Raw genomic sequence first — 121,896 nt, 5'->3', positions numbered from 1 at the left:
TGTGATAACATGGATGGACTTTGAGGGCATAATGCTAAGTGAAATGAGTCAGAGAAAGACAAATACCATATGATCTCACTTATATGTGGACTCTAAAAAAAAATAGCTCATTCATATGACGAATAGGTTGGTGTTGTAGAGGCTGGGGTGAGGACTGTTAAATTGAAGGAGGTCAAAAGGTACAAACTTCCACTTGTAAAATAAGTCAGTCCTGGGGATGTAATATATAGTATGATGGCTACAATTAATAATACTGTATTGTATATTTGAAAGTTGCTAAGAGAGTAAATCTTAAAAGTTCTCATCACAAGAAAAATAATTTTGTAACTATTTATGGCAATGTATGTTAACTAGACTTATTGTGGTGACCATTTTGCAATATATACACATATTGAATTATTTTGTACATCTGAAACTAAAATGATGTTACATGTCAATTACACCTCAATTTAAAATTTTAAAAATAAACAGGTCTGGGGAAAGAAAATGCATTTACTAAAAGGTAAACAACAGTATAGGAGTTTAGTAATAGTGCAAGCCAGCAGAATACAACAGCCACAAGTGAGTGTAAAATGAATTGGTAATTAACAGTAAAAAAAAAAAAAAAAAAAAAAAACCATAAGGCAAACAATAATAAGTCATTCAATCTAGTTTTTTTTAAATGGGCAAAAGATTTGAATAGACATTTCAACAAGGAAGATACACTAATGCCTAATAAGCATACAAAAAGATGTTCAATATCACTAGTCATTAGGGAAATGTAAATCCAAACTGCAGCGAGAAATCATTATGCATCCGCTAGGATGACTACAATAAAAATAGAAAGACAATATAAAGTGCTGACAAGAATGTGGAGAACCTGGAACCTCCATATATTGCTAATGGAAAAAAAAAAAATGATATAGCCACTTTGGATAACAGACTGGCATTTTCCTAAAACGTTAAACATAAACTTACCATGAAAAACAATTCACTCCTATGCACTACTCAAGAGAAATGAAAACATATGTCCAAAGATATATATATGAATGTTCATAGTGGAATTTTTCATAATAGCCCAGAACTCGAAACAACCCAAATGTCTGTCAGCTGATGAATGGATAAACAGAACATGGTTTACGCATACAATGGAATCCTACTCAGCAATAACAAGGACCCAAGTACTGATACATGCTACAACATGGAAGAGTCTCAAAAACGCATGCTAAGTGAAAGAAGCCAGATGGAAAAGACAACAGCTGTACGACTCTCTTTATATAAATATCCAGGAAAGGCAAATTTACAGAGACAGTAAGCACACCAGCGATTTCTTGGGGTTGGGAGTAAGAAAAGGGATTAACTGCTAATGGGCAGGAGGCGACTTTCTGGAGTCGTGGAAATGTTCTAAAATTGGGTTCTAGTGATGGCTTCACAACTGCATCCATTTACTAAAAGTCAGTAAGTTGTTTACTACTTACAATGAGTGGATTCTACAGTATGTAAATTATACATCAATAAAACTGTTGAAGGACAGCCCAGTAAGTTGCATATGCTTTTCTTGGAGTGGGTCGAAGTGGTTGTCTGAACTTTTTCTCTTGACTTCAGTGCTGAAATATAATTCAGACAAGTATCTACATCAACAGATGTGAATAATTCTTTACACTTTGCAACATCCCTTATAATTTTCAAATTTACTTGCTTTTCACACCAATCCTGTGAAATAGGGTGCACAGCTGAACCACAGACAATAAGCATTTTTCTTTCTCTTTTAAGCTTTACTCTGAGGAAACGTTATATGCTGAATACAGCATATAATTTAAAAATCAAGGCCAACCTGGATAATGTAATCTGAATAAATTGGATAACAAACATTATCATCACCTTAAGTACCCAAGATGCTTTTGAGAAGACAAGTATCTTTCATTTACCAAACCATTCTGAACAACAGGTAAGCCCCCAATTGGAGACTCATTGTGGCTCACTGTCTGTAGACTTGGCTGAACAACCTCACCTACAGACCCGCCCTCTTGTTCAGCTGCCTCATTGAAGCCTATGGTAGTTGTTCGCGCTGAAGCATTTGCATTTATAAATATTGAAATGCATGTAATATAATTGTATATACAATTAGGCATACAACAGCTAGTGTTACAGGAGCTAATAGTCCCCGGCAGAAACAAAGCTGCCAAAAACCAAGAATGGAATCCAAAGTATTAATTTGGTTCATAGCAAATCCTTTTCTATTATTTCTCTTGAAAGCTCAAAAGGAACCTAAACAAACAATTCTGACTTAGCCTGGAGCAGAGAATGGAATGTTTAAAGAAATGTGACTTATAAATAAAGTATCCAATTAATGTAATTTTGAAAACGTATGTGGCATATGCACAAATACCCCGGACTAGTTAAAAACCACGCAAACCTCCCTCATTTTGATAGTACATACACAAGACATACATCAACAATCACAGACCTTTATACACAAGACACACATCAACAATCACAGATCTTTGCATCCAGCCCCAAATTTCATGCTCTGGGTTTATGAGAAGGTCAGGCTCTGGATCAGTCTTTCCCCACTTTCTGCTCAAGGCGTTAGGTGTGGAAGGAGCTCTCAGTGGAGGGTAAAGGACCAGACTCTTCCAAACCAAAGTTCCAGCCTTCTGATCTCAGCCTCAGATTTGCTAATTTGTCTCTGTAACATGTTTATGCAACCTCTGCTTTCCAAGGAAGGCATGAAAGTTTCATGTATTTTAGTAATTTCTGTCTCCCTGGACGACCTCCTGAAATCCTTTTGCAGGAGACATGTGTTGCTTAAGGATGTTTCCATGATCTTCGATCTAACACAAGCTGTGTTTCTTGCCTGTGACTGAACGTGAACCAGACTAGATTAGGCGAAACAAACATAGAAATATTAAACTGATTTCAGTCAGTAGTTAATTCTGATATTTTCAAGTTGTAAAAGTCTCATATTGATATTTACACAATGCAATACACAGAAGAGTGGGAAAAGCATGTGACTCGGGGCAAGATAATTGTGTTCCTGTCTGGAATTTACTCCTGTAACCGTGTTTAGGTCCCTTAACTTCCAGTATTTTCAGCTGAAAAAAAGATCAGAATCTTGAGGTGAAACAGTCTCTAAAGTCCTTATCATAATTTGACAATCATTTCTTGAGATGTTACTGTTAGTCTACAAAGTAGAAATATTTATCTATATAATTTCATGGAGGTCACATGTAGTTTGCCCTAACATGCCCTCTGACCTCTTGTTAGGATTTTTTTTTTAAAGTAAGAATTTGAAACTCATAACACAGAATCTATTTGCACTATCATAAAATGCCACAAAATTTGCAGCCTGAGAGCAAGAAGGATAAAGACAGCAGTCAGATATCATCTGAGTCAGATTTCACACACACAGACAGTAAGGAAGAGGTATGTCATCTCCAACACACACTTTTTTTTCTTTGTAATAAGTTTTACAGCACTACACTGGCTTTCACACTTCCCAGAACTCCAATGTTCCTCAAAGGTGCTTCTGTGGCCCTTGAAAGGTTAAAAATATCAATACGAAAACCTGTATCCCCACTGCCCACTCCCCTCCAACACTGTTTTTTATCTGTTTTATTTATTTGGCTTCTATTTAATTTTTTTGGAAAGAGTCCTTGGATAAGTGCAGTCTGAAAAACGACTGCACATATAATGTAAAAGATTTGCTTAAATGCTGTGCTTTTTACAAGTGTTTCATTGTCATATATGCTGCTGAAAATGTAAATCATCCTGGAAGTTGCTCCAGCAAAGACCGAAGGTTAGAAAATAATTTGCCATTTATGGTCTTTGAAAAGACTATAAATGACATGCTATATTTAATTTGAGAGTCCCTGTACAAATCATCAAATACTTTAATAACTATACAAATATTAATATTTGATACAAGGATCTCCCAGGTTACAGCATATTCATAACTCTGGATTGAGAGGGGCCTAAATGGGAAAATCCTGTTTAGACAGCTTTAAGAGATGGGAGAGTGTTTAATGAAACAAGCTTGATAGTCTTATCATCAAAAAAATGGATTGACATTTGGTGCAACTTAATCTTTACCAAAAGAGAATTTTGAGGAAAGGAACGAACAATCAATAATTTAGATTAACACCCATTCTTCCTCTTCAGTCTAATTCATCTACCGCTTACTCTGTGAATGACCCTTTGGTCTGCTGGTTATAACAAATGCTTTTTTTTTTTTTTTTTTGCACCCTGGTTTAAATGATTAGGAGTAGGTTTTAATTTTATTTAAGGACATGTGTCAATGTTGATTTGTAAAGGTGTAAGTGAAAGACTACCCCACTTTGAATATTATTCACTTTCTAAATTGACTCAAAGAACTTAATGGAACAGTAAAAACAAAATGTAATCTTTGGGTCATTTTCTCTATGACTTTAAATCTATTTGCCACTTAGATAGGTTCCATGTTACTGAGAGCCTTGTGAAATAAAGGATAAGTTATTCCAGCCAAAGGGTTTTCTCATTTCAGTTCCCTAAAAATCTGTCTTTTCCCCTTAATAATAGATAGATTTAGATTCCTCTGTAAAATGCTTTGGGGACCACTGAGATAAAGGGCCATAAAAAATGACCACTATATTGGAATAAAGGAGAAAGGGGTCCTTTCTCTCTATGCAGAACACCCTCTAGTAAATAACCAGAGGTACAGAAACAGCTGGTACCACCATGAAGATCATTGGAGAATGTCCCGGAGGGTCGTGAGGAACGAAGTCATTTCTCAACTTTTTTAAACCCCATGGAGATCACAGCATGATATTCTTGACAATTTGGGTTTGCAGCTCTTTTGGCTCTGACTTCCAGTAGGTTTAGATCACAGTACAAAGCAGAGTGAAAAAGATTTCCTTTATCTTTGATAAGCACTTTGCTTTCTCTTTTGTTTTCTTCATGCGAGAGAGCCTCTGTTTTTCTGAGTTCCACTCTGTTCAAAAGGAAGGCATTGGTAAGCTTGGCAAGCCCGTTTCATGGGGGGCTGATCCTTCCACAGTTCCCACTCCCATCTACTTTTGTTAGTTGTTTTGTTGGGAACCGGATTTGAGTGGGTGGATCTTCCAGAACAGGATTTTGGTCTAATTGAGCGGGGCATTGCAGAGATTTGGAATGAAGCCACCTCGTGCCATCTTCTTTCTGCTGCTCTGAGTTCCCGTCCCTTCTTAACACACATACCTGTCCCAGGGTCTCTGAGCTCTCTCTGGGGAAGCAGCACAACCTGGAAAATTACAGCAAATAGCATCTCCACAGCTTGGTTTCAAAAAGCACGTTAGTTGCTATAGCAGGAGAAGGTTTACAGATACACATGCTCAGAGGAGGGGAAAAAAAGGAACTGCTAACTATCCCTGACACTATAATTTTTAAGGGTCTTAGAAAGAAACAACTATTTGGCTGGCAATGTAAAAACATTAGAGAGAGAGAACAAAAAAAAAAAAAAGATTCCATATAAAGATAAGGGAAACAGAACAGTGAGAATTAATTGCTTTCTTTAGGATCAACTTAGCTTTGTGCGCAAAGTTCATTTCGACTATATTACATCCTTTTAATCCTAACAACTCGATTCAAGTTGGTGGCAGAGCTCTGAGGCATTACTTTTTGAACATAAGCAAATGGGGCTTCTAAAGGTGATGAGGCTGAAGGTAAGCGGGCCGAGGGTGTGCAGAGGTGTCCTGAGCCTGCAGCCCTGGATTCAGTGAGCCCCTCACTCGCGTGTCCGCCAGGACTACACCGCAGAGCCTTGGCGGCCAGCCCGCAGGACTGCTCCAGAAAGACTCCAGCATAGGCCACAGAGAGAGAGAGAGAGAGTTCCATAAACAACCCCCAGATATCTCCGCCCAGGTCTCGTTACACCTGGTTTCTCAAGAGCAGATTGCTTAGCCAACCTTAATAATCCCAGAGGAAAGGCCAGGCAGGAGGCTGGATTCCAATCTACCTTTGGCCTAATTTATTGAGGGCTTTAAAAGGGGAAAATAAAACTTTGAACTCGACTCATCTGAAGCTTTACGATTCAGGTGTGCAACTTGCCTTCAGGGGCACCGAAGATCACTGAAGTTAAAGTGACAAAAAAAAAAAAAAAAAAACACACCACACCTCTCTGAGCTGCAGAACAGAAACGCGTGTCCAGACCCGACCTGGCTGGTTCTCGTACCAGATTAATTTGGCAGCAGGAGCAGAAGTCCCCGGCATCCTTCCGTGATGGGATAGGATTTCTCCCGCGTGCCGTCCTTTCATCCTCCGCTCTCTGGCCACCCCGCATCTAGAGAAAAAAAGTGACTGCCCGGAGGAAGGGAGAAGAAGGAAAAAGGACGAAAAAACGCGGAGAAGGAGGACAGGAAGACAGCTCGAGAGAAATGGTTGGAGGGAAATACTCTAGGTCAAGGCTGAAGTCACTTATAGGTTCCGTAGTATTTAAACTCGGGAGTTTTAAAAAGCTAGGCCGGCAAGTCTGAGCTAGTCAGCACGACTTGACACAAATGGCACGACCTATGAAACCCTTTCCCCTTACCTTTCTAGACAGACGCGAGTTACAATCCCATAACCTTACGTGAGGACAAGGTGAGCTGATTTTCGTGCAGGTGCCTAGCATGGTGCCCGTGTCCCGATAGGGGATGCACTTGATTCTGAACCTAAGAGCCCACCTTACTCCGGAAAGAAGCTGAGTGGTGGTTCACGTGGGACGTAACCCTTTTAGTTACAGGAAAAGCCAGGCCCCAAAACGAAGGAGCGATTTGGGGCAAACCGAAGGCGAGGTGGACTTCCCTCCCTCGGCCTGGGAAGTCGAAGCTTCCAGGGCTTTCTAGATGCCAAAATCTGACCCCCTCTTCAGGGAGGGCCTGGAGCACCAATCAGTTCGGCTACTAAGCACCTCCAGAGAAAGAGGGGGCACCTACTGGCGACGCCTACCTGCGCAGTGTGTGTGTGTGTGTGTGTGTGTGTGTGTGTATGTGTGTGTGTGAGGCCCTCATCAGCAATGCAGACAGAGGAGTTGGGGCGCTGGGAGGGAGGCCCTGGGATGTGCCAGGCAGATGCCTGGTGTTTTCACAGACTCCTGCGAGCCCCGCCTGGCCTTCCTCTGCCAGATCCCCGGTAGGCTGGCGCGAGAACCGGTTTCCCTCCTCCTCCTCCTCAGCGAGTGGGGGCCGGGTAGGGAGGCCCAGGCGCCCCGCCTCGCCCCGCGCAGGCCGCTCCTTCCCAGAGGAAGCGTCTAGAACAGAACGCAGGCACCGGCTTGTGAACGCTGGACCGCGGTTCCCGGAGCGCGGGTGGTGTGTAAACAGAATTGCTGTCAATCACGTGGCGTCGGCGAGTTACAGGCACCGCGCGGTGGATTCTTTGGTGAAAGAAAAGCCTCTTTGCTGGGAGAATACCCCCGAATCCCACCCCCATTTATATCATTGTTAACTTCAGGTGGTCGGCACCTTTTCCAGCTTGGCTCTGAGTTTCTCTCTTTGTCCTCTTTTTGGATGCTCTTTTCTGCCCTTGTAACCCTCCACTTCCCACCTACTGGAATGGCTGAGAAGCGTGTTATCAGGAGGCAGAATTTACCATCTTTAAAAACATGGGCTTCTAGCCCAAAGACTGTGGTGGATGGGGCATAGAAGCCATGAGAACATCCCCCAAGCTCTCCATTGAGCCTCCAAGGCCGGAATGCGTGTCCCTTCATCTCACCTGCCTTTGATTCTCTTTGAGCTGGGCTTCTCACCCCCCCGGGTGTAGCCACTTGGGACAGGGCGCCCCTTACTTCTCCTGGAGGAGGCAGCTATATTTCACAAGGGATAGAATGATTTATGTGCACAATTTAAATAGTTTTGGGGGGCTCTGAGGAATGCAAAATGCAGCATGACTTGAAGGTACAGTATACTTTAGGGAAAACGTGGAATGCATCGAATGTTTTCTTTTCCTTCTTTGAAAGCTAGTTTAAATCTATTTCACTGACGAAACTGTTTAACCATGTGCAAATGTGTAATTCTGCCTCCTGACAAGTCAGCCAGGATTGGGATCACCGGCCATGCCAAGGCTGGAAGCACAGCTTCGACACCCATGGGGTGCTCCCAGCATAGATTCCCCCTACATTTAGAATATGTGCAAAGAATAGAAGAACTACTACTTTTTCCAGATTCAATGCCTTTCTTTAAACTCCCTCTTTTAAATATGCATTTTTTTTAGAAAGGGTGTCATATGTTAACTTTGTTCCCCCATGAAGATAGTTTGAGCTTTGAACAAAATTGGGTAGTAATTGTAATCAAATATACTTATTTAAAGTCATTTCTATTTTTGCAGAAAATAATTATTCTGATTTGGAATTGTTGTTTATGCCAAAAATGAAGATGTAAAAATATTTTAAGTAGTCCAGAAGTCCATGATTGCACCTTCTAGAAATGAAAATGAATTTCATTTCTAGAGATACACTTGACTTTGAATTTTTATTTCATTATATAAGTTTTATTGTGAAACATTTCAGGCATACCAAAAGCCCCACAGAGAATTATTAATATATAACAAAAATCTACTACTCAGCCCAAGAGATAAAGCTTTTCAGGTGTCACTGAAGCCCCCACCACACCACGTGTCCCCTTCCTAATCTCGTTACCTTTCCTCACATCCCTCTTATGAATTGATGTTTATCATGGTCACACATTAAAAATATTTTTGCTACGTATCTATTGATTGTTGTTGTTTTTAGTTGCTCAGTTGTGTCTGACTCTTCACCATACCATGGACTGTAACCCTCCAGGATCCTCTGACCGTGGAATTTCCCAGGCAAGAATACTGGAGTGTGTTGCCATTTCCTTCTGCAGGGGGTCTTCCCCATCCAGGGATTGAACCCACATCTCTTGCACTGGCGAGCAGGTTCTTTACCGCTGAGCCACCTGGGAAGCCCTGTTGTGATAACCTTGATTACAGTAGCTCTGCTTCCCTCCTCTTAACTGCCGCCTAGATATCCACTGTCGGGACGGATGTGCTTCTGTTGAGAGATGGTGGTGGTTCCTACTTTTCCCTGTTGTAAACAGTGCTGCTGTGGACCCTCTTATAGATATTTCTTATAGATACATGTGAAGAATTTCACCCAGGACAGGAAATGTGTCAGGATTCTAGGTACACAATCCATGACTTAATTAGACCCTGCCTACTTACTCTTGAGAGTCGCCAGTTTTACATTTTCACTGTAGAAATAAAAGAAAATCCAAATTACTGATGAGAATAAAAAGGAAAAGTCATTCCCATCTCTCCATCCAAAAAAACTCACTTTTAACTTAAAAAAAATTGTTTTTGTGTATAATCTTCCAGGCTTCCCTCATAACTCAGTTGGTAAAGAATTTGCCTGCAATGCAGGAGACCAGGGTTCAATTCCTGGGTCGGGAAGATTCCCTGGAGAAGGAAACGGCAATACACTCCAGTATTCTTGTCTGGAGAATCCCGTGGTCAGAGAAGCCTGGCAGGCTACAGTCCATGGGGTCGCAAGAGTCAGACACAACTTAATGACTACACCACCACCACCACCATAATCTTCCAAGTTCTTTCTTCTGTGAGATATATGTATTTTTATGTATCCTATGTGAATATGGGTACATTATATGCTATAGGTATATACATGTTATTATATGGGTATACATGTACACATACAAATATATATGTGTATGCAGTCGACCCTTGTAAAACACGAGTTTGAACTGCATATGTCCACTTACATGCGATTTTTTTTTTTAATAAATACTACAGTGCTACTCGATCAACGGTTGGTTTAATCCATGGATGTGGAACTGAGAATACAGATGGCCGACTATGAAATTATATGTATTTTCGACTGCAGGAGGGCAGGGTGCGGTCACGTCCCTTCACCCCTGCGTTGTTCAAGGGTCAATTGTATATTTATATTTAATGTTTGGGGATTCTATATTTTTTAATTCAACATTATATAGTGGGCATTCTACCATATCACTAAATATTCATTTAAAGATAAACTTTAATGGCTGCAAATTAGTTCACTGTAGGAATAAATTCTTTGTTTTATATAACTACTCATCTGTTAAACATTTAGATAGTAATTTCTCACTCTTACGGAAAATGCTCTGATGAAGTACAAAGTGTTTATAAACCAAAACATTTTTTTCACTTATCTTCTTCATGGTAGTTTTAGTGGCTTAATCAGTCCTTTTGTTGCTCGAGCAGCTAGAATCTTTAAGGATAAAATAACTGCTTTTAACTTATTTCAATTTTTTGATACTCTTTCCTTGTGGCTCAGCTGGAAAGAATCTGCCTGTAATGTGGGACACTGGGGTTCAATCCCTGGGTTGGGAAGATCCCCTGGCGAAGGGAAAGGCTACACACTCCAGTATTCTGGCCTGGAGAATCCCATGGACTGTATAGTCCGTGGGGTGGCAAAGAATTGGACACAACTGAGCAACATTTCACTCCCAAATACTTCAGAATTAACACTTAAGAAAATTAACAGTAATTTAATATCACCTAACATAGTCACATGATATATAGCCACTTAATACCCATATAATATAAATTATAATGTGCTTGGGCTCACCAGTTTGTATGAGAGTTTCTATAGTTTTTCATCATCATCAACACTTGGTATTGTCAGACTACAGATTTTTGCTAACCTGATGGGATATTGAAGTGGTGTCTCATTGTGGTTTTAATTTGCATTTTTCCTATTATTTTCAAGGTTGAACTTATGAGACCATTCTTTTCCCACTCTTATGTGAAATGCTTGTTCTTTTATCCATTTAACAAAAATTGGTTTGTCTTAAAAGCCTTCCTTTTTAAGATGGAAACTGGCATGTCAAATTCTTACTGTAACTTCAAGTTACTCAATGGCTCAGCATCACAAATAAATGGTCCATGGAGAATGAAGCTGAAAATAGAGGAGTGTTTTCCTAAAAGTGATTACTTGGAAATTTGGATTTCAAAGGTAGAAATGAGGCATACAACTTCATGCTGAATAGAAAAATATACCAATACTTAACAAAATTCCCCAAGATAAGTAACAGAAATAGCAGCAGCACTATATTTAGGTAAGTGAGATGAGTTGAATTCTGTGTCCTATTTCCCACCTGTCCTATTTCCAGGAGTCGAAATCTAAGTTATAAGGATCCTTGTAGGAATGAATTCCAGGCTTTGTGACTGTCCTTCAGACGATGAGTGAACTTTAGTCATTAGTGGTCCAAGTCACTCCATTTTCACCAGGACTGAGGCACGGAAAATCAATAGTAGGGTTGTTTAATAATGCTTCGAAGACTTGAAAAAAAGCCTGTGAAGAGAGGTTTAAACCCAAATACAGAAACTTCAGAGTAAGGTGTTCCCATACTTGTTGTTATTTTCTTTGACTTAAAGAGAACCATTTGTAGCTCTGTACCCCCATTACTAGCATGGAATTCAGTCTAGACTGTTAATCCAGATATTTTTCAGATAGGAAAGAAGATAAGGTATATCAGCTTATTCATGTGGCATTATAAGAAAATATGAAAAGAAAATAAAGTATGATTAATCACTTTTCAGCACACAAATGTTAAGATTTGTATTTTAAAGTACAAGTCACTTTACAGTGATTTATAGCAGTTCTGTTTCTTATCTAAATGACTATGGAAAATAGAACTATTCTTACAGATGGGGCAAAATGTACTATTTACTATACTGTAGCTCATTATCTTCAAGTCTTGGATACTGTTTCTAAGATTGCAAGTATAAGATTTAGAAATAGAAGCCATTGTGTTTCATTGCTATTGGGTCCATCCAGAAAATAATTTTCCTTTAAAAGTGATTTTATGCTGTACCCTGATGGGGATGGGAGTATAATTTTATCAAAGTTAATAGAATTAATTTAAAATGTGTATTTTGTAATATATAAATTATATCTCAATGAAAAAAAGAGAATTGTTGGGGAAATGACATTTCAGAATGGGTGGCAGAATGGTCCTCAAAGTAGTCATGGGGCCGCCCAGGAAGCAGGGAGGGACTGCAGGACCGGCGCAAGTTGTCCTGTCTGGTGATCTTTGTGTCTGGGTGAAAATCTGTGCCATCACTGTGACAAAAGACAAAGGGCAGGGCTGTCTTTTTAGCTGCCATAAGGCTTAACAATAAAACCCATGAGCAAATGTTCCCACTGATACTGTCCCCACGGCCAGCTTGAGAAGGAATGTAATTAGACCCCACTTTTTCTGCACTCTGGCAGAGGTTCAGGAGGCCAGCTGTCTGGAAAATTGTAGGAAGAGGAAATGTACAATAGAAAGCAATTGCATTAGAAAGTAGTTCCAGGATCTTCCCTGGTGGCTCAGTGGTCAAGAATCTTGCCTGCTAAATGGAGACACGGGTTCGATCCCTGATCTAGGAAGATGCCACATGTTGCAGAGTGACTAAGCCTGTGCACCCTAGGGCCCGGCTCCGCGACACGCACCACAACTAGAGACTAGCCCTCACTTGCCACAACTAGAGAAAGCCCGCGCACAGCAACGAAGACCCAGCGCAAGCAAAAATAAATACAATAAAAAAATTCTTTTAAAAGTTCGTTCCAGTTCTCTTTTTGCATCCAACTCTTTGCCTGAGTGAGAAAGAGGGAACAAGTCGGTAAAAGTAGGTAAGTGGTTTTATGCAGTTTTACCTGGGCTCTCCCCTCCTCCTCCCCATCCCCTTCCCTCTGTTCTTGTCAAAATTGTGGCAAACAGCAGTGGGTGCCGGAACTTCCTTAGTTTGTGACTTTCCAAATTGGAGGCATCCAATAGAGGGCTTTTACCACTTGTGGTTCTTTTACCCAGATGTCTGCACACCAACACATTGGAGAACAGTCATCTAGTGTACCATTTTGCCTTCAGAAAGAGATTTTTATTAGTCAAATCATTCTTATATGTAAATATTCTACGGAAACAAGACTCTTCTAAAATATCTATACTAACCTCTATTAAAGGTTGAAACATCCTTGCTGCTACTGCTGCTAAGTCGCCTCAGTCGTGTCCAACTCTGTGCCACCCCATAGACGGCAGCCCACCCAGCTCCGCCGTCCCTGGGATTCTCCAGGCAAGAATACTGGAGTGGGTTGCCATTTCCTTCTCCAGTGCATGAAAGGGAAAAGTGAAAGTGAAGTCGCTCAGTCATGTCCGACTCTTAGCGACCCCATGGACTGTAGCCTACCAGGCTCCTCTGTCCATGGGATTTTCCAGGCAAGAGTACCGGAGTGGGGTGCCATTGAAACATCCTTAGAGTCACATAAACCTGATTCATTCACCCTAATATCAATCTTTTCTTTTGCAAATGAAATCCATTTTCTCTCTCAGAAACTTCTGCACATAGAACGCTAATGCCAATACCAGTAACTGAAGATAAGCTGTTATCAAATCAACCTCCATAAGTTTTATTTCCTGTTTATTCATGCTATATTCTCTGTATGTTTTGATTTGTTAAGGGGGCAGTTTCCGTGTGTTGCCTATTTGTGTAGAATTACCCTTGGGGTGAATGACTCACCATTTTCCCTCCTTCCCTCCTTTTATTCTCCCTTTCTCTCCATCTTTCCCTCCCTCCCCTCCTTTCTGTTTCACAGTACAGGGAAGGAATGTGAACATACATTGAAGCCTTTGTACTTGTATTCAGTCCAGTTTCATTCCTTTCCCTTCACAGGTAGCCAGGATTCTGAAACTGGTGTTCTTTCCTATCCTTGTTTTCATATATTTTTTTTTTTTCACCATGTTGGCTCATACGGTAAAGAATCTGCCTGCAGTGCAGGAGACCCAGGTTCGATCCCTGGGTCGGGAAGATCGCCTGCAGAAGGGAATGGCTACCCCCTCCAGTATTCTGGCCTGGAAAACTCCATGGACAAGAGAATTACAGTCCATGGGGTTAGAAAGAGTTGGACACAACTGAGTGACTAACACTTTCACTTTTCACTTTCATCTGTCCGTTAGCAATTTTATATTGATTCAAGTTTTAACATATACATTTATATTCACATAATGTTATGTTATGTCTCACTCAACATTATCTTTTTGGATTTTCTATTTTAGAATTTATTTAGATTTTGTATTTTTGCTTTTTTCCATCTGCTTCATTTTTCACCTTTTATTCAATTGCCAATATCTCAAGTTCCCTTTTTAAAATTTTTTTCTTCTTTTCATTTAAAAGTTATTATTTCTATTCTCTTAATGTTTATTCTTAGAAATTGTTAATAGAATGTAAAGTTAATCAATATGTCTTCTCCTCTAAACTAATACTGGGTTTTATGACTGTTTAAACTCAGATCTTCCTTTACAGTGCTTTGTGTAATTGTTGACTGGTGTATTCAGTTCAGTTCAGTCGCTCAGTCATATCTGACTCTTTGCAACCCTGTGGAACACAGCAGGCCAGGCTTCCCTGTCCATCACCAACCCCCGAGCTTGCTCAAACTCATGTCCATCGAGTCAGTGATGCCATCCAACCATCTCATCCTCTATTGTCCCCTTCTCCTCCCACCTTCAATCTTTCCCAGCATTAGGGTCTTTTCAAATGAGTCAGTTCTTTGCATCAGGTGGTCAAAGTATTGGAGCTTCAGCTTCAGCATTAGTCCTTCCAGTGAATATTAAGGACTGATTTCCTTTAGTATTGACTGGTTTGATCTCCTTGCAGTCCAAGGGACTCTCAAGAGTCTTCTCCAACACCACAGTTCAAAAGCATCAATTCTTCGGCATTCAGCTTTCCTTATAGTCCAACTCTCACATCCATACCTGACTCCTAGAAAAACCATAGCTTTGACTAGAAGGACCTTTGTTGGCAAAGTAATGTCTCTGCTTTTTAATATGCTACCTAGGTTGGTCATAGCTTTTCTTCCAAGGAGCAAGCATCTTTTAATTTCATGGCTGCAGTCACCATCTGCAGTGATTTTGGAGCCCAAGAAAATAAAGTCTCTCACTGTTTCCATTGTTTCCCCATTTGTCTGCCGTGAAGTGATGGGACCAGATGCCATGATCTTAGTTTTCTGAATGTTGAGCTTTAAGCCAACTTTTTCACTCTCCTCTTTCACTTTCATCAAGAGGCTCTTTAGTTCTTCTTCACTTTCTGCCATAAGGGTGGTGTCATCTGCGTATCTGAGGTTATTGATAATTCTCCTGGTAATCTTGATTCCAGTTTGTGCTTCATCCAGCCTGGCACTTCGCGTGATATGCTCTGCATATAAGTTAAATAAGCAGGGTGACAATATACAGCCTCAACGTACTCCTTTCTCGATTTGGAACCAGTCTGTTGTTTCATGTCCAGTTCTAACTGTTGCTTCTTGACGTGCATACAGATTTCTCAGGAGGCAGGTGAGGTGGTCTAGTATTCCCATCTCTTGAAGAATTTTCCACAGTTTGTTGTGATCCACATAAAGGGTTTGGTGTAGTCAATAAAGCAGAAGTAGATGTTTTTCTGGAACTCCCTTTCTTTATCAATGATCCAACAGATGTTGGCAATTTGATCTCTGGTTCCTCTGGCTTTTCACAATCCAGGTTGAACATCTGGAAGCTCACAGTTCATGTACTAGTGTACTAGACTAATTGGTATTTAGACTAATTAGTATCAGACTGGTGTATTAGTATTACCTTATTTTTAAAGTCCTCTCAAATTAGTATCAGTTTTATTATTTACAGTAAATCATTATTTAATTTTGACAATGTGTTTACCAATTTCTTTATTCATCCTTATGGTCTCCACTACTTTCTTCTGAATTCAATTGCTTTTCTTACTGAAGCAAACCTTATGGTAGATCTTTTAGGAAGAGTTGATGAATGGGAAACTCCCAGACTTTGTTGGTTTGAAATTTCTGCTTCACTCTCAGTCTGAAATAAAAATTTAGTTGGTATAGAATTCTAGGATGAGGATTATTCCTCTTAGCAACATAAAGATGCCATTTGTTTCCCATAGACATCTATGGTGACTGATGACAAGTTTGATGATGGTCTAATTGGACACTTTTTTGCTTTTTGTTTTCAGAGTATCTGCTTTGGTTGCTTTTAAGATTTTTCTTCCTACCATTGCCATTCCAAAGTTGCATCAGAGTATATCAAATTGTGAATTTTAAAAATACTTCTGTGATGTGTTCATGCTTCTGAAATCTGAAGACTCGTTTATGTTTTGCTTTATATCTAGAAAATTCTCAGGTATAATTTTTCTTAAATATTACCTCTTTCTCACTTTCTCTATTTTTTTTGTTTGAAATTTCTACTTGATATATATTGAAACTTCTTAATCTGTGTTTGATGGCTCTTAGCCACAATTTCATAGTTTTTCTGTCCCACATTCTGAGAAATTTCTTCCAGTCTATCTTCTGGTTTGTGGATTCTTTCTTCATTTTTGTCTTAACTATTCATTACCCTTTCCATTGAATTTTTAATTTCAGTGACTATGATTTTCATTTATAGAGACTCAATTTGGTTCTTTTTCAGAGTTGTTTATTCTGTTTTTATGTTGTCTTCTTTTTTTTCACTCTCTTCTATGCCTCGGTTTATATCTTTAGTCATGTTGTAGGCATTTCATAGTCTCTCAGAATGTTCTTTTATATGCACTTCTCTGAGTGCTGATTCTCCCCCCTACTATATCTGTTGACTCACCCACAGTAGTTTATTCTTTTATAGACCTTGTAATTTTTGACTATGAACTTATCTTTAATTATGTTTCCTTCCCAGGAGATGTGAAAACATTCCCATGGAATGAGTGTACATTTTTACTACTTAGAGAGGTTTCAAATATCCTGGCTTGATTTTTAAATTTTATTTCTCAACTTAGGATTCCTGAGTCAAGCATGTAGTATAAATTCAGCCCCCATGTGCTCAGGCCTGGAGTTGCCATTTCTCAAAGGTGTTTTTCTCCCATCCAAGATCCCAGACATACAAGACACTATTTAGCAATGCAACCAAACTTTACTATAGTGGCCTCATTTGGAAGAGTTTCATTTTTCTAACATAATAAGAAGGTTGGAAGTAGCAAGAGCAGGGAAGAAATACTGTCATCCATGTCCTTTTCCTCAAGCTCCTTGTATCTTCCTGCCTCTTCATCCTTAAGGAATGGCTTTTACCACTCTGCTCGTTTCATGGTGACAAACTGGCCTATTCTGCTTCCAGCCTCATGGCCGCAGCCCAGGTGGGAAAAGGGAGAAGAAAGCAACAAGAAAGAAGGAATGGCCTCCAGATCAGGAAAACCAAACTCTCCCTGAAATCCCTAGCCCACTCTGCTTACATCTCATTGGCTGAAACTGTATCACATGGTCACCCCCAGCTGCAAGGATGTAGCCACTCAGCTTCCACGTAAGGTCTTGCCTTTGATGTTTCTCTTCATTTGTGCCACTTAAGATTTCTTTTGCCTTCCTCTACAACTTGGCTGCTAAAACACATTTTAATTCATTCTATCCATTTTCTTCCCCTCTGAGTCCTTTCAGAGGTCTGAGATCTCACAGGTTTTCTCTTATTTCTTCAGCCTCAGATATCCACACTGTGGGGTTAGGGTGGGCAGTCCTTCCCAGAAAACGTTGTACTTGTTTTCTTTTTTTTTTTTTTTTTTTTTAATAATTTTTATTTATTTCTTGGCTGTGCTGGCTCTTCATTGCTGTGCAGGTTTTTCTCTAGTTGCGATGGGCAGGGACTACTCGTGGTTGTGGTGCGTGAGCTTCTCATCGTGGTGGCTTCTCTTGTTGTGGAGCACCGACTCCAGAGTGCACAGGCAACAGTAGTTGCGGCACGTGGCGTCAGGAGCTGTGGTTCCTGGGCCCTAGAGTACAGGCTCACTGGCTGCGGCATGGCATGTGGGATCTTCCCGGCTCAGGGATGGAACCTGCATCTCCTGCATTGGCAGGCAGATTCTTCACCGCTGAGTCACCGGGGAAGCCCTATACTTGGTTTTAAAAGCAATTCTGATACCTGTAACTGGGGACACAACGCTCAAAATTCGTACAAGAGGCAGTGGGCAGACTGGTTCAGATATTCCTTAACCTTTAATTAATTATCCTGATCATTTGCTCCACTGGCCACTTAAGCACTCCGTAACTGCTGAGCTTAGCACCCTCCTGAGAAGAATGGTTCCCATCTCCATAGCAGCCTCACTGGTGCTAGTTTCAATGTGCGGTTTCCTCTGGCTTATCCGTCAATAGGCATCCGTCCGCTTTCTTGTCTTTCATAAATTTGTCAGATTTTCTAATTGACTGTTGGTGCTTTTTCTTGCTTAAGCACTATTATGGAAATACTAGTTTTTGTGTGTCATCGTTTCAACTGGATTTTGGGAAGTAGGCTGAGGAAATGTTTATATACAGTTTGCAACCTTGAATCTCCAAATATATGCTCATGCATCCTATTTGCTCAGCACTAAGCCTGGCACTAAGTGAAACAAGAGAATACCCAGTGTAATATCTAATCCTTAGCACCAGTGGTGTGCTGTAGCCAGCTTTCACCAAGTCGCAAGAACCAATGGATAAAATTTCAAGAATTTTATGACTTGGTTGACTTTGCTTTGACATCTTGAAATTGACCATGGTAGCAGTATTTATACCACTGAAATCAGCAAATACTATGAATCAGCCCCTTCGCCTCTGAGAGCTGGTTGGTAGACATTTGTCTGTACACCACTAATCTTTAGTAACATAACACATATACTGAAGAAAAAGAGAAGTCCAAGCAAGATAGCCATCAAGTACAAACCAGACACTCCAAATGCTAAGGAATTCAGACAGCAGGAATCATTGTTGACTGTAACAGCTGAGGAAGGTTGGCAAGGTAGCAGCAGTGCAGACAGAGCATTGCTGAACTTGTCAAAGTGAAAGAGTGGGCTCTGAAGCCAGAGTTTGAGTTCTAGCTCTTTCACTTACAGCTGTGTGACCTGGAAGAATTACTAAATCTCTCTAGTAAGCGTAACGACAGTCAGCATTTACCAACTCCTTATCATGGGTAGACACTGTGCTAGGTGCTTTTCCACAGATGAACTTAATCCTTACTTTCATCATATGCAAAATGCTGTCTACTGAAAGGGTATTCCATGACATGATTCATGTAAAGAGCAAAGTCTCCATAAAATATGGTAAAACCGCCAAATTTCTTATAGAAGGTAAGCAATTTCTACATGCAGATTTTTCCTACAAGGCCTTGAAAGATGGGTTTGTCTGGTTATGTGAAGGGACTAGCAGAGGGCATTTCAGCCAAAGGGGAGGTGGATCCCAAAGCACAGAGAAAAGGCAAATAGGAGTGTGGGCCCTGGTTCTGATGCTAGCCTGAATGGAGCAGAAACTGTACTGTGGGTGGGGGATGGGGTAGTCGGATGAGGATAGATTGTACTGAGTCCAGTGTTCTAAGCAGAGAACTTTGCATTTCACCTGATGGGAACTAAGGGAGCCACTCTAAGTTCTTGAAGGGGTGGAGAAATTATTAAAATGGAATTTTTAAGAATAGGATTCTGGCAGGCAGGCACTTATGCAGAATGCATTGGGGAGGGGGCAAAGGCAGAAGCAAGAGGTGGCAGAAATAGGGGAGAAAAAGCCAGATCTGAGAGGCAGTTCAAAAGACAAAAAGAGTAAGATTGTTTTATAAGTCATTGAGCCAGAAATATGTAGTCATGATACTTGGAGGAGTAATCTGGACCAGGAATTAAGAAAAATAAGAAATGGTTACCAAAGGAGAAGGGGGACAGGGGAAGGATAAATTAAGAGTTTGAGATTAACAGGTACTACTGTATAACACGAGAAACTATGTTTAATGTCCTGTAATAACCTATAATGGAAAAAAAATCTGACAATGAATAGATACATACATATAACTGGATCACTTTGCTGTATACCTGAAACTAACATAACATTGTAAATTAGCTATACTTAAATTTAAAAAAATAAGGGAGAATCTGTCTTTATCCCTACCTCCTAGATCCTCCCCCAGCAAACAAAACTAAACTATTCTAATTTAAAAGGACATATGTATATTTTAATCAGCAGAAAGTTTTTTTTAAACATTCCATGTGGGTTTTGGTATTTACTTTTAATTAGATTAAATTAATAGGAATAAAGTTTTTGAGAGTTTGTTTAGTTTTGTAACTGAATATCATGGCATGTGTAGTTAATCTTGTTTTCCTAAATACCCACAAAATGATGTTAAATAATGGTTTTATCATGGTTTGGAGCTAGAATTTTTTTCTTAACCTTTGCAGAGGGTGGAGAAAGGGGGCAGGACACGCAACTGGGTAGCACAAGGAGTGTGTTAGTGAATGTTCATGTGCACCTGTCAGCAGGACTGACGCTAGAGGTTGACCCTACTGTGGGGAGGCTGGACGTGGAGTGCCCAGACCTGGCCTCGCTCGTGTCCTGAGCAACAGCCAGCAGGGACACCGTGGGCTGTGTGTGGCACCTCACCATTCTGGCAACAGCTGACCGTGGCGAAGGCCTCCGGGGACCTTTACGCTGCTCAACCCAGTGGAGAGTTCTTGGTCCCCTGCTCAACCCAGTGGAGAGCCCTTGGTCCCCATCTTTCTTGAGTTCTGAGCAGCCTTGACATTGACTCACTCTCTCCTTTGTGAAAAACACTTTTTCCTTTTATCTCGTGAGGCGCTATATCCTTCTGATTCTTTTCCCTCCTCTCTGGCTAATCCTTTTTGATAAGTTTATCACCCAGATGTTAAATTTTGAAGCTTTCGACACTTATTCCTAAAGTCCTTTTCCCTTTTTGCTCTCTCACTCTTTTGTTTTTACTGTTGACTCTCTACCTCAAATTCACTGCTTCCCGTGGTTACCACCTATATGCCGGTGATTCCTAAAGTTCTCTCTCCAACCTGACCTTTCCTTTGAATCCTAAACCTAGAGCCAACTGCTCACTCAACAACCTTTGCTGTCTCAAAGGTGCCACAGATTCAGCAGGTTCTAAAGTGCATGGTCTTTTCCCTCAAGTGTTGTCCTCTTTCAGTTTTGCCCGTTTTCATCGTAAGTCACCTGTGTTCATCGGAAACCTAGCCAGAAACTTCGGCATCCTCCCCAATGCCCTCATCTCTCCACCCTGCTTTTCTACCAAGGGTCCAAATCTATCCCCAAACCCTGAAAAGTTTACCTCCTAAATAGCTTTCGGCTATATCTACATTTTTGTATCTCTGTGTTAACCATTGTGCAATTACCTGGCTTAATGTAATAAATGCCTGATTTGTTTTCCAGAACCTACTTTTGTTTCTTTTCAATAATCTATTGGGCTTTCTGAATAGTAGTTGCTCATCTTTTCCAAACACAAATTTGGTCATGTTCCCTTGGGCCTCACAAAATCCTTTCTATCTGTCAGGATAACTTAGGTAATACTGTAGTAACAACTGCAGAAATCTCGTTAGCTTTCAACAGCAGCAGCTTACTGCTCATTCACAACATATCTGTGGCTTTGCTCTGTGGAAATCCCACTTTGGGATTCAAGCTGATGAAGCAGGCTCTGTGTGGAACATTGCTGGTCACTGTGGCTATGACAGTGACCAAAGAGAAGGTGAGAGCTGCATGGTGGCTCTTAAAACTTCTGTCTGAAAGGGACACACGTCACTGCTGCCCACATTTCATTGGCAGGCAGGTCTCAAAGTCTCTTCTTTTTATTTTTTTAAAAATAATTTTATTTATTTATTTTTTATTTTTGGCTGTACTGGGTCTTTGTCACTGTGCTTGGGATTTCTCCAGTGGGGTCTCCTCTTCTTTGTGGTCCGCGGGCTTCTCATTGCCGTGGCTTCTCTCGGGGAGCACAGGTTCTAGGCATGTGGGCTCAGTAGCTGGGGCTTGTGGGCTTAGTTGCTCCACGGCATGTGGGATCTTCCCAGACGGGGAATCGAGCCCATGTTCCCTGCGCTGGAAGGCAGATTTTTATCCACTGGACCACCAGGGAAGTCCCACAAAGTCTCTTCTGAGTTCAGTACGGAGGGATGCATAATCTTTTCACAGGGAGAAATGCTGGAGGAAGTGAAGCCAGAATATTTGGTGACCAAGAATGCAATTTACCATACTCTTCAGTGACTTCCTGTTGTTCTGAGGATAAAAAACTTAGCAGGCCTACAAGACTCTTGGTGATGTCTGAACTCTTCCTTCCCTACCCCTTGCTGCCTGTACTCTTAACTACATTATTCTTTCATTCTTTGAAAGGCCACACACTCTGCTTTTCAGGGTCCTTGAACATGCGGATCCTTCTATCTGTTCTCGTGTCTGTCCTCCTTTCCCCATTTTATTCCACGATTTCTTCATGTCTCAGCTAGGTTGTCACTTCTACCCAGAAACTTTTCCTGGTCCCTCCCCTCCAGCCTAGGTCAGCTTCCTTTGTCCTATGCTTGCAGAGAACTGTATTCTTTTCCTTCAGAGCACTAATGTGAACTTTTAATTATCAACCCACTGGTGTGATTAGGTGATGAATGTCTGTCTTCCCTGTCCTGACTCTGAGATCCATGTCTGCTCCAAAAGAACTATGTCTGTTTTGCTCATCATTGTAGACAGCACCCAACATGATGCTTTAAAAACATGGTGGATCTTCAGTGACACTTGATTGAATGAATGAAGGAGAAGGAAGTTGAAATGCTTAGAAGAACCACAGGAAGAACTGAGTATGTTTAGCCTGGAGAAGAGAATGCTCCTGTGGAACCGGCTAAAAGCTACACATGTATGAAGGTGAAGGGCTTCCATGGGAAAGTGGGAGTACATTTATTTTTATTCCTTCAGAGAGCATAACTAGGCCCAAAGTTTAGAAGTTAGGGAAAATGCAAATCATGGAAGCAACCTAAATGTCCACTGACATGCGAATGGATAAAGAAGACTATGTGTGTGTTTGTGTGTGTATATAAATATATATATTGGGCTTCCCTTGTGGCTCAGCTGGTAAAGAATCTGCAATGTGGGAGACCTGGGTTTGATCTCTGGGTTGGGAAGATCCCCTGGAGAAGGGAAAGGCTACCCACTCCAGTATTCTGGCCTGGAGAATTCCATGGACTGTATAGTCCACGGGGTCACAAAGAGTCGGACACGACTGAGCGACTTTCATTTTCACTTCACTTTCATATATATATATATATTACTCAGCCATAAAATGAATGAAATAATGCCATATGTAGCAACATGGATGGATCTAGAGGTTATCATAGTATATGAAGTAAGTCTGATAGAGAAAGACAAGTATCATATGATATTACTTATATGTGGAATCTTCAAAAAGATACAACTGAACTTGTTTACAAAACAGAAACAGACTTGTAGACATAGAAAACAAACTCATGGTTCCCAAAGGGGAAAGGGGGGAGAAGGATGAACTAGGAGTATAGAATTAACATATACACACTACTATATATAAAATAGATAAGGACCTACTGTATATAGCACAGGGAACTATAATCAATATCTTGTCATAACCTATAATGGAAAAGAATCTGAAGATAATGTACACACATAACTGAATCAGTATGCTATACACCTGAAACTAACACAACATTGTAAATCAACTATACTCCAATTAAAAAAAGAAAGAAGTTAGAGGCAATGAATCAGATTTCAGTTCACAGTAAAAATAAACTTTTTGATAAAGTGAGTATCGATATTAGAAATTGTATGTTCTTTGTATTTGTTCAAGTAGAAAATGTCAAAAGACATTTTAGATCGCAGTGGTAATGAAAGGTAATATTTGATCCCCAAACTCCAAACTGGCATAATGCTATAAGAAAATAGAGATTGCAAGCAAGGAGGCAAGAAAAATATAGGGCACCAATTATCAGGTAATATAACTGTGCCTCTAGCGTGGCACAGGAAATAGGTGCCATATAAATGTTCTCATCTTGGTTTGAAATTTCTAACTGACACAGAAGATCTTCAGGTAGATCCTTTCCGATCTATGCCTTCATCTATAATTGCTTAAATAAATTGATTACAGATGTGTCTTTTTTGGAGTGCCAAGGGAGTAGGCAAAATAATTTATAAACAGAAACTGCCTTAGATAACGAAAAACTACAAAACTATATATCATGACATGCTGAATAGTGCTTAAATAATAGCAAACAGTTATATATACCATGAAAGCTATGTGTTAATTTCATTTTCAAAAGCTATTATATACATACATATAACATACATGTAGCATACTTTTAAAAACTTCCCTCTTTTACGTTTTTGTCAGAATAACAGGTGCATGGCTTACATTACATGGTTTAAAAAAAGTATGGATGAGGTTATAACATTATAATACATTCAGTAGATTTAAATCACCATTGTAATAAATATAAGGCAACATTTTACAGACTATTAGCTCAGAAGGAGTCATGTGACATTGGAATAGTTAAAACGAGTTTTCTTGAAGGAGGAGCACTTAAGTGAGTCCCTAGAAATGGGGTAGGTTTTTATGGACGGATGAACAGGAAGAAATACAGTGTATATGACCATCAGGTTCTAGATCTTCTGAGTCAGTTTTGATTTCAAATATGACCATGATCCTCCAAGTACGGTCGTAATTGCTCAAGCTGGTGGGTTTGAAATACGGTCAATGTAGACATGAATGAGTGCATGGAAGTGAAATAGGGGATGGCTAAGCAATGAGTCAAGTGGGTCAGTGCTTAATCAGAGCAGGCATTGGGGCTGGGCAGAGCAGCAAGTAAGAGTCATCTCCCATCGTCCAATCGACAGCTATCTGTCCACGTTGTCGGATCCTTCCCTACTCCCGAGCCCCATGGTAAACTCATGTGACATCCTGACGTCCCAGGGGAAGAAACGTTTGCAATGGTTGGAAATGTGATAGAACAAGAAACATGCAATCAGTACGTGCAATCGGCTGCATAGATTGTGAAACAATAGTCATGGTACTATTTGTTCTGCGACAGGATAAAAATTGTAAATCTTGCATGAGATAGAAACTCTAGCTTGAGAGAGGGCTGCCAGGTCACGTTGTGCCGCTCTCCCCTCCCTCTTCCACCTCCTCAGTCCCGTCTTTCCAGCTGGTGTCTGCCCCTGGGGCACAGGACACAGGTTTTGGAGGGCAGAGCAGTTTGGTGAGATTTTGCTCAAACGCTGTAGACTTCTTGTTTTTCTCCACTATGATGGTGAAAAGGCACTAGAAATAAGGTAGAAAAAGGGAGGTGGGGATTGAGAGAGTGTGTGTCTGTGTTCAGTTGCTCAGTCATGTCCTGTTCTTTGCAACCCTGTGGACTGTAGCCCACCAGGCTCCCCTGTCCATGGGATTTTCCCAGCAAGAACTAAAAGCAAACTAGATTTTCAGGGGTTTTTTGTTTTTTTGTCTTTCTAGGCTATGAATATAATGTTTATGAACAAGAAAAAGGTGCCTATGAAATACATAGAATGTAAAACCATGAATCCATTCAGAGGAAGCATCTCCATAGAATGAAAACATCTGATCATTTTTAACTTTTCTTGGGTCTTGGGTCCAAAATTCATCATAACAGTTTTAAACTGCTGTACTACATAGGAGTGTTTAGGAGGGGCTACATAAAAATATGAATAGTAAGGCAAGATGCATTGTTTTAGTGTCATTTTTCTTTTGTTGATTCTTACTTGAATCTCTTCATTTTATTGTTTTCATTCAATAAGAGTCTCTCTTTAATTAAGAAAATCCAGTGTCTGGCAACGACATGGTAAAATCACAAGGCCAAAGAGATGTGACTGTGGGCATGGCAGAAGGATTCTTGTTCTTGTTATCCTCATTATGCAAAAAAATACCATACACTGAACTTTATTCATGAATATGAAGTCTTCCTCTTGATAGTGTGCGTAATCTCACACTTCACTGTTAGAATTGTCTAGGTTCCTTCCTTAGGGCTTCCCTGATGGCTCAGTTGGTAAAGAATCCACCTTCAGTGCAAGAGACACTGGTTTGATTCCTGGGTCGGGAAGATCCGCTGGAGAAGGGATAGGCTACCCACTCCAGTAGTCTTGGGCTTCCCTTGTGGTTCAGTTGGTAAAGAATCCACCTGCAATGTGGGAGACCTGGGTTGGGAAGATCCCCTGGAGAAGGGAAAGCCCACCCACTCCAGTATTCTGGCCTGGAGAATTCCATGGACTGTATAGTCCGTGGGGTCGCAAAGAGTCGGACGCGACTGAGCGACTTTCACTTTCAGTTCCTTCAGTCCTCCTAAGTCTACAATATTATCACTATGTTCATACCAAATAGAGATCTGTTAAAAGCTAAAAGTGGCTTCTTTTCTCATCTCCTGTTGCTGCTGTTCCTTTCAGTGGACTCAGCTTTCGACTGTGGGTCACAGCAGCTCTGAACACACGGTCACGTAATTCACTAGTGTTTAGACAGGACCTGTGTCTCAGCCAATTAACACATTCATTCAAACCCATTTCTGAAAAATGGTTAAAAACCACCTTGTAGGGTTTGTGCTCATAGGAAGAGCAACCTGTGGGCACTAATAAACATGGTTGTATCTTACGAGATAAATACACTTATTAAATATATTTAGTTTTGTTTTTGATTTGGTACCACCCTCCCCTCCCCTAAATTGTCTTTAAGCTGGTGAGAAAGTCGGCTTCACTGAGGCAGAAGAGAAATGAGATGCATTTAGGTTTAGGGGAATGGTTCTACATTCTGGTTTGGATGAATTACAGAAGTCAGTGATTCTCCCAGTGATCTCCCCAAAATGCCAGTGAAGTGAAAGTCACTCAGTTGTGTCCAACTCTTTGCAACCCCATGGACTGTATAGTCCATGGAATTCTCCAGGCCAGAATACTGGAGTGGGTAGCCTTTCCCTTCTCCAGGGGATCTTCCCAACCCAGGGATCGAACCCAGGTCTCCTGCTTTGCAGACGGATTCTTTATCAGCTGAGCCACAAAATGCCAAATGACAGGAAAAAAAGGTTGCGGCAAGTGTGCCAGCTAAAATGATAGACAAAGTAAATATAACTGTTGAAGACAATAATTTAATGTAAATTCACGTACCTAGGGCTTCCTTGTTGGCTCAGATGGTAAAGAATCTGCCTGCAATGCAGAAAACCTGGGTTTGATCCCTGGGTCGGGAAGGTCCCCTGGAGGAGGGCATGGCAACCCACTCTAGTATTTTCGCCTGGGAAATCCCATGGATAGAGGAGCCTGGTGGGTTACAGTTCACAGAGTTGTAAAGAGTCAGACATAACTGAGCGACTAACACTTCCACTTTTCACATAGCGAAGTTTGGCCTAGACAAAAATATTTCTTGCTCCTGTTTAAGTGCATTAAAGACAGCAATCTAGGCAATATATTTTGATTCATTACTAACTTTCCTCACAACTTTTAAAAAATCTTGGTGTAATCAGGTCACTGATTCAAAAACATTTGTTGAGTGCCGACATTGTGACAGACCATATATACTGTGCTACTGCATATTGCTTTACGACTTATTCTTTCCTCATTCTCCTCCTCCTTTTCCTTCTATCTCTGAGACCTCTTAAACTTTCCTACTTAGATTTGTCTTAATTTTTTTCCTCAAGCTTTGTTTGCAACATATGAATGTGAAGTTTTCCCACAAAATCTATTTTTTCCCGTTTCAACCCTCTTGGAAAGGAATGTCCTTCAACTGAAAAAGTGGAAAATATCCACTAGTTTTAAACATAAATATAATCATGCAAATATATAATGATGCTGTTTCTTTAGCTGTGATGAAATGATGAACTTGGTCATTGCTATGTTTATTTGGTATGTGACCTTGCTTTTCAGGGAGCTTCTGTCCACTTTGAGAACCACCTTACATTCCTTACTCAGTGGACCAACAAGGACAAAGCAGCCCAAATAAGAGTGAAATAATTTCAACAACCTTGAAAACGTGTAAGAAAGTGGAGCCAACAGAAAGCCTTCATTCTCTGTGTTTATACTGGTACCAATCTTAACAGCACGCCATTAACTCAACCTAAAGCTATGCTTTTTAAAACATTCAAGTTCAAGGGCATCCCATTTATAACTAACCATGTTCCAGACCTATAAAATATTTGCAGTAACAATCCAAACTGGCATATGAGTTAAAGCTCACTCTGGGCTGCTCAAGTTTACACGATCAGCCTGGGACTGGCTCGTCTCATCGCATCGGAGCGCAATAGCTCATGATCAAGTGCGATTCACATCTCACGATCCTAGGAACCGGTGTACATGGATGCACAGTTATATTATTATTAAATCCAATTGCTTTGCAATTAACCTGATATGACACCTATACAAATGATTCAAATAAAGAGCCTCATGTTTCACAGGAGACAATCAATAAAGTGAAATCACAGCTACTGACAACGCCAGCAATTTGGCTCGTTACTATAGTGCTACGTTTTTCTCAGGTCGAGGCTGCTGCTCCCCTGTTGAAGCACAGCTACCATAACTTTCAACTACTGGCAATGCTCATACCTCACAGAAGCATAACATTCCAATATACTTGGGTATTCCTAACCCATCTTTGCTGAGTCATGAAAAGTTACAATCAATCTGGTGTGTACTAAATCATACATCTTTCTTCTTTGTTCCCCAAAGGAACGAGAGCTCCTTTCTCCAGGAAAGGCTCCATAATAGTGAAAAGGAAAATAGTTGCCCTGTTGATTGTGTATGTTCTTAGGAAAAAAAAAAACAAAACAAAACAATTCTGACGCTTCGTCTTGCACAAATGTTTTACAACTGTCCAAAAACAAAACCAAATCATAACAGCATCTGTCCCAGTTATTATTATTGTTATTATTATTCTGTAGCTTAATCATCTCAATTTCAACTAAGTAAAAGCACTTCACAGCTACAACCCTGATCTAAATCAACATTTTGTAAAAATGTTACAACCTTCTTTTTCTCTCACCCTCTTTTGGCAGATTTTTGCCAGTGTGTGTGTTTGTCAGACAACTGGTTGTAGAGAATCGACTTCTTGAGAGCAGAGACTGTATATGTCTTTTCAAGATCTAACAGACTTATGCACAGACATTCCATAGGTATTTGATGACACCCTATTTAAGTAGTGCCTCGTTGAGACCTCATAACTCCTTAGGTAGACCGAACTTGACCTTTGGAATATTTAGGACAGGCACTGATCAAAAAATGTGTTTTTCCCCATGTCTCTTTTTATATACTTGTTTTTAAACAGAGACCAGTCAACTCAGGGTATGTTTCCATGAGGCCATTTTCATCTCCTGAAATGGGGAGAATAGAGCATTAAGTATGAGAAATGTGTCTCTCTTTAAACAACCAGCGTGGCTGATTGAAAACAATGATTTATTTAATACTCTAAGCAGAGTCTGTTCTCCATGAATCATACTGTATACATAATGGTGATGAAAATGTTCAGTTTGACATTTCTCCCTGGCCAGGAAGGAAACCATGCGGGTGAATCATGGTTTGGTGATGACTGTCCTGAGGAAGCTAAACTGGGAAGCCACAGGTTAAAAAAGGAATGGACAGAGAATCCTTAACAGGAATGAATGCAATGGTCATCAACTCCCAGAAGGCAACCGATGCCCCCTTCCGCTGCTTAAACCCAGACGAGAGTCTGCAGAAGAGGAGTTCCTAGAGAGAAACTCTGAAAGCAGAGGGAATCAAACACACCGTGTGTGTAGAGTGACTGGGAACGAGAAACAGGACTTGTCCTTGAGGGAAGGGAGATAAATGGCTGCCTGTTTGAGGAACACGATTGCACGCACTCACTCCTGTGAAAGAAATTCATTTAAAAGCAATTGGATTAGAAATGGAGATTTACATGGATGGGTTTAACGAAGAGGAGCGTGTGAGAGACCGTCAAGATGTGCATCAGTCATTTGCTCAAAACTGTAAACAGCATTGACGACTTAGGATAACAGTGTTAAGTGGGAAAATGGGCCACTAACTTGTAATTAAACTATGACTGCAATTATGTTAAATATGTGTGTTATGGATAACAACTGATCAGGAATCCAGAGAAATTAACATAGTTGTTATGTTAATGGAGTGATGTTATTTGTTTTCCATGGTTTAAACTGTGTGGGTGTGAAAGTGAGGGAGAGATTATACATTGACTTTGATAGTAAGACAGTGACATAAGGAATAATAGACAAGGAATCAGTAAACTGGTGTTGAAGTTTCACCCTGCACGCCAGCTGTGAACCTAACCTCTCCAAGCCTCAGTGTCTTTATATTGAAAATGGAAATAACAGCACCCACCCTGCACCAATAGGGTAGTGAAACACTTTGTAAATTGAAAGTATTTTGTGAGATCACGTGACAGATTAAGATCAGAGTGCTGTATAGATCAGATACTTAGAGAGTCCAGAACTCAAACAGTGATCCCCAAACTCTTGTCTCCACAGTCACACAGGAGCTGGACAACGTGTGTTAGATCATAACTGTTCGATGTACAGATTACAATCACTTATTAGGCGCCAACTAATTGTTTTGCTAACCAGGTTTCCCAACACCATTTATAGAATAATCCATTTTTCTTCCATTTGACATGATTTGAAGTGCTCCCTTTATCATATACCTGAGTTTATTTCTAAACTCTACTGTTCCTTTGCTTACCATTCCCTTTTAACTTTATGACTATTGTAGCTTTGTAATATTTGTAATTTTGTTGGGCAACTTTTTATGGCTTTAAAAATAAAATAGTATCCAGGGTAGAGTGGGAGCTATTAAGGTGGCTAACCAAGCTTGGGCCCCCCAAAATTAAGTAACCAGCCTGAGGGTGCACAGCGGTATAGCATAGTCTTAGAAGTGTCTTCGGAAACAGACAAAGTTTAGTTTAAATTCTGATTTGTTACTTATCAGCTGGGTGGCCCAACATACATCATTTAATCTCTAATCTTCTTTCTTCATCTGTAAATGGACAATAACACCACCTACCTCAGAGTGTTGTGCTGGGGATTAAATTACAAAATGAACTGAATTTCCCTAACACCGTGCTGGCAGGTGGTCCTCCTTTGTATGCACTCCTAGCGGTGAGGACATAGTTTCCCTTTCTTAGATTTTCTTGCATCTGCAAAATGGAGAAGAGCCAAAAATTATCACCAGCTTCTACACAGCATCCTGAGGGCTGGCTTTGAGAGATACATGATAACTACAGTAAGGAAACAAGGCATTTAAAGTGTACGTACATATTCGGTGCTCCCTGGCTGTGGCAAAGCACACACTGTGTCCCAGATAATCTGTAAAACGCACTGTCATCATGCAGCCAAGAACACGGATGTCAACCATGTAGGAATGCCAGGCAGTATGTTCCCGTTAGACTTGAGGGGAGAGGGGGCATTGTCAAGGGCGGTGGAGACCTGGTGGGGAACAGGGGAGAAATAAGGGGGCCTCTCTTCTGCTCTGACAAGTTTGGATTTTAAGTGATTTGGGGGCAGAGATCCTATCTATTACCTCCTTTCTTGTAGTTTCTAGAAGATGATCTAATATTTACGGTATTCGATGATTAGAGTGAAGAGATGTCACATAGGGCCTCATAGTGACCCTCTGCCTCAAACAGTGGCCAGGATGACTTTTGTGGGAAGCTGCTTTCTTCTCTCCCTTGGAAGTGATGGGTGGAGTCTGCCTACAGTTAATTTTAATGAAGACCTGACGTGATGTGCTAGAATCTTGGCTATTCACACAACATGGAGCCAGCCAGCCAGGTTGGACAAGAATAATCTCAGTTCCCCCTCACTGTAGGCTTTAGAACAAGTCAAGTCCAGCTAAAAAGTATTTATTTATTGAGTGATTTTGTGCTAGTACTATAAAAAGGTATACAAAAAGGACGTTATCTGACATTCACGAAGTTGGACAGATAAGAAATATAGTAAAATAATAATAGACACCATCTGTTAAGCCCCTGACTTGTGCTGTGCACTACTGTTGTTGTTTAGTTACCCAGTTATGTCTGACTCTGGACTGCAGCACACCAGACTTCCCTGTCCTTCATCCCCTGGAGTTTGCTCAAACTCATGTCCATCGAGTTGGTGATGCCATCCAACCATCTCATCCTCTGTCGTCCCCTTCTCCTGCTGTCAACCTTTCCCAGAATCGGGGTCTTTTCCAATGTTCACATCAGGTGGTCAAAGTATTGGAGTTTCAGCTTCAGCATCAGTCCTTCCAATGAATACTCAGGGTTGATTTCCTTTAGGACTGATATGTTTATAGTACCTCATCTAATTCACGAATGCTTTTCACAAAGTGTCGATTCTGTGCCAGGCATCCTGGTTGCTGGGAACACCTCAGGCTGAAGGAGGAAGAGGACCCTGCCTTTGGAGAACCTACGTTCTGGTGCTTATGAGCATGTGAGTATATAAAATCACTTCACATTATGCTACGTGTGGTAAAGACCAGGAAAGCAGGGTAAAGGGACAGACAGGGATTTGAGAGTGTGTAGGGGATGTTTTAGGGGAAGCAGCTCTGAAGACGTGAGCTAGAGGAGCGGAATGAGCTGTGCACGGCCGTGAGGATGGGTGTCCCAGGCAGAGAGAATAGCAAGCGTACAGGGGCTGGACTGAGCTGAGCATGTACACTTCAGGCCCAGGGTGGCTGCGATGGGCTGAGGGAGAAGGAGGGGCAGAAGCAGCAGGACAGACACACAACGATGAGCATTTCAGGCTTCACTCTGAGGACAAGGGGAAGCTCTCAGGAAATTCTGGGCCGAGGAGGGTCACCTGGAAACAGACCCCGAGGTGGAGATCTACAGGCTAAGACTTATTGTCCCGTGACTGTGAGCAGCTGAGAGAAGCAGGCCTGGGTAGAGGCAGACGTGGGTTCACTCAGCGGGTCCTGCTGGAAGCTGTGGGGTTGGGATGGCCCTTCAGCGTGTTCCCAAACTGAGGCAAAGGGCTGGACCCTGTAAGCCGGCATCAGTTGCTGTCTCCCAAGAGGGGCTACGAACTCTGGGCGAGGCAGCTCCCTTGCGGGCGATGCTTGAAGAGGCTTGCGCCTGTGGGCCACCCGCAGTCACCACCGTAGCATCGGGGCAGTGACACCTCAGTGACACTGGCACAGTCACCCCTGAAGATGCGATCTCTGCGGCACACCTTAGGGTCACTACAGATCTGTTCATCTTTTAATTCTCGTAACAATTCCTCAGCTTGGGCATTTTTTGTGTCCTTTCTGAGACTCAGGGAATTTAAGAAACTTGTTCAAGGTCACACACCTAGCGGATGTTGGATTTGAATTTAGGTCCCTCTGAGTTCAGAGAACATGTACTTTTAAAAAATGTGGTAAAATCTACATGACATAAAACTGATCGTTTTAGCCATTTTTAAATGTACAGTTCAGTGGCATTCAGTAATCAATATATAACCATTACCACCATCCATCTCTAGAAGTCTTTCCATCATGCAAAACTGAAGCTCTGTACCCATTAAGCAGTAAGATACTATAACAATAATATTGATATTAAGCCATTACTTCCCATTTTTCTCTCTCCAGCCCCTGGAAACCATTCTACTTCCTGCTCTGTGAATTTGACTATTCAAAGTACCTCATATATGTAGAATCAAACACCGTGTTTTTCATTTTGTGACTAGCTTACTTATCGTAAAGATTTCAAAGTTCATCCACGTTGTAACATGTCAGAATTTCCTTCTTTTTTCAGCCTGAAAACACTCCTATGTCTGTATCCACTACCTCTTGTCTATCTATTCTTCTGTTGATAGGCATACGTATCCACTACCTCTTGTCTATCTATTCTTCTGTTGATAGGCATACGCATCCACTACCTCTTGTCTATCTATTCTTCTGTTGATAGGCATACGCATCCACTACCTCTTGTCTATCTATTCTTCTGTGATAGGCATATGTGTTGCTTCCACTTACTGGCTGTTGTGAATAATGCTAGGAATACTGGTATACAAATACCTATTTGAACTCCTGCTTTCCATTCTTTTGAGTATATACCTAGAAATGGAATTGCTAGATCATATGGTAATTCTATCTCTAACTTTTTGAGGGACTGCCATACTGTTTCTCACAGTGGTTGCACCATTTTATGTTCCCAACAGCATTGCCCAGGAGTTCTAACTTCTCCACATCCTCACCAGCAATTTTCTTTCCTTCTCTTTGCTTTCCCTCCCTCACTCCCTTCTTCCTCCTTCCCTTCCTTCCTTCCCTTCCTTCCTTCTCTCTCTTTCTTTTCATTCTCTATGATATAGCCATCCTAATAGGTGTACAGCGGTATCTCATTGTGGTTCGAAGACCATGGCACCTTTTCAAGCTGCCACGCTGTCTCTCAGTCAGATAGGACCTCAAGATGGCCAGCATGCATCCAATTCCACCATTCCATTTGTGGGTGGAAATGGTGACAACACCAGGTTAAGACCCAAACTCAGTAAACTTCCCTGGATTAACAGTGAGCTGCAGCAGAACACATTCTGAATCACCCAGACACCTAAAGAACGATACAAAATTTGGCACTTTATAAGAGTTAATCTTTAAAGTCTTTGCTCAAAGACCTTAAAATACAGCATAGACTCTATGCTCTTCTTTACATATTTAAAAACTGATATTTATAATTTTATCACAATTTAAACAGGTACAAAGAATATAATTTGTAGCATATTGTAAACAGTGACATTTTAAAATTAAATGGTTACATCAGTTTTAAATGTATCCAAATGGAATTTAAATCTTGTAATAATTTGCTATCCACTATCATCCATTTAAGAAATATAACAAGCTTCTCTTTAGCAAGCAAAAACTATATATAACTTCCTGCCTTCCTTCTACTGCCATGCCTTCTATGTTTGAAATTTTATTCCCATTCTACTTCCCCTTCAACATTTTATGCTAGTATAATGTTTATGATTGAACATCTTTTACTGAATATCCTATCATACTTTTAATCTATCAAACATTTGTATAAAAATTAAAATTTATACACTTTAAAAATTCCTGTAACCATAGGGTGTAAATGATTTCTGGATTAAGTTATCATTACAATGACTAGTATTGCAAAATTGCTCAAAACAACCTAAATGAATAGAACATTTTGATAAACACTAACATGAAAATTAATGTATTATTGGAAGCTTGCACTTCTTAAAACAACAGATGATGCTGTCCTTTTTTAAACATTGTATGTAGTATGGATAAATATTACTTATCACTAGAAAGACAAAGTGTTTAGCATCCATTCTATTTTTCATTTTTTAGAGATGAAAAGTCCTTGTTCTTAAAGAGATGGGAATGGAGCTTTGTTATATAAATGTCCTTCAATTCTTGAAACTCCTGATTTATTTGCCCCAAATCACATGATACTCCATTATCAAATGATAGTTTTAATGACCTGACGTCTTCACAATTTTTTCCTTCAGCTTTTTTTTGAAAGTAAGGTATTGAAAACCACCTGACTTGCAGAGGATTTGTTATCCACTCTCTATGGGTTGAGCTCTATACCCACCAAAGCTCACATGTTGAAATCCCAACCACTGGTACCTCCAAAGGTGACTATGTTTGGAAACAATGTTGTTGCAGATACAAGTAGTTAAGGTGAGGTCCGGAATGGACTCTAATCCACTAGGACTGGTGACTTATAAACAGAGGAAACCAGGACACAGAGACAGACACACACAGAGGGAGGAGGATGTAAAGACACTGGGGAGAAGCCGGCAGGCCCCCAACCAAGTAGAAAGGCCTGGAAGATAACCTTCCCACACTGCCCTTGGAAGGAAGGAGCCCTGCCCACACCTAGATTTTGGATGCACATTTCTGTTGTTCACATGACTGGTTTGTGGGACTTTGTCACAGTGAGGTTAACCAACTGATACATAGTTCCTAGACCCATTCACCTCCCCTACACTTACAGCAACACCAACATTTTCACTTTTTCCTTTCCTGGGGTGAGAGGTTAAACTCAAGAGCAAAGCACCCTAGAAAGACTGGTAATAGTGAGAGGGGCCCCTTTCTCTTGTAAACTGAGGGACGGATCATTGCAAGAAGTGAGGCAGGGCAATTTAATAAAAAGCATATACTGAATTTCAGATCTGTAGGTTGTTTCCTTCAAAATACTCTTGGTCCACAAGCTTCTTTGGAAAGCCTTGCTCAGTCAGCCCCAGAGGAGTAAGTGTACCTACTTTGAAGATGACTGTGCTGAACTGTAGAAAACCTACTGAAATTCAGGGATGTGGAAAAACTTTTGTCAGCCGGAGGTGCTGATGACATTTTCATGAAGGATATGATATTTGCTGGCCTTGTGCGTAGAATTTTGATTTGTGGAAAGGAGAAAGAAGAGCACTCTAGCCAGAGGGGACTGGGAAATGGACTTCTAACTAAACTAACGACTCAGTCAGGTGGGCCTAGCCTATACCAAGACCTGTACTTATGGGTCTAGGAGCTTGTTCTTAGGCAACGGAGACTTTTACGTAAGCAAGTGATATGATGAAAGTGAAGCTTAGGAAGATTAGTTGGGCGTCAACACAGAGGATGGGAGGCTGCAGAATTTAGGAAGCAGGCAGCCATCCAAGGGTGTGGTCACCAATGAGTGGATCAGTGTAACGGCTTTGGAAATGGAGAGGCAGCTGCTTGTTGGTTGTGATGGACACAGAAATCACAGGCCTGTATTATAGTTAAATTGTGTGGCAACTGCTCAATGGTCTTCTTTTCAGGTGGGCCGCTAAGTCCCAGAAGTAACTGTGCCTTGCCTCTGTTTCTGCCATACCTCCTGTGTTGGTGGAATACTTAATGTCCAGAAAGACACTATGCTTTTCTGTTGGTCAAGTAGAGGTACAATAGGGGTGACACTTCTCTATTGTTCGGCTGATCCCTTCATTGTAAGCACGGAATGAACAAATGGATGGGGAACCACTTGGTTAAATATAAAGCAGATGGGGAGACAAGACTCTTATTCCTCATTACTCTATTGTGGCTGACTACTCTTCCTTAGAGAGAGTGGAGAGGCTTCTGAGTGCCTCATTCACAGTAGCCTTGAGGAACTGAAATCCAGGTAATAGAGGTTCCGTTGTGTGCTGCCTGAGAACTTTACTGGACTCACATCCCTTTCCAAAGTGGGGAGGTGCTCCCAGACCCCCTGCTGAGCCCCTGGGGGAGAAGAGCCACTCTTCACATTCCACCTGGCCCTCTTGAGGTGTCTGGCCTCCTGCCCAAACACGCCTCAAAGGACTGTTCATTTTCGGTCAGAACCATAAGCTTTCCTGATTGTGTAGCAATGGAAACAAAGATTTTCTATGCTCTGAAAAGCAAATATTTTTTACGGCCACAGGCTCTTCTCACTCCTCAGTTGAAGTTGGGAAGAACGCAGAGCATTAAAACAATTGAGACACATAGCTTTCTTTTTTTCTCTCTTGCATTAGAGACTACTGTGTTTTTAAGACTCTGAGAGGATAAGACACTGGGGAGGGGGGGTCACTATCCTTATAGCCATTCCTCTAAGTCACATTCACATGAGTGACTCTCAATCTGTGACCCTGAGGGTCACTGGACCCTTTCAGTGTTCCTAAGCCCCAAAGGACTCTCTTGGCTGTCATGGGAGGGTGACTTAGTGGCGATGTGACTGCTGACTCTACTAAGACTTACCATTTGGCATGTCTTCCCAGGATGGAAAGGAGATTATCAATAACATCTGAGTGAGTTTGCTTACCTGCACTGGCTCTCTCTCTTATTTATGCGTATCTTTATTTGTATGGCTGCAGTAAGAGCATATCCAATGCTAGAAAGACCATGTGCCAAGTGTTAACTGATTCCCTTGGCACAGAGGTCTGCTCCCATTTCATAGATGGGGATGATAAGCCCTCCTGGTGAGGTGACAACAATCCCTATCATTGCATGTGTACGTCCCAGGTGCCAGGCACAGGGGCAAAGTGTTTTACACATTAACTCATTTTCTCAAACACTTTATGGAGTGGAAGTATTAACATTCACATTTTACGGAGATAAAAATGGAAACCTAGAGAGGTTAACCAACTTTCCTAAGGTCACAAAACAAGTCAATCAGTGGCTGTGTCAGTCAGCATGAGTTAAACCAGGCTTTGTGACAAACAGCCCCCAAGATGTAGTGTCTGACAACAAGAAAGGTTTATCCTCACTCAGGCTCCATGTCTGTGGAGGGGCCTGGAGGCTCTGCTTCTCTCTCTGGGATTTGGGCAGACAGAGCAGCCCCTCCATGGGAACTGCTGGTTATCGTGGCAGGTGGGAGAAGAGAACATGGCAAAGTGCTCTCTGGTGACACACGTTCCTTCTGTTCATTTTGTTGGCCAGAGTCTGTCACGTGGCCACTCCTAACGTCAAACGGAGGAGGAAGTTCAGTCTTACCCTCTGGGAGGGAGAGGAGGAATTTCTGTAGGCAGAGGGAGCATCTGAGAAGAAAAATATTTTCTTAAGCCCGTGCTCTTTACCCTTTCAAGAACATTGCCCCTCACTTAACACCTCCTGGAGGCCAGGCATGGTGTTAAACATTTTACAGATATGATTTTCACTCCTCACCACAACCCTGTTAGGGAGAGACTATTATTACTGTCACCTCCCACTCCAGTACTCTTGCCTAGAAAATCCCATGAAGGGAAGAGCCTGGTAGGCTGGAGTCCATGGGGTCGCTAACAGTCGGACACGACTGAGTGACTTCACTTTCACTTTTCACTTTCATGCATTGGAGAAGGACATGGCAACCCATTCCAGTGTTCTTGCCTGGAGAATCCCAGGGCCGAGGGAGCCTGGTGGGCTGCGGTCTATGGGGTTGCACAGAGTTGGACATGACTGAAGAGACTTAGCAGCAGCAGCAGCAGCACAGTTCAAGGCCCAGAAAATTCTTGAAGTAGCCTGAGTCAGATGGCACAGGGTAAAAAACTGCCTTGTGCAGCATTCAGGTCAGCCTGACTCCAGACTGCCACAAGGATGTCCAATGCCATGGAGGTCACTTTAGTTTGACAAGAAAAAAGCCATGTACATTTTTAAAAGATTAAAACTTTAGTTAATCACATTTATTTTCTAATTAAACAGGTAATAATTGCACATTGTTAAGATTCAAACAATGCTTATAGGTTTGAAGAAAGTGAAAAATGACTAATAATCAAAACATCAAGAGGGAACACTGCTAACATTTTATTTTTAATTAAAAATATTTTTTTTACCTAACATATTAGATATGCCTTTCCAGAGGTGCTGACTTATAACTTGCTTCTTCACATAAAAATGTATTGGGAACATCTTTCCAATAAACTTCATTTTTAATGGTTGCATAATATTCTCTTGACTGTGCCACAATTTAATTAGAATTCCTTAATGATTTACAGAATAAATAAGATTTACCTTTTTTTCAATGTGTCGCTGTTCTGTTGCTTTGAGTTCCATTTCTTTCCCAATAGTGATGTCTAATAGCTTTTCTTATTTTTCTTAACCAATTCATGCTTTCACCTATGAGAAACACTGTGTAATGGTCAAAGCTTTTTGATCACAGACTTTTCCTCCCTCTTCCATAGGGACCCTCCCTCAAATGCTAATAATTTTTTGTTTTACCTAGTGTCTCAAGGCAGGGGTTTTCCTTGGCATTTTTGTTTTCACAGAATTTTTCTGAAATGCACATATAAACTGCTTTCCTTATTTTTCTTTTCTCTCTCTTCCTGTATATCCATACTCCTTCTTTTATTTTACACTTGCATGTCCCAATTCTAGATCTCTTAAAATGCCTGTGACTGCTGTTCCCTCTACAGTGAGGCATTCACTGCCTTCCAGCTCTAGCCATGGTGCTCCCAAGTTCCCCCGTTCAGACCCACCACATCCCTACCCTCTTCAGGACCCTCCGGTACCGGGGGTGTTCTCTGGTCATGGAACAGTCTTTCCTGTCATCTGGGGTTGGTCTGTTTATTGAAGAAGCCTTCTCTGGCCCCTTAGTCAAAATTAGTTGTCCTTTCTTCTGTGCTTCTCAGCGCTTTACTATTACTATTATCACCACTACGCACTTATTCAGGAAAACATCTATTCAGCGCCTGTGGTAAGTAAGCTCTGGAGTGCTGGGGTAGATATTACAATACTATACTAAACTATACCATACTATACAATAACCAGCCTTGGCATCCACCCTCTAGGAATCTTCCGCCCCCGGGGAGGTGGATGGGTGAACTCACGTCTCAGCCCTGCGGGGTGAAGGCTGAGATGGAAGAAGGTGCGAGGCACCAGGGGAACAACAGGCCCCGCGGACACGGGTTGACTTTATTTGCAGCAAGTTTTCCCTTAATAAAAGTCAAGATCCTGAGGTAAGGGATCCATTTTCAAATTCGCCTTTGATCTGGCCAATTTGTTGACAGTAAGAGCCCGAGGTGGCGAGTTTAATAAAGGAATGGCACAGGTGCGATCAGGGGAAGGGACCAGCGGGTGGTCCCCGGGCGCCGGTCCAAGCCCAATACCCATCTCCCCCGACTCTGTACTTTTCACATCTTTCTTTCTCCGTGAAATGGACGCACGTTCCCCTACGGATTTAGAGGTAACGACTCTTCAGCGAAAGCCTGGAAAATACGACTTTTCCACAAATGGTCTGGGTTGGGTATAGATCTTCAGCTGTAGGACTGGCTGCGCCCTCGCGGGGGGCGGCGTTGGCTCCGAGACCCGACCGGGAGTTTCTCCCGGGCCCGACTCGCCGGGCACCTCGGCCCGCCGACCACGTGCGCGATCCGGGAGCGGAGCCTCCGCGCGCCGTGCGCCTCGGAGGCGGCGCCGCTTCTCCGGCTCTTCCCGCCGCGCCACTCCCCCCGACCTCCGCGGCGGCCTCGCCCCCCGGCCCGCTTCACGCCGGCTCCGGCCCGGGTTTTCCCGGCCGCCCGCCGCCGCCGCCGCGCTCGCCGAGCGGGGAGCTGGCGCCGCCGAGGCCGCCGCGGCCCGGGCGTGGGGGCAGCGCCGAGCAAGCGCGCCCGCGGGGGTGGCGGGTGCCTGCGCCCGGCTCCGCGCGCCCGGGGGCCCTTGGGCCGCCGCCCCACCTGCCCCCGCCCCCGGGGGCCGCCCGGTAACCGGAGCCCGCACGGGCGCGCCGGCGGGGACGCAGCTCCCCGCCCGAGTCCTCCTCCCGCGGCTGGGAGGAGACATTCCTGCTCTCCCCTCCCGGCCAGCGCCCGTTCCTCCCCCGCCGCATGTTTTCCGCCCCCAGGAGAGACCGTGCCACAGAAATAAGCCTCGAATGCCCTTTGCCGAGCGGGCGGGAGGGCATCGGGCGCCGCGTCCGAGCGGGCCATTTTCAGGGCGCGTCTCCGGAGCCGCCAAAAGTCTTGTTTTCTCCTCAAAAGTGGAAGGTGTCGGAGGCGGGGGCGGGCAAGGGGCCGCTTCCAACTGCTACACACGCTCGAATAGTTGTCAGTAAAATCAAACTGACGTCAGCCCCGGGGAAAAAGATAGGTCTCTTTTGTTCTTATGTTCTCCCCCACCCCCTCCCCTGCGATCAAAGGCAAAAAACATTTTTTTGGAGGTGGGGGAAAGACAAAAAGGAGGAAAAAAATTGCAAGGCAAAGAGATAGCTTCCATTAGAGCTCCAGCCCAGGCGAAGGGAATGTTTAATGAATGCATCAAGCCTTTTGATCACCCTCGCTCGGTTGGGTTCAGTAGTGCCGGAAGGTTAGTTGCATATCCTGTGGCTGATCTGAAATTCGATCAGCAGAGGGGGCAAAGAAAAGAAAAGCATTTTAATGGTAATCAATAGAGGATCATAGGTCCTGGAAGGAAATACGTGTTGATTAAAAATGCCACAAGATTAAAAAATGTTCACGACCGGTTTAAAAAAAAAAAAGGGAAAAGAGAGAGGAGAGGGGGAGGAGGGGAAAAAAAACCCTTAGCAATCTATTTTCTGTGTGTGCTGCTGCCAGAGAGGCAGTCAGCAGACCAACAGTTTGTGTAATGCTTCAAGCTACAGCAGGCAAATTTAAAGCTGTATGCGCAGAACAACATAATAAATACTTATCGAAAATGCATTTCTATTTCTAAGCGGAGTTCACTCATGCATTATACAAAACACCTAGGGCTGCAGTAGCGAGACACAAGGGGACAAATAAGGTGTGCTGTGACTCAAGTTCTTAAACTAAACTCTTGGGCTTTCAACAGTTGAGAGAGAGAGCATATATACTTGCTTTTTTTTTTTTTCCTTCTTTAATTGAAACTAAACCAACAGCTTTGGAAGATACCATAGATTTAAATAGTCTGAAACTTAAAAAAAATGTTGTGATATAAAAAAAAAATGTGATATTTGTGAATGTGAAGAGAGTAGGGTGGAGAGTTAACTGTGGTAGATAGCATATTGATTGGGTTGTGGAGTGGAAAATTATTGCCCTGTAGGTAGAGAGAGTGATCAACAATGTGATAAAAATGGTTGAAGGTTATACAGCTATTTACTTATTACTACAGTGGGAAAGGGAAAAAGGCCTTTTAAACCCACTCTTTAACACAGAAACACAAGTATACACCCTATCTGCATGGCCTCTTGGAGAGGAATCAATAGCGTTTAAATGTTTACACTTTTAACGAAGTTCCTTCATTATTGGGAGGGAATTCAGCTGGCAGAGGTGGTGGCCCCTTCTTTTCTAGATGGTCTCTAGAGGCTCAACCAGCTGGGCATTCCAGTCTTCACTCCTTTCTCCTGTCTTGTTCTCACCCTGTCTTTCAGCCTCTCTAAAGAATATGAAAAAGAGCAAGGAGGGTTTTCAGGACAATTTCCCTCGTATATTTCCAATATTTACTGCAGTAGTTTGGATAGAGCAGGATCTGTCAAAATTGAGATTTCTTTGTTCAGGCAGTACTTCCTCTTACCTTAATGTGTTCTGGCTTCACTAGATGATAAAATGCTTGGAGGAAGGGCATTTTTCTCCTTTCTCATTCATAACAGTGCTCCTGAGAACCAAACCTCATACCTAGGAACCAGTAGAGAGAGCTGAGTCAGAGCTGACAGTAGCAGATCACACACTGACCACACTCTGAAATCCATTCAAAAAGGAAGATGATTTCTGGCTAAGTTCAAACAAGTGACTTAGCTTCTCTGAGTTTTGGGTTCCTCATCTGTAAGATGAAGAATGCTTATCCCTACCCACCAGGGCTTTTGCGAATGACATAATATATGTAAGACCCTGTGAGATATTTATATATATTTTTTTATATAAACGTCTTCCTTCTCCTAAGACGCCCCACCCAGGAGCGATGCCTCCTTTATCCATGCTCTCGTGTAGTCTCTGCTGTGAATTTGAGCTGCAGCTGAAGTGACACTTGAGGACTTCCAAGGCTGGATCCTGAAAGTCTTGCATGCTCCTATACCTGGGTCTCTGGGAATGCTCCTTCTTGGGACACTCTCTTTTAGAACCCAGCTGCATTCTTCGAGAAGCATGTGGAGGCCAGGTCACCTGTAGTGCTCAGCTTGACAACCAACATGTAATTGCTCCCAGCAATGAGTTCCCAGACAGCACATAACATCAACTGCCCACCAAGTGAGTTGGCCATCTTGGTAGTCCAGTTCTGTTGAACTTTCTGATGACTTCAGCCCCAGCTGCTTTCCTACTGTAACTGCATGAACGACCTGAAGCAGAGAGTACCCAGCTGAGCCCAGTCAACCCACAGAATGCTGAGACATAATAAAAAATAAGTGTATAAATGAGCAAATGATAGCTTTTATTAATATCTTAATTTTATAGTAGGTACTAAACCTACCCATTGTTGTAATAAATGTAAATGAAATAAGCTAGCAGATTGACAGTCTCTTCCTTGCTCTTTCTCCTGCCCCTGGGTTATTGTTCACCACCCACAATATCATGTTAGCCCTTATTCTGGAAGGTTAAACCAGGTACTGGCAACATAAAGACAGAATTTTGTAAGCTCTTTTCTCTGGGGACTTGGAGTCCAACTGGGAAGAGAGGATGCTTTTTCCAAGAAGGAGAAGCCATTTATGCACTGCTAGGTCCTGGCATAGCAATGAGTGTTGAACCATCTGTTGTAAAATGAAAATATTGTTTATTTTCTATAACATGTGCTTAGGAGGGGGGAAAGCTCTCTAGGGTTTGAGCTGAGCTGGCCTTTGCTCATAGAAAAAAATTTTTTTTTTCTTCAGCTTCTTTCTGGTGTAGCTCTACCTTTCTTGGGATTTTCAGAATGCTAAGTTCAGGAGGCCAAATATTTTCCAATTTAGGCACCAAAATGAGCAGATCTGGGGTCTTAGTGTTTAGAATACCCTCCTATATGTGGTACAGTCAGTGCCCTTGGTTGTTGGTTGAGAGTAAGCAATGGGTTTCATGTAGAACGAACAGAGCTTGGGCACAGCACCCTTTTCTCTGAAACTTGCACACCTGCCTTGGCTTCATTTCCCTGGACTGCAGCGGTCATCCCAGGTTTCTCATCTGTTATGGTTAATTCCACCCAAGAAGGGCATGAGGGAATGAGAGGTGTGGGCCAGAAGTCAATTCAAGCTCACAAATCAGTAGAGTACGGCTTAATTTGTAAAAGTACTTAAAACATTTTTGTGCTTTCTTAATTTACTATAAAATGTTTAAATAGATTAAAAATTTTTTGATATGGTTGATGTATGTATGTAGACATACATATAATGAGGCTCGTGAAAAACATTTTTTCAGGAGCAAATAGGTCAGCTACTACTCTTCACAGATCATCTGGATGTTTTATTCTGAATGCAATAGTTAGAACCACCTGCTGGAACAGAAGATTGGAATTGAGGCATCGCACCTGTCCAGTCTGCTGGAGCAATTTGAGAAATCAGAAGGTGAGGAAACCCTTTCTGTTGATGTTTCTTTTGGGCCCAGCCCTGTAGTTGCTTAAACTGGGAGGAGGGAGAAGGGGAGTCTCTGCCACTAGAGTGGCCCCCTAATTGGAATGGGAAGACAATCCCATTGATGCAATCCAAGCCAGGGAAAGGGTACAGCATGACAAGAACTATAAAGAGTGGATGGATGGGGAGATCCGAGTGAATTGGGGACATTTTTCTAGAGGGAAGTAGTTCTCCAGCTGAGCCTTGGAAGACAGGAATTCAGAGAGCCTGCGTGTGGTGAATAAAGGCAAAGTTGCAGGAAAGGTCATATATGGTGTATTTGAAAGGCAATGGCTAGTTCAGCTTCTCAGTACAAGGCGTGGATCTAGGTGCTGTGGAGTATGCTATGTCGTGTTCTCAAGGAGCTTATGATCTAACTGGGGAGAGGAATTTACAGAAATGACTCCTGAATTGGCAATAGGTATCTGTAGTACATGGAGAAGGCAATGGCACCCCACTCCAGTACTCTTGCCTGGAAATCCCATGGACGGAGGAGCCTGGTAGGCTACAGTACATGGGGTCACTAAGAGTCAGACACGACTGAGCGACTTCACTTTCACTTTTCCCTTTCATGCACTGGAGAAAGACATGGCAACCCACTCCAGTATTCTTGCCTGGAGAATCCCAGGGACGGCGGAGCCTGGTGGGCTGCCGTCTATGGGGTCGCAGAGTCGGACACGACTGAAGCGACTTGGCAGCTGGAACAGAAACTGCTTTCTAAAATGCAAAGTTGGGAAGTGTAATATCATCTCATAAGGTGCCAGCCAAGGTTGCATGCCATCCTGTGCTGCTACCTCTGGCTTGGTTTGCATCATCTCCATGGTTGCTCTTATGCTACATTCTCATTAGATAGCTGGGGCCAAGATCAGTGTTCTTGGGGTTAAGCCTAGTTCATGAAACGGGGCCCTTTTCATAAGCTTACCATCTATTTAATTCTTCCTTCCTTCAATCCTTCCTTTTCTTCTTCAACTGTTTTCCTTCCTTCTTCATTTATTCATTCAATAAACAATTATTATCTGTATACTGTGAGCCAGATGCTGTTTAGGACCTGGGGGTATAGAGATGAATCTTTCGACAGCTTCTAGGTTTGTTGAAAAGACCTGGAGGTAATCAGACAAAGGTTGATGGGGAGACTGGAGTGATTATGAAAACTCCAAGGACAGTAGTCAGGGAATGGAGACGGAAGGGGGAAGCCTCAGAGTCTGACCAAAAAAAAAAAAAAGTCTGGGAATTAGCCAGATGAAGGCCAGGGCATGTGAGAATATAGTAAGAACAGAGATTGGATACTTTGCTGTATAGCAGAAATTAACCTAACACTGTAAATCAACTATATTTCAATAAAGTAAATTTTAAAAAAGAAAGGAGATTGGAACTGTAAGTCTTTGAAATGTTGGGTGGAGGTTACTAATTTTGCACTGCGCTCTATAAAGACACCTAGACACAGAGATATTTAAGCTAGTCCGGACATTAAAAATAATTTAAACAGTGATAAATGTAAGAAGTCATCACTTAGTCACCTTTCAAGCTACAAGCTGTTTTTCAGATTAAGTGAGCTCACTTCCACTTCTGTCTTTCAGCAAAGGCTTCTCTTCAATATGACTGACTCTTTTAAAGAGTTTTAAAGAGTGGCTGCTGCTGCTGCTGCTAAGTCGCTTCAGTCATGTCCGACTCTGTGCGACCCCATAGGTGGCAGCCCACCAGGCTCCTCTGTCCCTGGGATTCTCCAGGCAAGAACACTGGAGTGGGTTGCCATGTCCTTCTCCAATGCATGAAAATGAAAAGTGAAAGTGAAGTTGCTCAGTTGTGTCTGACTCTTAGCGACCCCATGGACTGCAGCCTACCAGGCTCCTCCGTCCGTGGGATTTTCCAGGCAAGAGTACTGGAGTGGGTTGCCATTGCCTTCTCCTTAAAGAGTGGCAGTAGCTGCTATTTTTGAAAAGTGATTTTTTCTTTTACTTGTATGGTTATTGTACCTTAATATCTTATTGATGTTGATAATATTCTGTTCTACAAGCTGCTTACTTTTGTATGTACAAACATTCTGAGGTATTTGTATTTATCTTGTAGTTACAGTATTTTGACTTCATTTTACATTTTTTATTTATGGTGAAATATCTATGTGCCATAAAATTTACCATTTTAATCATTTTAAGTGTACAGTTCAGTGGCATTAAGTACATTTCACATGGCTGTACCATGATCACCACCATCCATCTCCAGCAACTCCTTTTTCTCCCCCTCTTCCCTCCTCTGGAAATTACTTTGTCTCTGTGAATTTGACTACTCTAGGTATCCCCTATAATCATTTTACATTTTAAGCTTTTTGGCAGAATGGTGTTCAGACTTGAAATGATGCTGGAGAAAGAGTTCACAAGATGAATTACTGAAATTTTTAATACCTTTAAGTGTTCTGCACACAGATTTTTAATTTTCTGTGAATGTGTAATTTATTCTGAAACTGACTATATCATTATGTCTCAAGTCATCATCCATGGGTCAAAACTTTTAGCCTGATAAAGACTATTGAACAATTGGGATAGTACTATAAATTAAGTCATGAGATTCTGTCTCATCTAATTTGACTGGATCTTGCTTCTATATGTAAAGTTAAGTGTCTTCTAGGTAGAACAATCTTATTCACTATTCCTCACAACAACTCTGTTACTAACTCCCTTAATATATGAAAGATGATTGATATTACGATGTATTTTTATAATCACTCATTTTACACATTTCTGAAGACAGTAAAAATAACATTTTATTTCACACACAAGTATCCTAAGAAATAACACTTTATACTCTAATGTATAAAACTGTCTTAATTTAACTAGTAAAACTGACTGAGAAATAAAGATAGGAGACTATAGTTTACATTGACTCAAACCTTTGTAAAAAATATATTACACAGTAAGATTAGAGACATACACTTAGATTATAAATAATTTTATTGCCCAGTTATATGTATGAAAATTTAATTAATAAAAATTATACACTGCAATAAAAATAATCTCTATAATAGCAAAATTTAAGCATTTACAGCTTTTGCTTTCAATATGATGTCATTTTGGCCAGAATGATTTGAAAAAGGCCTTCACTCTTAGAACTAATTTCTTTATAAGAATTCTAGTTCTTAGGTTGCAGTAAAGACAGAGGAACCTCATTAATCCTCACTTTGCTACATAAACCCTATAATTTCCACAAAAATTCCTCAGCAATATCATTTTACTTTACAGGAAACATTTTATGTCGAGGAGCTCTAGGCAAATCTCAAATCACTAAGAATTCATTACTTTTGCCAAATATACTACAGGCCATTCACTAGCTGACTATCATAAAGTATTATGACTCAACTACATTTATATAAATAAACTTGTAAAGCAAAAATCATGATTTCAAATTCAGATATAAAAAAAATCATTTTGTGCATATACTCACACATTTCCATACATAAAATATGTATTATGTGGTAGACTGTTATAATAACAGCCCCTACTGAAGTACACTTCCCTGTATTTGTGTCCCATTGCTACTCCTTCAAATAAGACATGGAGTACATTTCTTTATCCTTTGACTATGGGCTTGCCTTGTGAGTCGATCTGACCAATAGAAAAAGGCAGATACTGAGTGCCTCCTGAGCCTAGACTTCTAGAGGCTTTGGAGCATCCACTTTTGCTCTCTTGTAACCTGAGACTACCATGCTTTGAACAAGCCTGGCATAAAGGACTGTGAGAAAGGCTCAGATATCTCAGCCATCTTGGCTGGAGCACAGCTGGTCCTTCAATGAGTACGGTTGTATCAGTTGGCATAGTTGGGGGGCAGCAGAAGATCTGCCTGACCAACCTGCAGAACCATGTGGAATAATAAATTATTTTGAACCACTAGGTTTTGGGGGTGGTTTGTTGGATAGCAGCATACAGTTGATAAATTAGAATTCAGTACTGACTGGTGTGACTAAAGGATTTCCTTAAAGATTTTTCCTTGTAGTGGTAGTACATACAGTTATAGTAGTATAGCTCTTCGCTGTGTGTCTTGGGTGACAGACAATAAAATCCCTATGGCTGTTTTAAAGTTAAAACTGGGAACACTTAAAAAAGGGCCAAAGAAATACAGTGTTACAGGGCCCAATTCAGTTGCTTGGGAGAACTCTACTTTAATCTCAGAGACCTGTTACATTGCCAAATTAAGCAAAGATTTTTACAGTTAAATTTACTTGATATCAAATTCTAGCTCCAGCACATATTAATTTTTTTTAATTAATAAACTTTATCTTTTCTGAGCAGTTTTAGGTTCCTAGCAAAATTAAGTAGAAAGTACAGAGATTTCCCATATATCCTTGTCCCCACTGTTCAGAGCCTCCCCAACTATCCACACCTCACACCACAGTGTTACATTTGACACAATTAATGAACCTGCACTGACACATCATTATCACTCAAAGTCCATAGTTTATGTTAGGGTTCACTCTTCATGTTTTACAGTCAATGAGTTTTGACATGTATAATGATATATATCCACCATTATAGTATAATACACAGTAGTTTTGCTGCCCTAAAAATCTTCTGTCCTCCAGACCACCTATTTACCCTTCCCCTCCCCATTGCCACTGCTCTGGCAACCACTAATCTTTTCACTGTCTTCATAGTTTTGCTTTTTCCAGAATGTTATATAGTTGGACTCATATAGTATATTACTTATTCAGCTTGCTCTTTTATTAGTGTGCATTTCTTTTCATAGTTAGATGGCTCAGTTTTTTTTTTTTAATAGTTTTCTTTATTAATGCATTTATTTTTGGCTACACTGGGTCACTGTGGCTGTGTGGGCTCTTCTCTAGTTGCAGAGAGCAGGGGCTACTCTCTAGTTGTAGGTGGGCTTCTCCTTGCTCTAGGGCCGGTAGGCTTCAGTAGTTGCGGCACACAGGCTTAGTAGTTGCAGCTGCCAGGCTCCAGAGCATAGGCTCAATAGTTGTGACACACAGGCTTAGCTGCTCTGCAGCATGTGGGATCTCCCCCAACTGGGGATCGAACCCATGTCTCCTGCATTGGCAGGCAGATTTTTTTTTTAATTTATTTAACTGGAGGCTAATTGCTTTACAATATTGTGGTGGTTTTTGCCATGCATCGACATGAATCAGCCACGGGTGCACATGTGTCCTCCATCCCGAACACCCCTCCCTCCTCCCTCCCCATCCCATCTCTCAGGGCTGTCCCAGTGCATCGGCTTTGAGTGTCCTGTCTCATGCATCGAACTTGGACTGTGATCTATTTCATATGGTAATATGAAATTACCATATGTATATTTCATATATTATCATATGTATATTTCACATATGGTAATATACATGTTTCAATGCTATTCTCTCAAATCATCCCACCCTCGCCTTCTCCCACAAGTCCAAAAGTCTTTTCTTTATATCTGTATCTCTTTTGCTGTCTTGCATATAGGGTCATCGTTACCATCTTTCTAAATTCCATTTATATGTGTTAATATACTGTACTGGTGTTTTTCTTTCTCACTTACTTCACTCTGTATAATAGGCTCCAGTTTCATCCACCTCATTAGAACTGATTCAAGTGCGTTCTTTTTAATAGCTGAGTAATATTCCATTGTGTATATGTACCAAAGCTTTCTTATGCATTGGCAAGTGGATTGTTTTTTTAACCACTGAGCCACCAGGGAAGCCCCCTCATAATATTCCATTGTTTGGATGTACCACAGCTTATTTATCCATTCACTTACTAAAGAACATCTTGGTTACTTCCAAGCTTTGGCAATTATGAATAAAACTGCTATAAATATCCAAGTGTAGGTTTTTGAGAGAATATAAGTGTTCACTTCATTTGGGTAAAGAGCAAGGAGCATGATTAATAGATAATCGGGTAAAGGTATGTTTTGTTAGAAACTGACAAACTATCTTCCAAAGTGTCTATACCACTTTTCATTCCCACCAATATGGGCTCTATAATCTTGCCAAAATTTGGTGTTCTAGTGTTTTGGATTTTGGCCATTCTATGTAGTGGTATGTCATTTTTGTTTTAATTTGTATTTCCCTAAAGACATATGTGTGGCTCAGTGGTAAAGAATCTGTCTGCCAGTGCAGGAGACGTGGGTTTGATGCCTATCAGGAAGATCCCCTGGAGAAGGAAATGGCAACCCACTCCAGGATTCTTGCCTTGGAAATTTCATGGACAGAGGAGCGTGGAGGGCTCCAGTCCATGGGGTCACAAAAGAGTCGGATACAACTGAGCAACTAAAACAACAATGATATATACTTCAGAGCATCTTTTATATACTTCCTTGGCATCTGTATATCTTCTTTGGTGAGGTATCTGTTCAAGTCTTTAGCCCATTTTTAAATTGAGTTTTTCATTTTCTTCTTGAATTTTAAGAGTTTTTTGTTTATATGAATCAGTCCTTTATCAGATGTGTCTCTTTGCAAATATTTTCTCCCAGACTCTGGCCTTGGAGAAGGAAATGGCAACCCACTCCAGTAATCTTGCCTGGAGAATCCCATGGACAGAGGAGCCTGGTGGACTGCAGTCCGTGGGGTCACACAGAGTCGGACACGACCGAAGCGACTGAGCAGACTCTGGCCTGGCTTTTCATTCTCTTGACGCTGTCTTTTACAGAGTGGAAGTTTTTAATTTAATGAAGTTCAGCTTATGAATTATTTCTTTCCTGGATTCTGTCTTTGGTTTTATATCCAAAAAGTTATCACAATACTCAAGGTGATCTATGTTAGCTTAATAGTTTTATAGTTTTTCATTTAGATCTGTGGTCCACTTTAATTTTTGTGAGGTGTGTCAAGTTTGTGTGTAGATTCTTTTTTTTTTGCCTGTGGATATCCAGTTTTTCCAGCACTATTTGTTGAAATGACTACCTTTGCTCCACTGCAGTTTTTGATTTTTTGTCAAAGATTAGTTAACTAAATTTATGTAGGTTAATTTCTGCACTCTCCTTGTGATTCCATCTATCTATTTGTCTCTTCTTTTGCCAATATCACACTGTCTTGATTACTGTAAGTCTTGAAGTCAGATAGTGTCAATCCTATAACTTTCTTTTTCTCTTTCAATATTGTGTGGGCTATTTTGGATCTTTTGCCTCTCTATATAAGTTTTAGAATCAATTTGTCAATATCCATAAGATAAATTGCTAGATTCTAGATTGCACTGAATATAGATCAAGTTGACATCTTGATAATATTGTCTTCCTCATAAACATGGAATGTCTCTCCATTTATTTAATTCCTCTTTGATTTAATTCATGTCTTTTTTTTTTTTTTTTTTGCAGTTTTCCTCATATAGATCTCACACATATTTTGTTAGATTTATACCTAAGTATTTCATTTTGGGGGGTGCTAATGTAAATGGTATTACGTTTTTAATTTTAAATTTCACTTGTTCATTATTGGTATATAGGAAAGTGGTTGATTTTTGTGTACTGACCTTATATTTTGCAACATTCCTATAATCAATTATTAGTCTGAGGATTCTTTTTTTAATTGACTCTTTAGGATTTTCCATATAGATGACTGTGTCATCTGTAACAAGGCCAGGCTTAATTCTTCATGCTCGTTTGTGTAACTTGTCTTTCTTTTATTGCCTCATTCCATTAGCTACTATTTCAGTGTGATGCTGATAAGCAGTGGTGAGAGGGGACATCCTAACCTTATCTTGATACTTGTTGGAAGCTTTGAATTTCTCACCATTAAATATGATGCTAGTGACATATTTATTTTTGGGTAGGTATTCTTTATCAAAGTGAGGAAGTTCCCCTTTATTTTTGACTTACTGAGAGTTTTTGTCATAAATAGGTGTCGGATTTTGTCCAGTTCTTTTTCTGCATTTATTAATATGATCACGTGGTTTTCCTTTTTTCCAGCTGATATGATGAATTACATTTTTTTCAATTGATTTTCAATTGATTGCATACTTAGGATTAATTCCACCTGGTTGTGCTTTTTAATACATTGTTGGATTAGATTTGCTAATACTTTGTTGATGTTTTTTGCATCTATGTTTATGAAAGGTATTGGTCTGTATTTTTCTTGTACTTTTCTGCTTTTGGTATATAAGGGTAATGTTGGATTCATAGAATGAGTTAGGGAGTGTTATCTATGCTTTTGAGACTTTGAGAACTGGTATATTCAGTTCACTGATGAATCTGTTCCAGCCTGGTGCTTTTGATTTGGAAGGTTCTTAATTATTGATTTACTTTAATAAAGGCCTGTTCAGATTACTTATTTCTCCTTGTGTGAATTTTGGCAGATTGTGTCTTTGAAGGAGTTGTCATTTCATCTAGGTTATCAAATTTGTGAGCACAGAGTTGTTCATAATAATCCTCCATTATCCTTTTAATGTTCATGGAATCTGTAGTGATGTTTCCTGTCATTTAGTAATTTGTGTCTTCTCTTTCTCTTTTTTCTTAATTGGCTTGGCTAGAAGATTATCTATCAGAGGCTAAGATGGTTGGATGGCATCACCGATTCAATGGACATGAACTTGGGCAAACTCCGGGGGATGTTGAGGGACTGAGAAGCCTGGCATGCTGCAGTCCACGGGGTCGTGAAGAGACAGACGCAACTTGATGACTGAATGACAGCAGAAGATTTTTAGTTTTTAGATCTTTTCAAAGAACCATCTTTGGTTTGTTGATTTTTAAAAAAAATTGATTTCCTCTTTTCAGTTTCATTGATTTCTAGTCTAATTCTTACCTTTTTCCTCCTGCTTTCTTTGGATTTAGTTCATTCTTTTTCTTTCTAGTGTACTTAGGGTGAAGCTTAGATTATCGATTTTAGACCTTAGTTTCTAATGTGTTCAACCAATGCTATAAATTTCCCTCTAAGTACTGCTTTCACTGTATGCCACATTTTGATGTTATATTTTCATTTTCCCTTACTTCAAAATATTTTTAAAAATTTAACATTTCTTTTTTGACACGTGTTATTTAGTCATGTATTGTTCAATCTTCCTGTATTTTGGATTTTTCCATCTATCTTTCACAAAATTGACTTCTAGTTTAATTGCATGTGGTCTGAGAGCATACATTATATGGTTTTTATTCTTTTAAATTTGCTAGGTGTGTTAAATGTTCTGTGTAAGCATGAGTAGAAATATCATCTGCCAATGAATGATAAGGTAGTCTACAGTGTCAATTATATCCAGTTAATTGAAGGTGCTGTGGAGTTCAGCTATGTTACTGATTTTCTGCCTGTTGGATCTGTGTATTTCTCATAAAGAGGTGGTTCAGTTCAGTTCAGTTCAGCTGCTCAGTCATGTCCGACTCTTTGCGACCCCATGAATCGCAGCATGCCAGGCCTCCCTGTCCATCACCAACTCCCGGAGTTTACCCAAACTCATGTCCATTGAGTCGGAGATGCCATCCAGCCATCTCATTCTCTGTCATCCCCTTCTCCTCCCACCCCCAATTCTTCCCAGCATCAGGGTCTTTTCCAATGAGTCAACTCTTCGCATGAGGTGGCCAAAGTATTGGAGTTTCAGCTTCAACATCAGCCCTTCCAATGACCACCCAGGACTGATCTCCTTTAGGATGGACTGGTTGGATCTCCTTGCACTCCAAGGGACTCTCAAGAGTCTTCTCCAACACCACAGTTCAAAAGCATCAATTCTTCGGTGCTCAGCTTTCTTCACAGTCCAACTCTCACATCCATACATGACTACTGGAAAAACCATAGCCTTGACTAGATGGACCTTTGTTGGCAAAGTAATGTCTCTGCTTTTAAATATGCTATCTAGGTTGGTCATAACATTCCTTTCAAGGAGTAAGCGTCTTTTAATTTCATGGCTGCAGTCACCATCTGCAGTGATTTTGGAGCCCCCCAAAATAAAGTCTGACGTTGTTTCCACTGTTTCCCCATCCATTTCCCATGAAGTGATGGGACTAGATGCCATGATCTTCGTTTTCTGAACGTTGAGCTTTAAGCCAACTTTTTCACTCTCCTCTCTCTCTTTCATCAAGAGGCTTTTTAGTTCCTCTTCACTTTCTGCCATAAGGGTGGTGTCATCTGCATATCTGAGGTTATTGATATTTCTCCCTGCAATCTTGAGTCCAGATTGTGCTTCTTCCAGCCCAGCATTTCACATGATGTACTCTGCATATACGTTAAATAAGCAGGGTGACAAAAAGATGTGGTAATGTCTCCAAATATAATGGTGATCTCAGGAGAATCTATTTTACCAGCACCTAAACCACTTGGGGGAAGGGAAATAGCCAACTCCAGGTTCCTGTAGACATCCTGTCCCATTTAAGGGGGAAAGAAAAAAAATCTGAGATGTATTAGCGAAGTTCATGGGCCAGGGACACAGATTCACCCAAAAACTGAGACCTAATCATAGGGCTGTGGAATGCTTTCATCCCCCGCACCTTACCACCACATTGGTGGTTTAGTTGCTCAGTCATGTCTGCCTCTCTGTGACCCCATGGACTGTAGCCCACCAGGCTCCTCTCTCCATGGGATTCTCCAGACAAGAATACTGGAGTGGGGTGCCATTTTCTCCTCCATGGAATCTCCCCACCCCAGGGATTGAACCTGTGTCCCTTGCATCCCCTGCATTGCAGGCAGATTCTTTATCGACTGAGCCACCAGGGAAACCACATTTCTAAATGCCTCTTGACTACAGTCCCTTTTCCCAGTACATCAGAAACTACAAGCCATACTGAAAAGCAAAAGCACAGACTGAAGAGACTAAACAAGAATCAGAACCAGAGTCCGATATTATAGGAATGTTGGAATTATCAGATCAGGAATTTTTAAAAATGGTGATTAATATGCTAAGGGATGTAACATAAAATGTAGACAAAAAGCAACCTAAGTATCCATCCTGAGAGCAGGCCTTCTTAAAAATAGAATGCTTTGGTGTATGTCAAAATGATTCTTTTTCTCTTCGTCCTGCTGGAAGCACAAGGGGATTTGTCTTTGATGTTACTATGAGGATCTAATTCAGCTCCTAGAATTAAAACTCAGAAATGTTCCCCTTTATGATTGGTCCTCCTGGAGTTTTTAGCTTTGAGATTTATCCACATTGAGCTTCCAGCACTTCCTTAATTACAGTTCAGATTTTCCTATACTGGCTCTGGTTTCCATGGAGTTTTCTGCTTATGGGGGTTTGCTGCTGTAAGTTGTGAGTCTTGGTATTTGCTTGTCTGTCTTTCCATTTTGGTCAGGGGGCGGGGGGCAACAGTTTGCCATGTAACCTCATTTCTTTGATGGATCTTGAGAGTTGTTGATTTTTTTTCAGTTCAGCATTTTACTTGTCAGAACAGAGTGGTGACTTTAGGTGTTCCTTTCGTGCTGGACTGGACAGAAGAAGTCGTCCTTATTAAGTTTTGATCTTTGACAAATACCTTAATTGTTCTGGATCTCAGTCTTCTTTGTAAATGATGACTATAATCCTCATATGGCATGGTTGTTATGAGAATTTAATAAGATAATGTATGTACATTTGGTTAATGTGCTTGACAATGGCAGCTGTACTGAGGGTGAATCTTTTCTCTGAAGCACAGTGTTTCATTTGGGCTGGCAGGGCTCTGGGACTGGATGCTTGGCCCATGATCCCTACTCAGTGCCCTTTTTCCATCATTATCATAATCCACTGTTTCCTTGGTTACGAGAGTGGGGTGCAGGCAGCGGGGTGGCTGGGAGTTACCTCCCTCCTACAGCAAGAGTTCCTCCCCAGGCTATTCTTTGTACCATCAACTTCTATTAAACCATAGCCATGAGCCCATCATCCTACTGTGGGCAGGAAGGCAAGAGCTCCCTCCCCTTGGACCAAAGGCTTCAGGTTAACCATGAATCTAAGTGGCAAAGCAACAAACAGTGACAAAACAGCAGCAAACCATGGAACAATTTATGGAGCATGGAAAAGACTTTTGAGTTTCCCATTGGTATTTAAGCTACATTCTAAGACTCAGAGAACAATTACTGTCAGGCACATTATCTTTGAATACAAAGGACAACAAAATGTAATACAGTCTGCCGTTCAGTCCAACATTCTTGTTGGTAACATTTTCAATTTTTATTTTTCTCACTACTTGACAATATTATGATTTCCTCCTCCAGGGTATGAAACTGCAGGCCCTTGCCTATTTCCCAGCTTGGCTATTATCTGAGGTTCTATTATAAGCCTCTGGCAGAGTGCAAATGCAGAAACCTTTTCTTTTTAAAGACTACACACATGGCCCTTGGTTTCCATTCATCTTTTCTTCCACTCAGGTCATGGATGATACTGAGGACAGGCCCTAAGATCTCACAAATCTTGGGAATCAGGTTGAGGTTTCAGAACTTGTGATTGTAGAGTCAAATCAAGTAGATTTGGCAAAGCTGTTCCTGCCAAGCACCCCTATTATCTGAATTAAAAATCATGGTGCCTGATTCCAAGCTGTGTGCTCATTCCAGAAACTGCTGTTTTCTGGCATCATTTAACTCTTAGGTCATCATAGTTTAAAATACAGCTTTGCCTTCTCCTGTTAACACCTAATAATAAGACTCTATGTTGTTTTGGAAAAGCACTGTCAATATTGTGGTATTTTATATTTGGAAAATGAAAAAAATTCTGACTTCTTTCTTTTCAACAAGCTAGAGAGAAAGTAGGTAAGCAGAATTAGTATCATATTAATATTTACATGATTTTTCAGTTAAAGCATCTTTCAAGATAAAAAAATGCATTTAAAAATGACTGTTTTATGTTTAGCCATGGTTTGTTTATTGCAGCTTTAATACTACCGAAGATGTATGTGACTTTGTGCTTATCAGAGAGAGTGCAGGTTAACGAAGGCTGGAAACACTACGACAGGTTTCAGTTTTATTATAAATTCATTGCTCACAGAAGTCAAGGGGCAGGTAGGTTCATTACAGAAAACCAGTTATAGAAAAAAGTCTTCTCTATATATTGATTTGGCCAAATTTCTGGAACTGAAGGGAATGGGAGGGGACTGTGGTGCCATGGGGAACACAGGGGTGAATAGGAGACCATTTGTGTTGCTCCTGTATCTGTATGGCCCTGGAGGCAGGTGTTTAAGGACCCACTGTAGGGGTGTGGGTGGCTTGGCTGGGTGTTCCTAAGTGGCAGCAACAGCTCATTCAGCTGCAGTGTGACCTTTGGGGAAATGTATGCCACTTGCCTACTTGCGAGAACCCCTGACTTTCAGGCTACAGACTCCTTATCTATAAAATAAGAGATTTGCATTGGATTATTTCTAAGGACTCTTTCTATTCTAAAATGCTATGATTTTATACAGTTAAGCCCATTTGACCTAAAAGCGGAACTGAGAACCTTCAAGGTGTGTGCGTGAGAGAGAAGTGGATAATATTACAGATAATCAGAGAAGACACTCCTTTTACCTTATTTCTGCCTTTCCCCATAGTGTCTACTACATGTGCTGTCCTGAGAAGGAAGCTTCAGAAAATTTAGTGGAGGACGTGACTAATATGTGGAATAACCACATTATAAGGCTGTATTCTGTGTGGAACAGAGCTGTAGAGGAAAAGGTGACTCTTTTTTTTAGTGTTTATTTATAACAGTTTAAAAAATGTTGAAGTATAATTAATTCACAATGCTGTCTTAGTTTCAGGTGTACAGAAAAGTAATTCAGATGCATTTTTCAGACTCTTTTCAAGTTATTATAAGATACTGAATAGAGTTCCCTGTGCTATACACTAGGTCCTTGTTGTTTATCGATTTTATATATAGTAGTGGATATATGTTAATCCCAAACTCCTAATTTATCTCTCCTCTGCCCCACTATCCCCTTTGGTGACCATAAATTTGTCTTCTATGTCTGTGACTCTATTTGTTTCATAAAAGTTTATTTGTATCATTATAAAAATTCCACATGTAAATGATTTCATACTATATTTGTCTTTGTCTGACTTCACTTAATAATGATAATTTCTAGGTTCATCCGTGTTGTTGCAAATGCATGATTTCATTTCTTTTTATGGCTGCATATTATTCCATTGTATATATATGTGTGTGTGTGTGTGTATGTGTATCATCTTTATCCATTTATCTTTTGACTGATGACATTTAGCTTGCTTCCATGTCCTGGCTATTGTAAATAGGGTTCCTATGACCAATGGGATACATTTTTCTTTTCAAATTAGTTTTCTCTGGATATATCCCCAGGAATGAGATTGCTGAATCATATGGTAGCTCTATTTTTAGTGGGCTTAGTAGCTGTAGTTCCTGGGCTGTAGAGCATGGGTTTAGGTGCTCTGTTGCACAAGGGATCTTTCCAGACCAGAGATCGAACCTGTGTCCCCTACATTGGCAGGTGGATTTTTTACCACTGAGCCACCAGGGAAGCCCCATTTGTAGACTTTTGGATGATGGCCTTTCTGACTGTGTGAGGTGATACCTCATTGTAGTTTTGATTTTCATTTTTCTAATAATTAGTGACACTGAGCATCTTTTCATGTGCCTGTTGGCCATCTGTAGGTCTTATTTGGAAAAATATCTATTTAGGCCTTCTGCCCGTTTTTTGATTGGGCTGTTTGTTTACATCTTTCACATTTTTGTGCAGATTTCACCTTGTCAATGAGGCCTAGCCTGACCACCTTTTCTTAGTTCACCAGTTCACCTTAATGCTCCCTTCTGCTTTCCCTGGATTGTCTCCTCACCCTCATACAGCTCTCTTTTCTTTCTTGTCTACTTCTCCTCACAAATATATCCCTAGGGCCCAGCACAGTACCTGATGAGAGAGTCGGCACAGAATGGTTATTTGTTGGATGAGTGAATGAGACAGACCAGGAAGGGAACAGATTAGGAGAGGCGGGACTTAGGGCAGCTTTGCTGTGAGGGTGTGAGGTGACCTACGAGAGGCAGGGCTGCCTTACATGGTGGGTCCAGACTATCTGTTCTGGCCCTTGCTTGGCAAGATCAAGGTCCAGAGAGAATCCTGAAGACCTTGGGTTCTTCCTCCCCACAGACACGATAAGCCTCTGAGGAGTCCATTTTGATGGTAACAGCCTTTTCTTTGGACTATAGGACATCACTGGGTGGGTAAACAATCTTGTGGCTTCCTTTCACTCCACAGTGAGCCACTATTAGACATGGTTCTCACATCCAGTCACCCAAGCCACTGCTCATGGCGCATCATGGGGCCCTGCAGAGTAAAGTGAGGTTGGTGCCGAAGCGTTTTGAGGGATCATCCAATCTGGTGGTTGCTCCCCAGTGTTGGCTGCACGTTCGGATCCTCTGGGGAGCTTTTAAAAAATACTAGGGCATAGGCTTCCATTCCTTCCCCTCAGATTCTAACTTAATTGGTCTGAGAAGGAGAGGTCCAGGCCGCATGGTTGGTTTACAAGTTCCCCACATGATTCTAATATGCAGCCAGCGTCAGAGTCACCTGCCTCATTTTATTCGAGAGGGAGCACAGGCCCAGAGAAATCAGGTGACTTGTCTAAAAGTGACAGGCTGTTATTCCCTTTAGAAATACATCAGAGGAGCTGCAAAAAATTTCTTTGGGTTGACAGTTTTCAATTGGGTTGATTCTGTGGTAAATTAAATGAATTGAGGCTAGATAATTAAGTCACTCATACAGACCAAATCTTAGCGAAGCCAGGGACCTAACCAGCTGATGAAGACTGGTGATCAAGGCTACGGATGTGTGTACCGTGTACCATGGCAACACACACCCTATGGAGACCACAAATACATAACAAAGGACTTTCTGATGAAGCACGAATAAAGGGGTTGGAAATGACTGATGTTGCAGAGTCACATAAAGGGACTGTCCTGGCTTTGCTGCTTCATGAAAGCCTGAGTGACAGAACCCACTGTCTTGACATGCTCTGCTCTGGGTGTCCCAGTAGTGTTAGGCAGGGGGTGCTTCTTTCCCTGCATCAGGGGCCTTTCTGAGTTTGGTCTTTCAGTAGGGCCAACCACTGCTTTAGAGAAACCAAGGCTGGGGACTTCCCTGGGGCTCCAGTGACTGGGACTGCAGGCTTCTAAGGCAGGGGGCCTGGGTTCAATCCCTGGTCAGGGAACTGGATCCTGCAAGATGCAACTAAGAGTTTGAGTGCCAGGCACAGTCAAATAAATACATAAATATTAAAAAAAAAAAGAAGAAGCAAAGTCTGCCTTTTTCTGCTGGGTGCTCATTATCATACCATGGAAAAGGAATGGGCAAAACACCTTTGCTACCCAATCCACTGTTCTCAGACAGATGCATCGTGGGAACAAGCTATCATTGCTACTTAGGATGACTGAAGCTCCAACAGAGCCCCATTGTCCAGTCAGTGATGGTTAAAAAATACTCCAAGTGACACACAAAATTAAAGGATAAAGGCTCTGGAGAACTCAGGGAGAAGACAGAGGCCCTTTTCTAATGTTTGTTCCTCCTAGAGCCAATGAGACACCAAGGGGTGGCTCTGACTTGAAGTCAGGCAGTTGTGGGGCTGAGCATCTTTGTTTCTGCTTTTAAGTAGGGTTCTCTGTTTTTTTCAGTTCCTGGGTCCCCTGGCTGTGCTGTGGGAAGGGACTTTAGGAGTCCCTGTGGAAGGCAGCTGCTCTAAAATAGAACTGTGGCCAGTGGTTAGCCCCATCAATATTTTAGACCATCTGGAGGATACTGATTAGTGGAAAATATATACAAGAGGTTGTTTCTTGGGGAGGGGGATTTATTCAAGAGATATCTAGTTCTTACTTGATACAGTGTTAGGCTTAGGGAGAGGGCGGTAGTTGATTTAGGTATAACCAGGAAAAAAAAAAAAAATCAAAATCAATGACCTGAATAGGAGAGAATAAATTCACGTATGTTTCCCTTTCTGATTGTGGATATAATTAGTGGTGAAAGGAAGTCTCATCTAAGAATTTGGTTGGTCCAAAGAACATATAAACTAAATTTTGTAGTTATGTGTTCTTTGTGATTAGGGAAACATGATTACTCTCTTGAAAGGACAATTTTGGGAATATAATATCACAATATCCCTGTTTTTATAGAGCTACATGTACAATACACAAATCACAAACACACACAGTTAAAGCATGGATAATTTCAAGGAAGAAAAATAAAGTAGAGAGGATATTTTAGGTAGAGTGGCTAGAGAACACTTCCTGAGGATGTGAGATTTGAGCAGAAAAGTAAGTGAAGGATCTGACTATAAGGAGTCTGGGAAGAGCACGTGGGGCAGAAAGAACAGCAATTATAAGGGCCCTGAGGAATGAATAACTAGCATCTGGCGTTGATAAACACCATGAGTGAGGTAAACAGTGCAGTGATCAGGTGGTCACTTCTGGCCGGGAGACCAAGGAGGAGTTCATGGAGGCAGTGGCAATAGGAACTAGCCTTATACGAGTCACAGGATTTCAACAGGCTAGATTCTAAGCAACACAAAGTAAGTGTAATTCCTTGATATGCATAAAGCCTTACCCATGAGAGATGTTCAATAGTATTTGTGGAATAAGTGAATAGGTGGAGATGAGGCAGGCATGGCAGACAGAGGGAATGTTGTGAATAAAGATGTAGAACTGGGAACATGCAGATTATATTCAGGGAATAGTAGAGTTTGGTTGGAATATTGGTTATGTATAAGCCCTGAAAATGTTGGAATGTGAAAGAGGTAGGTGCAGGGCCTGTTACTAAAGAGGGGAAATATTAAATTCTGAAGCTTGGATTTTATTTTTTAGGCAAGTAGGGGTGGTGGAGGGTGTCTGAATAGTGAAACTGGACACACTGAAACAGAACATACATTATGAAGAATAGGCTGGATGATTGGGGAGAGAATGGAAGTGGAAGGCTGTTTTATTTTCTCCAGTGACAACATGGACTTGCGTTTGGGTTGTGTTTCCAATAACAGGTGAGACTGAAATAAGATTTCTAGTATTTTGTCACTAATTAGACATGGGAGGAGAAGTAGAAGGTGGGGTCAAGGATGTCTAATGTTTTAAGTCTGACTGGGGAGACTGTGGTATTACTGATAGGGAAACAAGGAAAAACAATATTGTCTTGGTCACTTTGGGCTGCCATAACAAAATACCACAGACTAGGTGTATACAAACAACAGCAATTTAACTCTCATAGCTCTGGAGTCTGGAAGTCCAAGATTAGGGTGCCAGCATGGTTGGGATCTGGTAGTAGCCCTCTGCCCAGCTGCAGAATGTCAGCTTCTTGGTGTAGCCTCATGTGGTGGAAAAGGGGCAGCAGACCTCTTTGGGGTCCCTTTTATAAGGGTACTAATCCTATTCATGAAGGCTCCACCCAAGTGAGCTAGTTACCTTTCAAGGCCCTACTTCCAAATACCACCACAGTGGAGGTTAGGACTTCAACAAATGAATTCTGGGGGGATACAAATGTTTAGTGCGTAGCAGATATGGAATGATTTTGAGGTAGTAACAGTATATCCAGATGTTTAATGTTTAGCTAACCAAAAAGCAGGGGTGATGCACCGAGGAAAAAACTAGGACCTAAAAGGAAAGTTTGGAGTCTATGTAGAGGAGATACCAGTATCTGGACTTACTGAAACAAGTGTTTTAGGAAATGAGGAGAGGGACCAGGAGGGAATCATGGTGATGCTGGTATTCAGGGACTAGAAAGGACCACCTGGGAGAGAGTTTCGGAGGAAGGAGCAGGAACATACCATGCTGGAGAGATGGCAAGAACTGGAAGTTTCAACGGGGTGGTGGCCCATGGTGTTAAGTGCTGTAGTCCATAGTCAAGAATTTTGGCAATTAGGAGTCCCAGCAGACTTTTGGGAGATGTGTCAGTTAATTATCAGCTAATAAAGCTGGGATCTTTCTCAGGGGGAATGAGCCAAACCTCATTCAAGGGGCCCTGGGCTGGTGAACCTGCCCAAATGATGATTCAAGTAAGACTTGTCACCAGATCCAGTAGGTCATACATTCCCTTCAGTTCCAGAGATACCAAGATAAGTCAGTCAATGCCAAAGATTTTTACTGATTACTGCTTTAGCTCTCCTTCCTGTTATGGTAACCTGCCCAATCTCATCTCTGTGATTAAAGCCCTTTGCCACCTGGAACTCCTTATCCCCAATGAATTTGGTGGTTTGATGGCAGTAGTTCCCACTGTCATTGCTGACTTGTAGAGAAGGGCCATCATAGAGCTCTTCAAAGATGCCAGGGTGCCCCTCACAAACTCATTTCTCACAGCCTTGATGAAGGGTGAGCCCAGAACCTTCCCAGCCGGCATAGTTAGGGAGTGGGAGAACATGTCTTAGGTAATATGTCTCCTCTACAATTCTGATCCCCTGTAGCCTCTGGATGTCTTCTTTTAAAGTTTACTAATGAAGTTCAGGCATTTCAGTTCCATTCAGTATAGGAAATTTTTGTTTCTATTTTTGAGGAAACCAATGACACAAACTTTTAGAGCCACTTCCAGCTGCTTGAGTTCACATTGAATCAAAATTATTCTTTCTACCCTGATTCAATACCTGTAGGATTCATTTGCAAACACATTTTCCAGGATGCTGTTGCTGGGTGTGTACTGCACCTCCTTTTGGGTCACACTTGGTACTTAACTGCGGAGGCTGGCCAGGATTTGAGTCTGCTCAAGAAACCATGAGAGGCATGTGGGTAGGTCCTGGGGAGAACCAGCAGTCTACTGTGAGGCCACTGCCTCACGAAGACCCTTGCAGGCTCCTCAGGTACAGGAAGAGCTCATAAAGAGAAAACTCAGATAAGAAGGAAGGGCTGCTTCCACTGACAAATAAGGTTTGGCAGAAACTCTCTCAAGTTTCTAAGTCCTAATTCCTGCTCTGATAGTCTTTCCTTTTTTTATTTTCCCCTTCAAAAAGACACTAAAAGTATAATTACCATCATGTGTTTCTATGTGTGTGCTGACTGAAAAGTGAGGAGTAAAATTCATAATATGTTAAAAGGTCCCTCTAATTCAAAAAGTGTGAGAATCACAGTTTGAAGAGGGACCCATTTGATTCGTTTCTTAAAAAATTTTATTTTGGTCAAACACAAATAACAATTTAACATAATTAAACTTTAGGTTTTATGATTTTCACATTAAAAGTCCTGCAAATTTGTGAATTCAATTGTCTTTATGATTCAGCAGTCCTTAGGATTGGACTTTGGGTCCCCACCTCTAAAATCTTGGCTCCAGGAGACAAGAGCTCCTTTAGGGCAGTTCTAGAAGTTCTACTGTCCTTCCCACAGGCCTCAAGCTGGGAATTAGAGGCCCCAAATTTATCATTTTCTTCTGCTAAGTTCTCTAGTACCAACTGTATTATATTCTTTATTTGCATCAAAACTTATTATAGCAGTACCTACTCGATCACACAAAGCCTTATTTTCTAGACACTTAATTAGACAACTGTTACAGGTGATAAGTTAGTGACTATTCTGCCATTGCATGTAACAGGCTATCAGAGTCCTCTTTGTCACTTGTGACAGGGTCATTAACGAAATTATTAGTGGGGGCCAGAAGTTGAGAAGAAAAGTTGGATACGAGCGGGGGGAACTGAGGACAAACTAAAATCACAAGGGCGAACTGTAACCTGCATCTGTCTCTTATCCCGTCCAACCCTGATGAATGACCCAGTGACCTGCAGAAGGTAGTGAGTGCCCTTTGCCATGGACCTGCACACCTGCTTGACCCAGGACTCAAAAAAGCTGCAGGAGCAGACCCCACAGAGGGAGGAGCTTTGGGCTGAAGTGCACTTCACGCCAACAAGAGCAAGCAGGTCCTGGGCCCCCACGACTTCCACCAGCCCAAAAGCCTGCAGCTTCACTCCCACGTCACAAATGTCATGACCTCACTTGGGGTCATGCAGGTTAGGAAATTCTGGGGCTTGTAGTTCAACTTGGCTTGTCACATTACAAAATTCCCACAGGAGAGCTATTGTTAGGGTGGAAGCTTTGCAGTATGCTTAAGAGTAAGTAGGAGGTGAGGAAGCAGGAAGTAGCTGTAACCTCACGTTCAGTGCGTGCAGACACAGAAGGGAGAGCCTGGAGGGAGATGCTTCCCAAACTTGCCCAATCACACAGCTTCCCATGCCTGTTTTAGACCTGCTGGGTTGATATCCAGGGCAAATTGCCTGGGAATCTGCATAACCAACAAAGGTCCAGGTGGCTCTTCTAGCAGAAAATTGTGTAAACTTTATTACAGACAGAGGCATGGTTAAAAGGAAGGTGTGAAAAATTTTATTCACAATTTATTATATTTATTCGGTGTGAAGGCACCACAGGCTTGTAAGCAGAATGAAAGAGGCTGAGAGTAGGTCAGATGAAAGTGCAAGAGGGGATCATTGTTGATTCAAGGTGACTGAGTAGGCAGGAGACGTTAGCTTTGGAAAAAGGAGGAATAACCTCTCTCTCGCTAAAAGAGAAGGAAAAAACCTGAAGAGTGGAGGTAACAGCATACTGGCAAAGTGAAGAAAGAAGAATCGAATATTTGTGTAAAAGGGCCTTGAGTTTCTCAGTAAAGTGGGGAGCAAATGAGTCTGAGGGAATTGGATTCATTCCAGAGGGACAGGACTGGAGTCATTAAGGAACTGGTGAAGATGGAGTAGCAGGACACTGAGAGTGCTCTTGTAAGTGGAGGTGGATCCAGCCTGGGCTGATCCTCACAGTCTCTAGTAGGCTCAAATTGGGGCAAAAATCTATGGAATATCCTAGCTGTTTTGGAGACTGATTTCCTGGCCTTATCTTTTATTTTTCCAAGGGGGGTTTCACTAACTTTTCACACAGCCTTATTTCTGTTCTATATTCTGTACCCTCTGGCATCTGCTAAATAAGAAAGAACAGACAGTCGGGGGCAGCTTCACTCTACCATCTTGCCAGCAATGATGGAGGCCAATAAAGTTGGATTTTAGCATTTGGATTTTGAAGGCCATTGACTCCCCACCCCCACCCCCAGCCGGCTATTGCTAGAGGCATGGCATCTAGCAGCCAACCAGCAGAGTATTAGCGATGTGGACACTGGGGTCTGATGAGATGGGTGCAAATCCCAGCTTTTCTACTTATTAGCTGTGTTACCTTGGGTAAGTTTTCACCCCAAGTCTCTGTTTCCTCATACATAAGATGTACAAACACCTACGCTAGAAGTGAATGAGGTGACCCACACAGACACACAGCATGGTGCCTGGCATGCAGTAACTGCACTATCACTATCAGCCATAGTTGTCAGATTATTTGGTCAAAGAGAATTGATGAGTATGGATCCGTTTAAAAACACATCCATTTGTGGGTCTGGTAAAGAAGTTTCCTGGTGGATTTGGTATCTCTTACCTGACCTTCCAATACCCAGAATTCTTCTTGGGCAGGGCTGTGTTTGATCATATAAAATCTCCTGCTTTCTGGTTTCATCTTGCTTTCGTTGCTATTGTTTTTCCAACACATAGGGCAGAGCACGGAGCCAACTAGCACAATCACCTTCTGCCACTGGAGACGAGTGGAGCACTGCTAGAGCTCTGCTCCTCCTTCCGCCTCTGTCCTGCCTCCTCTCATAACTCCCTCTCCCACTCCTGCCTGTTATGCTTTGTTCACTGCTTACACTTTCCAAAAACTGGATATGAAGAGCAGACACTGTGTGGGTGACCTTCCTTAGGCTTCCTGAGACTGGAGTGTACAGCGCCCTCTAGAGGCGAGAACTGCGGCGGCCTCCTGTGTCCCAACTCTGCGACCTCATGGACTGCAGCCTGCCATGCTCCTCTGTCCATAGGATTTTATTTTTTGGTTGCAGTTTTTTTTTTGTTTGTTTTTGTTTTTTACAGGACAATGGTTATTTTATTTATTTTTTAAATATAAATTTATTTATTTTAATTGGAGGCTACTTACTTTACAATATTGTAGTGGTTTTGCCATACACTGACATGGATCTGCCACGGGTGTACACGTGTGTCCATAGGATTTTCCAGGGAAGAATACTGGAGTGGGTTGCCATCTTCTCCAGGAGATCTTCCCCACCCAGGGACTGGACCCCCAACTCCTGTGTTGGCAGTCAGATTCTTTACCTCTGAGCCTTCTGGGAAGCCTGTTACTGCTTATTCCCTGGGTGGGCGTATCTAGGCATCATCAGCCTCAGATGGAAAACAAAAGGAGGGGATGGCAGGGAGGGTAAAGTGATGAGGGGATAATTTATCTTAGCGTTTTTTGTTTCCCAAAGCCAAGACTCACTTCCTATGCTCCTTGGCTGGGAGAGAGGATAGCAGTGACAACTCGTGGCTGCTCATATGTATGGAACCGCATGGATATTCACACCACAACTCACCTGTGTGATGGAGATAAGAGAATTTTATTAGTTTAGAATTAATTTGGAATTAATGGTTTGTCTTAGCGATGAGTTGTCTTTTTTTGTTTGTTTGTTTTTCTAGAGGATAGCCAGACTGTGAGGAATATTTTATGCATTGTAAGGCTGTCTACCCTCTGCTGAATTGAAGACGAAAAACTTAGAAACCCAGCCCGTTTTAAGAGTTCCCTTCTCCCAGAGGCGGGGAACATCCACGTGTGTAGTGCTTTTGATTAGATCTGCTGTTTCGCCCATGGCAGTTATCCATAAAAACACTCTTTTCCTATATACATCATTCAAGCCTCCATACATGATGCAGTTGCTTCTTTCCTTTTTTTCCCCATCAAAGTCAAACAGGATGGTTTTTTCCCTTAGTAACATCTCCCTCCTTTTTGGCTTCATGCCTGGCTCTTCCCAAGGTGCATGGAAAGAAAGGAAAAAAAGCAGAAATATTTCCTTTTGTTCTTGACTGATTCATGCGCAGAGGGGGAAAAGGAGTGGTTTTCAGTTTGAAACACAGAATGGTGTGCAAACAAATGGTATTCTTGAATCCTTACTTCGTGGCACTGCCCCTTTGGTTGCAGGTTTTTTTTTTTTTCCTATTATTCATCTTTGAATGATGAGCTCCCAGCACATAGTAGGTGTCTGGGAAGTGTAGAATGCAGAATGCTAAGATGCTAGCTCCTAGGCTGTACAGGGACAGTCGTATGTACGCTAAGTACCTATTAATATATATGTAAACTAAACACAACATTAGTGGCTACACTTTGCTTTGAAAGCTTTATTTATGGTGTGCTGTGGCATAAATCAGTCTCAACTTTGCCCAACCTCAAAGAGAAATTACGTAGGAGCAGGAGAATCAAACCTGTGCTTTCTTAATTATAACACTGGTTTGAAAGCCGTTATTGACCTGAAGCATCTCATTTGTTTTTCTGTCTATCCATACATCCACAAGTCTAATATAGTCAAGAGGTCAGATAAGAATACCGGCAGAAATATGGTGTCTTTAATGTGAGTGATAAGAACCTGAGTTGGCATTAATCTTTGCGGCTGGAGTCCATTTTGAGCACCAGCTAGAACCAAACCAGCAGCCAGAGGAGAAAGACTCTTCAGCAAGATGGCTTAGTCAATATCATTATATGCAAAAAGGGATACGCTTTAACACGTGTATGTTATGAAGTGAAGAAAATAAAAGGCAAAAAAAAAAAGCTGTGGAAAACGAGTACCATCTTACATGTTTCTTAAAAGGAAAATTCATTCTGTTCTCCCTGCCAGTGAAGACTTGCTGCCTTAGAGAAAAAGCCGTTAAAAGAACGTATTTGTGTGTGGAACAAGGTCATGCTCTTATTGGCTTTCTGCTGCATGGCATCAATATACCAGATGAGGAGAATCCGTTTCCTTTCACTATAGCCTTGTAGTGTGCACAAGGGCTGCAGCACATATATATTCTCTAATGCTGCCAGTTCCAAAGTACAGAGGAACCCAGAGGCAGGGGGTTCAAAATGAGAGAAGAGCCAAGTGTTTGTTGTAAGAAATAAATACGTTACCTGGACACATTATTACACTTGAGCAATCGGTGATGGTGGTGGGAAAGCACAGGACCTCTGAGGCTATTTCACAGATAAATTCCCAGACGTTCCCCTAATTCTGCTTTCTCTCCTGTCCCGGTCTGTCCAACCACTGCAGCCTGACTAATATTATTAATCGCCTTCATGCTGCTCCTCCTCCTCCTGTTACTAATATGGTAACACTTCATTTATCCAGCATCATCAGGGAGGAGCTGTTCCCCATAACTCTATTTTCCAGCTGACTGAACTCTACTTCTTTGAGCACCCAAATTTAGTTTGTTTTCATCATTTTGAATAGCAATCTTTCTAAAATGTGTTAAACACCTGTTTTCATAAATAGTTCCCATGAGAATGATGTAAGCTTATCTCAGTGATTTGGGAGGCATTTTTATATGTACCAGTTATGCTGTGCTTATAAAACAGGGTGCCCCTAAGGTCCTTACAGGCGACTGGGCTCCCCAGGATTGTTCATTCTAAGTTAGTGCAAATCACTTTACCTTTTTCAGTTTTAACTTCTTAATCTGTAAAAGAGAGATTGGAGTGCCTCCCTTTGTTGGGCTGATGTGAGAATTAGATGAAATAATCTATGTGATGTTAGCATGGTGTGTGGCACATAGAAAGTGTCCAATAAATGTGAGCCATCCTCATTCTAAGTGAGGAATTAAAGCAGTCATAACCACAATAGTGCAATAGACATGAAATTGGCACATGTGCATAGAACACTTTATATAAAGACTTTTGACAAATAATTTTCTCCAACACAATTTAATATAGTTTACTCATGCCCGGGCGGTGCTGTCCAAGCTGATCAGGGGAGGATATAAATCCATGGAAGCATGAGAGTGGGGCAGCTTCCCTCCTTTCTCTTCCAGAACCTTTCCTCAAGTACTTGTCCATTGTCTTTTGCCAGTTTAAGCTGAATGTTCCTCAGGAGAGCTTCCTTCCTCTTCTGATCCAACCTGCATTATCCGCATCCCCTCAGCTTCGCGTGCAGTTTGTCCTGTGGCAGTTTCCCCCAGCAGGCTGGCTGCTTTGTGAGGTGTTCTTCAGTTCAGTCGCTCAGGCATGTCTGAGGTGAGTATGGGCTTAATCAAGTCAAGGCATCTAAAAGCCCATTCAAATCACCCAGCATCCTTCTGGACATGCTGGTCTGAGATGCATAGAATGTAAGATGAGGAGCGATTTGTAATTCACCCATGTGGGAGGGGAAAGCCGAGTCTGACACGCACAGGGTTCCACGGGAGCAGAAGAGGAGTGGGCACTATGGCTCTGCAGGATGGCCCCTCTCCAACCACATGATGGAGGTCACACTGGGCTTTATTCAGCCCTGCATTCATCTGCTTTTGTCCTCTTGGAGGCGTTTTGCTCCTTTCACTTAATGTCCAGTCCTCACTCCTGAACCATTTCACAGACTACTGGCCTTGATGCACAATTGGTGGTTGAAGCTGACTCTCTCCAGAAGTGAAGTTCAGTTTTCTTAACTTCCAACTAGAATCTGCATTTAGTCATCACCGGAGCCTCTGCATTCCATTCACTCTGCCAACAGCCAGGGGCAAAGGTCTGGTTTTGTTTCCAGCAATGCCCCCCTCCTCTCCGCTCCCCTGCGGGGCTCCTCCCATTAACTGCCCTTTTGTTGCTGAGAGATATCCTTGTTCTGCAGAGCAGAGGTGGTGACACGCAGCTGCGCAGGGCAGCGGTCCCCCTCTCCACCTCTCTAAGGGATGTGGCCTTCCTGGGTTGTGTCACTACAGCTTTGCAATGGGAAAATAGCTATGAGAACAACAATTTTACTAATAACTAACAATGAGAGAAGGCTTTCTTTCACATTTTGTATTACATAATAAATGTGATCCTGAAAAGTATATAATTGAATGGTGTAAACAGAATCATGTTGACAGGAATTAGGCCAGTTGTTCACAATCTCATTCAGGCGGCAGGGTACCTGGAAGTCTTGAAATGCTTTCCAGTACAAACTCATGATAAAGGACATATTCAGTAATATCCTATGATCCAGGCACAATTTTACCAGCAGGAGGTATGAACTACCTCCTTTTATATTGTCATATAAGTACAATATAAAATCATGAGCATAAAATCCTCAAAGAAGAGCAGGCTATCAAATGTGACACAATTAGTTCTTTCTGAGTCTTTTCCTTAATGGTTTTTGGTCCATGTTTATTTGCCTTGCTGTCAACTCACCCTCAAGAGCAGATTAGTGGTACAACCATTAGAAGTGTAAGAAAAATACAGGGTAGACAAAAGTAAAATGGTTAAAAAATTGCATTCAGTAGTCTGTTTTTCTATGCATTGGGAATTATGCCATTAATTTTTTTTTTTTTTCAGTTTTAGTGGCCAAAACAGTTTTGTTCAATAGGCAGTGCTTTTTGTTTTGTTTTAAATGGTTTTGTTTGTAGGCAGTGCTATGTAGCACCTTGTTTTGGAAATTTCTCACTGCAAAGAATCTTTTTGTAAACTGAATATTAATTTTGTAATGTAAACTATATTCTCTGATTTTTCAGTTTTGTAAGTCTGAATATGTGCATGCATGCTTCTCCCTTAATTCATAACATCAGAGAGGACAGTTACTTATAAAGTAACTGCTAACTCTGAGATATAGTTCAATTTACTTAGTTATAGTAGAATACCAATTTAAGGAATGTAATACAATGAAAGTACAATATGTGTCCCCCAAAGCTACCAACTACTCAAATTAGAATCACCTGGGGTATTTTATGAAAAAAAGCAGATTCCCGGGACAAACATGGGGCCTGCTGAGTCAGAATCTTTGGAGTGAGGTCTAGGAACCTGAATTTTAAGCAGTATTTTATATGATTCTTACATATATTAACACTTAAGAATGACTGGTATAGTATTTGAGAAGGCAGTCTCTGGAGTCAAACTTTGCCTCTTTCATTTACTTGGCCTCTGGTAGTTATTTGAGCCTTGGTTTCTTCTTCTGTAAAATCAGGAATAGTAGGAATATCTACTTCCTAGGGCTGCTGGGAGGATGAAATGACATAATGTATTAAATCACTTGTGCAGAGTGTTTGGCTCAAAACAGGGACTTAATTAATGTTGTTAATGGCCTAGACTGTAGTTCTTAATACTGACTTAAGACCCCTTTCAGTCAGGCAGACATTTTGCTCCAGCGTGTAGCTGCACAACGTGCACCGTCAATACACACATTCTAAGCTGTGTGTGGAGGTGTCCGGCTGTGGTAACATGGCTCCTGGAGGAATCATTTTATTGGCTGCCCCACAGTGGCTAACTGGGTATGAATAGGTTCATGGGAACAGGGTTCCCCCAAGTCTATGATCTAGGTGCTGGCTGAGCTTCCACAGTGGAGGGTCCCACTAGCAAAGGTCTGCAGTGTGTTTGTTCTTGTGGTGTTTCATCCTGTAAACAGACAGTTTCAATGAAAGGCAGCAGCAAAGGGAGAAGTGAGTAGGATAAGGAGCTGGCAGCTCACAGTGGTGGATGTTGATAATGTCCCTGCCTCCCTCCCTCCCTTCTTCCTACAAAATCTCTACATTCCCTCTCCCTTTAAAAAACAAGACACTTTTTTTTTTTTACAGTAAAGGATAAAGTTCCTCTGCTTCAGTCTTGCCTATTTTATTAGGTATTCATTGCTTTAAATCTTTACATAGATCAGGTATTCACTGACTTTTAAAAGTGAAATCTGTCCTTGATTCTAAATATTCTATTGTTTTCCTTCAATAACAGGCCAAGTGCTTGCTACAATTAACACGTCACCTCGCCCAATGTGATTTTTACATTTACTTCCCCTCAAACCCACATCATTTCCTGCCACTTCTCATAAGGCAGTCAAACTGGTAACTATACTCTGATACTATTTACCAACTACCAGATAGATGCCCTGACAAATGATTACTGAAAATAGAAACTAACAACAGGAAAGGATTTTATTTCATTTTCAGGCTCTTCAGACCCTTTGTCTCCACGTGAAAGTTGCTAAGTTGTGTCTGATTCTTTGCAACTCCATGGACTATACATAATCCATGGAATTCTCTACACCAGAATACTGGAGTGGGTAGCCTTTCCCTTCTCTAGGGGATCTTCCTAACCCAGGGATGGAACACGGGTCTCCCGCATTTCAGGTGGATTCTCTACCAGCTGAGCCACATGAAAAGTCCAAGAATACTGGAGTGGGTATCCTATCCCTTCTCCAGCAGATCTTCCTGACCCAGGAATCGAACCAGGGTCTCCTGCATTGCAGGTGGATTCTTTACCAACTGAGCTTTTTCTTTCAGTTCTGTGCCTCTGTATGTGACCTCTTATGCTCTGACACTGAATTAAATGTGGGCACCAAATGTCATCTGATATTAAATATTAATAGATTAATAGATTCTTACTGGCTTTTTTTTTGTGTGTGTGGTGATAAAAACAAAAGTTTTGATCCTTCTTTACACACCCGAAGGCTCAAGTGGATTCAATCCACTTTGGGGATCATTGTTTTAGAACAGAGGTTGGAAAAATACTGCCTGTTTTTATAAATGCAGTGTTATTAAACACAGCCACCTTGTTTGTCTATGTATTGTCTCTGGTGGCTTTTGTGCCACAGTGGCAGAGTTGAGCAACTGTAACAGAGATGGTATGACCTTTAAAACCTGAACTAGGTACTGTCTGGCTCCTTACAGAAAAAGACTGCCACCTTTGCTTTAGAAAATGGATGGCACTTGAGGGATCCCAGGAGTTTAGTGTATGGTGTGTTCTCAATTCATTGTTCACTAGGACAGGGGCAATATGAAGTATAAAAGACATCCATGGACTTCTGGGAGAATACATCTCTATGTTTATCCGTGGCGGTATAATTCTGGCTGAAGCTCAAGGCTTGGCTTTGATTCTCCCAAACAGACTGTATCCTGGAACTCAGTTACAATTTGAACTTTAAGTGGACCAATGGTACTCTGGCAATGCAAATGACCAGGTGTATGTACCATGGAATCTTATCTGCTGCATTTGACAGGAAACATTATTGGTCTTTCTTGCTATCAAGTCTATCCTAAATGACACAAGAGGCTTTTGCTCCTTCCTTGTCTCAGAGCCTGTTTGTCCTCAGATTCCTCTTCTCCTAGATCTTAGTGTGGCTGGTGCCTTCTTGTCCACGGTCTGGCTAACTGCCGCCTCTTTAGAAAGACCTTTTCTGGATATGCCATCTTAGGTGACCCCACTGACACTCCCCATTGCTCTCTATGTTATTATTCTGTATTAATTTTTCATTATGCTTATCAAAATGTCTGAAATTATATTTATGCGTAATTATGGTCTTCTAAACAACAAACTATGAGACTGCAAGAATCAGAGGAAGAACCTTTCCTGTCTTATTCATAATTCTGTCTCTAGGCCTTAGAACAGTGCCTGTCCTTAGAACAAAGCCTGACTACTTGAAAGTGAACCTAAATGGCCACTGATAGAGGAAGTGATAAAGAAGATGTGGTATATACATAGGCAATGGAATTTTACTCAGCCATAAAAAATAATGAAATAACGCCATCTGCCGCAACATGGGTGGACCTAGAGATTGTCATACTGAGTGAAGTCAAACAGAGAAAGGTAAGTATCACATAGTATCTCTTATATGTGGAATTAAAAAAATGACACTATGAACTTATTTTCAAAACAGAAACAGACTCACAGACTTATAGAACAAACTTATGGTTACCAGGGGGTAAGGGTGGTGGGGAAGATAGTTAGGGTCAGTGGATTAATCTCCAAAATATACAAGCAGCTCAGTGCAGCTAGATATCAGAAAAACAAACAACACAATAAAAAAATGGGTGGAGGACCTAAACAGACATTTCTCCAAAGAAAACATACAGATGGCCAACAAACACGAGAAGATGCTCAACACTGCTCCTAATTAGAGAAACGCAAATCAAAACTCCTACGAGTTATCACCTCATACCAATCAGAATGGCCACCATCAAAAAATCTACAAACAATAAATACTGAAGAGGAACCTTCTTGCACTGCTGGTGGGAATGTAATCTGATATAGTCACTATGGAGAACAGTCTAGAGATTGCTTAAAAAACCAGGAATAAAACTACCATATGCCCCAGCAATCCTACTACTGGGCATATATCCTGAGAAAGCCATAATTGAAAAAGACTTACATAACCCAATGTTCACTGCAGCTGTATTTACAACAGCCAGGACATAGAAGCAACCTATACATCCGCTGCCGAATTAACAGTATATGTCTTTTTATGATTGACTTATTTTACTTAGCATAATGTCCTCCAGTTTCATCCCTACTATAGCATATGGCAGAATTTCCTTCCTTTTTAAAAACTGACTCATATTCTTTGTAGGTATATACCGTATCTTATTTATCCATTCATCTGCTGATGGACATCTAAATTGCTTCCACATTTTGGTTATTGTGAATAATGCTGCCATGAATATGGGTGTACAATTATCCTTTCACGCCCTGTTTACAATACCTTAGGATAAATACCAAGAAATGGAATTGCTGTACTAGTGTCTGAATGAATTTTTCATTTGGGATTCTCTCACCAGGAAAACAGTGCAGATTTGTACAGAAGGTCCCTGGTTTCAACTTCCTAAGAGTACCTTTCCTACCAACTGCCCTAAGCTGATGGCAGTCTTCTTTGCTGAACCCCTAAACTGACGTTCTGAGTTTCTAAATTCACTGTCACAATCCAGGCAAAGCATCATGACTCCTAGTTTTGTACAGGAACTTAGTTTTTGCTCCCTGCCTTGCCTGGGCCCAAGGTTTTGTCTCCTGTTCCAAGGCAGGAATTTAAATGCAAGTCCCCAGCCTACAAGTCTGTATCCTGTCATGTGTTTGGCTTCAGTTCCCACTCATTCCATTTTCTTTGAGTTGTTCTTCATATCTGACATCTGGGGATTTCCTTTCCTTGGTTTTGAGTTTGGCTATGCATTAAAAAAAACAGCTTATCCAGCATTTTCATGTGTTTGGAGTGTGCGTGTGTCATTTTAGGCCAGCTTGGCCTGTGGTGCCAATAGAGATTTATTTATTTATTCAGTATTTTTTGAGCATTTGTGGTTTGCACAATGATAGGCTCAAACTGGGAGAAGGAAATGGCAACCAACTCCAGTATTCTTGCCTGGAGAATCCCAGGGACAGAGGAGCCCGGTGGGCTGCCGTCTATGGGGTTGCATAGAGTCAAACACGACTAAAGCGACTTGGCAGCAGCAAGCTCAAAATGACTAAATAGTAAATTTTCTGAACTCCTGCAGCTGGGAAATAAATTTAATCAAAATACACATAATGCAAGATATGGACATTGCCGTTCAACTGGGGCAATGGAATCCATTTTTAGCTTGGACCCCAAACGAAGAGGTTCTCTTTCTGCCAAAGCTGGAAAATCAGCTCCTCCTAAAGCTGCACCATTATGGAGCAGTTAGGGCCAGAGTGGGAGTGCAGTGGCCTGCCACTGGAAGTTGACAACAACAATTGAGAGTCATCACTGAAGCTGATCCACTTACAACTACACAAGAAGTTGCCGAAGAACTCAATGTCAACCATTCTACGGTCATTTGGCATTTGAAGCAAACTGGAAAGGTGAAAAAGTTCAGTATGTGGGTGCCTCACAAGCTGACTGCAATTCAAAAAAAAATCATCATTTTGAGGTGTCATCTTCTCTTATTCTATGCAACAATGATGAACTATTTCTCAATCAGATTCTGACATGCAACAAAAAGTGGATTGTGTACAAGTGGCAATGACCAGCTCAGTGGCTGGAGAAATAAGAAGCTCCGAAGCACTTCTCAAAGCCAAATCTGCACCAAAAAAAAAGGACATGGTCACTGTTTGGTGGTCTGCTGCTGCTCTGATCCACTACAGCTTTCTGAGTCCCAGTGAAACCATTACATCTAAGAAGTATGCTCAGCAAATCGCTGAGATGCACCAAAAACTGCAATGCTTACAGCTGGCATTGGTCAACAGAAAGGGCCCAATTCTTCTCCATGACAATGGCCGACTGCATGTCGCACAATCAATGTTTCAAAAGTTGAACGAACTGGGCTACAAAGTTTTGCCTCATCCACCATATTGACCTGATCTCTCACCAACTGACTACCACTTCCTCAAGCATTTCAACAACTTTTTGCAGGGAAAAAGCTTCTACAACCAGCAGGATGCAGAAAATACTTTCCAAGAGTTCACTGAGTTCCTGAAGCACAGATTTTTATGCTACAGGAATAAGCAAACTTAATTCTCGTTGGCAAAAATCTGTCGATTGTAATGGTTCCTATTTTGATTAACAAAGATGTGCTTAAGCCTAGTCATAATGATTTAAAATTCATGGTTTAAAACCATAATTATGTTTGCACCAACCTAATATATTGAAGGATAGTCCAAGCTGTGGAGAGGTGGCATTGTTAATCAGTATATAAATACACATGTAACAAACTAATCTGCAAAGACTACGAATTTTCTGCAAATAGGAATAAGGCAATAAAACAAAGAAGAGTCTACCCCTGAGCAACTTAACATGGGAAAGGAACTGTATTGGATACATAGCAGAGGATTAGCAGAGTTTGGAAAATACAATGAAAAGGGAAATGTGGACAGGGGGAGATCCTTTTATTAATCATTGTTTTTATTATTATTATTAATATTACCTGTATTGGTTAAACGTTTCAACAATCCTTTATTAAGGAGTGATTAGAAGTTTATACAAGAGCATTACTATAAAAGCATTTCTAGTTTACTTTATATAATGTTGTCTAAATTAGCTGAATAGTAAAATATGCATGATACTCATTTTATTTTTGCTTTAACCACAATTTACATTTCTGTGCTTTATATACAGGCATACCTTGTTTTGTCATGTTTTACTTTACTGTGTCTCACAGATACTGTGTTTTTTACAAATTGAAGGTTTGTGGCAATCCTGCATTGTCAGATGACTATTAGCATTTTTTTCTTAGCAATAAAGTATTTCTCAATTAAGGTACGCACACTGGCTTTTGCTGGACACAATGTTATTGCACACTGTATAGACTATAGTATAGTGTAAATGGGATTTCTGGGTGGCTCAGTGTTAAAGAATCTGCCTGCCAATGCAGGAGATGCAGGTTCGATCCCTGGGTCAGGAAGATCGCCTAGAGAAGGAAATGGCAACCCACTCCAGTATTCTTGCCTGGGAAATCTCATGGACAGAGGAGCCTGGTGGGCTACAGTCCACTGGGAGCAAAACAGTTGGACACAACTGAGTGACTAAACAACATCAACAACATAGTGTAAACATTATATACCAAAAAATTCATGTGGCTTGGTTTGCTGTGACATTTGCTTTATCTCTGTAGTCTAGAACTGTACCTGTAATCTCTCTGAGCTATGGCTATAATGTTCTGAATTAAAGAGCACTTTTAGGTATTGTACTTTTAGGTATTGTACTTTAAGGTATAAGACCCTGATGCTGGTAAAAATTGAAGGTAGGAGAAGGGGATGACAGGGGCTGAGATGGTTGGATGGCATCACTGACTTGATGGACGTGAGTTTGGGCAAGCTCTGGGAGTTGGTGATGGACAGGGAAGCCTGGTGTACTGTGGTCTATGGGGTCACAAAGAGTCAGAGACAACTGAGCGACTGAACTGAACTTTAGGTATTGCAGTAGGTAGATACTTGAACTAAGAGGGTCTTATCCAATTTTGAAGCCTCGGTTCTGATGCTGAGAGTATGCAAAACCAGGAAAGAAGCCATTTCATAGAACATTACTTAACAAGCTTGCTTCAGTGTATATAATAATAATTCACACAACAACTCAGTGAGTTAGATATCATTTCCACTCCCCACTTTCAGATGAGAGGTTAATTAGAAAGAGTATTTGCCCGAGATTATACCAGTAAGTGAAGGAGTTTATTTGGCCATAGAAGAATGCTGCTGCTGCTGCTGCTAAGTTGCTTCAGTCGTGTCCAATTCTGTGTGACCCCATAGACGGCAGCCCACCAGGCCCCCTCATCCCTGGGATTCTCCAGGCAAGAACACTGGAGTGGGTTGCCATTTCCTTCTCCAATGCATGAAAGTGAAAAGTGAAAGTGAAAGTGAAGTTGCTCAGTCGTGTCCGACTCTTAGCGACCCCCTGGACTGCAGCCTACTAGGCTCCTCTGTCCATGGGATTTTCCAGGCAAGAGTACTGGAGTGGGATGCCACTGCCTTCTCTGCATAGAAGAATGAGTAGGATGTTTTTCCCTAAGATATTCTATCATCAATGGGTGTTGAATATGTTCAAAAGATTTTTCTGCATTGGTACAATTATGTGACTTTTCTTCTTTAGTTTGATATGATGGATTACATTGACTGATTTTTGAATATTGAACCAGCCTTGCATTCCTAAGATAAACCCCACTTGGTCATGGTATATGCAATTTTTAAATATACTGCAGAGTTCTATTTGTTAGTATTTTATTAATGATTTTTATATCTATTTTCAGGAAGGATACTGGTCTGCAGCTTTCTTTTGTGGTAGTGCTTTTTTTTCTCATTTTAGTATTAGGGTAACAATAGTTTCATAAGATAAACTGAGAAGTGCTCCTTCCTCTTCTATTTTCTGGAAGAGATTGTGTAAAATTGGTGTTAATTCTTATTTAAATGTTTAGCATAATTCTTTAATGAAATCATCTGGGCCAAAACTAATTTTGGGTGAATTGTGACGGTGTTTTTTTTTTTGCAGAAGTGGTCCGTTTAAGTTTTTAAATTTATGTACGTAGAGTTGTATTCCTTTGTTGAGGTTTTCTATTTTTTCAAGCGTGATTATAATTGTTTGTTGAAGCACTTTTGTCATGGCTGCTTTAAAATCATTGTCAGATAATTCAACATCTCTGTCATCTCGGTGTTAACATTTATAGATTGTCCTTTTTCATTCAGTTTGAGATCATCCTGATTTTTGGGATGATGGGTTATTTTCAGTTGAAAGCTGGGCATATTTGTATTATGCTATGAGATTCTGGACATAAATGTTTAAACTTTTGGTGTTTGCTGGCTTTCTCTGCACTGCTGTGGCAAGGGAAGTTGGGTGCATTGCCTCAATACTGTTGGGCAGAGGTGGGAGTTCTGGTTTCCCACATGATTTCTACTCACACCACTTCATGGGCAAAGTGGTGGGGAGTTTGATTATCAGTTGATGGGGATGAATGTCCTGACTCCTTATTTGGTCTTCCCTGATTGCTCCCTAATGAGAGCACTGGATTCCTTCTTACAGCCTCTTGAAGGTGGAGGTCTAGGCTCCCACTCAACCTTTGCTGGTGTGAATGGGGCCATAGTTTTATCTGTGGTGTTTGGAGTAGAGAGGTCACTGTTTAAATGTTTTCTGTCTTGTTAAGCTGCCTGTTTCCTGGTCCTTTGGTTTGAGAGGGGAGGCTTTTGTTGGGACTTTTTTGGTTAGCATCTACTGGCATTTCAGGGTTGCCAGCTTTTCTAGTTTCAAGTCTATAATATATGAGACAAAAATAAAACTCAGGGAATTAACCATGGTCTGGATTCTCAAGTCCCAAGGTCCTAAGTCAGTCTGTCTCCTTCCCTCCACTTTTCAGTCTCTGAGTTTGATTTATATATGTACATATGATATGTGATGGTAGTTTAGTCGCTAAGTTTTGTCTGATTCTTGCAATCCTATGGCCTGCAGCCTGCCAGGCTCCTCTGTCATGGGATTTCGCAGGCAAGAATATTGGAATGGGTTGCCATTTATATTGTTTGTTCATTTATTATGTAAGTGTTATATTACATATAATTATTATATAAATGTAATAAAAATATTATATACAGTATAAGTAAATATAAATGATATTATATAAAAATATATTTATATAATGAATATGATATATAAATATAGTATTTATATAATAAATGAATAAACAATATATAATGACTATATTAATAATAACTACATATTTACTAGATTATATATATATTGCTGTTCAGACTTTTCAGTTGTAATTTTAAGAGGAATATAAAAAGTACATCTACTCTTTCCCGGTGGGTAATATAATTTTTTAAGGATTAAACTAGGTGTGTTATTTGTCTGATTATTAAAATACTATATAGTTATTAAATTCCTGATAATACAGAAAGGCTGAAGTTGAAAGTAATAATTGGGCTGGGTAAGATTGTGAAGTATGGTAAAGGAAGAAAACATACTACAGGGCAGGGATATGGGATTAGCAGAGGTTCATTTCACTACAACTTCAGAAACTTTCCACATTTTTCCCTGTAACTAAATTTTTCAATTTTAAAAAGAAAGATGAATACAGAGGGACTTAAGAAAAATTTAAGACGACTTGGGACATGCCGAATTGGATTTACAAGGTGAATAAATCAGGGTGTGACGCTGAGTTTTACTCTGAATCACACAAAACTTAGGCATTCATGTATTATATAACATCAACTTGGAATATTTTCACTTGATAACCACTTTGGGATTCTTGGCATAAATATAATTTATGTAAAAAAGTACAGTAAACCCTCGTTTAGAAAGTTCTTGGCTATCATAGATTATATTACACTTGATTGTTGATCAAATCACTTCCCATGCATACTGCCTGATATATGACTAGAATAAAGCAACCTATGAAGGAAACATTTTTCTTGCATTCTGACATCAATGTCATAATAGGATTCTACTGAATTATTAGTGAGAAAACATTTTCAATGAGATATCTGGCCCTGGATGCAAAGTGCAGTGAGGCATTGATGTTTTCACATTAGCATCATCACGCTGAGTGTTACTGTAATGTCATTCTCATGTCACACAACATTGGGACCAAAATGAGTTTTTCCTAAAAGAGGCCTCTTTTACAAGGTAGCCCCAGCCATTTCCCACTACTTTTCTCGTGCTTCTGTTTCAGTAGACATTTCCTTATCTTGTTTGATCTCCCTGCAAGAAATAACTACAACCCGCAACATGAATTACAATTTTAACTATTGTAAAGTGGTTATTTAAAAACCAAAATGTATGTTTTTGATAGGCAAGTTTAAGGCGGGGAAGAGCAGACAGCCCAGTCATCAAAGACTAAAAATCTATACTAATCTTAAAAGCAAAACACAGCACAGGATTTCTTGTCTATTTTTTCTACAAAAGAAGGCCATTGAACTTCCGTTCCTGGCCATGTCAGCAGTGATGCTCCCCCCACCCACCCACAATTTTTTTTCCCGGAGCATTGATTGTTGACTTCCCCTGACACCCCATCACAACCCATTAGTACTGAAAACTGACAAGCCCAGCTGCAACAGCAAAAAGGCAAGTTTGAAAGAAAATATCTAAAGCACAAGCTAAGCTCAGCTATTAGGACCCACACCAGCCCCAGATGCAACAATTCCCTCCCCTCATCCCCATGGCACCTTTGTGAAGGTCAGCAAAATCAGCAGATTTTCTTTAATCCAGACTCCAAGGTCTGGAGGAAATGATGAAGAGTATCGCTTTATTTTTACTTTCATTTTCAAAGGAATTTGGGTTAAGGAATATGAAAACAGAGTCAGCTCAAGCGCTTTTGCTGATAATGCCAATACACATTATGTCTCTTTTCAGACCCAAGCGTTTTGGATGTTAGTGGCTCAGCAGTCCTGGGCTCCTGAAGGCCACACTTGAAACCCTGGTAGCTTCTTAAGTTATGAGCCCCCCTCCCCCATTTTTTTTAACTCGTCAGAGTTATATGGTGTCTGTGTCCCCAGAGTTACAGTAATGGCAATAGCAAGCATTCTGTGTGATTGTACAGTTGATTGCCCAGGGGAAAAAAGTGACAACTCCAGATTTCCAATAGACCTTGTATTTGCAGAGAGACAAGTTCAAGCAAGGGCAGCCAACTTGTCAAAATCTTAAGAGCCAAAACACAAGCTGAATCTAACTTTAGTTAAAAAGGCTAGATGCAAGTTTTGTACTGTCAAAGCCCTGGAGATGGACTAACTGAACAAATAGTGGCCATCACCCATCTAGGTGAAAAATCCAGTGGCAGATGGTCACTGAGTCAAGAAAAGAATAGAGCCAAGGCAACCCGCACTGAGCTGGGTACCACCTGCGGAGAGGGCCAGCATGCAATGACCAAGTCTGGGTCAGCAATGATCCCCTAGCTATTAGGATCTGCCCCAGGAACGGGGCACCTGAAAGCACTTATTTAGCACCATTCTTGCTGGGTGTGGATAGCTTTGGAGGAGAAAACAAGAACGGGTCCTTTTAAGTGAGCTTCATGGTCTCCACCAAGCCTGGTGTGCTGGGGACTGACCCACTTCGCCCATCATCTCTGATCACGTTTTGGGTCTGAGCCGGTGCTGAGGTATTTCGTGCCAGTCCAGACCTGGAAAAGTCTGGAGCAGCCAGCCCCGCGGTCCTGTGGTTCAGCCAGATCTGCATGACCACCGCCCTGACATCCTGGGGTGGGGAGGGGGGCTATGGAGGCTCCCTGGATTCTTCCTATCCGCCCTTCACACCCTCTCCTCACCTGCTCTGGCTGAAATCCCAGCGCTCCTAGGTTTCTCAGTTCGTCCGTTCGACAGCTGGACGCTGGGCCAGTCCGTGGGAGCCATTCAGGGAGGGCCACGCGACCTGCCGAAGCCTGACCTGGACGCGGGGCACTGTCTGGTGCCTGTTCAGCGTCTGACCCGTGGACCCGAGGAGCGACAGCTTCGTCGCAGCCTTCAGTTCTGAACCAGTCCTTTCGTCGGCCGGAGGCTTTGAGGAGACTGGCTGTGCTGTCTTTGTTTCTCGAACTATGGCCTTGTGCCTGTTAACGAACACCCGGCGAGGGCCTCGGCGCCCAGGCTCTCATCCGCCACAAGCACCTCAAGTCTCGGCCTGCTCTGCCCAGCTTCGCGCCATCAGCCTCACCGGACCACCACCAGCCTCTCTGTTTCCAGCTGCACTATCTTCTCGCGCGATTTTCTTGCATGGCCTTCTCGCGTGATGTTCTCGCGCTGTCTCCAGTCTCGTGGTCTTCTTCTCGCGCTGTTTCCTTCCTTGCCACCTGCAGGTGTACTTGAACTTCCGGGAATCATCTCTTGTTCGGTGACTAAGGTAAACCTTTGGGTCGACTGGGGTCCACATCTTTGGCTGAAAGCAGGTTACGTAGCTTTGATGAAAGACACCTGCTGGTTTGGGTCCATCTTTGGTGCTTGGCCTGGAGTGCCAGCTCTTCACTTAACCACTCGTGACTTTGGCTTCCTGTGCTGACCCCGGCCCTTTGCCCCCGAGAGGATGACCTTGATCTGGTACATCCGGGATACTCTTGCATTCGATATTTCTAGAAGTTATTCTGTGTATTACTTGGCTGAACTACACCAGTCCTGAAGTGTCTGAGTATCTGGTTTTCCTTCCCAGCGGCGGGTGGGAGAGCGGGGGAGGGAAAGGGGAGTAGGAGGTGGGTGTTTTACCTGGGGTTGAAGGTTTGAGGATAGAGGGAAACACCGGGATCAGATGCTGCGAGAAGTCTGAGGTAGAACTAGAATGGTGGGTACAAAATGGGCCAGGAAAGCAAGCAGACTGTGACTGTGGATTGGGAACTGGGGCGGATCCCCAAAGAATGCTCGGAGAACCACTGCAAGATGGGTGTGCAGATGCAGTCATGGAAGAAATTGTGTGGAGGGTGATCCGATTGAAATCCAGAGGTGGGCTGTCAGAGCCTCTGACTGTTATTTTACATTCTCCAGCCCTTGTTTTTGTGAGTGAGGCAGATCTATTAAAGCTGCTGTGATATGGCAGATATTGGCTCATCATCAATAAATATTTATTAAGTACCCCTGCCTACAATCCTCTGAGTCCTTGCAAGGTTGGAGAGCTGAGGTTCAGACAGGAGTCTGAAGTGGAGATGGGGGATGGGTGTTAGTAGGTGCCTATAGGATCGTGAATTTTCAGGGCCTTTTGATGAAAAATTCCATGTTATTATTTCAAAGAAGTAGTGACAAAAAAGTAGGGAGGGGGACAATAGTAATCATGTGCTTACTGCCTGTTGTGCAGTGAGCCTCTCTCTCTAATGTATGTGTGTGTGTGTGTGTGTGTTAATGCCTTATTGGTGAACAAGTATTAATAAAGTTCCAAGATTTAACTTTTGTAGATTTCCTGCTAGTTCCTTCCCAGACTCCATAATGATTCTTCCCTGTTTAAGAAGTACCAAAGCTAAGTTTTACTAACAAAAATGCAAACTACAAATGATTAAGATTATCTTGAGATAGACCTCTTGCTCATCCACTTAGTCAGGTCTGAGATACACAAGACTATCTTGAGAGGGAATTTGTAATTTATATTGGAGACATGAGGAAACACCTTAAAAAACTATTATGTAAGCTTTTTCATAAAAATGGAAAGAATAACTCTAGTTTCCTTGGGTTGATTCTTTAGTGAAATAATTTGGTAATGATCAAGGTATACATTTAGAATAGTGGTTGAAAAAGATCAAATTTTCATCTTTACTCTTTGGTGTAGTTTTTTCAGGTTTTTACTGAGGAAAAGAAAAGTTGTATGTTAAGAAATGGACTCATAGTGAATGTTTATGTATATGAGTGTGTGCAAAAAGCAGAAAGAAGCAGGGTAGAAGAGGAAAGAAGGAAATTAAACATTATTTCAAATAATAAACTAATGAAACCTGGTACAGCATTTCCCCTAACTCTGAATTAACATAAGACCTTCCCCTAGATGTAGCAAATGGTAGATAAATTATGATTAGCAGACTTGGGTGGGGGTTACATAGCAGGGTTTCTCTGCTTACCTGGGGGAATGTCATAGATTTCTATAATAAAAAAAGCCATTATAATTGAAGGTGTTTTAACTTAAAATGTTCTTCTAGGTACTTAGTAGACTTATGTGTGAGTCCTCATAAGCCTGCCTAAGAAAATATGAGACAAACAAGCTGCCTTGAAATTTGGAAATGCTGCAGAGGTTGACTGGTACAGTCATGTAGAAATGTGTCATCTGAGAAGCCAACATCACAGTCCAATACAGAGGCAGTGATGCCTAATTATTTGTGATAAGCAAAGGGCCAAATTCAGAAATGTACAGCTTTGGTCTGAGCACCTAGCATGTTTTTATTATGTTCTGTCTCTACCCAGCAGCCTACTTCTAACCTAAGTTACTGTAAAAGTCACATCTTAGCACAGTGAGCCTGGGTCTGCAGCCGTTTGCTGCAGGCTGAGTTTGGCTCCCCACCTGGAGCCGGACACTCAGGTCCTGTTTATCCTGTGAGGTCACAGTCCCCTGCCTGGTGCCAGGTGATTTTTCATTATGCAGTAAAACACTTCCCAGCAGGCTGTTTTCATTACAGCAACAGGAGAGTCTCTTGATTTCTTTTCATCATGTCATGCACCATAGACCTTGAAGGGACTCAACTGCCTCATGGTCACTCTAAAGCTCTTTTGTGATTACAGCCTTGGCCCCACCTCCAGTTGCCCTCCTGTGACCCTAGACCTGGCTCATCAGCTCCACAGTGTCCCTGCCACGTTTCCCCATGAATGTCACTGTGTCCAGCCTCCTGGTTGTCATGCTTTGCCATTGTAATAATACTAAGTGCTATGCCTGTTAAGTACCTATCCTCTATGGGATGGACACTGGGCAAGTTGCTATTAAATCCTAAAAGTAAAATTGTGAGGTCATGAGGGCAGAGGCTATAGTGCTATGTGCAAGGACATCCCAGTGTGTGGCAGAGCCAGGATGGACCCAGGGGTCTCTCAAGTCCCACATATAACTTACATTCCCCTATTACTGTCTTTCCAAACATCAGGCCTTTCTTGCTCCTATCCTCAGAATAGTGTCACATCTCCTCAGTGCTGCTTGAAATCTACGAACAGTCAGACTTATTTCCCCCTTAACCTCCCTGAACACTTTAGCATTTCAGTTTCTATAAACACTATTTAACGCCTATTGCTTTCTCAATGACAGTATGCAGTAGTGACCCTTTTAAATCAACCACATAGCATTTGTCTTATGAGAGTATGCAGTAGTGACCCTTTTAAATCAACCACATAGCATTTGTCTTTGGCTCATTATAAGATACTTGTTAGGCCTGATTTGTAGTTTAAGAGACAAATGGTGGCTGGTAAAATTTTCAGATGGGCGCACTAGCTGAAGTTTTTAATGGATTTCAAACCAAGTTTGCACATGACCAGAGGTTATGGAAATATATTAAAGTTTACAGATCAAAAATTATCTCCACCTGTGGTGAATTATATACATAAATTATCAGTATATAAATATACACGTAATATATGTGTTTATCTATATAGACATATAGGTATAGATATCTCCATATAGTTCAGTTCAGTTGCTCAGTCGTGTCCAACTCTTTGCGACCCCATGAATCGCAGCATGCCAGGCCTCCCTGTCCATCACCAACTCCCGGAGTTTACCCAAACTCATGTCCATCGAGTCGGTGATGCCATCCAGCCATCTGATCCTCTGTCGTCCCCTTCTCCTCCTGCCCCCAATCCTTCCCAGCATCAGGATCTTTTCCAGTGAGTCAACTCTTTGCATGAGGTGGCCAAAGTATTGCAGTTTCAGCTTCAACATCAGTCCTTCCAATGAACACCCAAACTGATCTCTTTTAGGATGGACTGGTTGAATCTCCTTGCAGTCCAACGGACTCTCAAGAGTCTTCTCCAACACCACAGTTCAAAAGCATCAATTCTTCAGCACTGAGCTTTCTTCACAGTCCAATTCTCACATCCATACATGACTACTGGAAAAACCATAGCCTTGACTAGATGGACCTTTGTTGGCAAAGTAATGTCTCTGCTTTTTAATATGCTATCTAGGTTGGTCATAACTTTCCTTCCAAGAAGTAAGCGTCTTTTAATTTCACAGCTGCAGTTGCCATCTGCAGTGATTTTGGAGCCCCCCAAAATAAAGTCTGACACTGTTTCCACTGTTTCCCCATCCATTTCCCATGAGGTGATGGGACCAGATGCCATGATCTTAGTTTTCTGAATGTTGAGCTTTAAGCCAACTTTTTCACTCTCCTCTCTTACTTTCATCAAGAGGCTTTTTAGTTCCTCTTCACTTTCTGCCATAAGGGTGGTGTCATCTGCATATCTGAGGTTATTGATATTTCTCCTGGCAATCTTGATTCCAGCTTGTGTTTCTTCCAGCCCAGCGTTTCTCATGATGTACTCTGCATGTAAGTTAAATAAGCAGGGTGACAATATACAGCCTTGACACTTCTTTTCCTATTTGGAACCAGTCTGTTGTTCCATGTCCAGTTCTAACTGTTGCTTCCTGACCTGCATGCAGGTTTTTCAAGAGACAGGTCAGGTGGTCTGGTATTCCCATCTCTTTAAGAATTTTCCATAGTTTATTGTGATCCACACAGTCAAAGGCTTTGGCATAGTCAATAAAGCAGAAATAGATGTTTTTCTGGAACTCTCTTGCTTTTTTGATGATCCAGCAGATGTTGGCAATTTGATCTCTGGTTCCTCTGCCTTTTCTAAAACCAGCTTGAACATCTGGAAGTTCACGGTTCACATATTGCTGAAGCCTGGCTTGGAGAATTTTGAGCATTACTTTACTAGTGTGTGAGATGAGTGCAATTGTGCAGTAGTTTGAGCATTCTTTGGCATTGCCTTTCTTTGGGATTGGGATGAAAACTGACCTTTTCCAGTCCTGTGGCCACTGCTGAGTTTTCCAGATTTCCTGACATATTGAGTGCAGCACTTTCACACATCATCTTTCAGGATTTGAAATAGCTCAACTGGAATTCCATCACCTCCACTAGCTTTGTTCATAGTGATGCTTTCTAAGGCCCACTTGACTTCACATTCCAGGATGTCTGGCTCTAGGTGAGTGATCACACCATCATGATTATCTGGGTCATGAAGATCTTTTTTGTACAGTTCTTCTGTGTATTCTTGCCACCTCTTCTTAATATCTTCTGCTTCTGTTAGGTCCATACCATTTCTGTCCTTTATTGAGCCCATCTTTGCATGAAATGTTCCCTTGGTATCTCTAATTTTCTTGAAGAGATCTCTAGTCTTTCCCAATCTGTTGTTTTCCTCTATTTCTTTCCATTGATCGCTGAGGAAGGCTTTCTTATCTCTGCTTGCTATTCTTTGGAACTCTGCATTCAGATGGGAATATCTTTCCTTTTCTCCTTTGCTTTTTGCTTCTCTTCTTTATGCTACTGGAGATCAGTGGAGAAATAACTCCAGAAAGAATGATGGAATGGAGCCAAAGCAAAAACAATACCCAGCTGTGGATGTGACTGGTGATAGAAGCAAAGTCCGATGCTATAAAGAGCAATATTGCATAGGAACCTGGAACGTTAGGTCCATGAATCAAGGCAAATTGGAAGTGGTCAAACAGGAGATGGCAAGAGTGAACGTTGACATTCTAGGAATCAGCGAACTAAGATGGACTGGAATGGGTGAATTTAACTCAGATGACCATTATATCTACTACTGTGGGCAGGAATCCCTTAGAAGAAATGGAGTAGCCATCATGGTCAACAAAAGAGTCCAAAATGCAGTACTTGGATGCAATCTCAAAAACGACAGAATGATCTCTGTTCGTTTCCAAGGAAACCATTCAATATCACGGTAATCCAAGTCTATGCCCTGACCAGTAACACTGAAGAAGCTGAACTTGAACAGTTCTATGAAGACCTACAAGACCTTTTAGAACTAACACCAAAAAAAGATGTCCTTTTCATTACAGGGGACTGGAATGCAAAAGTAGGAAGTCAGGAAACACGTGGCGTAACAGGCAAATTTGTCCTTGGAGTACAGAATGAAGCAGGGCAAAGGCTAATAGAGTTTTGCCAAGAGAACACACTGGTCATAGCAAATACCCTCTTCCAACAACACAAGAGAAGACTCTACACATGGACATCACCAGATGGTCAACACCGAAATCAGATTGATTATATTCTTTTTGCAGCCAAAGGTGGAGAAGCTCTATACAGTCAGCAAAAACAATACCGGGAGCGGACTGTGGCTCAGATCATGAACTCCTTACTGCCAAATTCAGACTTAAATTGAAGAAAGTAGGGAAAACCACTAGACCATTCAGGTATGACCTAAATCAAATCCCTTATGAGTATACAGTGGATGTGACAAATAGATTTAAGGGACTAGATCTGATAGAAAGAGTGCCTGATGAACTATGGACAGTGGTTTGTGACATTGTACAGGAGACAGGGATCAAGACCATCCCCATATCTCCATATAACATGTAAAATCTGATCATTTGTTTTTATATACAATTTTTCTATCCACTCCTATACCCTTGATTGTAAATTACCCAAAGACTAAGCCTAATTATAATTTGGACCTGAAATACATTGAAAACAGCATTTCACCTTATTCAAGAGGAATATCCATTATGTCTTTTAAAATATATTTTTAAAAATTTATTCATTAAAATAGAATTATCTACAATGTTATGTTAATTTCTGCTGTACAGCAAAGTGGTTTCATTTTTATATATATATGTGTATATATGTATATATACATCGTTTTTCATATTCTTTCCCATTATGCTTTATCACAGGATACTGAGTATAGTTCCCTGTGCTATACGGTAGTACCTTGTTGTTTATCCATTCTATATATAATAGTTTGCATCTGCTAATCCCAAACTCCCAGTCCTCTATTATCTTTTTTGAGGCTGGTTTATACACTAAAATCAGGTATTTTGATTTGATTTGTGAAATAACTGTTTTTGCAAAGTTGTAAGTAAATACAATCTTATTTAAAATGCACTGGAAGGAAAGACAAATGGCTAATTAACATATGAAAAATGTTCAAACTTATGAGTATCAAAGAAATGTAAATTAAAAGAACAGTGAGACTTTTTTTACCTTTCAAATTGGCAAGTTTAAAATAGTATTACTCTCAGAGTCTGAGAGGATGAACATGTGGTGGGAAAGCGCTTTGGCAATATGTGTATATATTTTTTACATGTTCATGTCTTTTGTCTCAGTAATCCTATTTCTAGGACTCTATCCTAAGGAAATATTGAAATATTTATGATGCAACATTATGTACAGTAGGTTTAAATTAAAAACAACAAAATATACATAATAGGGGAGTAGGGAAATTATGGTAGATCTCTATGGTATATATGATAATATAGACATCTATAACAGAATATTATTTACATGTTTTATGTATTTACATATTTTATGTATTACATATATTTTATTATTTTTATTGGGGTATGATTGACATATGGCATTATATTACTTTCAGGTATGCAACTTAGTAATTCAGTATTTGTATACAGTACAAAATTATTATCATAGTCAGGCTAGTTACCATCTATCACCCTACAAAGTTTCAAAAATTTATTTTTTTCTTGTGATGAAAACTTTTAAGATTTACTCTTTTGACAACTTTCAAGTGTGCACTTCAATATTATTGACCCTAGTCACCATGCTATACATTACATCCCTATGACTTATTTATTTTATAACTGGAAGTTTGTACCTCTCAACCCCCTTCATCCTTTTTGCCCACCTCTCTGGCAACCACCATTCTTTTTACTGTATCTATGATTTTCGTTTTGTTTTAAATATATATATTAGAAACATTATGTATACATGGAAATGCCTGTAATATATTAAATAAATAAAGGCAAGCTATAACCCTGTGTATTACATTAGTCCCACAATCTTATGAAATAGTATGTACGCACAGAAAAAATACTGGAAAGAAATGTATCAAAATGTTAACAGTGGTGACAGATTAATGTTGATTTTTGCTTTTATATTTTTGCATTTCCAAATACTTACAAGAGTAAGCCTGTTGTAAGAATCTCAAATGTAAGAGTACAGCAATTAAAACATGCACTGGGATGGACTTTAGGCAAGATGTCAAAGGGAGTAGATGTGGAAAATTCTCTTCTTTTCCACACATACAGAAATTATGGATGACTTATGAAGAAAAGTTAGAACTGTTTAACTGTGCTGAAGCAAAAAAGGAAAACCTCCTAGGACTAGGGGAAGCAGGGTCTGGAAGCAGTGAGGTTAGCTGAACCTAGGAGTCTGTGAGAGGTGGGGATGAAGGAAGCAAATTTGGGATCAAGGATTTCAAAGTAGGAGGGGGACAGAGGTAGGTGAGTGGTGAGTCTTGCTTGAGCCTCCTGTCATGAAGCCAGTGCTGGCATTGTGCTTCCGTGCCTGTGACTGGAAGCTGAGAACATTCCAACCAACCCATCTGGAGTTTCAGCAGGTAACAAGCTGCTCACCTTTTCAGAGGGCGGAAGCAAGATACCTGCATGACTGGGACGTGGACCAAGTCCTGTCCTGGCTTGGCGTCAGGAACAAGGAACACCCAGTGAGGCGAGACTGTACTTCTGAGCTGTAGTACTCCTAGGGGTTAGGCTGAGGCATCCTGTTGCCGCAGGGAGGGGGAAAGCCTCCTCTACCAGTTTGGGATAATTTTAGCAGCAAGTAGTTGTGCCCTAAACCATACAGGCATTTATTATCTTTCTCAATAGTGAGAACTGGAGGCATGTTGTCTCAGGGTGATCTAGCAGCCCAGCAAGGATCCAAGGATCCATCTCCATCAAGGATCCAAGGTCTGTCTCCTTTCTGCTGAGTCTGTTGCTTTTTGCTTTATGATTGTTAGATGGCTGCTGCAGCTCCAAATATCACAATTCCTGCCTTCCCAGAAGCACCCAAGCAGAATTTACATTATGTCTTTTTAGGCAGAACTGGGTCACATGGCTTCCCGTGGCTCCAGGGGAGACTGGGGCATGAAATGTACGGTAAAGGGAAAGAAACATTCACAACTGACTTAGACCAATCAGACCTATTGGCCAGGCACATGGCCACTCAAGATAAAACTGTGTTTTAGTAGCAGAGAATCAGGGAGGGAGTGACTGTTAGGTAGGCAACTCCCATGCAGTATGAATTGTCAAACAAAATTGGAAGAAATCATACCCAAGAAGCTAAATATAATAGAGGAATCTGAAAATTACTCTAAAATAAGCACAGCTACAGTTTTGTTTTTTTTTTGAGAAGGAAATGGCAACCCACTCCAGTACTCTAGCCTGGAAAATCCCATGGAGAGAGGAGCCTGGTAGGCTACAGTCCATGGGGTGGCAAAGAGTCAGACATGACTGAGTGACTTCACTTTCCTTTCACAGTTTTTTAGTAGCATAAAATAACAACTACAAAACATGATTTAAGTAGGCAATTACATTAAGACTAGATGAATGTAAATAAAAATTCATCAAATTTTGGAAATGGAAAATACTATCATTGAAATAAAAGCACCCCCCATAAATGAAATATTGAACTGGATATAGTAGGAGGAAGTGAGATGGGAGGTAAAACTTTGCAAATCACCTGGGATGCAGCATTGAGAGGTTAAAAAAAGGTAAAACATGAAAGGAGATTTAAGAGGGCCATGGAGGGCAAGTTGGGAAATTGTAAGTTGTTAGCCATGAAATTAAAAGACACTTGCTCGTTGGAAGGAAAACTGTGACAAACCTAGACAGCATATTAAAAATCAGAGATACTACTTTGCTGACAAGGTCTATACAGTCAAAGCTATGGTTTTTCCAGTAGTCATGTATAGATGTGAGAGTTGGACCATGAAGAAAGCTGAGCACCAAAGAATTGATGCTTTTGAACTGTGGTGTTGGAGAAGACTTTTGAGAGTCCCTTGGACTGCATGGAGATCAAACCTGTCAATCCTAAAGAAAATCAATCCTCAGTACTCACTGGAAGGATTGATGCTGAAGTTGAAGCTCCAGTACTTTGGCCACCTGATGCAAAGAGCTGCCTTATTGGAAAAGACCCTGATGCTGGGAAAGATTGAAGAGGATGACAGAGGATGAGATGATTGGATAGCATCACTGACTTGATGGACATGAGTTTGAGCAAGCTCCGGGAGTTGGTGATGGACAGGGAGGCCTGGCGTGCTGCAGTCCATGGGGTTGCAAAGAGTTGGACACGACTGAGCAAATGAACTAATAGGTATTCTTAAGAGAGTATAGAAAGAATGGGAGAGAAGCAATATTTGAAAATGTAATAGCTAACACTTTTTTAGAATTAAAGGTAGACATGAATCCTGGGATGAAAAAGGCATCTTAATTGTTAAGCAGAGCATGAAAGCCTAGATAAACTTAGTGACACTACAGACTAGCAAGAATAAAGAAATAAAGGTATCTAAGAGAAATATAGATTACTTAAAAGGAACAACATCAGACAAATAGCAGATTTTTCTTTAGCAACATGAGATACCAGATGATGGAATAATAGCCTTAAAAGTGTTGAAAGAAAACAGCTGCCATGCTGGATTTCTACACCTGGTTGAATCATCTTTTCAGAATAGGTGTAAAAAACAAAACCCCAAACAAACACAAACAAAATAGGAAAGCGTATAAAACTAGAAGAAAATACAGGAGAAAATATTTTTGACCTTCATTTCAGTTCAGTTCAGTCACTCAGTTATGTCCGACTCTTTGTGACCCCATGGACTGCAGCACACCAGGCCTCCCTGTCCATCACCAACTCCCGGAGTTTACCCAAACTCATGTCCATTGAGTCGGTAGGAAAGACAAAGTTGCTCTGATGGGACACAAATAAACATGAAAGAAAAAAATTGATAAATTGTACTTTATCAAAGTTAAAAATTTTGGCCTCCAAAAGATTCTGTTAAGAAAAAGAAAAGCTAGAGAATGGAATATTTGCTACACATATAACTGACAAAGCTTCCCTTGTGGCTCAGCTAGCAAAGAATCCACCTGCAATGTGGGAGATATGGGTTCGATCCCTGGGTTGAGAAGATCCCCTGGAGAAGGGAAAGGCTCTCCTCTCCAGTATTCCCGCCTGAAAAATTCCATGGACTGTATATAGTCCACGAGGTTGCAGAGTCAGACACGACTGAGCAACTTTCACTTTCACTTTATCTGACAAAAGACTTGTTTCTAAAATCATGAAGCACTCTTATACTTCAATAATAAAAATACAAATAACCCAATACAAAAATAACAAATATTCGAACCAGTTTTCAAAGGGAAATAAAGAATGGTCAATGAACACTTGAAAAAATGCTTAATATGACTAGCCATCAGGAAAATGCAAAAAATAAACGAAAATTGTAATGAGAACTATAATGAAAAAACACTATATACTACAGAAGGGCTAAAATTAAGAGACTGACAATACCAAGTTTGGTCAAGGATATCGAGCAAGTAGAACTCGAATGAACTGCTTTTGAGAATGTATAGTGGTACAACCACTTTGGAAACCTGTATATGGACATCTTAACAAAGTTATACATATATTCACCATGTGATCTAGGTATTCCACTTTTAGGTATTTACCACCCCAAATTGAAAACACACACACATATGTATATATACCAATATTTATGCAGAAATGTTCATAGTAGCTTTAATAACAATAGACAAAAACCTGGAAATAATCCAAAATATCCATCAACTGGTATGCAGATAAACAATACTTGGTGTATCCAATGTATGGAGTATTGCTCATCAGTGCAAAGGAACAAACTTTGGAAACATGCAGCCACATGGATCTTTAAATCATGCTGAATGAAGGCAATGAGATGCAAAAAGTATGAACTGTATTTTTCCATTTATGTAAACTGTAAAATAATCAGTAATGACATAAAGCAGGTCTGTGATTTTCTGGGGCAGAGGGAGGGGTGGACTGAAAAGGGGTGCAAATAATCTTTCAGGAGTGATGGTAACGTCTGTATGTTGATTGTAATGGGAGTGTCATGAGTATTTACATATAATGAAAGTCATCTAAATGAATGCAGTTTGTTGTATTAATATATAAATTATTCCTAAAGAAATCTAGTGAGGACAAAAAAACCATTTTCAGACACACGAAGAGAATTTAAATTTGAAGTCTTGATAAAAAACACTTGGAAAATACTTTGGATGAAAGAAAACAAATGAACACAAAAGGGGAGAACACATAAGGTAAGAAATTTAAAGGTTCAGTGAAAAAATACTTTGAGAGTCTCATAATTCTAGATGAATCTTTGTGTAACACGACCAACTAGTAAAACTCAATAGTTCTAACTTAAAACATTTTTATTATAAAAATTTCAATTCACAAAAATACAAATATTGGTATAGAGACCTCCCATATAGTTGGAAAAATTTCTGCTTTCATACATTTGAACTTGCTGAATTAGGAAATATCTATATTTGTTAATCATTACAAAACACTCTTTGTTTTAAAAAAGTTATTTCCTTTATGTTCTCTCAAAATGAGTCAGATGAAAAAGATAATCATTTTGCATATTTACAATATTTAAGAAATATGGAAGATAAAAGATTCAGAATACAAAGTGGTATTATGTTCAAAACCTCAGATAGTATTACAAATATCTTATAATTGTGAAAGACCTCCCTATGGTATGCACCCTTCAAATAAAGATGTCTTGGTCACTGATTTTATTTTTCAAATATATATTTCACAACTTAAAGACTTACATGCTGCTGCTAAGTCGCTTCAGTCGTGTCCGATTCTGTGCGACCCCATAGACGGCAGCCCACCAGGCTCCCCTGCCCCTGGGATTCTCCAGGCAGGAACACTGGAGTGGGTTGCCATTTCCTTCTCCAATGCATGAAAATGAAAAGTGAAAGTGAAGTTGCTCAGTCGTGTCCGACTCCCAGAGACCCCATGGACTGCAGCCCACCAGGCTCCTCCGTCCATGGGATTTTCCAGGCAAGAGTACTGGAGTGGGTTGCCATTCCCTTCTCCAAAAGACTTACATAGATTAACTCAAATTCTGTGTTTACTGAGCAACTGCCATTTGCCAGGCATTGAACTCAATAGAGTTAGGGGGAGTAACAAATTTGAATAAGGCTTTATTGGCTCTAAAGGAGCTCATATTTCTGTAAGAACTCTGCTTCATTACTGTAGATGTCCTACCACATTGATAGAGAAATTAAATGAATATTGTTCCTGTTTTACTTAAAGTTATGCAGATGTCATGATGTCTCTGCTTTGGCCTACACCTAAGATATGCACATGCTAACTTGGACTCAGGCGGGACTGCTAAACTCCAATTCCTAAAACATCCTTTTGTTTTAAGAGAATTGGAGGAGGTGAAAGTAAACAGTATTCTATCATTCCTGGCACACACACTGTCTCATTCCAGAAAATTTATGAGTAAATGCATAACACCTCGTGGGTGAGCAATGGTTGTTCTTACAGCAATCATAATGAAATAATGTCATAAATCACCAGGGACTGGCCAGCACCCCAAATAAAATATCTATGATTTCAAACTACAAATGTCTCATGTGTTAAGATGTGTCATATGCTACATTCTAGCATAGAATGTTAGAACTGTAAGGAAAGCAGCAGAAAAAAAAAAGTTTTATCACCTCCAGCCTGCTTTATTCACTATAAATTGGTAATAAACACACCTAAGTTACTTCATTACAATGTGATAGATTGTAACAGCAACTTTGAAGGTCCATTATATAAATCATTTAAATAGAGATTTAGACAATTTGAAAAATTCCTATTAATTATCAGAAAGTCAGTAACAATAACACCAGTGAAGTTCAGTGTACCCTGCACTTGTGAATATAGATACTTTAAAATGCAGATTGTGACCCAGTGGAGCAGAGTAGCTCATTAGTGATGTATAATTTTTATTTTTTAATTTTGATGGGATGAGAATTGTTGAACGAATAGATTATAATTGATCTCTCACAGTGAAGAGGCTGAGTTATCTTTAGCTCAATCTGCTGCCTGAGATTGTTTATGGTCTGTCCATCTTTTCAGAAACACTGAGTTATCAGATAACGAATATGTTTGGAGTGCCTAGCACTGTAAAGAGGGATATAAAAGGTGAAATATTTAGTCCCTTGCCTGGAAGGTGAGGGGAGGACCCCTCTATTTTCCGGTTTATGGAATAAATATCTTGAAACAGAAATCAGGAATGATTCCTAGCACAGCCCTGATACTGGTAAGGGATTTACAACTTATGCTTCCTTTTTAGTGCAGCCAGTCTGTTTTCTGCTTCTAAGAATCAATGAGTCCAACATCTTCTGTGCCAAGGATGCTGAGCTGTTAATCATGTGTTTTGTTTTGAGAATGTGAGACTGCTAACTTTGTTTCAGCTCTCCTCCTCCCCACCCTCCTCCCAGCTCCAGTTTATTCTGTTATTGCTGAAAAGGATGCCTGTCTTCCCTACTAGAATCTGCTTATGTTGAGGGCAAGGGTCATTTATTACTCACAGGTAAGCATGCATGGTGCTTGATTCAGCAATCTGCAAGTTGGCACTGAATTCATCGTCATTAAACACCCATGTGTGTGCACACACACACATGATCAAGAAAGGCAGGGTGTTGAAATCTGGAACCTGAATGAACTGGATAGAATCTGGGGATCCTTCCTTGCTTAGTGTGTCCTGCTTTCCTGCTCAGAGGCCAGCCTGGGGTGCTGGCATAGGCCCAGGTACCTAGACTGGACTCTGTCTTCTCCATCACCTCCGGGCCACCTGTCTAGCCACATCTCCCATCGTTGTCCTCCCTTCACTTTAGTCGTCCTGGGCTGATTAGGGACCCAAGGCTTGCTTCTGTTTTGCCCCAATAGATGCCTCTCTTCATATTACTGCCCAGTCTGTGCTTGTTGAAATGCTCTTCATCATGTAAGAATCACTTTGAATGTTATTCAACATGCTTATTGAGCCAACCCATCTCCCCAAGTTTGTAATCTCGACTTTCTGTGAATGCTTATGAACTCTGACGTGCCTCATGGCACATATGCACTTGCCCATTCATGCATTCAGCAGATAGATACCTATTGACTGCCTGCCCTGTACCAGGCACTCCCTAGGCACTGGGGCTGAGCCTGGGGCCCCACAGAGCAGCCCCCTCGCCATCGGTCTGCAGACTATTCTAGAGATTCCAAGGGGACTGAGACCCTGGGTTGCTCAGTTTCTTGATCCCTTGCCTCCTGGGTCTGAACTTTTCCTGTGATAATCCTTGATGTGGTCCGTTTATAGTCAGTTTGCTGGGTATTCAGTGGGTGCTTTCAATATAAAATTCATATCCATTGATTTAGGGAAATTCCTTGAATGATTTCATTGGAATTCACCCTCTCTTTATACTATTTTTCCTGTTCTCTTTTTCTGGACTCCCTATTGTTGGGATATTAACTTGGATATTGGATCCCCCTCACCCCCCATTTTCACTTTGTTCTTTTGCTCTGTTTTGTTGGAGATTTCCTTGATTTCATCTGTCAGACTTCTACTGAGCATTTTGGTCTCTGTCATGATTTTATTTATTCATTTTTATTGTGGTAAACTATAATGTAAAATGGAGCAGTTTAGCTATTTGTTTTTGTTTTCTAAAAGTTTTTGTTGGAGTATAGTTGATTTAGCACTTTTTAGGTGTACAATTCAGTGGCATTAAGTGCACTTACAGTGTTGTGCAATCATCACTACTGTCTGTTTCCAGAACTTTTTTATCATCCCAAACAGAAACTGTGTATGCACTAAGCATTATTTACTCTCACTTTGTCCTCCTCCCAGCTCCTGGTAATCCTCATTCTACTTTCTGTCCCTATGAACCCTATTCTAGGTACCTCATATGAATGAAATCATACAGTATTTGTCCTCTATTGTCTAGCTTATTTAACTTAGCATAACATTTAAAACATATTTATTTGGCTGCACCAGGTCTTAGTTGCAGCACGTTCGGTCTTTTTTTTTTTTTTTTTAAGCTGCAGCATGTGAGACTTTTAGGGCATGTGAACACTTAGCTGGGGCATGTGGGGTCTAGTTCCCCAACCTGTGGTTGAACCTGGGCCCCCTGCATTGGGTGTGCAGAGTCTTAGCCACTGAACTACCAGGGAAGTCCAAGAATAACATTTTTAAGGTTCATCCATATTGCAGGATGTATCATAATTTTATTCTTTTTTTTTATGACTGGATGATGTTCTGTTGTATGTATATACTATGTTTACCCATTCATTCATTTGTTGATGAACATTTGAAATGTTTCTACCTGTTGGTTATTGCAAATAGTGCTGCTGTGAATATGGTGTACAATTTTCTGTTTGAGTCCTGTTTTCAATTCTTCTGGGTATGTATCTAGGAATGGAAATGCTGAATCATATGGTATTTCTGTATTTAACTTTTTGAGGAAGCATCAAACTGTTTTCCTTAGTGGCTGAACCATTTTGCATTCCTACTAGCAATGCGTGATTTATTCTCTTAACTTTTATATATAATATATTTCAGTGTTTATTATATTTATCACGTGGAACATTATATCCCTGGGTTTCCCAGGTGGTGCTAGTGGTAAAGATCCTGCCTGCCAATGCAGGAGACATAAGAGATGAGGGTTCACTCCCTGGATCAGGAAGATCCCCTGGAGGAGGGCCTGGCAACCCACTCCAGTATTCTTGCCTGGAGAATCCCATGGACAGAGAAGCCAGGTGGGCTACATTCCATGGGGTCACAAAGAGTCAGACAAGACTGAAGTGACTTAGCATACACATTATAGTACTTACTTATCTTATAACTGGAAATTTCTACCTTTTGGTGGTCTTCATCCAAGTCCCCCTCCTCTCACCCCTTATCCCTGGTAACCACAAATATGATCTCTTTTTTCCTATGGGTTTGTTTGCTTGTTTTTGAAATATAATTTACCTATGACATTATGTTAGTTCCTATCATATGAGATAGTGATTTGATATTTCTATGCATTTCTAAATGATCACCACAATAAATCTAGTTACTGTCATCATACAAAGATATTACATAATTATTGACACTGTCCCTCACACTGTACCGTTTCATATCCTTGGCTCATTTATTTTGTAGCTGGGCATTTGTAACTCTTAATCTCCCTCGCCTGTTTGTCTAACTGCCCCACCCTGCTCCTGTCAGATATTCGCCTGTTTGTTCTCTATGGCTCTGTTTCTGTTTTGTTATGTTTGTTCATTTTTTTTTAAATCTCACATATAGATAAATATGGTATTTGTTTTTCTCTGACTTATTTCATTAAGCATAGTACCCTCTAGGTTCACCCATGTTGTTGCAAATGGCAGGATTTCATACTTTTTATGACTGCATAATAGTCTATTATGTGTGTGTGTGTGTGTGGGGGGTGTGTGTGTGTGTGTGTGCACCACACCTCCTTCATCCGTTCCTCTGTTGATGGACACTTAGTTTGCTTCTGTATCTTGACAATTGTAAGTAGTGCTGCAGTGAACATAGAGGTGCATGTATCTTTTCAAATTAGTGTTCCCATTTTATTCAGATAAATACCCAGGAATAGAATTTCTGGGTCATATGGTAGTTCTATTTTTAATTTTTTGAGAAATCTCCATACCCTTTTCCATAGTGGCTGCACCAATTTACACTCTCACCAACAATGCTCAAGCATTCCCTGTTCTCTGTGTTCTTACTGCCATGTTATTTGTTGGGTGCTCTCTTTCTGTTATCATAGGAATCTGTTCTTAGTAAAAGCTCTAGCAGATATGTTTATATACCCATCTCTAAAAAATGGAAAAGACTCTGAATTTAGGCAGTAAATAAACTCTGAGCAGGAGTAGAACCCCAGCTGCAGGCTGGAGAAGTCTGCAGATGACTCTTCAGACAAGGGTTCTTCCGATACCCTCTCAGACTCCACTATATAGCAGCCCTACTTATGTAGAGCTTATTATGTGCCTAAGACTGTTCTCTGTACTTTATATACATCATTTTTTTAAGTCTTCCAGACTTGGTGTAGGTTCAGTTCCATTCAGTCGCTCAGTCGTGTCTGACTCTTTGCGACCCCATGAACTTCAGCACGCCAGGCCTCCCTGTCCATCACCAACTCCAGGAGTCCACCCAAACCCATATCCATTGAGTTGGTGATGCCATCCAACCATTTCATCCTCTGTTGTCCCCTTCTCCTCCTGCCCTCAATCTTTCCCAGCATCAGGGTCTTTTCAAATGAGTCAGCTCTTCACATGAGGTGGCCAAAGTATTGGAGTTTCAGCTTCAACATCAGTCCTTCCAATGAACACCCAGGACTGATCTCCTTTAGGATGGACTGGTTGGATCTCCTTGCAGTCCAAGGAACTCTCTAGAGTCTTCTCCAACACCACAGTTCAAAAGCATCATTTCTTCGGTGCACAGCTTTCTTTATAGTCCAACTCTCACATCCATACATGACCACTGGAAAAACCATAGCCTTGACTAGACGGACCTTTGTTGGCAAAGTAATGTCTCTGCTTTTGAATATGCTGTAGGTATTCCCCCCTTTTTATAGATGGGAAAAGTGCAGTCCAGAGTGGTTAAGTGACTTGTCCAAAGTCACACACCTAGTCAGGGACAAAGCCAGAATTCAAACCAACCTGGCTCCGAGGTGTATGCTCTTAACCACTGTACCCCATTTGTTCTCTCCTGCCATGGGCAAGGAGGGCACTGATGCCTAACCCAGGAAGAATAAGAGAAGTCTAGATTCACTGGAAATATTCTGGGTGCCAGCTGAGTTCTGAGTAAATTATATGTATATTTCACTTTTCAGTATTTCAGATTTCTTTCTTTGAAAAATTTTAGACATATGAAGTTACAGTAATGGCACAAAGAATTTCTGAATACTCTTCACAACACAAATTCACCAAATACTAACATTTTACCAGACTTCTTTTTCTCTCTCTGAACATTATCTATCTATCTATCTATCTATCTATCTGTCATCTCTCTTCATAGCTTTGTCTATGTACCATCCTACCTGCTGTTTATCATCTGTCTGCCTATTATCTATCTATCATCTATCTATATCTCACATACACATATTTTTTTTTCTGAAGCACTTGATAATAAGTTGCAAATATGATACCTCTTTAACTCTAAATTCTTCAGTGTGTATTTCCTAAAACAAGACCATTCTCTTCCATGACTAGCACTATGACCCCTATCAGAAAATTAACACTGGTGCAGTTATACTATCTGCACTACAGATCTCAGGATTTTCAGCTGTACAACTAACTTTCTATTTTTGGTCCAAATTCAATCCAGGATCATACATTACATGTATTTGTCATGCCTTTTTAGTTTTCTTTAAGCTGCAATGGATCATCCTTCTTTGTTTTCTTTCATTGTGTTAAGTTCCCACTCTGCTATAACAGTTTACTACAAAATCAGTGACTTTAACAACCAAGTGTGTTGTCTTATAGTTGTGTGGGTCAGAAGTCTGACAAGGTCTCACTGGGCTAACATTAAGGTCTCAGCAGGGCTGTGCTCCTTTCTGGAAGCTCTAAGGCATAACTTGTTTTCTTGCCTTTTTGAGCTTCTGGACATCTCCTGCATTCTTTGGAATGTGGGTCATTCCTTTGTCTGCAAAGCCAGCAATGGCCAGTTGGGTTGAGTCCCTCTTGAATGTCTTCATCTTTCTGATGTGTCGTTCATAATCACACCTGAGCACACCTGGGGGAGGCAGTCTCTGCTTTCAGGCCCCACGTGATTACGTTGGGACCACCCCGTTCATCCAGGATAATCACCATACCTAGAGAAACCCTTTGGCCAGGTATTTTTTTTGGGAGGGAGGGTTTGGGTTGAAGAATACAGGCCAGATGTTTGCAGTCTGTCTCTTGTTTGGGTTTGTCCGGTGTTTTCATAAGACTAGACAGAGATCATGAGATTTTGGTGGACGGTTGTGCTGATGTGTTCTTTTCAGTCCTGTTCACTGGGCTGCACGTGATACAGGTCTGTCCCATTACTGGTGACGCTGTAGCTGTTGGTGCCTTCACTAGGGTGGTGTCTTCTTGTTTCTTCTCTTTGAAGCCACTGTTTTCCCCTGTAGGTTTAATAAATATCTCCTGGGCAGATTCTTTGAGACTATGTAAATATCCCGTTTCTTATCATCCTTTTAGTCACTAATTTTAGCATCTTGGTTGATGATTCTTCACTTGAAACAGTTACTACTGTGATGGTTGGCAAATGGTTACATTGTCTCATTCAGTATTTACAGCCATGACCTGGGGAATGCGACCAACCTTTACATCAGCTGTGGAGAAACAGACTTCTATAAACTGGCTTTCCCAAGGTCCCACAGCTAACAAATGTAAAATGTATGGTGAGACTGCAATGTGGAGTTTCAGGGCACTTTTACTCATTTTCCTGGGTGGAAAGGTGGTTGGCAAGATACATGTTAGCTATTCTTAGAGAAAAGATTAAAAAGGTCGATGGATTTCATTTGATGTAATGCTGCATCAAGTTTGATCCATTTATTTTTTGGGGAAAAAGTCTCACAGTGACACATTCTAGTAACAGAACAGTGGAAATAAAGTCATTCTCAAAACTGCTGACTCTGAGGAGGGTCTTTCTCATGGAAAATCACTCAGCGCTTCACTAAGGCTCTGCCCAGGGATCTTTGTACCTCTGACCTTGGGTTCCAAGCAGGGCTGTATTATAGAGGAGCCCTGTTTGAAAGTGGCCCTTCTGCTGCTTTTGGTAATGAAACCTCCCTGGAAGGGCGCCAGCATGGGCTAGGTTTAGATTGGGTTTCCCACTCCAGCGGGGTGATGCCCCAAAGCCCCAGTGAATTTGTATTAAGCCCCCGATTATCTTTCCCCACTGAGCTCCTTTAACTGCTCTCAGCCAATCAAAGAGACATGACAAGCAAAAAAAGCCACTTGGCGGGGTTTCCACAGCCAAGAACCCGAGGCCCAAGTGAGCCCAGTTCCAGCTGATGCTGTCCGGAGGTGCCTCCGAGGCAGGCTTGCTCAGCTGTGGAGAAGGGACTGTCACTGCCGGGGGATGGCCTGAACCATCAAGCAGGACTGGCCCCAAGCGCCCTGCAGGCACTAGACAGAAAAAGAAATTTATGACCTCTGCTTTCTCCTGGTTCTGTTCTCCTGACTCTGACCCTAATCAGGAACTCATCACACAAACAGGGATAATTAGAAATAGGTGATACTGGTAGTGCGCCTGGAGAGTTCCAACTGCTGGGCTGTGAGTTTTCTGTTTGCCACACGAGACTGGGAATTAGGAGCTCAGAATTCGCTCATCGCTAATTCCGTGCAGCGGGTTAAGTCCTCTTACCAAGCTTTAACTTTCCCACCAGGGAATATTATTTTATTTCCTTGTAGAAATGTACTAGTGCATCAGGGCTAATATGTTTGTGATGTTCGCTGAGCAGCCCAGAGCAAGGGGCTACTGTGTAAACCCAGCAACCCTGTGTCTGCGGAACACATGGCTCCAGTGGTAATAAAGCAGCCTCACTCTGGAGACACCTGTCTGCTTCTGATTCCGCGTTCTGGTGGATCCCCGGTCTCTGTGCTGGAAGAGAAAACCTCTGATTCCGCGTATTGGTGGATCCCGGGTCTCTGTGCTGGAAGAGAAAGCCTCTGATTCCGCGTATTGGTGGATCCCGGGTCTCTGTGCTGGAAGAGAAAGCCTCTGATTCCGCGTACTTGTGGATCCCGGGTGTCTGTGCTGGAAGAGAAAGCCTCTGATTCCGCGTACTGGTGGATTCCGGGTCTCTGGGCTGGAAGAGAAAGCCTCTGATTCCGCGTACTGGTGGATCCCGGGTCTCTGGGCGGGAAGAGAAAGCCTCTGATTCCGCGTACTGGTGGATCCCGGGTCTCTGGGCGGGAAGAGAAAGCCTCTGATTCCGCGTACTGGTGGATCCCGGGTCTCTGGGCGGGAAGAGAAAGCCTCTGATTCCGCGTACTGGTGGATCCCGGGTCTCTGTGCTGAAAGAGAAAACCGATTGAATAGTAAGTGAACTTGGTGAGAAGAAACACCACAAACCACAAAGGTGACTGCCTCATTTCTAGCTGCCTTTGACAAGTGATTTCCTAAGATGAAGTGGATGTTCCCAGAAGTAACACGAAACCTAAGGCTCACGTGTAGAGCTTCGTGCAAACAAGGGCTGGGTGTCACTTAAAGGACATTTAAGAATAGCTTGAGTGCCTTCAGCTCTACTGTATTCAGAGTTCTCCAGAAGGACCATTCTTTTAATTTTCCTGAAAAGCAAATGGCACAGCTTTTCTTAATAATACACTCCATTACCTTTGAGTTCTTTGCAGGTGGCACTTTTTACCTTTGTATCACCTGGGTCTAGTTCAGTTCCTGGCCTGTAGTGTTTAATAAATGCCCATTGAATTAATATGCAAGCGATCACAGTTCTTCCCCTAGATAAGTGAAAACCATGTTAGTCGCTAAGTCGTGTCTGACTCTTTGTGACCTCTTGGACTGTAGCCTGCTAGGATCCTCTGTCCACGGGATTCTCCAGGCAAGAATACTGGAGTGGGTTGCCTTTCCCTTCTCCAGGGGAACTTCCCAACCCAGGGATTGAACCTGGGTCTCCTACGCTGCAGGCAGATTCTTACCATCTGAGCCACCAGGGAAGCCCCTCCCTTCATTAGATAAGCTCTTATTTATTAACCTTAATGTCTCCTCTCACAAATGACATCCTTGTTTTCTTCTACTCAATTGGACATTGAGTAGAGTGGTTCTCAGTGTAGAGGGTAGTTCTGTTATCGCTTCTCTGCCCACAGGCTTTCTTGCTCTAAAAAGCCATGTCCCAGTAGATCATTCACTTCTCTTGGCCTGGGATGATCCAGCAGGGGTAGGAGGCTCCTGGCTCCGTGCTGTCTGGGGACTTAGGTTTTTTATGGCTTGGTTCTTTTCTGTAGCTTGAAATTATGAAAATGAGAGAGACTGCGGCCAGTGTGCAGGCCATGGAGACTTAATGTCTGCAGTGGCTGTCTTGGTGCCCTGGCAAGCTGATGGATGTACCTAGAAAGTGGTCTTCAGGGAGAGGAGAGGGGACAGGCATGAGAATGGAAGGGGATGCGAGCCATGGGGGCCCCAAGAGATGGAGAGAGCGGCCTTGCTCCCAAGGATATGATGAGTCCAACTGTACACGGTCTCTTGGCTGCTGAGAGACATTTCTGTAACCTTACTGTAAGTTCTCTCCCTTGTCCTTGGTTTGCTTCAGTGAAAATCCCTCTTTGGTGAGAAGGCTCTTAGCCTATTCTGTCTCTCTTTCTAAATTGTAAACAAATACTCATCTTAGCCCCTTTCATTGTAAACCATGTAAGCTTATGTCCACTGGTGTGAATTTAAGTAGGCATTTTCTAAACTTTTCATGTGTGCTTTTTTCCTTTACTGTAGCTCTCCAGTGTTCTTCTTCCTTGTCTCTAATTGGGTATCCTGAACAGAACCTAATACCCGGGTGGTGCTAGTGGTAAAGAACCCACCTGCCAGTGCAGGAGACATAAGAGACTCAGGTTCGATCCCTGGGTCAGAAAAATCCCCCAGAGGAGGAAATGGCAACCCACTCCAGTATTCTTGCCTGGAGAATCCCGTGGACAGAGGAGTCTGGCGGGCTACAGTCCATGGAGTCAACAAAGAGTCAGACATTACTGAAGCAAATTAGCACACACACATACGAACTTTCATTTGGTTTGTATTTTTCTGGTGTATCCTTTCTCTGTTCTTATATTTCTAACCTTTCTGTAATATTATGGTTTAAGCATAACTAGTATAAAAATATATATAGCCAGATTTTGATTGTTTTTCTTGGGCAGTTACTTTATTTCTCTAAGTCTCACTGTCTTTTTTAAAAAAAATTATTTTTAATTGGAGGATAATTGCTTTACAATATTGTATTGGTTTCTGCCATACATCAGTATGAATCAGCCATGAGTATACATATGTCCCCTCCCTCTTGAGCCTCCCTCCCACCTCCCACCCCATCCCACCCCTCTAGGTTGTCACAGAACACGGGTTTGAGCTCCCTGAGTCCTAACAGTGAATTCCCACCAGCTACCTATTTTACATGTGGTAATATATATGTTTCAATGCTACTGTGTCAATTTGTCCCACCCTCTCCATCCCCTCCTGTGTCCACAAGTCTGTTCCCTAAGTCTGTGTCTCCATTGCCACCCTGCAGATGGGTTCATCAGGCACATGTCTCTAAATTCTAGGTTACATGCATGTCTTTGGTGGGATTATCTGTGAATTTCTTTGTAGCCTGAGTTTGGGATGCCCTCCTTCAGGGTAGTTTTGAGTCTTCTTCTGCCAGACACCTTAAAGATATTAGCATTTTGGAAATATTTTCATCTTAATTTCTTGGCTTGAGGGTTTCTAGACCATGTAAACCTATAAATTTAAGCCAAAAACTAGAGTGGTAAGTGGGTCCATTTTTTCTTTTTTTTTCAAATTCTCAGCATAGTCTTTTTCTAGCCAAAACTCAGGCCAATAATTAAAAACTTCCTTGATATTTCTCTGGGCCAGTGGATGAATTTCCCCCTGCCCTCTGATTCATCCTTTCATTGGGAATGTAGTCCTTTGAAATTCTTGGCTTCATTTATGGGTCTCAGTTTTAACTTTCAGTCTTGTTGGGGCTAAGTCTTGATGTCTATGCCTGTGAGATGTTATAACCCAAATCTCTTGGTTCACTTGGAGCCTCTCCTGCTTCAACATAGCTGACCTTAACTTTCTGACTTCTAATTCCTAATTCTTTACTAGCCCTTGGGGAGTTGCTTTACTTCACTGTAAATTTCAGCTATCCTTTTAACAGAATATTTGCTACGCTTCATCTGTATTTGAGAAGATTTTTTAAAGTGGAAGGTTTTCAAGTTGTTTATTCCATCTTACAGCTAGAAATAGAATTATTACCATTATTTCTCAGGTGTCAGTGTCGAACCCCTGTCTTACAGTGTCATTTAGGCTAGAGAGAAATGTCTGGTAAATAAAGTCCAAAGTCATGTTATTATCAGTCTGCTGCTGCTGCTGCTAAGTTGCTTTAGTCGTGTCTGACTCTGTGTGACCCCATAGACGGCAGCCTACCAGGCTCCCCCATCCCTGGGATTCTCCAGGCAAGAACACTGGAGTGGGTTGCCATTTCCTTCTCCAATACATGAAAGTGAAAAGTGAAAGTGAAGTTGCTCAGTCGTGTCTGACTCTTCGCGACCCCATAGACCGTAGCCTACCAGGCTCCTCCATCCATGGGATTTCCAGGCAAGAGTACTGGAGTGGGGTGCCATTGCCTTCTCCGATTATCAGTCAGTTCTGTAGAAATTACTGTGTATGAGGAGTGAACCCCCGCCCCCAATTAGTTATTTATGTATAATCTTAAGAGTGTGCTTTGGTATTCTTACTATTCTTTTTGACTGGAGATATGGAAGTGTCATGATAAAATAGTGATTTCAGTAAATCATAGTCAAGACATGCAGCCAGTGTATGGCATAAATCTTGTCTGTATTCAACATGATACAAATATATTTAAATGTCACTAGTTTTATTTTGAGATATTGTATAATTTTCCGGGGATACTTTCCTGAAGTGTGTTCCTTAGTATTCTGGTTCCTCAAGATATTTTACCAAAAGTTTCTATTGGTAAATACATTTGGAAAATCCTACATCTTATACCTCCTTTTGGTGAGGTTAAGCATGCCGTCATACTAAACTCACTGATGAGTCTTGAGGTAAAGAAACCAATTTGAAATTTTTTAACCCAATGTATTCCAAATCTGCTGGACCAAAAAAAAAAAAACCACTTTATTCGTTTAATTAACACTTTTTTAGTATTCCATTTTATAAAACTCGACTTGGGAAATGCTGTCCTATTGGGCATATGCTTTTGTAAAGATAATATTGAAATATTTACCTTAATTTCCAAAATAAGGAACATTTCATTTACTGTTATTCTACAAACATATACTTAAAACTAAATAAATATGTAAAATTAAATAGCAAAATTCCTCAAAAGAAAATACAATTTAAAAAAATCTATAAAAGTACTCAAATTTATTAAATAAATAATTTTTAAAGTGAATATCTAAATGTTCACATATTGATAGGAAAAAACATTCCAAGAATGAGTTCCATTTTTTAAAATTAAAAATAATGTTTGAGGTTTAATAGGATTGTGTTTAGAATGTTTTTATACTGCTGCTGCTGCTGCTAAGTCGCTTCAGTCGTGTCCGACTCTGTGCGACCCCATAAATGGCAGCCCGTGAGGCTCCGCCGTCCCTGGGATTCTCCAGGCAAGAACAGTGAAATGGGTTGCCATTTATACTGAGCATTATAGTATTATATTACTCAATGTAGGGGGAGATTAGCATAAAGTGGGTTTGGCTCGTATTTCCAATAATAACATCTGAACCAAGAGAGTTTGTAATGGCTGGGACCTCATTATTATTCTGTGTGACTTTTATGTAGCCCCATGGCCTGAGTTCTCTGGAAAGCATGAGAGAAAAGCTCTAGGGATGTATCTATGTTTTCATCAATCTAGATCTAATGTTGTTGTTTAGTCACTAAGTCGTGTCGGACTCTTTGTGACCCAGTGGACTGTAGCTCTCCAGGCTCCTCTGCCCATGGGATTTCCCAGGAAAGAATACTGGAGTGGGTTGCCATTTCCTTCTCCAGGGGATCTTTCCAACCTGGGGATTGAACCTGCGTCTCCTGCATTGGCAGGCGGGTTCTTACTGCTGAGCCAGCAGGGAAGCCCTACTATCATCTATCAGTTAGCACGTGGGAAGAATTGTGCTTAACATTCTGTCATCTCTTGAGTTTCAGGTGAAGCCCCAAAGGCTGAGAACAAATACTAGTTGTCATGTGCACCCACATTCTAAAATGAGGTGCTAGATGGCCTCGGTAGGACTTGCAAAGGGAGTGTGAACATACAGGTCCTGCCAGCCCTGCCCCTTGCATACCTGCTTCAGCTGCATGAGGGGAGTGGAAATTAATTGGGAGGGGTCTTGGTCAGGGTTCATTCAGAGGAGCAGAACTGCTGTGAGGGCCCTAGGGATTTCTTAAGGACTGGGTGTCATGTAGCTGTGGGAGACCCCGGTGCAGCCTCTGCTCACTTGCTCCTTATCTGCCTGTGGGCCTGGAGGTCTGTTGGACCGGAAGTTGTTGGAATGTGGATGTGGATGAGAACCAGGAGGCAATGAAAACCTCAGAATGAACTGGGACCTCCCTCCCCCCCGCCCCCTGCAAAGAAAACTCAATCCTGCCAAGCCAGTTCGTGTGCCTGGCTCCCCAACTCCAGCTCAGAGCAGGAAAAGGGGGTGACTTCTGCCTTGGAGCAGCATGCCTGCTGGGCCCAGGACGCAGAGAAGCCAACTGGGATCCCCTGGGAACCAGAGGAGCTGCACATGTGAGTGTTACCCCTCGGCAGTTAGGGAGACCACAGACCAGCGAGCTGCCTACATGCGCAGCCAGGGCTTCAGGACCCAAAAATGATGGCTTCCACTTCACTTCCACCTTCTGTGTCTCGTACAAGTTTTGTCTTGTGGCCAACACTAGCCCAGAATCATAGAGGGAGGGGAATTCTGGAAAAGACAGTTCAAGAAGCCCAAGGCTGACAGTGAGGAATTGTTTCAGGAGAAAGTCAGTGTGCTGTGTCCCCAACCTGCCACACAGGCACTTCACCACACTGCTAGCCATGTTGGGGTGGGGGGTATTAGGAGAATACAGGGCTTGACCAGTGTTGCCTGGAGCTTGGGGACGCAGGAACTGAGTGTCTGCCAAGGGAAGATTGAGGTGTGATGTGTGGTTGCCCATCACAGGCATGGGGCTGCTCGGAATAGTCTGCTAGGGTCAGGGCGTGAGAGTGCCCTGAGGGACAGAAGAGAGCTGGCACAGAGTGACTGTCAATAAATATTTGGTGAGTGAATGAAACTATTTCATTTACATATATGTAATACATGGTTTAATCAGTTATTTTCCTGCTATCCAAATTTTCCTTCTTCCTTAAAAGCAGAATCCTAATTTTACTTGTAATGGCAATGCACTCAGTAGAAAGGCCAGGTTGCTTTCCCTTGTAGTCAGATATGATCATGTGGCTAAGTGTTGACCCTATACATATTTATCATATGAGCTTCCTTGGTGGCTCAGATGGTAAAGAATCGGCCTGCGATGCGGGAGACCTGGGTTCCATCCCTGGGTTGGGAAGATCTCCCGGAGGAAGGCATGGCAACCCACTCCAGTATTCTTGCCTGGAGAATCCCCATGGACAGAGGAGTCTAGCAAGCTACAGTCTGCGGGGTCGCAAAGAGTTGGACACAGCCAAGCACAGCACAGCACATGTTTATCGTACAGAAAGTTACAAGGACACTTCCAAGAAGGCTGACTCAGCTAGAGAGAGCTGACTCAGCTAGAGAAAGTCTCTTTTAGCTTTTACACATGGACATGATGCCTGGAGGTCCAGCAGCCATTTTGGATCCTGAGATAACACTGAGTGGAAAAGTAGAACAGTATTCATTGGTTCTTCTGTACCCCTGGCTTCAGCAGTATGAATAGCATCATCCTAGCCATTTTGTTCACAATGCTTAACCCAATAAGAGAGTGGAACAACTGTGGCATTGGGGTGCTGGTATGAAAGGGGGGAGTGTTGAAGAATTCTTTGTGAAAATGATATTTTAAAAAATTGAAATACCATTGACATAACACTGAGTAAGTTTAAGGTGTGCATCATGTTGATTTAATACATTTATATAGTACAACACGATTACCGCATAAGGTTACCTAACAGCTCCATCACATAATTTTCATTTCTTCTTTGTGGTGGGAACAATTAAGATCTAGTTCCTTTAACTTTGAAGCTTATGACACAGTATTGCTGACTTTAAGGACCAGTAATTTTTGAGGGGAGGCATATGGTACACAGCCATGTCAACTGGCCTGGGTTAATTGAGGAGCAAGGTAAAAGACTAAAAAATTGCATTATGCATTCGACTTCCTGCCTCTCCAGAAAGTTAAAGGAATAATCGTAAGAGAGACTAGAATATATAGGCTGTAAAGTGTCACATGTAATCTAGGCCTTGGGCCATTGCTTCTCCCAGACCACTGACGACCTGTGTGGAAGGGACAGGGTGTTCTTAGCTCCAGTTCAGCCAGAACATGTAGTAAGTACCAAGAGATGACATCACTATTGGTGCTTACATTCACAAAAATACAGCCCTTTAAAAAAAAAAGATGAGCATTCGTCTGACTCAGCCTTTGAAGGGAAGAAGTTCAAGTTGTAGCTTTTCTCTGTGTCTTTATGTCTGTGTCTCTCAGTGTATCCTTCTCTGTATCCTTGTGTTTTGTCTCAGTTATGTATGGCTGTTTTGGCACATCTCTCTGAGTGTGAGTGTGTGTATGTGTGTGTGTATGTGTGTGAATGAGAGAGAGGGAGAGGGACACATAGAGATGGGGAAAGATGGAGAGAGAGAGGGAGCAAGAGGAGATTGTATCACTGGCTGACTTTCAACTCCTTCATTTTTCTCCCTCTCTTTCTGGCTTTTCATTTCCTTCTTGCTCTTTCTTCCCTTTGACTTGATCTCCATATCTGCCCTGTGGAAGAATTGAACCACATTGTGTTTTCCACATATTTTTGATTCCTCCCCCCAGATCCTGGGCCCTTGGTATACAAGATGTTCCTCATTTGGTCATCTGGCCTAATGGAGGAGAATGAGAGGGCATCAGTGGGCCTTCAGCAGGGCTCTGACTGGCACCCAGTTCAATGGGCTTGTCTGGTTGATGCTATTAAAATCTCATGTCCATTTAAAAAGGGCTCCTGTGGAGCTCCTCATCTGTGTTCTTGAAATGGTGTGTGGTTGCTCAGTCTCAGTTTCCAGTAGGTATCAGTGAGGTATTAGTTGTGAGAGTCTTGGGCATAGCCTCCCCCAAGGGCTTCCCTTCATCACTGAGTTCCATGGGATTTGAGGACCTGTATTAAGCATATGTGTAAGTCTCAGGGCCCAGCTTCACTCCCTGCCAAATGTTTCCACAGGTGCCCGCATCTTTAACAGAGCTGACCTCGAGGACAAGAGGGATGGGAAATAGGGAGATGTGTGCATAATTCCGGAGCTGAGAGGCGGCCGGCCCGGCTGTAATAAAGCTGTCTGTTAGGAAGTTATCTTTCATATGCAATTGCTTCCCCTAAGCTCTTAAGCACATTAACTGCACCTGTAATTATACATACCTCAGAAAATGCATAAAAGCTGCCTTCTTTGCCAGACTAAATAAAACTGCAGTCTCCTCCATATCCTCTACTGCCTACTGTACCTTAACGTTGGGGGGGAGGGAAGGAAAGAGAAATGAAGGAAAAGAGAAGAGGTAATTGCCCATTAGAGAGTTGCTCGTAAGTGAACTTTGCCTCTTGTTTCCAACATTAATTTTGCTCTGTGTGAACTGCGCTTGACACCGTTCCGAGGGCGCGAGAGTCCTGGCCACTCTTGCTGGCCTGCACAGCTACTTGCTGTCCATTTGCCTTTCAGACAGTGTGTGAGACCACAACAACAACATTTGCTGTGACTCAGGGTAGCTTTGCATCAGGGTGGAAAAGCACATATGATTTTCACTGAGAGTCTATCTTGTCTTTTCCACTGACCTACTTTCCAGCATTTGACTATTTTGCACCATTCAGTCCTAATGAGCCTAAAACCCGCGCTAAGATCTCCCTTTATGCCATAGCGATCTCCTCCTCCCCCTCTGGTAGCTCTTTCTCAGGTATTTTTGGGGGCTGGAGGGAAAAGACAAATTCCCTGAATCTGGACTCTTCAGGCGTAATCTCTCCTGGCTGGGGTTTCTCTGTCTACAGCAGGGCATAATAGCCACGGAGACAAATCTGGCCCAGTAGCCAGATACACTTCTCACATTAGCGGGAAGAAGATAATGGGTGATGACTTACCATTGCCTACTTTCAAAAACTACTTTAATGTAAACCATTCCTTGTACACTGTCAGTAGAATTAATTGGCTGGTAATCCACAGGAGACGTTCAGGTCACCTACAGTTTATTTTATGAGTCCTCCAGGATCAATTTCATGTTTGAATGACTATTCCTATCATATATTTACATACACAGTTGTCCTTTATATTCAGAGATGACGTGGTTGCCTTTTTACTCCACAGACATATTCTTTCTGGAAGAGAAAGGCAAAAGTGTTACCTGAAGCCCTTTAGGAGACTAGCAAATATTTATCCAGCAAATACGTGGAGATCAGTTGTGGAAGGAATCTAAGAGACATAAAAAGGCAGCGTGTCTGTCCTCAAGAATCTTGTAATCTTCTTGTGGGGGAGAAGTGCAGACCCACATACATACACACACACACACACACGAATGCAACAAACTGGGAGCAACTGCAGACAGCGTAATAATAAATGTAGGATGATGACCTTGGCATTGAAATCGAGTCCTGGGCTGCCAAACAGGTGTGGTGACCAGGCAAGTGGTGCGAACTTCCTGGAGGGAGGTTGAAGGTTGACCTCTCGAAGAAGACGTCGATTCTTTGTCTCCTGTTGAACTATCACAGGACCTTTCTCCAGGTGATCTGGGAAGTGGGTTGAAGGAGAACATCAGGGCACTGAGGGCATCAATTGTACGAGGAGTGTGAAGTTACTGTATGAGGAATGTGAAGTTAATTGGGCTTCTCTGGTGGCTCCGAAGGTGAAGGAATCCACCTGCAGTGTGGGAGACCTGGGTTCGATCCCTGGATTGGGAAGATCACTTGGAGAAGGGAATGACAATCCACTCCAGTATTCTTGCCTGGAGAATCCCCATGAACAGAGGAGCCTGGCAGGCTGTGGGGTCACAAAGAGTCAGACATGACTGAGCGACTAAGCCTAGAGAGGAGTGAAAAAGACCAGGAAGGCCAGAGGAGGCAGGAGTGAAGGGAGAGGAGAAGGAGGAAGGAGGCAGTGCAGGCTGGGGGATGCTGGGGGAGCGATGCGGGGTTAGGGGAGCGGCTATGCGGGGTGAAGACTTCTGGGGGGGTGGGAGAAACCGGGAAATGTGATTTTGGGGAAGTTTGCTCCTTGCATGTCATGTGAGGCTCCCTCTGGGGACTCCTTCAGAGTCATCAGTAGAAGCGCGGCTTTGCAAGGATTTTTGGAGTCCAGTTTAATGTTTCTTTGTCGTGCATGTGGCAGAGTGCCAGATTAGCCATAGAGAGAAGGGAGGGTGCTCTTGAGACCCAGCTGCATTAGAAGGAGAAGCTATTTTATTTGTATTTGAGCTGAGAAAAAAGAGAATGAAATGATGTCCTTAGTTTTGATGACATGATGGGTCTCCCATTCCACTTGGCTGTTTTGTTTGTTGTTAGGGATGCAGATGTGTTTGCAGGTCCATCACTCATTCATTCACTCACCGTGTATTTATCGAGGGCCTTCGGTGTGACAGCTCGTGTTCTGGGTACTGGCTGTACAGAGTGGAGTAGAAGAGATGAAACCCCAGGTCTCACAGAGCTCATGTTCTAGTGAAGGTTTTCAGTGTGGGAGTTGGAGGCAAGTGTTTTCCTGCTTTGGTAGATCTTGAGATCTTTCAAATACTATTTAAACCTGTCTGCTATTGACAAAGTTTAATCAGCACTCGAGCAAACAAAATCTTGTGCAGCGATTCTGAACTGTAGGTCTGCAGGTGGATGTTGATCTCTCTCTGCAGCAAAGTCATCTGAAATGCCTTTTAAAAATGTAGAAACCTGGCCTCCCACTCACAGAACCTGATTCAGAAGATCTAAGGTAGGGCCAGAGAATGTGTATTTAAAAATTTCCTAAATGATTCTTTTGTACAATAAGCTTTGATTACATGCATAATTCTGAAATCTACATTTGATAAGGGCTTCCCTGGTGGCTCAGAGATTAAAGTGTCTCCCTGCAGTGCAGGAGACCCGGGTTTGATCCCTGGGTTGGGAAGATCCGCTGGAGAAGGAAATGGCAACCCACTCCAGTATTCTTGCCTGGAGAATCCTATGGAGGGAGGAGCCTGGTAGGCTACAGTCCGCGGGGTTGCAAAGAGTCAGACATGACTGAGCTACTTCACTTTACTTTACTTCACTTTACATTTGATAAAGTTGTACCCTCATCTTGTTCTCAGGCCCAGCCCCTTCCCTCCTGAGCTACACACACACATAATACACAAACACACACATTTCTATAACCTTACATGTATAGAGTTATAGTATTGTTTTATGGGCTTATTGTTTTATATAAGGGGATCATTCTTTCCACGTGCTCAATTTCTCAGCCTCCACTTTTCGTTGTTCTCTGTTTAAGGTAATGTCCAGGTATATGAGTGGACACATGTCTTATTCTGTGTTAGAGCAGCTGGGAAGAGCTGGGGTCTTTGGGACCAGTATCTTTGCTTCTTCTGGCACTGGGACAGTGGCCCTGTGGCAGGTGGCAGCAGCTTGCCCTTGGTTGCACAGTGATGTCTGTGGTGGGGACAGCTTCACCTGATGGGCTCTCCTCCCTGACTTGGGAGGCGCTCAGCTGTATCCTCCGTCCGGCCTGCTGTGGGCCACCTCCTCCCACTTCTCAGGCTCCACACATGGCCCATCCTCTTTCAGCTCAGAGCCTCTCTACCAAAACTCCAAACTGCCCCTGATGCCTAACAGGGGAAGTTAAGGAATACAGACAACCTTTCCTAAGACAGTACCCTATTCTTTAAGGTAATTTCTTGAAGAAGAACCCCCACTGCATGTTAAAAGCCAAGGTCTTTCCCTTGGCATTCTTTTGGTGCCAAATCCTAACCATCCTCCAGGCAGACAGATGCTTCAGATGGAGTAGGCTAGGGGGAGGTATGTGTTTCCAAAGGTGGAAAGAAAAGTGCATGACTCATTTTAAAATATTGCCCGGGTTTGTCTCAGAAATATGTTGTCTAGCCATTTGTCACTGGGTCACGTGACTGACAATGAAAATGCAGCCAGAGTATTTACTGCATTCTGCACTCTTTTCAAATCAACATGTAAAGTGAAAGTTGCTCAGTTGTGTCTGACTCTTGCTACCCCATGGACTATACAGTCCATGGAATTCTCCAGGCCAGAATACTCGAGTGGGTAGCCTTTCTCTTCTCCAGGGGATCTTACCAACCCAGGGATCGAACCCAGGTCTCCTGCATTGCAGGCGGATTCTTTACCAGCTGAGCCACAAGGGACACCCTCAAATGAACATATTTGAATGTAATTCTTGGCCAAAGATTAGGAGACGCTCTCCTCTCCTAGCCAGGCCCTAAATTAATTAATCTGTTCTTTTTATAGTTTAATAAGGAAATGATTCATAAACCCCAAAGGCTGACATAAGTGAAAAATCCTTTCCAACAGTTCCCTTTACTTTCTGCTTAGGAAAATGTGGAGTAATTGTGGTGAACATACCATAAGGTGATTCCCAGTGCGTCACATCTTTGCATAATCGCCTGCCCTCAAGTGTTCTTTGAAACCGTGACTTTCTTCTGGTCTACAACATGTGGCAAAGGAGATGAGCTGTCACTCCTGTGGTTATGTTATATAGCAAAGATGGACAGGATTTTAATTAAAGTCCCAAATCAGTTGATTTTGAGTTAATAAAAAAGATTATCCTGGTGGGCCTGACTTAATCAGGAAAAAGTCCTTAAAGGAGGGTCTGGGACCCTCTCTGAGGTCAGAGACTCTTTCTCCTTCTCGCTTTGAAGAAACAAGTGCCTATGAGTTCCACAGCCTCAAGGAGACTAGTTCTGACAGCAACCTGGGGGCACTTGGAAGTAAATCTTTCGCTAGTTGATCCTCTGATGAAATGTAGCCCAGTTGACCCTTTGATTGAAATCTTGTTAGACCCTGAGCAGAGGAACCAGCTACACTTTGGTATACTCCTGACATAGAGAAATTGTGATGTAATACATGTGTGTTGTTTGAAGCCACTATGTTTGTGCTAATTTGTTAGGCAGCAATGGAAAACCAACGTAGTAATAACTAGTTGCAGCCCATCCTGGTTTCTCAGCCCTCTGTTGGTGAGGTTCCTCCCTCTTCTCTCACTCATTTCCTTCCTTTTACCCCTTCCATCTGTTATCTTTTTTCAAAAATCTGGACAGTGTCGATTTCTCTCCCTAGGATGGGGAAGAGGATACCAAGCTTGGCCAAGTTCTGTGGATGGAACCTGGTCACTGTGGTGAGATGAATTCACTTAAAGAAAAAACAGACTTTATTTTTTAGAGTAGTTTGAGGGTCACAGCAAAACTGAGCAGAAGGTACAGATTTCTCATATACTCCCTGCCTCCCCATGTGCAGAGCCTCCCCCACTATCAATATCCCCTACTTGAGCGGTGCATTTGTTACAGCTGATGAACTTACAGCGACATATCATTATCACCCCAAGTCCATGGCTTACATTAGGGTTCAGTCTTGGTGTTATTCATTCTGGGGTTTTTGTAGGTCTTGACAATCATAAAATGACGTGTATCTACCAACGTAGTATCATACAGTGTATTTCACTGCCCTAAAAATCCTCTGTACTCCTCCTGTTCATTCCTCCCTCCAACCAAACCGTGGAACCACAAATCTTGTTTATTTATTGCTGTTTCATAGTTTTGCCTTTTCCAGAATGTCATGTAGTTGAAATCATACAGTACATAGTCTTTTCAGGTTGGTTTCTTTCACTTAGTATATATGTTTAAGTTTCCTCTGTGTCTTTGTATGGCTTTAGAGTTCATTTTTTTTTAGTGGTGAATGATATTCCATTTTCTGGATGTACCACAGTTTATTTATCCATTCACTTCCCAAGAGACATTTCAGTTACTTCCAAGTTTTGGCAGTTACGAATAAAGGTGTTGGGACTTCCCTGGTGGTCCCGTGGTTAAGACTGTGCTTCCAGTGCAGGGAGCACGGGTTTGATTTCTGGTTGGGGAACTAAGATCCTCTCATGTTACATGATGTGACCAAAAAAAAAGAAATCTCAAGCAAAACAAGTAAAACAGACACACTTTGGGGTTGAATAAAGCTGTTATAAATATCTATGTGCAGGTTTTGGTGTAGGCATACATTTTAACATCATTTAGGCACATACCTAGGAGTGATATTGCTGGATCATATGATAAGAGTATGTCTAGCTTTGTTGAGAAACTGCCTAACTCCTCTGTGGTAGTGGTACCTTGTTGTTGATTTAATTTGCATTTCCCTGAAGCCATGATGTGGAGTATCTTTACCCACTTCTTTCTCTATATCTGAGATGGTCGGCAGTGATGAAAGCCATGTATGATTTTTCCTTTCACCTTTGGGGGCTCTGAGAGGCGAGCTTTCTCTGTTCTGTAGTGAAAATACTGCAAAGTAGCCAGCATGCATAAAATCTGTTACAAGAAAGCATGTTAAAAATGTGTGGCCTGTCTTCGTATTTTATTCCTGTTCTTTATTTTAATTTATAGAACTTTTCTTTGGGAAATCAGATGGTCTAGGTCTCACGACTGCGAATGAAGGAGGGACTGGGGAATGGACAAAGAAGCTCTCAGGACAAAGACTCTCTGAGGGTCTCCCACGCAAGGATGAGCTGAGGTGGCATCTTAGGAAACTGCTTTTGTTATAGGTTTTCTTTTCTGGTGGGTGTGAGGGAACAGACAGGACGTCAGGCTTTGTGTTTATCTGCCAGCCCAGTCTCTTCTTGCCCATCATCTTAGTGCCCACGGCAGAGAGCTGGGTCAAATGAGGTAACGGCTCATCCAGTTAGGATCTGAAATCAGCTCAGCTCTCCCTCTGGGCTTCAGAAACAGCCCGGACTACTGGCTCGGCTAACTGGTTAACTTGCCCTAGTTAAAGACTAGGGCAAGAAATCACATCCGTTTCCTTTACAAGTGAGATATTCTTCCTCTATTTTAAAGTTTCAAAATTTAGAAGTTACAGAGTGTCCAGAGCTCTGGCGATGGTACAATTTAGTAGGCTGCACCATTTCATAGTCTCGCCCTAAAATAACAGTGGCAAAGCCTTGCGACAAATGGTCTAACTCCCGCTCAGATGATGGCCTTGTTACTGGAGACATGAACAGTTGAGGATGGCTGGCTGGCTTTTCTCACTCTTCTCTGAGCACAAAAAGAGACTGCTTAATTGAAGGGGTCAGACTTGACAGAAATGTTCTGCAGTGGGGGCGTAGCTCACCTGTTTAGTCGTGAGGTTTTGCAGGTTGCAAGTATATCCTGTGTAAAACTCATAGATCATATACAGGCTTAGACACATGTTTTTCTTGCCTGTGAACGTATTTTTGTTTCCGAAGAGCCAGTTAAGCATGGCAGATGGAACAAATGTGTTTTGTAGCCACTTCCTCTGAAAATTGCATTAAAATGATAATAAAGGCAGAGAAACGCTTAGACTCACAGGGCAGAAAGAACCAGGGAGGACATGAGCTACAAGCAACCACATTTTGGAGGCTCTAAGTCAGATATCTCATGGTCACTGATTTTTGTGGATGTGAGCTGGCCAAGGAAGATACCCAGATGCAGGCGGAGTTGAGCCACAGACCTGAGGAAACCTCGGAAATTAGAGTTTCCAGCATCTTTCTGGAGGGACAGGTGGGGACAAAACCAGGATTGGTTGAAAGTCTTTCTCTGAAGCAGTTTGAACCTCCCATCACAACCCCTTCTCTTTTCCCACGGGGAATCCTGAGCAGGAGGTGAGAGTTCTCCGGTCTCAAGAGGCAAAGTGGAGATCTTAGACATGCTCGTGAGTGGGGCACCAGCTCAGTTGAAGGCAGAGGCCACAGTGCAAACAAGGAAGCCAGCACAATTCAGCGTACAACCGTCCTGCAGGGCTCCTCTCCCCCGGTGTGGTGGCGCCATCCAGTTAGAAGGTTCTTTCTTGGGGGCTCTGCCTCTGATGCCCATTGCCCTGATAATGGGGGTCCCAGGCTTTGGGGTCAGCTCTCATC

At 41.6% G+C, this 121,896-nt stretch overlaps 1 protein-coding gene and 1 long non-coding RNA gene across 3 annotated transcripts; both read right to left on the bottom strand.

Annotated features, from left to right (window-relative positions):
- Nucleotides 1–1,236: 1,236 nt before the first annotated feature.
- LOC145521305 (uncharacterized) lies at nucleotides 1,237–84,233 on the bottom strand. The gene is made up of 7 exons (XR_014065306.1): nucleotides 83,812–84,233; nucleotides 45,511–45,688; nucleotides 42,593–42,693; nucleotides 39,119–39,223; nucleotides 30,743–30,875; nucleotides 11,085–11,219; nucleotides 1,237–2,842 (listed from the first exon to the last, which is right to left on the bottom strand). It is a non-coding gene; the product is annotated as an uncharacterized LOC145521305 (long non-coding RNA).
- A 21,109-nt stretch (nucleotides 84,234–105,342) lies between these two features.
- LOC145520476 (uncharacterized) lies at nucleotides 105,343–118,825 on the bottom strand. Of its 2 annotated transcripts, XM_081526949.1 has the most exons (5): nucleotides 118,389–118,825; nucleotides 115,417–115,571; nucleotides 114,930–115,163; nucleotides 114,222–114,304; nucleotides 105,343–105,990 (listed from the first exon to the last, which is right to left on the bottom strand). In XM_081526949.1, exons 4-5 carry the CDS (start codon nucleotides 114,281–114,283, stop codon nucleotides 105,366–105,368), a joined length of 687 nt encoding a protein of 228 aa, XP_081383075.1. In that variant the 5' UTR covers nucleotides 114,284–114,304; nucleotides 114,930–115,163; nucleotides 115,417–115,571; nucleotides 118,389–118,825; the 3' UTR covers nucleotides 105,343–105,365. The 2 variants fall into 2 exon arrangements, 1 of the variants encoding a protein (XP_081383075.1); XR_014064496.1 differs by lacking the exons at nucleotides 105,343–105,990; nucleotides 118,389–118,825 and adding an exon at nucleotides 112,326–113,590 and having other exon boundaries at nucleotides 114,222–115,163; nucleotides 115,417–116,199.
- Between the last annotated feature and the right edge of the window lie 3,071 nt (nucleotides 118,826–121,896).

Source organism: Giraffa tippelskirchi, chromosome 9, assembly GCF_054371585.1.
Source record: "Giraffa tippelskirchi isolate mGirTip1 chromosome 9, T2T-mGirTip1v1.2.pri, whole genome shotgun sequence".
Lineage (NCBI taxonomy): Eukaryota > Metazoa > Chordata > Mammalia > Artiodactyla > Giraffidae > Giraffa > Giraffa tippelskirchi.
This window is presented reverse-complemented; position numbering and strand designations above follow the sequence as displayed.

Excerpts from the sequence above, each read along its gene's own strand:
- LOC145520476 (XM_081526949.1), bottom strand. The coding sequence starts at position 114,283 with ATGGAGGAGACTGCAGTTTTATTTAGTCTGGCAAAGAAGGCAGCTTTT. Across the intron at positions 105,991-114,221 it reads GCTTTTATGCATTTTCTGAG|CACAGAGACCCGGGATCCAC; the intron begins GTATGTATAATT and ends TTTCTCTTTCAG.